Here is a 144179-nt window from a genome sequence, read left to right as displayed (position 1 = left end):
TACAGCAGTGGCAGGCTGGATATAAATTGCAACATAAACCCAACATGAATTACTATGTTGAAATATTTTAATTCTAAATGTGAGATCAAAGAACATTTTTCTCACACACACAGAGGCACAAAGCAGCATGCATACCCTTGAACAAAGATACCAGAGAGGGTGACAGCTTGGAGTTACCATCTCAAAGTAAAAAATACATGAGTACAGATATATAGCATTAACAGAAAGGCATGTATCTTTTACATATGTGTATATACACACACAGACACATTTTGTATGACTGTACATACATTCTGTAACCACTGTCATTGTGGTTTGTGATTAAGTTATCATGAACTTTGAGAATACACCAATTCTTCTACGTATCTTCCATCTGTGAAATTAATTTTCTTCACTGTGTCCAGAGATTCTGATGTCACACCTTCTTCCATATTCTATTACCTGCTCTTCTCTTCTCCAGCCTCTTCCCAAAAGCTGAATTTAGAAATTATAAATTCATCTTTAAATGCAGCTGAAAAGTCAGTAGAGGGTGAATTTGGTATCCCCTTACATGTGTTACAAAAAAGTGATCCGGGTAGGATCACTGGGTCAGTGATAAAAACCTGCAGGTACTCAGGAGCAAAACATAGTTCTGAAATAGATCCTTTCACTTCCTGCCTTCCTGGTTTTTTTTTTAACAGTCAACATTGATCCCTGCAACAACGGGGAAGAAGGTGAGATACAATTTCAGTTCTTTATTTGTGTGGTCAGTCTAATAGTGTCAGTTTTAAGAAGGAAAAACCCAGAAAATATTATATATCTCCACAGCATCATAACCATCATAACCATTAAAGAAAAAGAAAGAGTTGAGTCCACACTGGAGTGTGGCTGAAGAGTGTAACTCAATGGAAGGAACCAAGAGCTTACCATCAGGGCAATGCATGAATCTGTTCTGGATCAGGCCATACCCCTGTGCCCCCTCTGGAGTCATCTAACTCATCCAACATGGCAGCTGAATTTTAAGGAAAGGCTGATGTGTAACATGCTGATTATTACAATGCTCAATTACAATTCCTCACAGGAATAGCAAAGAGCTGCTAGGGGTCATGAACTTCATGCCACCCTAGCACCTAAGGAAACTGCTCCTGCAAATTGTGACTGTCTCAGGCTTTCTTACTCAGAAATTAAAGTTCAACACACTGCTTTATTTTATCAACGTGCTTCAAGCATCTGTGCTGATTGACATAATTCCTATTTGCTGCATCCTCTTTTCAAAATATTTTTAAGCCTCACAGGAAAGCCAGAATCTGTTCTTGTGTACTGTAAGATATCACATTTCATCCATTTAATCCCTGAACTCAATTCCTCTTTGGATGTCCTGATCAGTTAGGATGTGAAGGATGTGAACATACCAGAGATACAATTTCGTGCTTGTGACATACCCACTGCTAAAAGTTGATGCCTCCCTTCCACTCAGCTTCCTGATTTTAAGAAAATTGGGCCTTATGTGCCAGAAATTGGAGGCTATTAAAACTTTCTCCATTACATCAGAAGCACTTCAGTATCAAGTACTCTGTTCCTGTTATTTATTTGCCATAGTTATGACCACCATGATGTTCCCGCTGTGCTGGGGAAGTTCTCTGTCCTTCACAGGTAAACCTGACAACCTTTAGGTCTGCACAATACTCACACTGCACTACAGTCCACCAAGGTAACAGATAAATAATCCAGCTGAGGAGGAGACTGTCCTCTAGCTGTACAACCCCTCAGTGGGACAAAGATCCTCCCATCATTCAGCAGCTGACCTGGGAGTTGCCCAACACAGATTCTCAGGGCCCCTAACTGCAGCACCAAACATCATCATTACCATTTAGGCAGCATTTTACCTTTTTTGTTCCCAGTCCTTAATAAACCAAAATGTTCTGTTCTACAAAGCCATTTCTCAGTCCCACCCAGTCTCACCAATCAGACTTCTACTCTCCAAGCCATGAGAAATAATTCACTAAGGAGCTCACAGTTATATCTTAAAACAAACAAACAAACAAAAAAAATAGAAGAGGCAGGCAAGGACACAGAGTGCCAGAAAATACCATCTAGCCACCTCATTTCATTGCAAAAATCAGTTTTCTTGCAAGGGAATATGAAACCATCCAAACAGAAGCTGCAATAACCTTGTAAAATCCCTAGTGATGGGAAACACCTGTTTTCCATTGTTCACACAGTAATTTCTGAGCCTCTGCTGCTGCTTAGATACATGTGTCCTTGTTCAAAAAAGAATTATAACCCTTAACCTAATTCACACAAGAATGTAGGTCAAACTGCTTTACCTGTGTGTATCTACTGCACACCTTTTTCTGACAGAACTTCTATCCCTTATCAGGGAAACACAAAAGGAGAGCTACTAAGGGAAAGGCAGCAGATGGTGACAAGACAGCAAAGGTTGTAATGAGATCTGTGAAAGTAGACAAAGAGAGTCAATATATCCAAAGCCTAAGACTCTATTTTTTCAGCCTCTTTTTGCTAGCATTGGCATGTAAAAGATTTCAACAAGTTCTACTAGTAAAGAATAAAAAAATCCAAATATATGCAAATACAAGAGTACTGAAAAGGAGGGTTTTGGTGTGGAGCTTGGGTTTGGTTTTGGGTGGTTGTTGGGTTTTTTCTGAGTATTACAAACACCTGTGCATTAGCCACCTGTGGTGACAGCTCTTGCCAAGACAGCATGTTGCTGCACCGCTACTGCAGCTCCTAGTGCCTGTCACATTTCTTTCATGACTGCAGTGAAGTGTCGCATCCCATCTAAATACAACATGGACTCTGAAATAAAGTGGAGAAAAGAGAGAACCACATTAGTACCTTAGTATCAATACTGGGCAACTACAACTAAACAAAGTGACACAAGTAAGAAGTAATCCACACTGTCATCAAAGCATAAAATCTGCGTGGTTTGCCATAAAATCCTGTTATAATATTTAAATTCCAGTAGTTCATCTATTAAAATTACCAGTGTTCCAAGAGAAAGAAATTAATCTTATTTACAGAGTTATGATAACAATATATTAATGGAATACTTACCTCCATATGTCTTAGGTACAACTTGTGGGACCTCATTTTCTGATATAAATGTAAAATGGAAAGTATTGGTAGTATGGTGCTCCCTGGTATTTGCATTGTAAACTTCACTGTGTACTCGAATCTGGATGTAATTTTTTTCTGTGTAACAGACCTACACAGTTAAAACAATAGTTAGAGCTTGTAATTTATCACCAATGCTGAAAACCGTAACAGATTTCATTACACCGTTTAACAAGAAAAGTCACACATTCTCATAACACATTGCTCATTATCAGTGACTGACACGGATGACAGCAAAGAGAAGGTCTGCTCCTTTTCAAAAGGAAATCAACTCCTACCTGTCCAGAAAGCAGTAGTAAGGATCCAACTTCAACTGGCTTCTGAAACATGATATCATCAACAGATACAATAAAGGGCCTGGAACTCCTGAGGAAGCAAAAGAGAAATTTCTTCTCAAGAATAAAAAAGATGTTTGCAAAAATTTTAAATACCTACTTATCAGCATTTTGATGAAGGGTTACTAGAGAATAAATCTCTTCCTTAAACAGAGGCTACAGAAAGTGTTAAGGAGTTATGTCATCACTGGAGGAAATCTCTCACACCAATGAAGCACACACTTTCTAAGGATATGTTATTGCACCATTATGGTGTCTTATGACCTACACCTGCTGCACAATCTTCACGCCATCATTCATCAGGCCTCAGTTTTTCAAGAACTGACACAAACCACTTAACTTTGTATCAGTCTTTGCATACCCCATTAAACTTTCACACAGACCTCTGCTGGGTAACAACTTCAGTCACACTTCCTAAACTCAAGCAGTCAATAGAAGAAGTTTAGAACCCATTTATCTTGTGTACCAAATGCAAAGTTGTAATATTTATTTGACAGAATGAATATGTTATATGGTTAAAAAGTCCATCTCAAAAGCTTGGTAAGATAAAAGAAAACAGAAAATGGATGTATTTTCTGTCTTGACAAGTAATACTTAAAACCCAGGCTCCAAGGAACAAGATGCCAGTCCCTCTGTAAATATGATAGATGCTCCAAGCAAAGTAGCACTGTGCACTAATAGTGCACAATTCTACCGGACACCTAAGTTTTTTTCAGTTCAGACTGTCATTAGGTTGGTTAGCTTGGGTTCCCAACCTCTGTGTATGAGCAAAATGTTCTGGATTATATAAACATTGCAAGTCCACAACTCACCCATAGCTGCAAGCAGTTGCCCATCCCAGTTCAAATGCCTTTCTCATGAGAAAACCCCCAAAGATCCTATTAAAGATGTTCCGTTCCTGTACATAGAAACAAATACTAAATTCTTTTCAAAGACTTGTGTCTTTATTTTATTTATTTATTTTATTTATTTATTATTGTGTCAGTATTTAAGAGAAGTCCCAACACCTGAATATATAAAAGGCACTACTGAAATATATATGTAAAATTCAAAATGCCCAAGGCAACTTTACCTAATAGGAGCTCATCTGACTCATTTGACAGCATAATGTAACAACTCAAAATTGTACTAGCAACCAAAGGCCAAACTTTTTGCAAACACTTTGCAAAGAAATTTCTTTACACAGAATGAACAGTCTGGTAAGAAAACAAGGTCATTAAAAATCTCCCATTTTGCAGTGGTAATCCATACAAATAACAAAAAAATTGGCAAAAGAAACTAGGCTCTAAATTGCAAGGACTGCAGAAGCCAAACAAAATAATGGTTTGACTAATCGTAGGCCAAAATTCATAGTCAAAGAATGGTTTGGGTTGGAAGTGATCTTAAAGACATCTAGTTCCAACCTCCCTGCCATGAGCTGGGACACCTTGCACTAGACCAGGTTGCTCAGAGTCCCACCCAGTCTGGCTCTGAACATTTCCAGGGATGTGGCATCCACAAATTCTCTGGGCAACCTGCTCCAGAGCCTAACCACAATCACAGTAAAAACTCCTTCCTAATACCTATTCTAAAGCTCTCCTCTTTCAGCTTAAAGCCATTACCCCTTGTCCTGTCACTACGTGTCCCTGTAAAAATTCCCTCTCAAAGTTACTTCTTAAGTAACTTTCTGTAATTCATTAGTATTTTTCAAAATACCTCAGGATGGCAAATCTGCAGGCCTTTTAGCTTTGCATCTTCCATCCACACTGAATTGGGTGGTAATTTACGACTCTGGAAACTCACTGTCCTTTGGAAGAGACAATAAACATTATAGTCCACAGAATTAGCAGAATTCAGCATGCCAAAAAAGTGTAAATAGCAAATGCAGACACATACAAAAAAAAACCTACAAAAACATAGAACACCAAAATAACCCAAAACAGAAATTGTATTACTAAACAGTCTTCCAGGTGACCTTGATGCCTTATCTAAAACTGTCCTTTGATTTGTTAGTGCAATAAACCTATTCTCCTGATCTTTCAAAAACTTCTGCTAATGTTCAAGTTTATGTGAATGAAGAAGCTTAAGAAAGGTACATGAAAGAAAAGACGAATCACAACCACAAAGTGCACACTTTTTCAGCAAAGCCTTGCTCTGCTTTTTAAGTCATAATAGGAAATAAAAGCACACGGTGAGCTAATAGAGTAATTCATCACCAAATATACAGACAGTTTTTGAAGTTTTCAAACCCAGATGGAATGTGGACAAAGCACAACTGCTAATTTTAAGGGAAAGCAGGTCTGCCTTTGGTAAACAACTTTAAAAATAACAATTGTATAGACTAATAAGTTAAAGAAATTATAAATTATCAGAAATACAACACTGCACTAATATAATTACACATTTCTCTGTAACTGTTGGCATCAGACGACTTCACACCAATCTCAAGTATAAGTATGCTATCAGCTCCCTCAAATAATATTGTCAGGTATTGTATTTAAAACACATTGCAAGGTTATTTGGTTACAAGGTGGCCAGTTCCTGCCCTCACAGTTTTTTTAATTAGATATCATGGCAGAAAACTGATTATGCAAGTCATGACTGCAAAACCATTCCATTCTCTTATCTGCTTAAATATCATTAACCTTTTTCCTCAAAGTTATTCCTAACAGCTTGTTTAGAACAACAGAAGACTCTTCTAAGAGCTGCAGATGTCATGTTAAAGTTTGTACCTGCATTTCAAATAAATTGCCACAGAATTTAAATGTGAATTTATACCAGACTACCCTGTTACAAGCACCCACTCAAAAGGCACTTTTCCACAAGATGTCAGTTCTCCTTCACCCCTCCCCTTCTTGCCTTGTGTCCAGTGTATTAAGGAATATGTCATGCACAATGTTTCTTTCTTCTGCAGTAGGAGCCATTTTCAGCAAGGAAGCAGTGCTGAATTCAATCCTCTTCATCTTGTTCACTGAATATTTAAAAAAAAAAAAACAAACAACCCCATAGTATTAAAGTTCAAAGAATAAACAAATAATGGCTCTGAAGATTTTAACCTGAAATCAACGGTCTTTCCATTTTTCCTTTTCCCCCGCAAGTTAAAAGCTATAACTTCATGGTCCTACAGACCCAAAGAGAAATTTGGATTTTATAATTAACTGCAGTAAAATAAAAATAAAGCAGAAGTTCACTAGTACCTCACCAATGTGATAAAGAACTTCTTCACATATTTTATGACACCGACACACTGTTCCTACAGAAAACTTGAGTACTGCCCTCAAAGTACAGAACATATCTAACAAGAAACCCTACAGAACAATAAGCTTCAGGTTTTGCCAGTGGTACAAGAATGGAAGTTTATGGCAGAACCCATTGCAGTGATTGAAATTTTAGTTTAAAATATCATCTGTCCAGTTTATTCAGTCTTCAGTTTTTTTCTAATTCTCCACTTTAAAGTGGATAATTTCCAGCTTGAAATAAATAAGGATGGTGCTACATGCTCCTTCCCTTGTCTTCCACTTTTCTTTTCCTGAGTTTCTTTCCAAAAGGAACATGGGCACACAGACAGGTGAGGAGCTGTGATGTCCTGCAGGCCCACCATGGGGTAATCAGTTGGCCAGAGTATTAGGAGCCCCTGTGCTGCACTCAGATCCAAAGCAGAGGGAGCATCCTGCTAAGGGAGAAGTCCAGAGGGTGTGGAGAGCCCATCAGAGGTGTCTGTCAGTTTAGCCAAAGAGTTTCAAGCATGTGGTAGCAGGTTTTTAAACTCTCTTACTCTACTGACACAAATGAGACAAAGCAAAAACCTGATTTTAAACAAATTAGGAGCATTTCTAAGTAGCAGAACTCCTGAACTTTGCTTCCTCCCAGCTAAGTTGAAGCTGAGGCAGATGTGCATACTACCAGGAAATATGACATACATTCCCCTTGCTTGAAGATTTCTTCCTCCTCAGGGCTCTCAGGAATGAGTGGATTAACAAATGCTGGCCTATGGACAGGAAGATTTTTTTTAAGTTACAAACTTCACAAGAATTTGTCCTGTAAATACATTGTAACAGTCTTCCATTTTTGCTCACATACAAAGTACAAGATGAAATGACATACTTCAGGTTATATGATAAAAATAAATATGGCTGCCAGCAGAATATCACATTAGCTTTAACTCTGAAGAGGCAGTTAAGTGATCCAACCACTACCTGATGCAATCAGAAAAGAGACACATCTATGTGTCTTAAGACACATCTATGATTCTTAAGAAGCTAAAATTGTACTCATAAATTATAATGAAGATTTTTCCAAAAGAAAGCTGTTCAGAAACTCAGCAAATGTAAACATGATGATGTAGGATAGTCTAAACCAAAACTTGACTGGTACCATTCCTCCTGGAATAGAAGAAGCACGGTTCTGTATCTAGCAAGTGTTTTTATAACTTATGTATTCCCTTGACAGCCTTATCAACAGCCAAAAGCTGTTTACCACGTGTACCACTTATCAAAGATTATGACATGCCTTGAGTGTCGCCCTGAAAACTCAGCTTCTGAGCTTGCTGACATAGTTTTCTAAGGACTTTCCCAGGACAGTAACTGTAAACACAGATATGTGTACATTCTTTCTGTTACACATCTTGTGATGGACATCTCTCATGGCCAGTGCAGTGGGAAAGTGTTATCCTGACCATCCAATCCCTGGCCATGGTCAGAAACCTATAAATCCTGGGAGGAAAAATAAACTTTCTCTTCCTTTCACCACACCTCAACCTGTGTCCATGTGATCTATTCATCTTCAGCGGCAACACCTGAGCACACCATTTCTATGTTTGTTCTACTGCACAAATAAGTTTACTTTAACCAACTGATATAGCATTTAATTATTTGCACAAGTAAAGACAAACACTTACTCTCAAGAGCTATTCTTCCGCATAGTTTCTGATTATTAATTTTCAACTTTCAACACTTATACAAATGCTGAGAACAACATACATATACATACATGCACACACACACACAGACCTGCTGAACAATTCACCTCTACCCCAAGCCTTTACTTGGGCTGGCAACAAGAGGCAGAGAGAAGCTTTTCTTTTAAAACAAACTGATCTTTCCGGGTTTGCTAAATCTCTGAAAATCCACCAGATCCTTCTCCATCACAGAGCTCATTTCCCCTCAGCTCAGCAAACACCTACATCAGCTCTCCTGGCCAAGCCCCAGGCTGCTGAGATGCAAGTTTGCTATGGTCCCAAACCCACACAACCCTGCTTCTGTGGGGCTACAGCAAACCTAACATATCCTGTACCTGTCTGAAGGGTTTTGACCTCACATAAATACCCTCCTCATATGGACAGAATGCTTCCAAAACACAGCTGGCCTGTGGCCAGCTAGCTTGTACAACAGCCACTGAAGTTTGCATCTATCTGCACAAGTGCATGCAGACTTGTTCTCAGTCAATCTGCTACTGTATAATTACATCAGATTTGATGTCATTCTTTAAAAAAATTAGTCTTTAAAATGGGAACCATAATATAATTTGTTTTCTTAATATATAATATATTCACTGGTTCCAGAACAAGTCTGAAGAAAACAAACCTAGAAACTACTTCTAATGTTACCAGGACCACATAATTATATCAAGTAAAACCCTTTCATTAGAGACATCTTTGTTAAATACAAGCAATTACTTAAACTAATTAGAAACAGAGAAATGTTTATTACTTGGGCAGGCTATATAGGGAAAATGTAAGAATTACAGCTAATTTTTCTGATGATGGAGTCATAAACCCAAATGGCAACTGAGCAGCCTCTTATTCTAATAACTAAGGAATTATAGAGAAAGTAAAACCAGAATAATAACAAAATAAGTGTCTGGGGGTTTTTTAAGTTCTGTGGGAATACTTACCAGTTCCATCTTAGTTACAAAAGCAAGTTTTAACTTGAATTATTCTGATGACACCTATTAAGTGTCTATTAGGGAATTAATGGTATTATTCACTCAAAGACTATTTAACCACTGAAACTCAATCATTAGTTCAAACAACTACTAGAATGCAGGTGGGTTTCTGGCAGACTCATTCATTTCTGTGTTCATTCAGACCAGTCACTCAAACACAAAGAAAAATCTGTTTTAAAAAAAAGTCAGATCCCAAGACTACCAGCAATTCCTGGTATCATGACTGCTAAAATAAGTCTGAAGTTTGTAACAGGTAAGTTCACACTTGCCAGCAGAAAGCATCAACTATGTGGTTTATTTACCACCTACATTATATGGCTTCTACACATATAGAGCAAGCTACCATGTTTGCCATTTTCAGCACACCTAAAGTCAGGAAACTTTTCCTGTCCTACAAATTACCGTTTATTCTCTGGGTCTCGGGCCACCATGACAAAGGTTGCATCTAACACAGGGTTGTAATCACCACCATGCAGCTAAAAGGGACAGGAAAAAAATACATTACTGAATTCTAAAATTGGAAATGTGCTTAGCAAGCTATTTAGTTGACATAAACTATTCAATCAACTGTTAATTCTGCTTACTTTCACGTTCTGTCATTCCTTCCAACACCTCTCACAACAGGTCAAAAATAAGGAAATAATTAAAACTTTCATTTAAGGAATTCTGCAATGTAAACATTTACCAAGGAATGCTGATTAAAAACGCTGAGCTGGGAGGGGAGGAAATCAACCCAGTCATTGTAAAAGGACTCACTTAACCTTTACTCTGAGAAATGCCATAGCTTTTTTTTCTTTTTTTATATACCAAATTGCCACTAATGCCAGCACTGTAAGGAGTAAGAACAAAAAGGTAAGGAGTAAGAACAAAAAGGTAAGGAGTTCAGAACAAAAAGGTGTAACATTATCTTCTACATTAGAGACTTTACTTAAGGAGAACAATTGAATAATACAAAAAATTTACCTGTTTACTTGAATTATCACAGAATCATGAAATCACAGAACTATTTGAATTAGAAGGAACCTTAAAGACATCCAGTTCCAATCGCCCAGCCATGGGGAGAGACACCTTCCAAGATCAGGTGGCTCAAAGCCCCATCCAAACCACCCTTGAACACTTCTAGGGATGAGGCATCTCTGCTTCTCTGGGAAACCTGCTTCAGTACCTCACTGTCCTCACAATAGATAATTTCTTCCCACTATCTCATCTAAATCCATTCTCTCAGTTTGAAGCCATTCCCCCTTGTCCTGTCACTATATGCTCTTGTAAATTCCCACTGAAGCACCTCAGGCCTGTCGTAACATGGAGAGAAGTCACAGGAACTAACCTGCAGCATGTGCATCTTCACTTCCATGGAGGTCTTCCCAACCCAAGAAACATTGCCTGTGAATTTGATGTCACAGTCTGGATGTATAATCTTCTGGCACAAATCTACAAGACAAATATTAGGGGCTACTGGAGATGGATCACTCACAACTAATACTAGACAGGCCAGATTCTCCAGGACCTTTATGTGATCTGAAAGTGGCAATACACACAAAGACAACCCAGAAAAGACCGTTGTTGCAAGGGACCACGCTGCTCGCCTGCAGTTTCTGCCTCTACAGACTTCTGAAGCCAAAACAGGAGTAGGAAGCAGGCACAAAGGTAGACAGCAGACCCAAGGGAGTGTTCAGCAGAACACGCAACACAAGCAAGGTCCAACTCCGCCAGAACAAACACTGTTCGATAATGAAGGCAAGAATCTGCATGCCAAAATAAAACTAAACACTAAAGTGCAAGAATCATGAAAGTTGATTTTGAAGGGAAATGACATATGAAATGCTGAAAAGCATCTACAAAACCCTCATCCCACCTCTTGTCAACAAAAGCCAGAAAACTTCAAAGCTAAAACAAGATGAAGTGAACTAAACAGGAGGGAAAAAGGTATCCTCAATAACAACCATGGGAAGGCAGTAGCTAATGAAACAGTAAGACAAACAGATGAAACTATTTTATTTACTAAGTTGCCACTTACTGATTTTATCGACCAGAGCTGTAACTATGGATAAAGGAGACCTTTGCTGCATTTCCTGCTTGGTGTGAGTGTAGCAAACAAGAACTGTGAAGAGATCAAAAATGGAGCCAGCTCTTTAACAAAAACATAAGCGGAGCAGATCAAAATCATCTTTGCAAAGTATAAGAGGTACCTGGAAAACATAAACTGAAGTATCCTACTATAGGAGAGCACAACTTCCACATTTTCACATATGTAACACATGGGCTTGTTATAGAGAAAACAGCAGCAGCTGTCTCAGTTTTATGCATATTTACTTACTAGAAAGATAAATTTAACTATGCATTTTAAACCAGCTCATCACTTGACTTCCAATCCCACATAATCTCTTCACTCTACCACGGCAGCCCCCTGTCTCAGACTCTTCCTATCTTCTATTTTGATTTCATGAAGGCTGTCCAAGGATACATGCCATCTGAGGACTTTTTAAATACTGATTCGTTTAAAGAGGTGAAGATTAAATAAACGGTGCCTTACAGGCACAAAACCATAGTCAGAGGTATTTATCACACTGCAATTACTACTAGCCAAACCACTATTTAAACTAATTAGCTTTGTTCACAAAAGCACATCCGAGTAAAAAGACTCCTTGGAGTAATTCAAGGATATTTTTTTCTAGTGTTCGTGTAATTTTCACTCAACACAGATCTTCATTATCAAAAGTATCTGTCTGGTACTTAATGACATAAGAGAGAAGGAATCCCCATATATGGACCATTCACTTCAGAGCTAGACTTGATGATCCCTGTGGGGCCCTTCCAAACCAGAATATTCTGTGACTTGTGATCTGGAAGATCTCTATCCTTCCAAGCAATCTAAGGTTTTTTTTCCTTATGTTTACTGAAGTCACAATTCTAAAACCTTTTAAGCCTATTAACTTATTATATCAATATGACCACCCCAAATATTGTTTAATTGGGACAGAATCTTGGTTAACCCAAAACAATACATCCCCAGTGGAACTGCCTGGAGCCCAGTATTACTGCAAACAAGGCAGAGACATTCTGTACTGTCACAGGAAAAAAATTAGATCTTCACAGATTTCAGGGGAAATTAAACAAGGCACAGAATGAAAAACAGGTTCATCTCATCTAGGAATGCAGGGTAGCCAACAGTTTGAAGTCTTCTTTTCTAATTCAGGACAGATACTGAAACCAGTAACCTCCAACTCCCAGGAACAAAAAGCAGACATGCAGCTATTTCATCTATCCTCAGTGGACATGCATTCATTTCTTTCTCTGCCTTCCTCAATTTTGTCCATCTGGACTCTCCAAAGGAACAGAAAAAAGATGCTCTATTCACAACTTTCCCTTGATAAGCACTTAATTCTTTGTCAAAACCTCCATCAAAAAGCTCCCAACCAACTATGGAACTCAGATGAAGGAGGAAGTCACCTGGTGGTATTTTAAGAAAAAGTATCTCCTAATTCTATTAACAATCTGACACTCACAACACAAAAGAAAAAATGTATACTTTTCAAGACCACAAATAAATAAAAAGGAGAAAAAAATTAAGAAAGCTAACTCATGAAACAACTGAGTTGGTTTTACCCTTAAAAACAATTTGAAGAACCCAAGAACATACAACAACATTAATTGTTTTTCATTTGTTCTCAATGGATATGTTACAATCTTTCCAGGTTATACTTTCTTCTCCCCAAAGGGAAGATTAAAATATTTCTATTGCAAATATAAATATTCCATCTCATTAACTGTTGGTGACTTTAGCAGTTTTTGTTGAGAATTTTTTAAGATTAAAAAAAATCTTAATCTTTCATTTTCAATATGCACTCCACAAATTTTCTCTGAGTTCACACTCAATACAAATTCATAATCTAGGATCACTTTTCAGTAAATTATTTTTGCAGCTGGTCCTTTAAAAATCTGACAGAGGCAGGAAGCCAAAAAATTTTGCTTCCATCAGTTCTGTATCATCCTTCCTTCTCTTGCAGTACCAGTGTCCTCTTTTTTTCCTTGCCTTCTGAGATGTCAGAATTATGGGTTTCCCTCCAAGGTCATATTGTGTCACACCAACCAGTGCTCAGCGGTAATCAAGCTCACTTTGTGCAGCCTTTACGAGGGCATAGGTACATACCTCCTAAACTGTCAAGATCTTCAAGTATCCTTCCAAACCTGCAATATAGGGGTTTGACAATTAAATACTTAGATACAGGGCAAACAGAAGTTAACCATTTCCTGCAGGTGTAACATGGTTGCTTTGTTACCTTACGCTGTTGTGTACATTCAGGTACTTTTCTCTTATTTCAGGCTGACTTCCTAAAGGTAGAATAACTTCCAAATAGCTATCCTTCATTCTCCTAGGAGGGAGATCTTCCTGCCGTTTTGCCAGTAAAGTATGAAGAGCTTTTCTTTCTTGCATTGCTTGCACATGATCCCTGGTAAGAAAAAAATTTTTATTGTGAAGTACAAGAAGATAACCAAAACCCTAACTAAAAGATATCACATCAATGATTATTGAAGTTAAAACCAAAAAGTAATAGAAATAGCAAGACACAGTGAGCGTGCCTTGAAAAGAAAGTGAAATGCACAAAGTGAGATGTGAAGCAGAATTACTGCAGAAATCTTTGAAATAGTTTGTGTACAAGTGGCAAGCACATACTTCACACTAATGAGATGAACAAAATGCATCTAATTCTGAATGCTACCAAAAACATTCCCCTTGAAAAGAACAAATCACACATAATTTGATCTGTGAGGTTTTGTGCATATTCATGTCGTCCAGAGCTACAGTGTCACAAATCTTCCCACACTACCAGTTTTAAAGGTCTGACCATCAATTTGCAATCTCTCCCAAGAAGTAATGTAGATGTATAGTGTTGGATAGCACTAACAACAAGAGAACTAATCTGCTAAGACTTGCCATCACCCACAGGTGAGTTCCCCCTTTGGAACATCAGTTCTAACAGCAAGCTAAAAGACAAAGAAAACTAACCTACTTCTCTTTCTCTCTTCCTACACAGATATCTTAAAATTACACAGGAAAGTTACAGAAAGAAAAAACACATAAAAGGGAGAACAATTCCTTCAGAGCTGCTTTTCCAACACTACCAAATAAGAGGGACTGCAATTCTCACAGTGGAGAAGGGTGCAACTGACTGTCACTTCTTTCCAGTCTACCAAGTTGACTCCTTGCACAGGTATCTATCTACAAGATGTAACAGTCTTACCCAACAGCCTCTCTTACCTGTTCCAAAGTTCCCTCCCCTTAGAAGTGCAACCTGACTGAATAAAGCAATAACATCCCTAGAATCAATATCCATCTATTAAAAACCTAAAGGTTAAACATGCAACAGTTCTGGTATGAAGCAAAAATGTGTATCATTTCATAGAGCAAGAGAATGCACAAAACACTAAGCAACCAAACTTAATGTTAAATTTCTGGATGTGTGCCATTCCTTCAAGTTGTGTTTGCTGTTTCAGTGACACCGTGTTTAACAAGAGCAATTAAACAAAAAGAACAAAAACAAAAAACAAAAACAAAAACAAAAAGACACGGAAAACCTTTTCACCAAAAAGAAATCTTTTCTTAAGTTTTGACTTTGGATGAATTCTGGATGTTAGCCACTTAATATGAAGGCTTACTTGGCTTAAGTATTATTTCAAAAAGTCAAGCTTCAACATATTTATATTCCCTTTTTTCTGTTTAGTAAGTTCTGGGGAAATACAAATAATCCATGATCAAAGGGAGTGAAAGCCAAGCAGAAAACTTAAGTTAGATTCATTTGTTTGTTTGTTTGTTTTAAACATGAGATGTGGTTTACTTCATCTGGGCAACATGATACCATGGAATTCAAAGAAAACAGAAAGATAACAACCTCCTGCAGTGGGTTAATGTTTAAAGTTATGCCACTGCATAGAAACGGAATATTACTGGATGACTAAAGAAAGATGCAAGGTCCAAGACGATGCATCTTCATGCTTCTAAAAAAAAAATTTCCAATGTCTTTCAGTGAAAGGCTTAAAAGCAATTAATTAGAAAGTAAATCAGAAATTTGTCTACGAACATAAAGAAACCTAACAATAAAAATTTTACAATATTTGGTTTTCACCAGCTCCATCCTGGCTCCTCTGAGGTCAGCAGCAGAATTCTTGACTTCCACTTCAGAATGTGCTCTTCAATATGCAGAAGTATTAGACTCAATGCAGTAATATTTTTCAACAGACAAATACTGTTACACACTACAGTACTAGTCATACAGTAACAATAATTCATCTAAATATTAACTAGTACCTGCCCTAAACATTCTGAGGAATTTTTACATATATTTCTGCAATAGCCCCAGCACCATCTGGACTATATTTAACAATGAACAGATTAATAGTTTTAACTGCAATTTAAGTACAAAACCAGAATAAAAACATAAGCTAGATATTTCTTTTTAATAATGAATATAAAATGCCACTGGCCCTTACAAGAGAAATCACAAACCGAAGTCTCCTTTTAGGAAAATTAATGGTTAAAGATGTTCTTCCAACATGCATCCCTTCTCTCTCCCAGCATTCCAGATACATGTACATCAGTCCTTCCCTATCTCCCTTTTCAGGGCCCCTATCAAGCCGTTCCTCAGATTTGTCCTCTTTAGTCATTCTGTGGCCTAACTAACTCAGTTAAATCCCCAGCTGTTCAGTCTCCACACATATCAACTCTTTGACACCCCATTTTTGAAGTGGGCTCTCAAAGGCTACACAATCCATGCCCACCAAACCTCTCTGTATTAAACCTGTCATTCTCAAGCACTCCCATCTGTGGTCTCCCTGGCTTTCCTTCTTCACAGTAGCTGAAGGATTCAGTACTCTGCAAAACATTTCTGCTGTATTTTGTACAGCACAAGAGAAGTACCTATCTAAGCAAAACACTGCTGCGGTGATCCTGGCCTCAGTCTGCTCTTCCTCCACGATGGGAGCAGTGGGAGAAAAAAATAAAAGAAAGAACATCAGACTTGACCAGAGCCCCCTAAAATCTCAATTTTCTAATGGTATTTCCATATTGTTCCTCCTCAGCCATTCTGGTATGTGGGAAAGGCTTTTTCATAAACAATTTCTAGAGCCCTTTCTAACTAACTTGATGAAAAGTTCAAGCCCCCTCATGCTTAGATACTACTCTTACTAACCAAAAATCAACTTCCCAGATTCCCATTTTTATTAGAATGCCTAAAGTTGTGTTTAGATACACTGAGTCCAAAGGCCTGGACACATCAGACACTTCACCCAGGCAAGCCTCTCTTCATTTACCTATCATTGCACAAAGTGGGAAAAAAGAGCTCGGCAAACACAGCCAAAATTAACAAAAAACATGGGACCAACCAAACTGCAGTGTGTATTCCTCCAGACTGCTATATTGACTTCTCCAGACTGTAAAGCAGAGGGTTACAGTCAACTCTGGCTTATTCAATGTAATGGGGGGGGAAGAAAGTAACTCGAATAAAGCAAAACCAGCAATTATTTAAAGAATATGTAAATTAATCAAAAATTAAGTTAGAACAGATAAAGGAAATGCTCAAGATGCTCCTGATTAAGGAGGCCCTGATCCCAAGCTGACAATTTTCCAAAGAGACATGGGTGCCATTCAGAATGCAGCCGGAACAAGCTCAGCTGCCTCTGAATGATAAATCCACCATGTGGGCAATCTACCTAGAGATAATTCAGGAGGTAACAGCAACACAGCATTGACAGCCAGACTCTACAGCTCCAAACTCCCATTGGATTTAAAGCTAGTGGGACACTAGCTTTACTTAAATCTTGTAAACACCAAGATCAGGTATTTTGTTTCAGAGAAATCTTAGAAGTTTGTGATCCACAAACTACCAATTCAGAAGCTTTGTTTCAATTACTTTTTAGTGGGATCTTTTTCTTCCCCTGACAGCAAGTTAACTATAGGTAACTTCCACTACCACAACTCTGAACTCCACCTTGGTTTCACAAATGAAGTAAAATACATGTAATGCACACTGTACCTCCAGTTGGTAGATGCTCCCACTATATCCCTCAATTTGCTCCGCACTAGAAAAAAAAAAAAAAAGGCAAATCAAGCTTAGTTCTGCAAGTGATAAACATGAGGTTGCCTGGTGTTAAAGGCACAATCCTCATCCCAGAACAGGAAAATTAAGCAAATAAGCAAATTCATGCAAAGAGCAGCCCAGAAATGAAAGTTTGGCCAAATTCACTGCTGCTGTTAGTAGGCATATCACAGTAATGGGTTGAGTAACATGGTGCCATAGCTTATTGCATATAGTAACAAAGAGTGCCTGTTAGTTCAATCAGTCACCTCCAATGCTAATTAACAGCTGAAAGACAGCATGGATTAAGATTAGATTGGGGAATTTTGATGTGAAAATATTACAGCCTAAACACAAACTGTGGAGATAACACAAATCAGAAGTCATAAAAGAACTTAAAAGGGAACAGTGCAGCTGGGAAACAGGGAATGAGGAGAATACCAATTAAATAATCCCACCCACAAAGGCAGGCAGTATCAGCAGACTGGTTCTTGCCAGCAGGGTTTCCTAGCCCAAACTTTTAGCAGTCTGAAAGAACACAGTGTTAAAACACTGAACACAGGCCTATGAAAATTATTCTGGCCCTGTTTGCACTCTCAGAGTTAATACTAGTTCTGCACAAGTTGTTCCTAAATTTCAAGAATAATCTGCATAAGCATCTTTTCTACTCTTTCTTGGATGAGATAATTGAGTGTGCTAAGGTCCCATCAAATCTACCAAACTACTCCACAGCTGTTAGGCAGGTGATTGTTGGCTATTTGGAAACACCTGAAAACAAGGAGCAACAATTCTCAAGCTCAGAACAGAAGCTAAGAATTGTATAGAAGGGACTCCTTGCCTATTTGCAAAGATTTTTGATACAAAGAAGTTCAAATATAAGGGACACATCAAGGAAGAGCAACCAAAAAATATTCAGAATTTCATGGTGAAATTGAAAGAGGCTGCTGGTGAGTCACAAGTTGATCCTTTATCAAGCTTGGCATTTTTCAAGCTAAATTCCCAGTCTGAGTATTCACAGTGATCAGCAAGCTGGCCTATAAATGGTGGAGCAAGCCTAGCTGAATTCCTAGGATTTAAATCACATTCCACTCTCTCAGTCAAATCCACTCAGCTCTGCTCCCCTCCTCCTCAGTCACTTCAGCTTCTGCCCAAGTCCCCCCACACCACCACTACCGCTATTCCCCAAACCTCCCCTTCCCTGCTCCTTGCCCTGCAGCACCCTCAGCCCCTGTCCCTACACTCCCAGCCTGTTTCTGCTATGCCTGCCTGCTACAGAAGCATCAGCCTGAGCCAGAGGCAGGCAAGGGAATGACTGCCAGCCAGCACATGGATCCAGTGACTCACCAACAGCCAGCAAACACCAGAGTCTGTGGCTGACCCCAGCACCAGCTCTAGCATCCTAACAAACCTCTGATTTGGAAGCAAATTTTCACAAAAATTGTGGAAAAATCTCTTTGAGATTTGTGGCTTATCTATTTTGGCTGACATCAACAAAATGTTCTGGAAGATGAGAAAGACAAGAAGACAGGCAGACAAAGACAAAAGATAGATTGCTTAGGCCTTATTTTTTTACAAAATTAGACTAAAAATGTGTTTTGAAATTAGAAGACTTCTACTACTAATTCAAAGAACAAAAAAAATATTCAAGGAAAGAACCTGATTGGAAATTTTGAGAGTTGATTTCTTTTGGAAACAGGGAAGTTCTGATTCCTTTTTCCTTACGCAGCAGCATGCTTGCTTACAGAATAGGTATTACTTTCTTGTTACTCATACTCCACCTGTGAGGCTGCCATACATGCATTTGATCAATACAGTGTTAGCAGAAACACTGTTACAGCTTCTAGAACACAAAACCTCAATTTTTCAAGAGCGTAGACTGTGCTGGGATGAACAGGGAATAAACAGCACTTTCTCTTTCTTTAAACTAAATTCATCTTCCTTTTTGACTCTATAGAGGTAAAAAGCTCTGAAAAAAAATCTCAGGTCCAAACCTGCAAAAATGTATAGAAGCTGTTAGTCCCATTTAATACATCTGATTTCAGCTTTAGGTATAAAAATAAGTATTTTCCAGGCTGGGAACATGTCGCCCTGAGAATCAGGCTCTCGATACTGTTTTTCTACATGCTCTAGCTACTTTCCCAGGAAAGTAACTATAAACATAGGTGTTTATACATTCCATTAAAGATATGCCTTTTGATGAACATCTCTCATGGCCAGCGTGGTTAGGAAGATGTTAATCTGACTATCCAATCCCTGATCGTGGTCAGAAACTTACAAATACTGAAAAGAAAAATAAAGCTCTCTCTTTCTTTCACCACACCTCAAACTGCGTCCGTGTGATTTTGTGTCCAATAGCGACAGGAACACATTAAAATTTTTATCTAAACAATAAAAAGGACAAAGTGTAAAGCATTTTTAAATGTTGTCAAGCCAAATCTAGTCCATTTTACAGCTCATAAGTACATAGTTTTTAATTTTTCCATTCTTTTTCCTCCTGTGAAGACTATCTTGCTCTTCTAGATATTAGAAATTTATGTAAGTAACAATAGAAATTTAAATAAGAAAAACACAAAAATCTATAAGCTATTTCTTTTCCTATCTGTCAAATGTCTTAAGTGTGCAAAACAGTTATAGCAAATGGGACCTCTCCATCATGCTCACATCAGCATATTTCTCAGTGTCTCCTAACCTGTGATCATTAGATCATCAAGGCCAGAGCAGCAGGGTCTGAGTTCATTTGCACTGTGCTGTGGAAAAGGACATGAGAAGAGCAGCTGGACAAGATCACAGCATTCATCTCTACCAGTGAGGTTCATTCCACTCGTGCTGGTATCTCCCCAGCTGCATCCAGGTTCAGGCAGACCACCAGCTTTGGTACAGAGCTTGGTCTGGACTTAGGTGAAGGATGCAGATTCAAACGTCTAAAATGAAGCCAACTACTGCAGAAGCTGCAGCCATGAGAAATTTTGTATTCCATAAGCCTCTTAGAAACGTTTTATCCAGCACTGCAGACAGAGATTAAGTGCAATACTGCCACAATTAAGACCAGGGCCATTCACCAAAGGCAAAGGGGCTTTAAGCAAGGCAACAGAGAAGAACAATGACACTTCATTTTTCACCAATGCTAAAGTAAGGAAAAACAGTAGCTGAGTAAATTTAGTGTTACAGCAAATATTTTAATATGTACAAGTTACCACAACACACCATTATTCACATGAATGGGTGACTGTCCTGTGGAGTACAAAACACAAGTTAGATTAACAATGAAAAGAAACAATGCAATTTACATCTAATAAGGAGCTACTTGATTATTCTACCTGCTTCAGTTCCATTTAGGCACATGTTCCTTAATTTTAGTAACTGCAGGCAATTTATCCTTGCCTGATTTATAGTCAGTGTCTTTTTGTTTTCAACTCAGTTTGTCTTTTCAAGCCAGCTTTCCAGTTCCATGTCCACTGACTCTGTGTGGTATCTGCTTGCAGTGTAATCCCAAACAGTTCTTCAAACTCGGGGCTACCATGTACTGTTGACAAACAGTGCTAACTTTGGAAAGAGTATCTGGAGCACTTTTCAGGAAGTGGGATGAGAGTTTTTTCATTTGGACTCATTTTGGACATTCTGGAAAATTCCAAAGTCCTGCTTTGTGTAGCCTTTGGGAAAGCCATGGAAGAAGTGAGGGCATTCCCAACAGGAACCCAAAATTGTGAAAATGAAGCACGTGAAAAACTAGTAAGAAAAAGTATCTGGTGTTTTGTGAAAGCATGGATACCAAATTGAAACTACAGTTTACATAACAGTAGAATAGTCTAGATATCAACAAAACTTTTAATTTGAATAATTATGAAACAGAATCTCAAATGTTTACAGTGATTGTAGTCCACAAAATATTAGTAGCCCTTGGAGTGCCAGGATGACCTCACTGTTTCACTATTTTTACTGGCCTTCTAGATGCCATCATTTTCAAATATTCAAATAAACAATCAGGGCAAGTTGCAAGTATGCAACATCCTGTACCCTTGCTTCTCTCCTTTAACCTCCTAAATTGCCATTTATTAACAATGAAAATAATTTCTCTAACAACAAATAACCCTCATTTTCTCTTTTATTGGATAACCAGTAACTATTGGTGACTTCTGTTTAGAAAAGAAAAGGAAAAAAGAAGATTTCAGAAATAAGCAGAACTTCATGAAGGAATTATTTGTACCTGGCTCCAGCCTTTTTCATCCTGCCCAGTACAAGGGATTAGAATGCAAGAAAAACTTTTTTAAAACTTATGAAACAGGAGCATTATGGTTTATAACTATTAGAGCACTGAAACAAACTTTCAACACAAAGCTCTATTGACAAGAGCAATTTCACGAGGCAGTGCTGCTGATCCGATTAAAAGATTTCTACAAATTTGCAAAATTAGCAGGATTGACAGATTAAAAGTTCTGTAAGGCATTATTTCCACTCAATTCCCCATTTCTTGGCCATTCTCTCCAGTCTCATTGTACTTATCTGCATTACATTGACTTTCTATCAAGACCCAAGCTGAGCAGCAGTTATCCTGACAGAAAAGAACCTTCTTCTGCCAAGGCTGAAGAACCAGAGGACCCTCTAAATTTGCAATTTCAGTAACTTAGCATATTTGTGCCATTCACTTCCAAACACACAGCAATTTTCTGCTGCTTCCTAAATACTTACACCATGAGCTAACAGACAAGGGCACATTCATTATCCAAACCATACTAATATATGAATGGACATCACCTGAAAAAATAAACTCCTTAGTAACATCATTAAATCTTCTGGAGCACAGCAATTTACTCTACCTTCAGACATGTTGGGAAGCCCTGGGGAGGCACTGATCCCAGAAGTGAGTGTCCTAGCCAGAACAGAAGGAAGTTTCCTCATGATGCACAACCTATAGGCAGAGCAGAAACATTTAGTGTCATTAAAAATAATCCCATTAAAATAATTTAGAATTTAATTTTGGAATTATGCTGGTGACTTCAGAAACACTAGTCCTCATTTTCAGCTTGATTTTTAGAACTAGATACCATCAGTGCAATGGTTCCAAGACAGTTGAAATTCCAACTGGCACCTTGCTTTATCTAAAAGCAAGAAGAATGTTTCACTGGCAGTAATTGTTCTCTTCACTGACTATTCAGATATCCTGAGAGAACCAACTTAGACTCAACACCAGCTTTTACCCTATAGCATCTTAACACAGATAGGGTGGGTCCATGTGCCTCTAGGAAATCATCCATGACTCTAACAATACACTTCTCCTGCACTTGGCTGGTGTGCACAGCAGTGGAAGGAGGAATATACCAAAAAGGATTTCACAAGGTCTCACAAGCAGTCCCATTCAGCTAAGCCTGGTTTTCTCCTCTATGGCTTAGTATTGCAGCAACTCAAAAAAACCTAAAGTGCCGGCCGGATATGATCCTCTTAGCCATTAAGCAAGGAGGGACAACCATGAAACAGAGGATGTAATCCACCCACAATTCACTAAGTGTTCTATAAGGTACTAGCCAGCACTACTCCTCTAGGCAAGCGTAACTGTGGTAACACAAAAACACGGTGTGTAAAACCACTTGTGATAGTTCACAGCATCATCCTGACAAGGCATATGGATTGCTGGTCCCTTAATTTTCCTCTTCTGGGACTGGGATTCCACCTCACAAAAGGAAATGTGGCAGGTTCTCAGGCACCAAGAGAAAAGCAAGGCCATTTACACATCTCTCTCCCTCTCTCTTTCCTTCATGTATATCTACACATACATATCATGAACACAAAAGCTTTCACTGTCTACAAATACACACGGAGACCTTGAGAGAGTAAGACACAAAACACACACACGAAACAAAAAAAAAAGAAAACTCTGAAGGCAGCGGAGTCCCGTTTGCATCAGGAATGACGTGAATGGCGATGGTGAAACGCCTCTGCGACTGCTTCAGCCTCCGGGTTCGGTGTGTCACAGCCGGGCCAGCAAACACTGCAGCCGCACCCCGCAGGGCACTCACGCCCGGTGCCCCAGACCGGCCCATTCGCCGCGCCCGAGGCCGCGCTGCCCGCGGCGCTGCCCAAGTTTCGGGGTGCCCCACCCTGCCCCTCACGGCGGAGCGCAGCGCGGCCGCGGGGCACGGCCTCCCCTGTGCAGGCCCGGGCCCGCCGGGGGCACCATCTCCCCCGGCCGCTATTCCCCACCCGGGCCGGAGACGCGCGGGCCGCCTTACCGGGTGGGCAGCATGGTGCTCGCCGGGGCTGTCACAGCTGGGCCGCGCCTGCCCCAGCCCCACGGTCCTCCCGCACCAGTGACTCGGGGCTCGCCGCGCACACGGCAGGCTCCGGGCCGCCTGCAGCTGGGAGCCGTCGCCCTGCCCACCCCGGGATCCCCGGGCGGCACCGCCCGGCCCCGGCCTGCCCCGTGGCGCGGCCGCTCCCCGGGGCGGAGGTTGGGGCAGGACACCGTTAGTCGTCGGGCGGGCCCTGCTGGGACTTGCTTTTAATAAACCTCGTTATTTTTTCTTTTTAATGCTCCGTTTTTTCGCTGTGTCGTGAGGAAGGCGTGCTGGCGGCGCTCAGCTGGGCGCTGTGCCCGGAGCCTGAGGCGCGCCCCGAGCCGTCACACGGCCGTGGGGAACACGGCCTCCTGCCCCGGCCCGTCACTTGGTGGCACTGCTAGAGAAGGTAATTGAGAGTCTGGGAATTTCCTAAAGAGAAGAGGCTTAAGAGCTTGAAGAGTGACGTTATCACTCTGTACATCTCCCTGAAAGGAGACTGTAGCCAGGTGGGGGTCAGCCTCTTCTCCCAGGCAACCAACAGGACGAGAGGACACAGTCTTAAGCTGTGCCCCAGGGGAAGTTTAGGTTGGACATTAGGTAGAGCAATTTCTTTACAGAAATTAACATTAACCCATTAATGTTTAGACATTGGAATGGACTGCCCAGGGAGATGCTGGAATCACTGTCCCTAGAAGTGTTTAAAGAAAAACTGGGTGTGGTACTCAGTGCCGTGGTCTGGTTGACGTGTTCTTGGTTGGTGTTCGGTCACAGGTTGGACTCAATTGATTCTGTGAAAACAGAGCTATGTTAAATAAGCTGTGTGCTTTGCACAGGCAAATAATCAACAAGTTCAGTTAATCAGAATTTTTTTTTATTCCTGGGAGCTGAAGAAACTTAGAGCAGAGAGGACACGGGGCCTGCACTGGGGTGTGTGGCAGAGGGGCAGCCCTGGCTCTGCACCAAGACACCATGGAGCCCATAAGGAGCAGAGCACTTGCCATAATTGTGTCTGCACCTCCACGGGACAGGGATGTATACACGTGTCCAGGTTTGTGGCTTCCACACCAACCACAATGTTTGTGGTTCTCACTGGCCATTTCAACTCACCAGCAAAGCAGTGTACACAGGAGGTACAAGTTAGTAATGAAGTTGTTAAGCACACCTTGCTGAAGACTTAGCAAAACACCAGCAAGATTGGATGAGGATATGAGAAAACATGTTCTGGCAAACACAAAGTACATTAACCAGAGTATTCATTACATGTAAGGGTAACACCTGAAAACTAGATGGTCTTTAAAGTCCCTTCCAACTGAAACCATTCTGTGATTCCATGAAAAAGCTAAGGGGGCTATTGCAAAGCTTCTCACTCATCTGGTCACAGGTAAAAAAATGTGGAAACCTGGTATGCATGTATGCTGAAAGTTCAAAAATCAAGATGCCATGAAAAGAATCACATCTGGGGAGTGCAGAAGACTGTGCTAAAGACAAAACTGTGACTTTAAACCATAAGAAAAACACCTATTCATTGTGCAAACCCCCATTAGTTATAAGGAAAAATTTAGATTTCATAGGTTTCTTTTTAAAGCCTGAGATATTTCACCCTGATTTAAGCACACTGCAGGATCAGAGCCAAAGGGACTTCTACTGTGTCCAGATACAATACTTCTACTGTATCCAAAACCAAGGCCTGGTTGGATTCTTTCCCAACATTTATTTCTGTAACTTCTATACCCCAAATCATTTGCACACGTGATATAGATGATTTGTGGATTCAGGAAGATAATTAGCTATGTCTAAACCCCAAATTCATTAAACTGCATAATTACAAATGACAGATAAGATGTATTAGCCTACAGAAATAGGGTTCTAATGATCAAAAATATGTTTTCAAAGATAATAAAGAAAAATTGTGGTCCTTTTATTGCCAGAATATGGAAATTCATGTAGCTTTATCACATGAAACTGTTATTCTGCATTTACCCTGAATTCTGAGCATTGCTCATGCAGTATTTATTTAGTATTTGTCCTATTCTGACAGAGATTAATCTATTTTCTATGTACAGCCTAGTGCTGATAAACTGTAATTTTAAGTGGCTTGAATAAAGCATCAGAAGCAACTGTGAACTCATAAATAACTACACAAGGTCTAAGGATTAGGAAGAAAACATTCAGTTGAAAATTATAAGAGAATCCCAGCTGTCCAAAATCATGAAAAATTATAGGCCAATACTGAATATTAATTGCATTTTCTGTATTTTGCTCCAGAGATTTGACAGGAGATACAATTTGGATTGAAATACTTGGAAATATTTATTAGCACAATCAAAAATCATTAACTCGCTATATTTTAATGTGGAATAAGGGGGTTTTCTCCTTCTCCTCTTATTTATTACAGAGAACCTCTGAGGCATGAGAAAGGCATTCATAAAGAATGCAAGGAATCTTTCTAGTGAAGGAGGAAATAAAAAATTAAAACAGGGGAAGAGAGATTGATTAGTTGAACAGCAAAGAAAGAAAGCTGGTCCCCACTTTGAGCCTTTCTGTCCATCCTCCAAGGAAAGAGAACATTAGAAAATTTAGATGCAAATAAAAACATGGTTTTAATACAAGTGCAGATGGGGTCCCGTAACTCTGAATAAATTGTTCAGTTGCATCGCCATGAAAGGATCTGGGGGAACTGGCTGGGCTATTTCCTGTCTCTTCAGACTAGAAAAGACCTCTATCTCTGGGCAGGATGTGGGAAAAACTTGCCTCAGTCACTATGTAACACTGCATGTGCTTTTAACAGCTGTTTATAAAAGCTCCTGTTGCATGCTAAAAAAGAAAGTGGTGCTTGCTATTTTGCACAAATTTTTCAGTTTCTCTCACGAGTAATAATTAGGGAGAAAATACAGTAAGAATAATAGGAATGATGCACATTTTAGGTAGTTCTAACCATTTTACCTTCTCAAACACCAAAGTCCAACCCTCCTGATGGAAATGCAGATGGATTCAGTCTGCAAGTTCCACATGGAGGAAGCTTCTGGCTTGTACAGAAGTGAGCTAATCCAGACTTCAGTGCATATTTCATTATAACAGATTATTTCAATGTGGTTTACCTTAAACACATTTGCTAACCACCTGCCAGCACACATATTTGCACAATTTAAAAAAAATATTGAGTCTTTTCAGGAGACTTGCCATTACTCATTCCTTGGAGAGAAGGGCAGATCAACAGGCTGTGACCGCTGAAGGACAAAATCCAAGCCCTGTACAAGTCATTAGAGATTTCATCATTGGCCCCAGCTATGTCAAGATGACGTGAAACCTGCTCAAAGACAAACAGACCTGAAACAAAAGGAAGAAGCTGTAAAACATATACCAAACCAGTCTAACTAATTCACAAACTGAATTCTTTTGGAACCTTTTTATAAAATATTCTTACCATTCTTATTAAACTTACTTATTCTGGAAAAATACCCACAATAATACATAACTAAATAATTGTACTATAGTCTCTGAAATCTAGATATCTTAATTAGTCATTTTTAATTCTCCTTTTTTTCACTAAATTCTCTGCATTTCCTATTGTTTCATGAAACATTTTTTGACACTTCATGAATTTTTTTTAGTATTTTTCATTCTGCCTTGTGAAATTGAAAGCTAAATCAAATGAACTCTATTAACACAATATCAGTATATTTCTGAGCAAAGTAAAGCAGGACTTTCAAAAACATTCAAGGCAGAAAATGTTTGGATCTTTTTTTGCTGAGACTTCAACTTCTAAATCATGTGACTTTTCTGACTTGAGAAGAAAGAAACCAGGCACTTTGTGTTCTTACACAGCAGTAGGTTTCCTGATAGTGTGACTTCCTCATTGTGAAATGCAAAACAAAGAGAGTTGAGACAACACAAAGGCTGTTGTCTTTCACAGAGACAGTATTCCCCATTTCTGATGCCAGTCTAATTATTTCTAGGGAATGAAAAAATCTGTATTCATTAAAGGTATGTTGTTAGGCTGAGTCTGTTCTTTGGTAGTTTATTCAGATTCAATCTCCCTACTAAATACCCTGTCCTAAGGGATTTCCAGACTCACAATCCATTAAATAAATTTTAACTTTTCTGCTACTAGCCACTGGCAGTTGCTTAGTGATATGGAAATGCTTCTGTTCTTTGGGCATCTCTATTCTTGCTCAAGTAGAGGGTAAACTGAACCATTTAGCGTGTTTTCATGAATCCTAAATTATTCTCCCAAGCCTTCAGGCACTTTCCACTGTGTGCTAACACCAGCCACCCAAGAACATACACACTTTATACACACTTCTTTACATAATCCTCTTGCAGTATCATGTTCTGTTCACTTAGACAGCTGGTCCCTCTGTCCAAGTGAAGGCCAACCTTGTAGCTTGTTGGATACATTAAAAAATAGGGCAGTGTGTTGTGAGAGTTGGTAGCATGACTTACTGTCTATCCATATCCCAAACCACTCTTTAAACAACTCAGATTAAGCTAAATGTAAAATAAAGCGCTCCTTTACAATATCCAAGAATATACATGATAGTGGCACAACTAATGGAAGAGGGTGAAAAGAAAACCACACATACGCCAAAGATTTGCGCTTCTCTGGGTGCCAGCCCAGCTAGTAGGTCCATTGACCACACAGTTATCTAGATCATTATCCAGCTCATTCCTCAGCGTACTCAGAGGAGGTGCAGGGGCTGAGGATAATATCCAGAGGAAGTGCAGGGCTGAGGATAATTCCGCCCTTTGATACTCCGAAGTCACGTTGTTGAGTGTACCCAGATGGAATTTTCCTCATCACACCCACCTCTCTCCTCAGTTGACATCCCTATCTCCATCAGGATGGCATCGGAGCCTCCCTTACAGCAGATTACTGGCAGATCCCCCTGCTTTAAACCCACTCCTTCGTGCTTCTCCCAGCACAACCCCTTCCCCTCCAGTGAGGCTGCTTACGGTGCGTGTGCCAGCCCGGGAAACGTCCTAACCCCAGGGTTAAACTTCAGTGGTTTGAACCTTTTTCCGTAAGGACGTTCCTGCCCGGGGGCGTACCTTAGTGCCAGACACGCTCCCGCGCGTTGGATACGGATCACTGCTCCGCAAACACTGAGGTTTGCTTTCTGTCTCTCCCCACAGCGGAGCACGAAGCGCCCCCAAAGCTGCCCCGTGCTCTGCGGCCAGGGCGGCGCCCATGCAGGGAGAGCCCCAAGCCGAGGGCAATGTCGGGCTCGGTTTTCGGGCTCCCGCGGCAGCCGGTGCCGGGGGTCCCCGAGAGCCGGTCCCGCCGCCCAGGGAGAGCCGCCGGGCTCTCGCCCTGCAGCTCCGCCCAGCCCCGCCAGGGGCGCCGCGCGCGGATGGGGGAGGGCGAGTCACGAGACGGCCGCAGCTGTTGCTGGCAGGCCCGGGCAGGATTCCGAGGAGGGGCGCGGCCATTGGCTGAGGGCGAGCACGGAGGGCGCTCCTATTGGTCGGTGGGAGCGGAAGGCGGGGCAAGAACGTCTTTAAATAAGGCGGCCGAGGCCGGCGCCTATTACTCTCCGAGTCGGGGAAGCAGCGGTAGGGAGCTGATACCGCCAGCAGCCGAACGCCGCCGGGACATGCTCTCAGCCTGACTGACCGCAGGTGGCCGCCGCGCCCGGGACACGAATGAAGAAACAGCTGCTCCTCCTGTTCACGCACCGGGGACTCGTCAGCCGAGGGGGCCGCAGGGGGAAGCGTCGCCGAAAATGGCTTCGTTCAGCATCCGCGCCGCGCGTCCCGAGGACTGTCCCGACCTGCTGCGACTGATCAAGGTGCGGCGGGGTGCGGGGCGGGGGGCAGCGCTGCCCGCGGCCGGAGCAAAACAAGCTGTTGCGCAAGGGCGGGGGGCGGGGAGAGGCCGCTCACAACCTCCTTCTCTTCCAGGAATTGGCGAAATACGAGGACATGGAGGACCAAGTGGTGCTAACTGAGAAAGGTATGGAGGCTGCAAGAGCTCACCCGGTTGGTGGCCGAGTGACAGCGCCTGTGGCTCAGGTGCACGTGTGTTCTGCTTTTCTAGAGCTGCTTGAGGATGGTTTTGGCGAGCACCCTTTCTACCACTGTCTGGTTGCAGAAGTGCCAAAAGACCAGTGGTCGTCTGAAGGTGAGACTTCCTGGTACTTATTTTTGGACGCTAAATACACAGAAGCATCATTTGCTTAATGTTAACGATTGTAGTTGAGGTTCCGCCAGTGGACTGGGATAGGAGACCTAGGTTAACTGGTAAAATTCAATAATGTATAGTGATACTCTGCTGAAGTGGTTGCTAATCCTGGAAACATGGGAGATCAAGTATAACATAATGTACTTGACTCCAATTATTAAATGGCTTTTCTTGTTTGACCCTGACTTACCTTTATGTAATTCTGTTGAATCACATTTTTTTCTTTAATTTGTCCCCAATCTTCAGGTTACAGTCTCTAGCTTCGCCATGTACATGGCCCTTCCGTGTACATGGATGGGCGGGGAGGTAACTAAAAGATCCGTTACACAATAAAGTAGATGATCATAATATGAGGTAAGGTCTACAGGGGCAAGTGCTATTCCCAAACCTTTACCAAAGACACAGTAGATCACAGAAACCTGTTTGCACGCTTCTCTTACAGTATGTGCAGAGTGTTACAGCAGATGTAGTTAAAATACTTAGGATTTATGTTTGAGTGGGCTGTTGTTGGAAGAGTTGGTTTTTCTCTTCAGCCACACGGTTATAATTGAAACTGCAGCTTTTACTTACCTTGACTTCCTGGTGCTGAAGGTAAAGAAGAATGTGATGCTCAGTGGAAGTGCTTGAAATGCTGCTGTAAAGGTGGCCTGTAAATAGGCCTTCTGGCACAGTAGTTACTGAGGAATATACATGGAAAGATAAGTGTTTTCCAGGGTTTGACAGACTATACCTAAGGAAGCAGAGCTGGGGTAATCATTTAGATTGTGAGCCGCTGTCTGAGGTTCTTAATTCTTCCAAACTGGAAATTAATCAGGGTGTGCATTATTTTGTAGAAAAAGGCCTTGTTAACACTTACTATGGCAGTGCTTGGAGGATTTCAATGTATGGACAGGGCAATCTTTTTTTTATTAGGCTGATACAAATTTGTCAGAACTTGTTTTTAACTGTGTGCTTATTTGCAAATTTCATTTTTAATTGTAACCTAGTATTTGCAAATGTCAGTCAAATGTCTGCATGTGCCAGAGAATCTGTATGTTTAAACATGCATGTAAAAGTTAATATTTTTACCTTTTAAATTCTGACTAGCTGAAGTTACATCCTTTGTTTCAGAAACATGTGTTGTGGGCTTTGCCATGTATTACTTCACTTACGATCCATGGATTGGAAAACTGCTGTACCTTGAAGATTTTTATGTGATGGCCGAGTACAGAGGTACCTATTGCAGAATTAGATGAGTTGCTTCCTGCAAGGTTTCTGTAGACTTAAAACTTAAGTTTCTTGTTTCTTTGGTTTTTTAGGACTTGGTATTGGGTCAGAAATTCTGAAGAACTTGAGTCAGGTATGTCTAAGTGCTAAGTCTAAACAAGAATTGAAGGATGCAGCAGGACTCTAGACAGCTTAAAACATTGGCTAGAGTCTGCTAAACTGCGAGAAATGCTGCAGTGACTGTTGGCATGAACTAGATGACTTGTTGGTGGTAGGCTGTTGCTGAGTCATCTGGCCAGCTGTCCCTGGGCACTGTGACCATGTGGCGTTGGCTTTGCAGGTGGCTGTGAAGTGCCGCTGCAGCAGCATGCACTTCCTCGTCGCAGAGTGGAACGAACCCTCCATCAGGTTCTACAAGAGAAGGGGTGCCTCGGATCTGTCCACTGAGGAGGGCTGGAGGCTCTTCAAGATTGATAAAGAGTATCTCTTGAAGATGGCAGCAGAAGAGTGAGAGATTATTCCAGCAAATAAATTCTTTCTGCGAATATATGTGCTCTCTGAATAAACTCCTTCTTGCTTTCTGTGTATGTACAGTTTGTAGTGGAATAAAGTAGTGTGGATGCTAATAATAGTGCAGGTGTGGTCATAGAGTAATGGTACTGTGATCTGGAGCTGAGGCATCTGAAGTTCAGTATGTGCTTGTGTGCATCCTATACCAGTGTGGGCTTGTAATCCTTGTATATGGAAACTTCATTCTTGTAAGTGTCATTCAAATGTGTACAATGTACACACTGGTAGGGCTTGTTTTAATTATTGCCTTTTATAAAAATAAAATAGTGTTTTCACTTAATGGCAGTAGTTTTTACTTTAATTCTCACATGAAGTTTTCCGTCAAATAACATGCAGATTAATAAAGGACTGAATTGACTTCAACCTTCCAACAAGTGAAAAGTGAAATGATTTACCATGATCCCAGTGGCATAAAAGTGTACTTATGTGCCTTTGGGGCCTGGTGGCACCTGAGTGTTTCAAAGGGTTTAAGATCAACCCCTGGTGGTGCAGGGCATCCCAGCTTGTGATCTATAGGTACAGTTGGAGTCCCTAAATTACGTTACTGCTCTCTGGACAGCTGTTCCAGAAAGTCTGGAGCTTAGGCCTTGACTTGTCTGCTGAGCACCTCAGCTGGAATGGTGTAGCCTTGAAGGGAAAGAGGCATTCTGGCGTGGTTTCAAGGCCTAAGTAACAAAAGTTGGTTCTGTCTGGTCACTTGAAATGAAAGTATATTTACAAACCACACAAAAAGCTCCCTTATGTGATTCTTAAACCACCAAACTTGAATGCATTTGGTGGTGTGTGTTTCTGATCATGATTTCAGATCAGGTTCACCATTTCTGCTAAGCTGTAAGTGCTGTGTAAAGCAATAAGAAACCAGCCCCGTGTGTTTAAGTGTTTGCACAGTAGCATATTAAAACAATGCTGGTCATCAGATTTTTGGTTGTCTTTGAAACAAATTAACAAATTTGCAGTAGTATGCCCTTCTCATTAGTTGGTGTAAGTGGATGCATGCAAACTTTGTGTCGCTTTCCTCTTGCTCTCTGGTAAGCCTGCAATAAAAGGCTTTTTTTGGCCAGCACTGCTTTCACTTCAAAGAAAGGAGAGTTAGCTGCCTTGTAACATAAACTGGTTTACATAAAACAGGGTTTTAAACCTGTTGGTCACTGGATAAATTGAGTCACATATTTCCTCATCCTAGAGAGCAGTGAGTAGTGACTGCTTCAGCCGTGGGAGATGCTGAACTAACTAAGAATAAGCTATCACTCTGCCCAGGGCCAACAGAGAGCTGTGCATGAAACTCTTCTTATTTTCTGTTTTGTTTTTGGTTTTAGCTGATGTGTAGTCAGCAGTGTGCCAGCTCTGCCCAGGTGTGAGGTTTGGCTGTCAGCTGTTGCTTTGAGAGTGAGAACACTAATAAAAAATACAGGAGCTCCTGGAACACAGAAGAAGGTAGCTCTTCCTTGGGAGTGTTGGTGGACAAGAAGCTCAACGTGGTCTTAGCGATTTGCACTCGCAGCCCAGAAAACCAACCATGTCCTGGGCTGCTTCCAAAGCCTTGTGGGCAGCAGGTCAAGGGAGGGGGCTCTGCCCCTCTGCTGCACTCTGGTAAGACCCACCTGGAGTGCTGCATCCAGCCCTGGGGTCCCCAACATCAGAAAGACATGGGCTTGCTGGAGTGAGTCCAGAGGAGGCCATGAAGATGATCAGGGTGCTGGAACACCTCTCCCATGAACACAGACTGAAAGAGTTGGAGCTGCTCAGCCTGGAGAAGAAAAGGCTTCAGGGACACCCAGCAGTTTTCCAGTATCTAAAGGGGCTACAGAAAGATGGAGAGGGACTTTTTACAGGGGCAAGAGGGCTTTAAGCTGTAGGAGGACAGGTTTAGACTAGCTAGTAAGAAGAAATTTTTACTGTGAGGGTGGTGAGGCAATGGAATGGATTGCCCAGAGTTGTGGATGTCTCATCCCTGGAAGCATTCAAGGCCAGGCTGGATGAGGCTTTGAGCAACCTAGTTTAGTGGGTGACATCCCTGACCATGGAGGAGGTTGGAAGGAGATGGTCTGTGATATCCCTTCTAAGCCAAACCATCCTATGTTTTTGTGATATGGTTCTGATGCTTATCTGGACTAACTCCACCTGGACTGAGAACGGAACAAAAATTACCTTGTCTGAATAGGTCAGGTTCTGCATAAGAAACATCCATTTCCAGGCCTGCCCCTGTCTGTCCAGCAGCACAGCTGCTGTGGCAGCATTCATACCACACACAACAGCCTGGAGCTCAATCCCCCTCCTACCCAAGGGCAGTGGAAATCTTTGTTTCTTGCTTGGCCAAAGTCCAAATGCCAGTCTACAAACCTCCCTATCCTTATCCTACAAACCTAACCCTATCCTTGCTGAGCCTGTACTCTTCTGGAATTCAGCAGGCCAGAGGAAGTGAGAACAAGCATACCCAAGGAACCAGCCCAAGAGCTGGTGATGGAGGCAGAAGGGGGAAGAGGAGATGGTCTCTAGCAGTTCACACTGAGCATCAGGGTGTTGTATCTTCTCCTTGGTGAAGATGTACTCACTTCACTGGTTACTCTGTGAGCTATATTAACCTCCTCATCTCACCATCTCATCTCAATCTCATCTCAATACCTCCTGCATCTCAGTCCTAGTGCAACCTGTTTTGAAGTTATTTTAAGCTTATTCTTCTGGCTCCATTTATCAGACCAGAAAGTGATTGCTAGTAGAGCAGTTTAAGAGTGTTTTTATTTTGAAATTAACAGTTCATTAGATATCTAGGGCAGGCCTGCTTAAATCTCAGGCCCCAGACTTCTGGAGCACAATAAAGCTATCAAAGCAGCATGACTGGATGGAACAAGCTAACTAATTAAGCATTATAATTAGGAAAGTAAGTCAAATACTTACTTAGTCAAATTTTCAATAAATTTAAAATTGTTTATCATATCTTGTTCATCTTCTGCCAATGTGGCTTACCATTGCATTTTCTAAACAAATTCTGATGGAATGGATTCTCAGGGATTCACAGAAAACAAGTGAGGCAGTGCTAAAAGAGAATACCTCTTCTAGCCAATGGGGATAATTTTAAACACTCACACGTGAAAGGAAACACAAGGTCCAACCTATCAGATATTACTTTTGCTGAGATCCTACTAAGAAGCAGGGTTTTTAAAACCAGCAGAAGTATTCTCACAGTTTTGGTTAAGAGTCTCCAACAGCAATGTGGCAATGCTGTGGGTTAAGAAAAGACCAATTATTAATGCCCTCAATAACTTTTTCTCAAACTACGGGAGGACCAAAGTGAGTCTGGAACTAAAACTTAGACATACAACACAGCGTTTTCTGTGGCTTTAGGTGCTGGAGAAACCTCAGCTGGTGTGGCTTTCCTCGGTGCCAGGAAATCACACCGCCAAGCCGAGTGCCAGCGCATGATGGAGCTGAGCGATACCAGCTGCCTTTGAGCTGGTCCCTGGTGTCCCAGCAGCGGGAGCCCATCGTAGCAGAGGCACAGGGCTGGCCTGCAGGTCAGCCAGAGCTGCGCAATCCCCTGCAGCAGCGAGCCTGCCTCCGGGGAAAGCTTAGGGAGCGAGTGCTACCAGCGCTGATAACATCTCCAGGGAGCAGAGGTACAAAGCTCCTCCTCGCTCTCCCTCTCAAACTCATGCCCCGGGAAGTTCTCACGCTGATCCAGCCAGGGGGACATTTCGCAATGGCAGAGTTTCCACATTCCCATCGGGCGGACACAGAAGGGTGGCCTTGGACAAACTCGCGGCCGGAGGATGCGTCAGGACCATCCCGGCTGCGAGCGGAGGGAGCGCCGGGCTCGCCTCCCCCTCTCCGCTTGGCTTTTCCTGTTCACAGGCTCCTGCACAATGATCCGAGCCGTAGCCATAGCGACGGCATGGAGGGAGGCTTGTTTTGTCTACAAAAGTTAAAACAAAATGTATGTGAGGAAAACAAGCCTTTCCCCTCCCCTCTTCTCGTAAAGAGACTTCGCTGTCGATGTAATTCGAAAAGCCAATGCAAACTTTTCCTCCGAAAAAGCATATGGGCGCTTTACCGCACTCCTGCGCGGTGTTTTGTTTTGGGGGAGTCGCTGTCCTGGCGCCTGGCCCGCGGGGAGCGGAGCTGTCGGCTCGGGGCAAACACCAGCTCCGTACGGAGCGGGACTCGGGAGAGCTCGGCCTAATTCCCCGCCGGGCAGCCCTGCCTCGGGCTGGAGGCCGGCCCAGGGGTGTGTGTCGTGCCTCATTTCGAGCTGACCAGAAGCTTTATTTCCTTCGGCTTGTCCGAGCTTCTGCTCCCAGCGCTCGCTCCCCTGGGCTGTCCCTCGGGGAGCCGGAGCTGAGCTCCGCAGCTCACACGGACTGACGAGGGCAGCGCCGAGGGACCAAACCTGCGGCTTAAATAATTCACCTCACGCAATGGACTCTGCTGTGCCCGGTTGTTCTGCTTGCCTGGGCAGGATTGCCTAATTGTTTGGGTTTTTTTAAGTCAGGTTTCAGAGAAGTGGCTGCAATTTCAAGGGAGGCCTCAGCTGCCGTCCGAAACCAAGCAGCAAAGCAGCACCATGTCTGCTGCTAATGTTTAATCTCGCTGCGAACTCAAAGCAGGCTCTAAAACAATCTAGGCAAGATTCCCTCCCAGGACGCTTTCTTCTCTCACCAAGACCTGGCTAACTTTTTTTTTTGCGTTCCAGATGTTTTTTGGTAAATACAACCTTGATGGAGGGCTTCAGAACCCATCAGGAGCTCAGACTTGACCCCACAGGGAGCTCACGGAGGAGAGGGTGTGAGGCTGGCCAGGGTGGATGTGGGCTCTGGGGCAGGAGCACAGCCCAACACCAGTGTGGCACTGGGAGATGCACCTCTCCCAACCCTCAGGCCCTGCCCTGCTGAGCTCTGCCTTTTTCTTCGATCAGACACACTCTGTGTTTGATAACAGAATAAAGCCAAGGAACACACCTCAGTTAAAAATAGTGACTGAGGGGGAAGAAATTCCATCTTCAAACCAGTTTCAGTTTCATTTCATAGAAATGAAACTCCAGGCCAAAGCAAGAGACAAAAAGCCCCCGGGGATAATTAGATTGTGAGGATGGAAAACAAACACCCTGTTCAGAAAACTGCTCTCAGGTAAATAGTTCTGTTTGTGTTTCAAACTTTGCGTATTTTGACTGTTGATATCAGCAGGTGTCAGACGGTCACATCAACTCACAGGAAAAAGGAACCTTCATTTTCTTGAACTGTTTCCCATCTCCACTAAAACAGACTAAAAATAACATGCTTTAGTAAGACAAAGCCAGGTGCCCATCCTCTCCTGTAAGTTTGCTGTATGGCATGATGAGATAGCTTTACATCTAACAAATCACCTCCCAGGAACCCACTGTGGAGGGATGGGACATGGATCCCTGAAATTCCTACTGGAAACTTTCCTCCACACAGGAAAAAATATGAGCGAGACAGTATCTTTCCACATGAAAGCCCATCAGTGTTTCCAAGTAACTGGATATTGCAATGTTATTTTCAAAACACACTGATAAAACTGTAGGGTGAGACTTTGGAAAGCTGGTTACTATAATTGGACACCCAGATACCACTGTGGAGGTACCTTTGAACTGATTTTATTGCTCTCATGATGAGCAAACTCCAGTCTGGGCTCTCTGTGATCTCCCTGAACTTCCAGATTTGGCCCACTTGAGTCACTGACACACAAACACCACCGCACACTTTGTGCAGGAGGAAACAAGACTCGTTGTTTTGGTCTGTAGTCTCGTGCCTTTTGCAATCAGCTCACATGATGGGATTTGGGTTTCTCCCCCAGCCAGCTTCCTGCCATGGCCTAGCACAAATGTATATGAACATTTCCAGCCACAGCCACAATGTGTTTTAGCTACAGTTGCAGGTACACGTGTCTTTTTCAGAGTTAACATACAGGAATGGATCAAACTCTGCATCCACCACTCCTAGAGGTCATAACCTCCTTACAGGGGTGTAGCTTTGCCACTGGAGCAGAAAATGTAAATTAAAAAGGAGGCAGGAGAAGAGATCTGCAGCACTGAAGGAGGCCAGGTGCAGGGGCTGACCACAGCCTGCCACAGGAAGCCACACACCCAACAGAGGAAGCAGCATCAAGGGACATAGTTCAGGTTTTTTCTTTCCAGATAATGTAATCATAACAAACTGTAAGACTTATTTCACGAAATCAGAAGTCTGAGAGGCAAATTCTTGGGATACATTAATAATTTCTGGATTATTTTTACCTCCCATTGATGTTATTAGCCATAACTCAATGGATTAGCAAGTACTAATTTTGGATTTGGTGGTGCAGGAGCAGGAACTATTCGTTTGCTGAAGAGCAACAGGCAGAACTGGCAGATGGAGGCAGCAATAAGTGCTAGGATCAAAGAAATAACACTTTATTAATCCAGTTTCAAACAAAAACAAAACTAGCTGAAAATTTGAGGGATAGTGGCTATTCTTTAGCCAGGCAAGAAAGCACACCCTCTTTATGTAACTACATATCTCTGAAAGCTGTAAAGCTGCCAGACTGTAAAACAGGGTGGTAAACCAAAGTCCACTGCATTACAAAGTACAGCTGGTCCAAATGACAGTGAAGTCAGGACAAGGCTAAAGAATCCCAAAGGAAAACAAAAATAAATTACGTAAGCAAATATTCAGGATTTATACACATGAGTTGATTACCTTCTCAGCACAAAGTAATGAAATTATGCTGGATTTGCATACTGGATTTGCCATCACCACAATTTGAAATTTGATGACAGAAGTCCTGCAGGGACTCAGAGCCCCAGAGCTCCTTTACTTTCCATTTGGGCTTGGTATCAGCAAGCTATTTTCTGCTGTTAAAAGCCAAAGCACTTCTCATCCCCAGAGCTCAACACAGTCAGACATCCCTGCATCACTCCCAGGCAGGGCTAGGTTTACTTTTAGGCACCCAGAGCCATGTGCATCTCCAGCACTTTGGGGCTCCCCTTACACAGGCTTACATCTTGCTTCTCAGCTGAGGCATTTTCTGCAAAAGTGAAAGGTCCTTTTTCACAGGTCTAAAAGCAAATGGAGGTGTAGAGGAGGACATGACATTATCTCCTGTTTGTTCTTAAAGATACTGTTGAGCCTTTTGGATCCCAGTGGTGATGGTCCTTTCATTTAAGTTATAAAGCATTAGGTACTCCTGTTTAAAGAAGTAAAGAATATAAATCAAATATAAATTCACCTCAGGCATGTGCAGCTTGCAATAAAAGGTTTTGAAGCACCAGCATGCTGTAGGCTGTGCTGGGCCAGCCCTCACCCCTTGCCAGAGAGCAGACACAGTCCCTCAGCTAACTGGGCTGAGGTGCAAAGCCCCAGCACCATGGGGACAGTGGCACTTGCAGCTGCTCCTTCTCTTTCATTATCTTTTCCAAGCTCAACCATGGTGGCTTTACTTTACACAGCTCTGAATAGAACCAAGCTCATCACAGGTGCTGCAGGATGTTTCAGAGGAGTTTCTGTGGGAGCTGGCACAGAACAGAGGGGCATGGAGGTGTCCCTGAGCCACTGGAAGCTCTCAACCCCTTGGTGCCCCAGCACTTGCTCTGTGCTGAAGGTTGCACTCCACAGGAGAGACAGATGCCTGGGGAAATGACCACAGACAACTCCAAGTCTCAAATCCTCCTAGTCTTGTTTCTGGTGATACTGCAGCCAGCAAAACCTGCCTGGCTGCAGCAGGGGACACCTGCAGGCTCAGCACCTGCCAACACACACACATGGACACACACCATGGCAGCCAATGCCAAGACTGTGCCCTTTTCCAGGAAGGCTGAGCCCAGCAGTCTCATGATATGGCAAACAGTGCTTGAGGAGAGCCTGGGTTTGTGTGAGGCAGCTGCTCTGCAGCAGGGCTGAGCTGGGGCAATTGGGATTTACTGCTGCTGGGACACCACAGCCAGCATCACAGCTGTGGCCTCAGTGTTGGCCCATGGTGGAAGGATGATGGAGGAGAAACCCACTGAGGTAAACACAGGCAGACATGGGAAACAAGTGTGGGTTCATCCCTCCCCAGGCTTTTGGGCATGCCAAGGGCAAAGGAGGGCTGGCAGTGGGTCTGCTCTGCTGCTGGGCCCCCTCAGCAGCTACTCTGCATCACAGGGAAAGGAGGCTCAAACTTCTCCTTCAGACAGGGAAGTGCCTTTTCTGAGGAGGCTTTTGGAGTGGAACGTGACAGGCCAGGGGTGCGTTATGGCGCTGTGGGTAGCAGCACACTTGGCTGCCTGTCTCACAGGCCACGTCCCAGCACACTGGGCAAAACATACACCGAGTTTTATAAGTGAAGAAATACAGTGCCCTGTGGTGAAGCAGCAAGTGTTCCCAAAAACAGCTTTTTGCAATGCAGCTGGCATGAAACATCAATACTTTTTCCAGAGAGTCTCTTTTACCAGAATACTGCAAACTCAGCCACCACCCCAGGCCAGGCAAGTACAGCCAGGATGATGTCCAGGGCTGATTTCAAATCAGCTTTCCCTGTGACACCTGAGACCAGCCTCCATGGACGTCCAGCAGAGCTGACACTATTAACTAAATCCCCTTTTTTTCAGAGTAGTTTATTTAATCACACAGTCTCAAAGTTATGTGTGACTCACATCACATGTGAGTGAGCGCACGTATCTGAGTTCCTCTTCTTCTGCCCCGTTAAAGCCATAGTTAAAAGACTTTTCCCACAAACATATAGTGGAGTTTGTCTTCATTCACAGCAAATACAGTTATTACCTGACTGATAATGTGCATAAACAGTACATGAGTTGCACCTGATCATGATAAGGGTTTTTTTGAGTATTTTCCACTAAAGGTGTGGCACTGAACTTCTAATGCTTGTGTCCAGCTGTGGGATGAGTGGGAATACAGTGGGCTGGGTGAAAATCTGGCTGAAGAGCAGGGGTCAGAGGGTTGTAGTGAATGGGGCTACATGTAATTGGTCATCAGTGGTGCTCCTCAGGGCTCAGCTCTAGGGCCAGTTCTGCTCAATGTTTGGATAAAAGGAGGCTGAGAGGCAATCTCATTGCTCTCCTGGGGAGAGGGAGGTGATGACCTCTTCTCCCTGGGATCCAGTGATGGAGTGTGTGGGAATGGTTCAAAGCTGCATCATCAGAGGAGGTTTAGACTGGACATTAGTAACCTCTTTAGCAGGAGGGTGGTCAAACTCTGGAACTGGCTTCCTAGAGAGGTGGTCAATGGCCCAAGACTGTCAGTGTTTAAGAGGCATTTGGACAATGCCCTTAACAATCTGCTTTGACTTTGACCACCCTGAAGTGATCAGGCTGTTGGACTAGATCTTTGTAGGTCCTTTCAACTGAAACAGTTCTATTCTCTTCTGTATCACAAGAAAGTCTACAGAAAGTGTGTTGAAGACACTAAACACTGCATTTCTATATAAAATAATTTATGCTAAGTGTTATATTCTTGAGACAACTGTATGACTAGAGAATTTTAAATAAGAGACTGTTACAACCACCAATAAGAAGTGTATACCACACCCTCTGTTTTGGAAATTGCTGCCCATTGCAGCCAAGTGCCATGTTTTGCGTCCTTTGTCCAGCCGAAAAATACATGCTCCACCGGGAACCCCAGTGTGTCCCTGACTGTGTCCCAGCAGGCTGAGGACCTGGTCCCCACAGCAAGGAGTGGCAGCCCGGGCTGGTACCTGCTGGCCCCCTCCCTGGAGGTGTTATAGGGGGTTTGGCATGGCAGGAGAGCCCCAAATCCCACAGAGTCCTGTGGTGGGGCTGACTAATGGCTGAGCCACGTCTCCAGTGCAATGAGCCCATCTCCTCTCTTTTCCTGGAGGGCAGTGGCTGGGTGCCATTTGGGCTTCTTCCCATGCCTTTTATTTTGTGAAAAAGGCAGGAGGTCCTGTGGTCCTCTGGGCTGCCTGTGTCACCTGATGTGTGGGTGTGTGGGCTCAGCATCATCTTGGGACCGCCCTCCTTGAGCCACCTCTTCCTGAGAGGGCTCGGTGCAGCCAGACCCCATGAGCTCACACCAGCACTGCCACAACACCTCCTGCAACTGAACTCTGAAAATTCCAGTTGAGCACCCAACACCTGCCAGTTTCTCTTTAGTCAGAGGCTCTGCAACACTTGGTTTTATCTGTCCTTCCCTGCCTGTGACAACCCCTCATCCCACTGACTCATCTGAAGGTAAGTAGTGCCCAGGTAACTTGGCGCTCAGCAGGAAACCCTCACCTCTGCTGTGCCTGATCAAATGTAACCTTCAAAAATGCACCAGGGGAAACATTTGGTGCACCTCTCCAGCAAAGTTGTTTAATAACATTTATCACTTCAAAACCACCACTGCACTGGGATTATCATATGACATATTGGTTGTGTCTACTCATGTTTTCAGTAAGATAACGTGAGCTCGGGCTTGTTAATCTATAAAGAGAATTAGGGCACTGTAATGGCACAGGTTGGAAAGGGCCTGATAACTTCTTTGTTATAAACACAATTATGCTTGTCGATTTCCTTCCTTTTTTTAGGACAAATGAAATAGATCAGATGAATAAATCAGTGCCTAAATCTCCATCCCAGAAGCAAGGACCCCTTTTGATTGCCTTGCTACAAGTAACTTGTTCTCTATGAAATTTAATTAAAATCTCCCATTAATTTCCTTTTCCTGAAGTTTAAATGTATAAACATCAAAATGTTTAAAGAATATATCACCTAGAGCAGTCAAAATAAAACTCATTATGAAATACAATAACAAGACTTTGGCGTTACTGTAGAACCTTGAGTGAAATCAGGGCTGGGAGGGTTGCGCCACTGGGTGCCTTCCCACCTCCAGCTTTGTGCATCCTGGAAAAATGGGTTTACCTCTTACACAGCTGGAAGTCCCCCACAAAAATGTCCCTTAAGTCTTAACCTGGGAAGGAGTGACCCCCTCCAACTGTACTGCTGAGGTGGGAGTGGGAAGGGGAGAAAGGAGAAAGGGACTGGTAAAAACCCAATAATCCTTACTAGAGAGGGGAGAAAACCAACAATGGAGAGCATGTATAAAAAAATCCACTGTAGGCTTTCACTGTGCCCTTTTCAAATCATAGTGCACACATTTGCTCACTCTTGTTTTGATGTGGTTTTTTGTGGGGTTTTTTTGGTTTTTGTTTTTTTTTTTGTTATGATCCTGTGTTCACTGTGGAGGGCAGGTCAGGTTTGAGGAGCTCACCTGGCCAAGGGTACCACAATGTTCCCCCACCCAGGACAGCTGTCTCCTGTAGCTGCCTTCACCTGAGCAGGAAACTGGATGTTAGAAAAACAAACATGATGCAAACCTCTTCATAAATAAACACTCCTAACCTTGAATAGCTCCCTGTTATACAAGGTCCACCAAAACCAGTTCAGGGTGTAGGGCACCAGAAGTGCTGCAAAGCTGCTGTTTCCAGGATTTTAGGGACAGCCACCTGGATCTGCAGCCTCCCACAAGGGGGGAGAGGCTACTGCTGGGCCAGTGTGGGGAGATAAACTGCAGGCACCTGTGCCAGCACTGGGTGATGTGGGACGTCATCCATGGCCCCACATACCATTTGGGAAGGAATAAGGGTTTCAGGAGCACCAGGAGTGCTCCAGACATGCTGGTGCACAGCTGTGGTCCCCTGTACTGTGCAAGATGTGGCCACAGGGTCAGCACAGCCATCATTTCTAAAAATTAACATGGCTCAAAACCTTGATGTTTAAAATAAATTACATTTTAAAAAAGAGTGAGCCTATTGTTTTCCAGGTCTCAAAACAGTAATTGACCATGTTTTAAGGAAACACTGTTCCAAAATCCCAAAGTAATAAAAGCTGCTAGTGATAAACATGTATGAGGAGCTTGAGCATCTGTATATGAGAAACCTTGAAAGCAGGGATGATGAGGTGCCAGAATTCTTCAAGAAGATTACTGAGGTGAGAGAAGTGTAAGGAAGATCTCAGCAGGACCCCCAGGCCAGGGAGGTGCTCTGGGCAAAGCCAGGAAAGTCCACCAGAGAGAGGGGTCACAAACACAACAAGACAAAAAGAGAGAAAACAAGTTGTTGCAGAGAATTAAGGCAACAATCAAGTATGAAAGCATTACAGAATCTTCTGCCTAGGAACCCCACCACTCAGATCCTGCATGGATCAGAAACAGTCACGCTTTTCCAGTCAGAAAGGATGTTGCAGAACTCTCCTGTTCTCCAGGAGAATCCCTGTGGAGCTGGCAGGTGAACCAGACAGGTGTCACAATGCTCCTCAGCCTTCCTGCAGGCAGAGCACTTTCAGCTGCAGGCAGAGAGTGGAGAATTCTTGTGCAAATAAAACTGCTCCTCTTATGCATTTCACTCCACAAGGAAAATACAAACACATAGGAAGTCCCACACGACTACTAATTAACATTACCACCTCACACCTCCTTTGCAGTTATGATTTTATTTATTGAAGTTTACTTACAAGTGGTGGCTATGGGTTTACTCATGGTAGTAACCTTCCAGGATAAAAATCAGGCTTTGATCACAGCACATCACATTCTTAGTTCAGACTTGTGGCCTGAGGTGTGTAGAGTTCTACCTGCACATCTATGCTGCAGTTTACCTCACCCACTGGGAGCCTAAAATCATTTATGTTTTTTGTTCCCATAGTTCTGTTACTTTTGGGTGTGAGTCACCCTGGGCTAGCTAGCCCAGGGCAGAGAGTGCTTTTATACCACTGCTCCTCTAACATTCCTCAAACAAGAGACTCTCCTTAGCAGGCTAACCTCATCTGCAAATAGGACAATACTGTAAAAGCAATAATGTTAAAAAGCAACTGGTGAATATCTGGCCTTTTTAAGATTTCAAGAAGGGTTGTGGTAGTAAAAGAGGATGCACTCACATTTGTGTTACATCTTTTTTCCACAAGCTAAGCCTCCTTCCCCTTTACTGTTTTCTTCTTGTTCAAAACACAGTTGCTGGTTTTAGCATCTGTGTATTTTGCTCTCTTGTACAGGGAGAGGTCATACTGATCTTACTCCATCAAGGCAGAAGTACAGCCAAAGTTTGTTTGACCCCCGGGACGTGTCCTTGTACAGTTGGATGCTGTGCAAAAGCTGCTAAACGGCAGAAGACTCCAATATTATGTACGAATTGGCTCGCTCTCTGTCTCTTGGCAGGGATTGAGAGGCGAGTAGTGCACATTTCTTTTTTCTTTCAGCCAGTAACAGCTCATCCCTTTCATTGTCAGATGAACCCGGAGGCGAGTACAGGAGAGATAAACACAGCAGTCCGTGCCTCGCTGACCTCCCCGTGAACCGCAGACAGGAGAGTGAGTCCTCTGCTCGTGGCAGAGCTGACTTTTCTCCAGCACCTTCACTGGGCTCGGTGCGAGGCGCTGCCCGAGCCCCGCTCCGGCCCCGGCGGGGCTGCTGCGCTCGCTGCCTGCGCGGCTCCGCCGGCGCCAAGCCTGACTCACTGGCAGCTCCTGATGCCATTCCTCGTCTCTGGCAGGATATGAAAAATGTGTCAAGCCTGGCACACGACAGTAAACATAGTCTTTGGGGCTGGCTTTGGTGCTTTCACCAGCCCGTTTTAGTTTGGGCAGTTTGTAAACGATGCTTTTAAGACAGCATATCAAACCCCTCTGGCGCGGCTCTTCAGTAAATGCGAAGATGACTTCAGCGCGTTGAGCTGAATTACAAAACTCTCTCTCTTTTTTTTTTTTTCTTTTTGGTCCCACGCCGAAGTATCAGGGCAGTGCTTTGAACTGAGGTTACCTTTATGATTCACGGCATGAATGAGCACTTAGTGTGCGCATACAAGAGCCCTGTACGAATCAGGAAATGGCTCTTTCAGGTCTCCTGACAAAAGGAAGTGAGTCTGAAGCTTGCTAAATTTGCAAAGAGGACGCTGGTGAACTTAATCTGGGGCAGGGGGTGGGGGGAAGGGAAGAATCCCTTTTCTTTTCACTGAGGACTGATACACAAACTCCCCATGTACACCGTTTTCAATAACAACAACAAGAAATTAAAGGGGCTAAAACGGTGGTGGTGAGGGCCGTCCCCAGCAGTAATCCCTCGATGGTACGTGCATACAGCCACGAAGACAATTCTGGCTTCGTGCTTCAGCATTGCCCCCTTCGCTGGGGCGGCGAGAGCTTTCCTGCATCCCTGTGGTGAAGCTGTGAGTCGGCGGCATCGCGGAGCAGCCCTGCTCGGGGCAGCCTTCCCTCCTCTGCCCGCCGAGCGGGGCACAGCAGGGCTCCCCAGCGCTCCCGGCCAGGCGCTGCATGGGGATCACTTTCCGTTCAAAGAAACCCATTAAACTTCTTCAAAGGCACGGGTGCTGCGCCCTGGAGTTGGACGAAGGTACTCCAGATAAAGACATGGAAGATTCAGATGCAGTGGGACACAGAACGGCCGATTTGTAAAGATTTTGGTACGGGACATGGTGGGTCCTGTGGCTTCACACTTTAATGGCCAAAGCAGAAAGAAATTAAGTTCTCATTGTGAGGTTATTCTTTTGCCTGGGCATGCAGGGGCTGAGCTCACTACTCCCTTAAAATGCACATTGCACAGGCCCCTGGAAAAAGATGAAGTGCTCTCCAGCAGCCCTCCTGTCTACACAGCCCCAGCGGGTAAACGACTGCACCAACAGCCTTCCTGCCACAGCATCTGTCCCCTCAGCCAAAAAGCGTGGAGCAAATGACCCATCCTGTTACTTCATAGGCTGTCTTATAACTTAAGGTTAGATTTGCTGAGGAAATCCTTTAGCTATGAAAATCTTGAGTCTTGTGAAAGCTTATAATCGCACTATAAACAAAAGGAGAAGTTCCCTGACCAAGCTGTCCCATTGTCCCCACTGCCCCTTTCACAACGGGCCCAAAGGCTCTGGGATCACGCGCACAGCTCAGGCTGTGCCATGGCTATTTCCCAGGCACACTGCAAGCCAGTCAGCTGTGATTTCCTCTCTCCAGAAGATCCAGCAAAGCTTACCCATAACAGGATCATTCCTCAGTAACTGGGGCTGGTGATGGAGCACTGCACTGCCACAGCTGGACACAGCACATGTGACTGACTGGCTTTTTGTCTTGGTAGACTTAGACCCTTCAATGCAAACACACACACAAAGAAAAAGGGTAAGGAGGAGTCAAGAGAGCTTAGTCTAGTGCAGGCATTGCAGGTCCATTTCCAGTGGAGCAGAGGAAGGGAGAAATCTTTCTGAGGGAGCAGACTTGTAACCAACTGTGACATCCTCAGCCCACCTTTGATTTTGCCAACTTTGACCATCAGTGCAATGGCTACTAGAACAATAGCTTGAAAACACGGCTGTGAGAGTGGCACTCTGGAGGAATCCATGAACTTCAAGTCCAGCTCAGACTTTCATCTCTAAGAAGAGATAGCCAGTGATGAATTTCACTGACATGAAATAGGAGAAATTGCATCAATACACTACCATTTTCTCCAGAGGGACCCTAAGAAAGCTGCCAGCTCCAGTCAACCTAGAACTATGTCCAGTCAAAAAATACCAGAATCAGCTAATGGTACAGACTTAAGAGGACAGGGGGTTGTTGCACAATTATAAACATATGGGTTTTTTTTCTGAAACAACTTCTGTTTTGTGGTTTAGATATTGTTATCAAATGTTTTCCTTGTAAGCAAGAATCTTTTGTACTGTCAAAACCCCTCTGGAAGGGGGTTAACCCAGGCAGCTGCCAGGCCACCCAGGTGCAACAGCCAACACTGCTGTGAGAGGCTGCATTCGGGAAGGTCCAGTGGGAAGCCATGCAGGCCTTCCCAGTATGCCTGAACAGCCCAAATGCTCTCTGTGAATAGCAGTTTATTGTGATGAAACTGGCTTTAGAATTAGCTCATAAGTCATAGGAAGGTACAGAAATAATAAAAACAACAAATAACAACCAACCAAACAAAAAAACAAACAAAAAAAAGGGGGAAAAATAAACAAATGAAGCAGTTTCTATTTGTCTGAAAGTACATGTACTCACACTGAGGTTTTTCTGCCAATAAACAGCAGTAACTAGTCCCTTCAACTCCCAGGGCACTGTTTTCTCAAGGGGTAAAATGCAATTCCCTCCACATCAATCTTGGTCTTTACCACTCTCCTTGAAAGTGACAGATGCAATGAGAAATGCTCCAAAATATTTGAATTATGACTGCTGAGAAGGCTGTCTCTGGGGCCTCCTGCAGTCAGAGCACTGAGTCTAAACCAGACTTTTGCAATGAGTATTTGTGGCAAAATCCTGTGTGTTTATTGAAGGCTGCAAGACTGGGCATATTTACTAGGCTAACTGGATTAATCCAGGCTGGTGATGCTCCTTCTAGCAAACAAGAGACTTCACTGTCACTTTTGACACATGACATGCTGCCTACAAGAATCCTCATCCCAACACAGGGCCATCCTGATGACCTCCAGTTCTACAATTTTCACATGCTGCAGATTAAAGATGGTGTTTTTACAAGAGAGCACTGCAACCTGGCCCCAAGCCCTGCTGCAGCCAGTGTAGCTGAGGATGCTGAGATGAGAACACTCTTTCAGTTGCACACAGTCCAGTTGCCAAGGCAAAAACTTCAAGTGGAAGGATGACCAAACACCATGCTTGGGTGGGGAATATACAGTTTTTAGCCTACACCCTAATACCCACAGGCGAAGTCTGGCAAAAGATAACACATGCATGCACAGTTTAGTTCCATGTGTGTGCACACATATACAGATATGTGGACATCAACAGTGGTCAGCTCCTCTCCTGTACATCATTAGGAAGGTCTTTGCCAAGCAAGTTGAATGTTTACAAACTCTTGGGCTCTTACCAGCACACTTTTTCTTTATTTCCTGTAGTTATAAAAACCAGAAGACATAAGGAAAGGATTCCAGCTAAGGCTGTCTTGCTCACGCTTTGGAACCATCTCCTTGTCATGTGTGTATGCAGGTGCTTGAAAGCAGTCATTTCCTGCTAGATAAAAGCATTCCGGTTTGGTGTCAATCACTTGGGACATTCTGAAGCAGCAGTGTAAATATGCTGAATGAAGATCTGATCAAGTGAAAAGCATTTAGGAGAGCATTTACCTCAGGCTTTTTAAACATGCACACATGTATATACAAACAAATAACTGAATTAACAAGTAATCATGTCCTCAAATGCCAATGTGACATATGCCAAATATTGAAATAATATGAAACTGAAAAAAAACCCCAGGCATCTAAAGCTGTATTCCTAGTCCTATGGTGATTATTCTCTATGTGATATGAGAATGTGTAAGTGAAGACTTATTTTTAAGGGCAGAAACAAATCTATGCTTGTACCACAGGAGTGGTGTAACAGAGCAGTTACAGCTCTATTTCCCAAGTTTCCTTTCCACCACTGACAAAAACACTACTTTGATCCTCCCAAGCCTGCTTAAACAATGTTGGCAAGTTTAAAAACTTGTTTAAACAAAACCTCACACACACACCTCCCAAACCCCATGCAAGAACTCTGCTCCCTATATCAACATATATCTTTACCAGCCTAAATCATAAAAACATGCACTGAACATGTTGGGAGATATTGTTTTTCTGCCCAAGGCAACCACATGCCTTATTGCCTGTTCTAAAAAAGACTTGGCCTGTTTTACAATGCCCACACAGACTGACATTCACACTGCCAAGGTCTGTTTGTTTTTCTCTAAAAAAGTCTGTGGAATATGCTCAGCTGGAATACCTAACCATGCAATAACAGGAATACCTAACCATGGAATAACAAAGATGTTTAAAAAGATTTTGAATCTGATTTACTTTGCATTTTGTTCCCTGCTCTTTTTAGAAAGTTAATGTATAATACAAAAATTATTTCATCTTATCCTTCCCCAGTTCCTCATATTCTCTGATTAATTAAGGAGCATCAATTTAAAGTTCAGAGCTTTAAATGCTCTGAACTACTTGGACTACAGTAACTTGTAATGCATCAAGCCCCAAAAGAGAGATCGTGGAAATGAGAAATGATGAATGGGCTTTATTGTGCAAAGATTTCAAAATGCTAGAAATCCTTTTGTATTTCCCTCCACATCACATTTTCCTCCCCTCCCCTGGCTGGGAATAAGGAAACAGCCAATTACTCTGTAGCTGGTTCCCACCACGGTAAAGTTCTGGTTCCCACTGTGCTGTGCATTCAAGCAAAAACAAGAACAAGCATTAACAGCTCCATTCCCATCCATCCACCAGACAGGAACTCACAGATGCTTCATTACACACCTCCTGCTGGCACTGATGAGGCAGAGGACTTGTATAGAAAGGAGGTGGGGGACTTAGACAAAACACAAGAGTCATTGTAATTGTTCCCATACCAAATTCTGTGAGCTCACGTTAGCCAAAACATCCTACTACTGTCAGCTTTCCTTGCTGGTGGAAAATACAGGCACTGTCAACACTGCCTCAAGAACGTCTCAGATTGTGCAAACATCACATCCGTGAGTTTAAAGAAGACGGGAAGAGGGGAAAAAATGGACCATTTTCTGTAACTGAAATTTTATTTTATATATAAATAATAAAGAGACTGAAGGATTTTTGAGACTTGCTACTTGAAATGTTGATCCTGCAATGGGACAAACATGGACAGACTTGAGTCCCACTGCAGAACAGAGGATGAAGTCTCAAGACTGACCCAAAACATGTAGTGTCCTTTCACAGAAGCCATACCAGAAGCCCAAGCAGCAGATCACCAGACTGTCCTGAGGCAAAGGCAGATTAGTCACATTCAAAATGGATTCAGATGGTTTTCATCTTTTTCTTGGGAAATTGTTGCTCATATCTATATTTTTATTCACCTATAACCAAAGAAAGGGGACAGAGATTAAGGGGGAGAGGGAAGCAGGGAGAAAGCAGAATTAAATTTATCACAGGCCTTTTCATTTTTCAAGTGCAATCAAAACTTTTTTTCTTTGATGTGGCAAGTTGATCAAAATCTGTTTGAGGAACATTCTCAATACCAATTTGTTTGCAGTAGAGATATTTAACTCTTCACATTACTGACATTTTGCAGTAGAGACATTTAACTTCATATTAATGACATTAGAGCACTAATGATGTCTGTTCTAGGGAACTCGATTCCCATAGTTGAACTAAATGGAAAGACGAAGAGAACACTTCAAACAACCAAACACCAACTGGAATCTTGTATAATAAACCAACTTTCTCAAAAAGAAATCTTTTAAATTCCCATCAAATGCATGTTTTCTTAATCTTATTTACTCTGGTGTAAGACTAGGGCAATTGAACTCAAAGAAATGGAATTACATAAATATAGATCTGTAACACAGTGAAAATGATATATGCTACCTTCATGGAAAAACACAAAACTCTGTCACTTCCATGCAACTCCTAAACACAACAGTTGGATAAAATTAAAGCTTGCTTCTTCTACACTGGGATGTGGTTTGAGCTGAAGTTTGCATACAATTTTTGATGACAAACAAACAAAAATAAAGGAGGTGCAATGCTGCTGGTTTTTGGAATAGAGAAATATGTTGTTGTCTTCAACCCAATATGATTTTGTCCTTGGCTGACCATTCACAGTTCAGAGACCCATGTTGCAGCAAATCATTAAGGAAATGAGACTGTCTTTATTTTAGCAACCACATTCAACTAGGAATATTACCAACAGTTGAAAATGCAGTGAGACTTTCAGGACTGATCTCATCCAGAATTTTAAAAAATATGTCTTTTCAAAGATCACAGCAATGTTCTCCAACCTCTGGGATCAGAAACCCGACATAACATCTGGACTTGGGTATGGAGTTAAATAACTGGATTTGATTTCAAGCACAAGTAACAAACTGCCACCCCCGCAGAACAGCTGAACTTGATACTGAATTGAACTTTCACCATCTGGTTGCCCCAAGTCAAAAATACAGCAGTTCCCTTCATGTGTCTCCTCCAGAAACAACATGAAGTGAAGCACGTAGGTTTCAAACCAAGAGCACCCAGGTACTTCAAACTCCTGGGCAATTTATCTTCACTCTCTTAAAACCTTCCCCAAACAAAGAAAATGTGCCTGAAGCAAAAGGTTGACATTTAAAAAAGTGAATAAAGTCCTAAGAGAAATTATACTCATAGCAAGAAATTCTAAAAGAAAATAAAACCTATTTATGGATTTCTGTCTGTAATGAACCTTAATATTTGTACAGTGTCACAAACAAAAGTTCAGTTTTCTTGTTTTTTTATAATTTAGTAGCTCTGTCCTAGTCAACAATAAGCATAACAATATTTAAGTGAATTTCAGAGAGGCTCTTCTTCTTCTCAGCTCTCTTAGAATTCTTTACAGAAAAAAAAACACCAAAACACTAAAAAATCCTCCTATTATTTTTTAATTTTTTATTTTAAATGACTATCTTACAAACTACTTGTAAAACATGTATTCTTAAAGACTATATTCAAACCTCTAAAGGGAAAGCTAAGGTACTCAGTACATCAGCCAGTCAACAAGCTCACATTGCTGCTGTAAGAATTAGCAATAGCAATTAAAAACACTTTAAGGGAGCCAGCATTAAAAACTAGGTTTTCTTTTAAAGCTGCCCATGTAACAGTGGAACACTGCTGCCCAGCAGGTGGGTGCATTCCACCACATCTGCAAACATATGTGACTGATGCTGGTGCATGGAAAAAAATTGATGCCAGCTGGCCAGACCTGGACTCTATTTACACAACTGGCAGTAAGGAAAAAAAATATTTTTTTTCTGGTAAATGGAATACTGCATACAAGAATGATGATAGTCCCCATAATGACAGGATCACTTTCTGATAAAAGGTAAGTTTTTAATATCATGCAAAAATAATACAGGACAAAGAGAAGCAAGTAGAAAACATGTTCAGAAGAGACATTCTTTATCAACTGATAACAGAGCAGACATCTGACATTTTGCACTAAATGATGTCAAATTACATTATAATTATTTGTAATAATCCTCAAATACAGAGCAATTTCTATCCAATGAAACCAAACCATTATTAAAAAGTCAAGAGGATGTTTTTGTTTTGCTTTTCTAGAAACTGTAACCATAGGAGTTTAGAACACAGCCCTGAGGCCAAGCCAGAACTGGTATCTCAACTGGAGTTTCTGCCTTGGAGAGCCTGGAAAACGCTGCCTTCGTTTCCTCCATCTTTTGTTCCCAACAGGACTCATGTGGAAGCTGCATTAACATGAAAGGTCAGGCACATCACAGACTTTTACAGCCTGTAAGGCAGTGCTGTACCCTGGCACTCACAAATCCTTAGAGAGAACTTATCAGCAGGGAAGATGTTTCTTTCCCTACCCTAATACTTGTACAAGCATGACGAAGGCAAAGAGGTTTTTGGTATGGGAGGCAGAAAGAGGAGAGAGGAGACTCGAGGAGACTCGAGGAGACTCGAGGAGAGGAGACTCGAGGAGAGGAGACTCGAGGAGACTCGAGGAGACTCGAGGAGAGGAGACTCGAGGAGAGGAGAGGAGAGGAGAGGAGAGGAGAGGAGAGGAGAGGAGAGGAGAGGAGAGGAGAGGAGAGGAGAGGAGAGGAGAGGAGAGGAGAGGAGAGGAGAGGAGAGGAGAGGAGAGGAGAGGAGAGGAGAGAGAGGAGGAGAGGAGAGGAGGAGAGGAGAGGAGAGGAGAGGAGAGGAGAGGAGAGGAGAGGAGAGGAGAGGAGAGGAGAGGAGAGGAGAGGAGAGGAGAGGAGAGGAGAGAGGAGAGGAGACTCGAGGAGAGGAGAGGAGAGGAGAGGAGAGGGGAGGAGAGGAGACACGAGGAGAGGAGAGGAGCGGAGACTCGAGGAGAGGAGAGGAGACTCGAGGAGAGGAGAGGAGACTCGAGGAGAGGAGAGGAGACTCGAGGAGAGGAGAGGAGAGGAGAGGAGAGGAGAGGAGAGGAGAGGAGAGGAGAGGAGAGGAGAGGGAGAGGAGAGGAGAGGGGGGGAGAGGAGAGGGGGGGAGAGGAGAGGAGAGGAGAGGAGAGGAGAGGAGAGGAGAGGAGAGGAGAGGAGAGGAGAGGAGAGGAGAGGAGAGGAGAGGAGAGGAGAGGAGAGGAGAGGAGAGGAGAGGAGAGGAGAGGAGAGGAGAGGAGAGGAGAGGAGAGGAGAGGAGAGGAGAGGAGAGGAGAGGAGAGGAGAGGAGAGGAGAGGAGGCAAAAACCAACCAACACCACAATCACAAGGCTTTCCTCAATTAATTAGAACACTTCAAGCAGACATATTTACTTGTTATGCTCTAAAGATGAAGAGTTTAGATTTCTTAACTTAAATAGTGTTAGGGGGCACATATATTCTTGACAAATTTTAGGACAAATAAAATTGTCTGTCCACACTCTCCTAATCATTATGAAGAAAACTACAAGTCAAACTTGAAAATGTTCCACTTCTCCAAGTTAATCTGCTGCTTAGCCACAAACTATTACCAGTCTTTATCCTTTACCTGTTTGATGCCAGGTGATGTAGCATTCTACTTCTTGGTTTGCTCTTTATTTGAAGCAGCATGGACTTCCAGGGGCTTGTCACCCACTGCATCACCCTTGAGGAAGAAAAAATGTGCACAACGTTTCAATTGAGGCTATCCATGAATAATGTTTTTACCAGAACAGAAACCCTCTTCAAAAGCTGAAAAATAAATATCTCACAAAAACAAGTGGTTCATGAGACTAATTCAGGATAATACACTGAAATATGATCTTCTATCAAACTCTTTCTAAACTTTAGGCTTCCTGTAGTTAGCCAAACAATTAAAGGATTTGAAAGAGCAAGTGTTTTCAACAGAAGTGCTTTAATTTAATCACTTTGCCTGTATTAATAACAGAGGATGAATACCCACAGAGTAGTTGCTATTTTGCATTCTCTGAAATCTGTGTGGATTTATACAATAGGCCTCTTTTAGCACATATCCTTTTAGAGGGTGTTCTCACACTTTCCCCAACATCAGTGACAGAATCAAAGAATGAAGAGAAGCTTGTTACAGGGTCTGGTCTATCGATTTGCCAAGATGCTATAACAAACACGCATTTAATTACAGCTTTAAATAGATATCAAATAAAAAATACTTAAAGGGCCACACACATGGCTTGGGGACTGAAGCACATACAAGGACAAGCTGAGATGAGGATCTGTTCAGACTTGAGAGGACCATACAAAGGGGGAACCTAATTCCTATCCAAAATTTCTTAATGGGCACTGACATATTTGGAAGAGCCAGGTTCTTCTCAGAAGTTCACATCCAAAGGACAGGGATAAAAGGACAGAGGACCATGGAAAATTTCTCTTAGAACGAAGACCAAAAAAATTATAAATGTATCACACCACCAATCACTGGAGCAGGTTTTCCAGAGAATTTTCTAAATCTCCAACCCTGGAAATATTCAGGATATGACAACATAAGGCTTGAACCACCAAATCTAACTTTTGAAACTGTCTCTGCTTTGAACAGGGGGTTGGGTGAAATAATCAGAGGTGGCACCCACCCTCAATTGTTCTTAAATTCTACACATGGAAATTAAATGTAATTTCCTCTTTATTCTAGAAGGTTATTTTAACCAATATGACTTAAATAAAGAGATGATTTGTGACAACCAACATGGCTTCACTAATGGCAAAGTGTGCCTGACAAATTTGGTGGCTTTTTACAACAGGGTCACAGCAGTGGTAGACAGGGAAGAGTAACTGATGTCATCTATGGCTTGTGCAAAGCACTTGACACTGTCCTGCAGAACATCCTTGCCTCTAAACTGGAGACATTGATCTGATGGAGGGACCACTTGGTGGATAAAGAATTGGCTGGATGGTCACACTCAGAGTTGTAGTCAACAGTCTGATGTCTGAGTGGAGACCAGTGACGAGTGGTGTCCTCAGGGCTCAGTGCTGGGACTGGCACTGACATCTCTGTCAGCAGCAAGGACAGTGGGATCAAGGGCACCCACAGCAAGTCTGCCAACAACACCAAGTTGTGAGGTGCAGTCAGCATGCTGCAGAGAGGAGTGTCATCCAGAGGCACCGTGACAGGCTTGAGAGGTGGGCCCATGCCAACCTCATAAAGTTCAGCAAGGCCAGGTGTAAAATTCTGCACCTGGGTCGGGACAATCCCAAGCACAAACACAGGCTGGGCAGAGAATGGATTGAGAACAGCCCTGGGGGGAAGGACTTGCCGATGCTGGTTGATGAAAAACTCAATGTGATCCAGCAATGTGCCCCTGCAGCCCAGAAACCAACCACATCCTGGGCTGCTTCAAAAGCAGTGTGGGCAGCAGGTCAGCTTTGCTCTTGGAAGACCCACCAGGAGTGCTGTATCCAGCTCTAGGGCCCGTGACACACAAAAGATGTGGACTTGTCAGAGCAAGTCCAGAGGAGGCCAGGGAGATGATCCTGGGAGATGAAGAGGGATGGAGCACCATTCTACTGAATCATGATTTTTGAAGAGTTAAGATTTTAGATAAGAGTTAGAAGCAACTTATAATGATCAAGATGCAAGTCAGATAAGCCTATGGTAGGTTAATGATTATTAGATGCTTAAGCCAGAGCTAATTGTCATATTGTTTGCTATTACAAGCTTGTTTACAGAAGAAAGTGGAGTAAGTGAACCGTTATAAGAACAGATTGAAACCAGTGAGAACAATGGCCAGCACTTGGACTCTCTATCAATCACAAAGTAGGGGGCCTTGGATCATGCCAGAGGGTCACAGAGACCCAATGAAGACTTTCCTGATTTCATCCTTTGAAGATGACTGACCCAGTTTGAGAACACTGACCCAATTCAAGAGAAGAACTGCACACACGTGAAGGACTAATATCCTCACTTTAATACTGAATGGGGATGGGAGGTGCTGGGGTTATGCATGTGTATTGTATGTAAGATTTTGGGAAATAACTAGAGGGAAGAGAACCTTGTTTGGCGCAGTCATGCCTTTTGGGGAGGACGCCCATGCCACCCACCAGGGAATAATAATCATACTACTTTCTATCTTTAATTAATTTGAGAGTCTTTGTGATCATATTGGTTTTTAACAATTCACTACAAAGACAGGCTAAGAGAGTTGGGATTGTTCAGCCTGGAGAAGAGCAGGCTTTGGGAAAACTTTTAGCAGCTTTCCAGGCGGGCTACAAGGGAGCTGGAGAGGGACTTTTCAGAAGGGCCTGTAGCAACAAAACAAGTAGGAATGGCTTCAGACTGGAAGAGGGCAGACTTAGATTAGATATTGGGAAAAAATTCTTTGCTGTGAGGATAATGAGGCACTGGCACAGGTTGTTGATGCCCCATCCCTGGAAGTGTTCAAGGCCAGGATGGATGGGGCTCGGAGCAACCAGGTCTAGTGGAAGTTGTTCCTGCAAGGGGTTGGAACTAGATTATCTTAAAGATTCCTTCCATCCCAAATCATTGTGATTCTATAATGCTAAATGTGAAATGGAAAATGTAGCAGAAGAAGCTAAAAGAGACTGGAAAATGTGTCAAAGAATGGGTTAAATTTATATATTATCAATTAAACACAATAAAGGCACCAAGTCTGTGTGATGCTGCATATGCTGTGCTGGAGATACAGATTCATTATATCAAGATTCAATTATGAAGACACTTCTTAAATGTCTTATTAAAAAAAAAGGCTAGCAAGACCTTTAAAAGGTAATTCTTTCTTTCAAAAACCCATTTTGTTTTGATTACTACCCTGGATATTTCATAGTAGAGGAAATCACATCCACAAACCACACCCATTTCAAAATAATAATGTACTCTGTCATTTGCCTGTACAGGAACTTTTAAGTTACAACATTTTACTAAAATTTACAATGAATAATCTGACTAATGATGCCTCATCTCAGAGTTTACTCAATCCTGAACAAATGAACTAAAAATAAGCTACTCACAGAGAAGCCTGTGTTTTTCCAGTTTCTTGTTTTAACTTGTAAAAAGCAATTATCGTCTAGGTAAGCTTTTTTTTTTTTAAATATCCTGAAAGAGGAAAGCAATCTAAAGCAGCACACACACATACACAAGAGAAGAGGGGTCTTGCTAAATTCTTTTGTTTCTATGAGCTCATGAGATCTCATCACAGGGCTTGCCTTCAGTAAAACTATTCAGCCTGAGTTACTTAATATAAGTCAATCCACTGATAGACTATCATTCCTCACACAGTCATTTGCTGAACTAGCAATTAAGGTTTTAACTCCATGCACTTTATATGCCCACTGTGTAAATAGTGAGCCCAAGTAAGACAGCTCAAGCAGTAATGTGAGCTAGCCAGAAAAGGACTTCCTGTAGCACAGGCACATAATTTTACAAAAAAGTGCCAAAGTCCTCCAGCATTCTCAAAATCAAGTCAGAAAAAAAGAATCTGTTCAGATCAATGACTCAGAAGACAGACTTCATTTGTGCCAGGGTGCCCTCTCATAATCAGAAGCAGGCACATATTCAAGACAGTCTTTCTACTTTCTGGCTCAACACATCCACCCCATAACTAATCTGGGTGGCCAGAGGAGTTCACACATCAGCGCTCTATCCTATAGCAGAAGAGAAAATAATTTGCATTCTTGCGTGTCTGATTGTTTCAAGTGAAAGGTGACTGATAAGAAAACTCTGCAATACACTCATAAAATGTTCAATACATTGGGATTCCTTGGGATTAAAAAAAAAAAAATAAAAATCATTATTTGGAAGTAAAAACAACACAGGAACCAAAGGGACTGTACCGTTTCAGTACATGAGCAATTAAAAAACACCCCAGTTTAGCTCATGCAGTATCTAACAGAGATACATTGAGACCTGAACTTTAAACAACAAACTTTGCAAAAAACCCACCATGATTACTCTGGAAATTTTCCTTCCATACAAAGAAAAACACCCCAAAGCAAACTAGCTAAATGTCAAACCCCCAAATATGTGGTGCCTCTTTCTCTTACGTTAAAGCCAAGCCAGGTGCAGAAGTTTCTGTTGCTGCCTCAGAAACCTTGCAGATGGCCAGACCCTTTTACACTACTCTTAGATATTATAATTTCAAAAGTACATAAGACAGGTAAGTATCTTTCATGCATATGGAAACTCTTGAAAAAGAAAGTCTGGCCACCAGAAAAAAAAAACAAAACAATTGCAAAAGAAACACAAAGGCTCACCTGGGCTCACAGATTAATGATTTACCTTCTGTCCCCTTTTGTTTGTAATGTATTGCTTGGAATAAAGAGAACATCACTGCCTTACCATATTCTTCCTCCCCCAGTCAATCAGTAACTTCTTTTAAGTTGACCTTGAACTTCTCACAGAAATATGAAGTACTTTCAAAAATATTGCTCTAAACTGCCCTTAGAGAGATCAATTTTTTGCAGAGTACATTCTTTTTGTCCGTTCCACTTCTAGCACATCTAAATTCCCCACTGCCCATACTAAGGATCCATTCCAAAAGAAGTAATATTTCTTTCAAGTTTCATACTGTTTTTGTTCTTACTACCAAACAACAAAAGGAGAGCATGTGACAGGAAACAGCATTTTCTGCCAGACGTAGATGTTTATCTTTTAGATGAGATGACCAAACTTTTGCCTGCCTATTCAGAACCAACCAAAGCCAAGCCTGACAAGTATTTTCTAGAGAAAGAAGCTCTCTCAGCTGCTTATGTTGCATTTTAAAAGATGACCAAAATATATGTGACTTTAGAACTCCCTTAAAACACAACTTAAGGTTTGTTATGATCACAATCTGTGATGCTGATGGTGAGGCTCCCCAGTCAAAACACCGACAACACAATTTTCAACAGAGATTTCAGGTGTGGAAAGTTCTGGTCCACAATTTCCTTGACACTTGTTCCGAGCAAGTACAGAAAATCATCTAAAGCTGAGCCCTCTTTGCACCTGGAGATTTTCTGTAATCAGCTAGCATTTAGATAATACCCAGAGATTGCCATAGAGACAGATTTTAAATATATTTAAAATATATATAGGTGTAATAATATATGTATCATAAAAACGCAGGCATTTAAAAATTGTATGTATCGTATATTAGTATGGTTAAGTCACTGGTGTCTTGGACTGGTGTCCATCAGCACACCAGACAGTAATGAAAACAAAGTAATATGCCATAAAAGTTTCTCTCAGTCTCTGAAGTTGAGAGGGAAATTAGTTTTTCTGTGAGATCTCATTACTAGTTGGGGCAAAGTGGGAAAGAGCAAACACAAGAAGAAAGGAACAAGGGCTGAGTGTATTTAGAGCTGTAGTGCTGTTCTAGTTTTACACAATTTGGTCACTTCACTAAAAACGAGGGGTGCCCAATTCAGTGTTGCTGGAAGAGAGAGAACCCCAAATTGTTAAAAATACAGCAAAAGTCTTTGAGTGGTATAGAGACAAAACAGAGTGAGAACTAAGAGAAGGAAATTGTTTTTCTATATGCTTCAATTTTAGCAGAGGGATTTTAGCCTGACATCCTGAAGAGCTGTGTCCTTAAACAGCATATTAAAAACATTAATTTGACTGACTTTGCTGTATGGAGGGGCTGCAGCCAGTGTTTTGAAATGTAGGCACTGAAGGTTCCAGAATTCATCTTTCTTGGCAGAACTCAGAATTCAGTTGATATGACCTCAATTTGGCACAGGTTTTTGTTTCATAAAACCTTCAGAAAATTATCATACCACGTTTATTTTAATGACCTATTGCTGCACAAACATGAAGTTATGCACAGCTGTGGTACCTATGACTATCAAACAAATTATGAGCAACGTAACAAATTAACAGAAGCCAAGAAGAGCCACCCATATATTGTTTGACTATTTGCAAGAATCCTTTGTGTAGCAACAGGAAAATGCTGGAGTAAATGTCACAAAAACAAAAATAACATCTTTTGCTCTGGCACAGTTTCATGAAATGGGTTACATCTGCTGCAAAAACAATTCAAGAGTAACATTTAGACCTGTCTTCACTAGTTCAGGAATCTAGCTGCCTAGAAAAACAATAAGAAATATGTATACAAAAGCAACCAGATTCTTTGACAAGGTTGTCAAATTAAGACAGGAGTCACAGAATCTATCCTAGAATGCTTTGCCAATTTCAGTATATGATAGTTAAAAGCATTTTCATCCATGACACTTCTATATGAGTAAAAGCCTCCAATAAAAAATAGAACTTAAACAGAAACTGTTCTGCTTGAAAAGCTGATACTGATTTGGTTGCACTAATAATCTGTATGATTACTTCCATATGAAACAAACCTAAAACAAACCCATTTCTACCCACTAGAATTCTCAATTATGTATTTTGTATGGTTTCACCAACCCAGGCCAAAGGAGGCTTCAGAGCAAACTTTCTCCATTAGAATAATTTCTCAGTCCCCACTCTAGACAAAAGCACGTGACTTTTTACAGCTGCTGTTCAGCTTCTCTGCCCAGCAGGGAGACAAGACCCTCTTGAGGAACTTCAGAGGACAAAGTACGGCTGCTTGCCTCAGTGGTAAGAGATCAATGAACATGGGCAATGAAGGCAATTTCATCAAGAGATCAAATACTGTTTCTTCACTGTAGTAACAGGGTTTCTGTACCTTGTCTAATCCACCAAGTTACCCAGCAACAGTTCACACTGACAGTATCTGAACAATGAGATGAACTTTTGAAGAACACCCATCAATGGGCATTTTGCTCCTCTGTGCAAGTAACATGTTTTGGCAACTAAGGGGTGTGATTTAAAGATTCTGCAAGGAGTAAGAGAAAGAAGTAAGTGTTTACTTAGTGGTCTCTGTAATTCTGCATGCTGTTTCTTTTTCTGCTGAGGTAGCAAGTGTTTGAATAAGCCTTATTCATCTTAATCATAGTAAGATGAAAGTGTTGAAAGTTTTTGCCTTCCAATAACTACCATGTGTTCCCTTTTGAAAGCCTGAGATACAACAAAAGAAAAACTTCAGCTATTTTTTATTAATGTTGTCAGTTTGTCTTTCTGAAATATTTTAACATTGCCTCTTTTTTTGAGTTTCTTTTTGACAGGCTAGGTTTTAAGGAAGGTAGAGAGCGATTAACTAACCTTTGTTTATTCAAGTTCATTTACTTAAGCGTCTTGGGTCAATACAGGATGAGTGTCCACTGATGAAACTCTTCACTCTCAGAAGATGCAGCAACTGCCAGGACGTGAACGTTTCCCCAGCCCAGCTTGTTTGGAACTAGTCCTACACCCAGCCCTACCAAGGGAACTTGGTCCCATCCCCAAAGTCTATCCAAGTGCAATTTTGTCTCCAAAACACCTTTTTCCCAGTCACAGTGAGTTTAGAAATTAATTTAAAACCACATAAGCTTTATGTTACACACTTGAACTTTTATTTCTTTAAGCAGCAGCTAAAAAAAAACCTAAAAACCTTACTTTCCAGGCTTTCCCTGGCACACTTTTAATCAACTTGCTTCTCCAGTCTCTCACACTATGCTTCACTAAGCCATCTACATATATTTACTAGAACTGTTTGCTTATCTCTATCAGATTATACCAAACAAAACTTCCAAACAGCATTTCTGAAAGTTTATCTGGAAGTAAGCCTAATGCTTTTCCACAGCTTAGAAAGAGAGAATGAAGGATTTCTTTTCAGAAATAAAGGCCAAATTGCAAACTGTTGAACAAAACCACTGTTGTTCATAATTATTTTTTGTCTGAAAAGGCAGTGGTAAATTAAGAAATCAATTTCCTCAGAGTTCTTACCTTATCATCTTTTTCCCCTGATTTCTTCTTCTTAGGATTATCCTTCCAAAGAGCTTCTACAGCAATATATCCTTGAAGACTCCAGTCATACAGCTGTGTGCCAGCAACCTTTGAAACATAAGTTTTTAGAAAGCATGAACTCAATAACCTGGGGAATATTGCTTTGCTTCTTATTCAAGTGGAAAAATGAGATGTTTAACTCTTCCTGTTCAAGCTCACAATGTACAGCATTAATAGACATTTTGGAAAATAATGTCCCATGAGAAATAAGAAAAAATAATGTGCTAAAAAGCTGTCTGAAGACTACCTGAATATACATCTGTACAAACAGAAGTGGAATGACGCTGTGTGGAAACAATCCTGGTTTTCTTAGTATTTGACATTCAACATAATTAACATATGCAAAGTATTTCTTAATTTGACCATACCTATTTATATTTTGACAACCCACTTAGGGTTGTCACTATTTTGCAATTTTAGATTTTCTTCTTATGTGTTTTTTAGAACTTGCTGATAGACAAATGTAATGAATAACCAACTGTCAACTCCCAAAATGCAACACAGCTAGGAAAGACTGTACTTGCTATATTTCACCAACAGCTATTTTATGACAGGAAAAGGCCCTAAGTCTAATAAAACAGTATCCCCTGTCCCTTATGTGACATGTAATTGTAATATCCATAGCACCCTTTAAAACTAAAGAGTGTTAGGTTTTTACAGCCAGGCTCAGGTCTATACTGACTTTCATTATCTGTTTCTGTATGATGAACACCAAAAAGGACAATTTGTCTGACTAAACAGCTATTAAACTAAAAAAACTTATGAAATCAAGAATTAAAAAGGTATTTCCCTATCTTCAATAGCAGGCAAAGCCACAAAATGCAAACTCTGAGAACAGGGCAAGCATAAATGTTCCTAAACCAGTTTCCTGGTGTTTCTGAAAAAGTTTCTGAACTACATTTCTAAGTCTCTTTCAGTCTCTATCAATTCGCTGTTCAGAGATTTCCTGAGCCAGAGGTGATTTTTATGCATGCAAAGAGGCCCAAGGATTTCCTTTCTATGAATTTTTGGCATGGAGTTCAAGGGGAAGTACAAATTTTTAGCATCCCTGTGCCAAGTGGTTCCACTGTGGGGTACACATGGTGTGAAGAGCCACTTCCCCTTGTTTGTCTGATCTGTAATCAGCAAGACTGATTACACCAGTTACTACACAATGGTACAAGGATGTGCTTCTCAGCAGATACCATGTGCTTCCTACCTTAAAAAAGAGGCTATTGTATAACTAGAATTAAAAGAAAACAAACCCAAATCAGAAACTACACTTCCACGTCACAACTAAATCCAAAATGTAGGCTTAAATACAAACTATCTTTTTTGTCACCATATCTAACCAATTGCTTTGGTTTAAACAAGTCTGTTGGATGCACTCCGTTTTCTCTATAGCTGAAACTGATAAGCATCATCAGAAAAAAGCAAATCAAGTGAACCAGTTAAATCTCCAAAACTGCACAATTTAAATATTACAAATATAGACAGTAATTTTGTATTTCAGTATCAGAAGTGTTCATTCTCTAGCACTTCAACAAACCAGCTAGCTCATCTGAGAAGATGGTGGTCCCTTGTGCAAACAGTACGAACCTACCAGGACTGAAAAATAATCACAATAAACAAAATGCTGGTTTTGTCTGCAATATTACTGAAGACACAGCTATCAACATGAGAAAAAACAACTTTCCTTAAGCTGTTTTTTTTTTGTTTCTGCTTAAAAATACTCCATTAAAATATTTAAAACCATGCTAAATGCCTAACAGTACAAACTTAAAAATATTCTTATTATAGGATTCATATGACCAAGTGATCTATGAATTGCATTACAAGAGAAACTGGTCATTCATGTCACTGGACTAAGTGGCTACATCACAAGGTACAGCAACCCAGACAGCTCAGTCTGCCAAAACCAATGTTTCACCAGAGCACAAACTTCCCAAGAGCCAGGACCCACAGACACTTTCACAGCTGAAAAATACAGTTCTAGGCAGACTGGAACTGCAAGCTACAAGGTGACCATGCTAAAATGCAATCGTTGTTGAATGCACTGTAAGCAGGTTTTTATGCCAAAGTTTGAACTAATAAGTTTAAAAGTTAGACTGAGTGGCTCTCAACAGGGATTCTGAAAGTTTGAGGTGACTGCGGGCCACCAACACCCATACTGGGCACTACTGGGGTAGCACCCATGGTCTCCAAGGCCTAATGTGCCACACAGCACCATGAGCACACATTGCTGACTACACTGGATGTTACACAGAATTACACACATACAGAATATTAATCAGCAATTCTTCATCTATGTTCTAGAAACTAAACTGAGAATCCACTGGTTTTTCTACATTTACACTATTGACAAAGCAGTCAGTGCCATTTCACGAGCATTCGTCAGTGAACATGGATCAAGTGACCCTGACTCCTGCTTTCCAACAAACAGCTCCTGAAATCCTGCTCTCAGCTGTGCCAGCACAGCTGTTTATGCCTTACAGACTGAACTGAGCAAGGGACAAGATATAGGTTCAAAAGACAGACGTAATGTGATTTTCTGTCAAACCAACAAAACTGGCACATCAGGAAGCTTTTTTTCTTTCAAGAAGAATGAAAGCATAACATACAGTATTTCAGTAAATTTGAAAGGTTCTAATAACAAAGGACAAAATTTAATTCTAATGTTAGTGTGATTTAAATAACTACATAATGGAAAGTTCTTTCCAGATGGAAGATGAGCCACAGTAAATGTAAAGTATTTTGAGTATATTATGATTAGCTGGAAAGCAATACCATTTCCAAACACTAAATAGGGTTCCACCAAAATAAAAGAAGCTTTAGCATTAAATTCAGTTCCCCTACTATATATACAGTCTGACCTTCTGTTGAAAGTTATTAAAAATATAGTAATACTGGCAGTGAGAAAATAAATCCCTTACAAATTTGTGATTTATTAGAATTTGTGATCTCTTATTTATTAGATTATTTTACTAAACCAGGGAAAAAACCAATAGTCAATAAATGTCTTCCATCTTCAGTTAGATCATTTTTGTCTGAAAACTATCAATGATGAACTCTGTTGCTACAACTTCACTTAGGAATTCATACATTTTAATGAAATAAAAATTTTTACTTCCAGATTAATAGTGTTGGACCTCAGCTACAAATACAATCACAAATTCTGCTGTGTTTATTTCCAACTCTCCATTAGAAAGTCTTAAATACAAGTGAGACAGAAACAAACCTCCCCTCCCCAAATTAAAAAAACCAAAAGCAACATAACACCCAGTGAAGGGAACTATAGAACTGTAAAAGAAAAAGCAGTGATGAAGTACTTAAGTGTGGAAGAAAAATAAAAAGAACATAGTATTAAAATAAAATAATTTAAATTTATGTTCCAGAGTATTTTCTATATTGTTTCATTAACTTGGCAAGTGAGCTTTGTACTGCAGGCATTCCTTTCTAGGTCTACACTTTTTGAAAGGCTTATGAAACATTTAAAAATAATTAATAGAGAGGAAAGTGTTTCTAATTTCAGATTAAAGCCTAAAAATTATGGATGGTAAGATATGATATGCTTAAAACTTTGCTTTTTTAAGAAAAGAAAGTAACAAGATAAGATTAGAGGAACCAAAACAGTATCTAGGATATTACTCTCCCCACAGAAGTTTCCAAATTCATACGTCTACTGTCCTCACCAAGTCAACAAAGCTAAACCCATCCCAATCTCCTGTCAGGTTTTTCGTTACAGTCAAACTAAGAACTGTGAATTAATCAAAGACCAATCATGCACTTCAAAGTTCTCATAAAATAAACAAAGTATTGTGAAGCTGTTAACACCAAATCTATAGTTAAGCCTGAGCTGAGCTTCTTTAAAAACAGTAACATCAGTTTGAATGGCATTCAATCACTTCCCACTTCACTGTTCAGAAGGCAAGTAGAATTTTAATACACAGTTTCCAACAGAAATGTCTAAGCTTCTTAAATTTTTATGGGCTTTTTTCCTGCCACTTGCATATTTTTCACCCTCTGAGAATAAATCAACAGAATTATCTGTATTTAGAGCATCTGAATCCTGGAAGCAGTAAAAAAAGATTCCATCAAAAATCAGAATACCACCATGATGGCAGAGTTCAAGATCAGCAGTTTTCACTTTCCCTAAGTCAATGACCTTTCAGTTTTCAAAGAACATTCCACGTTCTTGAGAATATCATATTACCATTCTCATCTTAGGGTCATTCATAAGTGGCCAGTAGTTAGACAGCAAATTTACCAAAGGCTGAAATATAAAGAATTTCATGAAAGATGCGAGTATGTGCACTGAGTGGTTAAAAGCTGGATTTGAAACACAGTGTGGTGGAGAACTAAGAATATCTGCCAGTACCACTAAGTGTGGACAGTAAGGCACATGATCTAACATCAGTAAAGGCGGTAAGCAATCCCGTGGTCCCTTCAGTTCTTTCTCTCACAGGAAACTCATTTAAGCAACTGCAAGTTAACACACTTCTTGTGTGCCTGAAACAACAAACTTCCCCATAAATAGGGAAGGTATCCAGTAAGTTTGCAGCAGAATTTATACCCCGTTCCAGAATATGCATGCTTTCTTAAAGCCCCAAACAAAAAAAAAGCAGAAAATGTAATAACATTTATCTCAAAATGTTATGATGACTCGTCTATATGAACTCTTTTTTTTCTTTCAAATACTGCTTTCATTTACTCACAAGGTATTTCATGTTTCCTTAGTATTGTACGTAAACACACAAACTGTACTCACCATATTTATGTTAATTTAGCATTACATGAGGTTAGGGATTCTGAAAGAAAATTATGTTTGTGTAACTGAAGACACTACTGCAGATGTTAGAAAAAAAATGTCAATAAAAGGAACATGTCTGATTATCTTCCAGCCCAGACTGCATCTGCTTTGACAAAATAACCATAATTTTGTTAAATGCCACTGATGTGGCTTTAAAACACAGATAACCAGTTAATATGAAGCTAGGATGCAACAATCAAAATAAAAGACATTTCTCCAAAGAAAGGTATCATCACTGACCTTTGCAATAGCAGCCGCCTGCTGAGGGTAATACATGGAGGTACCAATACCCATCAGAGCTACAGGATACACCAATTTCTTTATTTTTGAGCCTGTTTTGTAACAAAAAATCAAAAACCACAAACCATTGTTAGAGTATATGTTAACCAAGTCAGATGAATGGCCCTAATATTTTATTTATAAACAGTTTTCTTAAATACATTTTAGTATATTTTCTCTTCCATCCTACCAGTTTCTTAAGAAACATAATCACTCTGATTAGCAGGGGCCCCCTAATAGTTTGCTAAACTTTGTAAGCTTCACTAAGATCTTATCTTAGATTAACTGTGCACATAAAATCCTTTGGACATAAACTGCTGACCGAGTTTGGGCCTAGGATTGGACACATCTAGGCTCCTCTGAGTAGAAGTCTAGATAGGAAGGAGGTTGTCTCTGAATCCTGTGACTGGAGAGGAGGATCCTCCCCAGACAGGTCTGTCTGACCCTGTCCTCTATGCAGTAACTGATCAAGTGTGCCTTGCCATCAAATCCTTTCAAATCATTGCTTTATATCAATAAACACATTGCTGCTGCTCTCTTACGAGTGAAGTGCATCGCTCCAACTGCAACATGAGTTAAAACTAATTATCTCTAATGACATTTTAAACCAAGCTGAATGACTGCACAATATTCACATGATTAAACTCAGAATACCATATTCTCTACTTAGTGAGCAGCTGTGCATATTCAAGTGTTATCATTAGACCTGAAGGATTTTATTTGTACCTTCCAAGAGGGCACACAGAGACCAAGACAAAGACCAAGGGAGGAGGAATAAAATAAAGAGGACTTTTGGTAGCATCAAAATTAAGGGGCACTTCTTTTTATGGTCTGAATACTTTCTGTAAATAAGAGTCATATTTTTAACTATCACCAGAAAAAAAAAAAAAGTTTTAAAATTATGGTTCCCATCCTAAAAGATTCACAACTTTAACATTTTTAGCATGAGGTATTTTCCTTTTTATTAAACTTAGGATCCTCTAATCTTTCAATTCCAGTCCCAAGATTGCACTTCCCCTTCTCCCCTCACTTTGCTAGAGTCATAAATGATGGAAGCTGATCTCATTAATGATCACACTACTTGAGAAATGGGAATCTGAAGAAAAAGAACTTCAAACAGGGAAGTTACCTTGATTTCATTAAAAAAAGTACACTAGGAAAAAGTGAAGTACTGCTTTCACCAGCTTCACTGGAAAATTAAATATTTTGAGATGCACTTCTAATTTCTACACAGCCAAGCACACACTTCCAGTTCAACTCCTTTAGGCCTATCAAGGTTTATTTCTTGTCCAAACCATGTTCTGTCACCTACATTTCACTGCATTAAGGATAACCCAACTTAAGCACAAAATACTTCTTCACACTTAACATTTCTTAGACTAATGCTTCTTTTTATGAAAGTATGAACATTTCTTCAATAAGTGTGATGAAATTAACTGTGTCGTTTTTCATAGTACAAAATGTGCAGGTATTTATAATACATCCAGAGTTCACAAGTCTATTTGCTGAATCACCATCTGCAGAAGCTCTGCATGTGGACACACAATACTTTGAAAAAACTCAAATATATACCTAATTGGATACATAGTTTAGGAACATCTGTATTTTACCATAATTCATTCCTCTGTTGTTTTCTACAGTAACTTAAGTGATCAAGAACTTCAGTAATCAAAAATATTTTTAGGCTAAAAGACACCAAACCAGTCCTTTGCCATTTCTGCTCTACTAAGATACTTCTGGGAAATATGGAAGACTAGATTTTAGTAACAAATACAGCAATGATAAAAAAATAACTGTTGATTATTAAACGTATTTTCCCTGAAGTTTCTTTATAACTAGAGGAACAATGTAGAAACACACATGTACAGTTAATTCAGATCCCCTTGTCACAATTAAAAATCAGTACCCTAAAACCCACAAAAAATTACTTATTCAAAATCATAACATAACCAGTTCAAATGGTTCCCACTTACCTCTAGCAAGAAACAATCCAATAATTCCAGCAAAACTTATCACACCAAGTCTTGGATAAAATCCAGCAGGGGGTTTTTGGAGAAATTCATAGCCCTCTGAAAAGAAGCCAGAACAAAGTGCTTTAATGTAATGTGAAAGTGTTTTTGTGATAAGGAATTGTCAATACTCGCTGGCAATTGTTACAAAACACAAAGAGTTATCAAAACACATTTAACTATCATGCGCATTTTAGATATGCTGGCAAAAAATTCAAAGCCTTTGAGATCTTCTCTAGTGACACATGAATGAAACTGAATATTGTATTGTATTCACCAACTTTCATAGGAGCTTTGCCTTTGCTCCTGGGCCATCTGTTTTGTTTTGCTCTTTTGCATCTCAATCATATCTTTTGCAAGTTAGTGATAAAAACCTTTGCAAAATGGAATTTTACAGTTACACATTAACAAGAACTAGTTTCAGTAAAATACTGTACAAAAAAAAATCACAAAACAATGGAAAGACACAGCAGAAGCAAAGTTTACTCTATGATGGGAGTCTGGTGGGGGAATGGAAAACTATGTAAAGTCTTCCATGCTAACAAGTTCAAAAGACTGAAACCATTAAGTTTAAAAAAAAAAAAGAGGTGCAGTATCTGAAATGAGCTCTACACAGAATCCATGCTCAGTCCTGGTAAGCCTCAGTATGAAAGTATGCTCACAAAAATGAAAACAAATTTAAATTATTTTGGATTAATTCAAAATTTTTAGAAGATCCATAGACACAAAGCAAAATGAAACAGCTAAACATTACAAACAAAACACCTAATGCTTGCAACAAGTAATAAACTTTACAGGAGGTTTCAGCTACTAAGCTAGGTCATGCAAATATTGCCAGCTGGGAATAAATTGTGAGGGTTTTCCCCCTTCTCTCCTTCTCTCATAACTAATTTTTAGTGACATTGAGAAACATAAATGCTGGTCTCAGATTTTAATTGTTTAGAAATGTAGTGTCATAAGTGACCCACAAAGGAAATTCAAACAGATACACAGTAGAAATAAAATAGTCATAAATGCACTAGAAATTATACATACAATGATGCTTAATGGAATTCCCTTTAAATTGAAGATATAGTACAGTCCTGCATTTTAAACTGCTAGTTAAGAAAACTAAGCTGATTTACCTCTACCATGCTCAACAGCTTTTTCTAACTTGGGCATAGCTTTGGCATAAAGATCCTAAAAAAAAAAGAGAACAAGGGTAAATAGATATCAAGTAAGTAAAATATTGACTAATAGACTGTAATGGACCTCACAAAGAAAGGAGAAAATAAAAAACCAAAAACAAGGAAGAAAGAAGTGATGGGTCCCTAAAATAACTTACTTTAATTCCCACTTCCACCCTTCACTTACAGGGCTGTGCTTGCTCAATGTTACATTTAGCATAACTTACAGATTTTTCTCAAAGTGGTCTTTGGACAAATACAGATAATACTTTGTAATACAGACATCAATCTCAATATTTTATTGAAATCAGGCAACTGAAACTCAGAATTATCTTGGGTTTCTCAGTGTATGCAGGTACTGCAAAAACACTTGAGGTGATGCAAAGAAGTACAATACTACAATGAACTCCTTCCTCACACTTTGCAGGGGTATGTGACTCATTCTGCAAGGTGATAAATTCCATTTCCCAGAAGACTGTCTTAGGCTAACAAGACTGCATTTTGAAGTGACTTGGAAAATTAGATGTCCAAAGTAAATCAGTGACACTGCACCAACTCCACAGAACAGTTCTAGATTTTTTTCAGACTGAAAATATACAGGAAGTAAAAGAATGCAGATTGCCTTTTTATCAAAATAGAAAAAAAACCCCCTCAATAAAAAGAACCCTGATAATTGTTATTTACACTAATAATGCTTCAGAGAGATGATGTAAAGCTGTCTATAAATTAGGGGGAAAATTCAAGAACATATATACCCAAAGCTAAAGCAGAGAATAGTCTTGCAATTCTACCTGAGCTGCATCTGGGCAGAAGTGAAAGCATTTATTTAGGATACTGTATGGGTATATCTTTAGAACTTTAGAAATCTATCTCTCATGAAAATAAAAAAGTGTTAGCATGTGACACACAACATAACTTTAAATGCATGTTGGTCTTACTGAAAGTTAATTTAAGAAGAACCTGCTCTGAAGACCCCAGAGACTAAGTCTGATCTTCTGCCACAACTGAAATATAACTGGCTCATTTCTACATCTGAGTTTTGAGCTGCATTTCCACTACAGTTTAGCGATTTTGGAAAAGTAAAATGGATATACAAACCTATTTCATTCTGATTATCTCTTTGATTTTAAAGACAACTGAGACACACCTAAATATTATTTTCTTCAACATAGCAGAGATGGGCAGGGGGTATAAAACCAAAGTTGCCTCTGACTACAGTTAAGCAAGATTGCCCCAAACCCATAAAGGTTACATGCCTGCTTCATAAAATGAGTCAGTAAACCACTGCCAGGAAATGGCTTGTTGTGTGTGAGCAGAAGAGCACATCTTATGTTAATGATCACCAGACAGACAAAAAAAAAAAAAAAATAAATAGGATGACAACAGTGAGACATCAAGCAGGGTTAAAGGCTAACCTCCTCTCCAATCTCACTCCCCAGTTAGGGTTACCACAGGCAACCAAATAACACACATGTGTTCAGGAGGCCAGAGCTCTGACGACCCTGTGGAAAACCCCCCTTTCCCTTCCAAGCTGCAGCCAGTGCTCCTGCTGATGGCACTTCAGAAACACTAGACTGAGTAACACTGGAAAAATGTTTCAGTCCTGTTAAAGGTAGCACCACACAGAACTTCCAGGCAGAAAGGACACTCTGATCCAAACGCTTGGCTTGGCTTTCAATGGAGAGCTGGGCAAACAGCTAGCAGCTTAAGGGGATTCACTACAGGCAGAGGGCAAAGCAGAGAATCGCCTACAGTTTCCAAGAGACAACCACAGTGCAAGGATGCCTTCACTTCAAAAGCCTCAACATTTCCTGGGCAGGAAAGAGCAAGAAAGCTATCCTGGGGCTTTGCAATCTGATACCAACAATTTAGGCCTAGATTACAAAAATCTTGTTTTTTCTCTCTGCTCCAGAGCCTATTTTTGTATTTAATGACTATTTACTCTAAACATACTACCTAATAAAATAGATATCAGAAAGTTTTAGGGGAAAGGTCTGGGGATTGGGTTTACCACTACTTAGTGGCCTGGGATTGTCTTTCTTCCAGAGAGCTGCATTCCTTCCCTCAACATTCCAGTTCAGCAAATACTGATTTATTTTTTGCTAAGTTGTACTTTATCACAGTTGCAGCAAGGGCAACTTGGTTTTGCTGCTCCAAAACACACTGCTTGATAATTTAAGGCCTCCTTGAGCATGAAAACTGCAAATACCTATCTTCCTCAGCCACAGAACAGTGCCAAATCCAGATATCTGTAGGTATATTTAAGCCTAAAGTACACTTCAGTAAACAATTCTATGCTTTAGTTAATTTTAATTCTTTTGGAAGAAGAAACCCTAAATCCAGGGTTAGTTCAGCAAATTAGTATAAAGACACAACTAGTTCTGTGTGAGAAGGGGGTAAACATTATGACCTGAATTGTGGAAAATTTTAAGCAATGCAGAAAACCTTTAGTGATGCCACATTTTTAGAAAATGCTTGTACAGCTATCAACTTTTACTTTGCTGCTGCCTGTTAATTCCAACTCAGAAAAAACAAACCACAACCCCAGCCGGGGCTATATCCTTGAACCACCACCTGCTGCAATACAAACCATTATACCTGACACCAGGCTGTATATGGCTCCATAACATGCCGTAAACGGGAAACCCCCTCTTCCAAGTCAGTTTTGGGATTCTCCACATATTTAGTCTCACGAGCTGGGGAGGAGTACAGTGACAGCTGTGAATATTAGCAAACAAGATGTTAAAAACAAAGGTGCAATTGTGCAAGTAGGTGTTCAGGGTAAAAACAGTCTAAGCAGAGAACACCTAACTCTGTGCTTACTACATAAACAATGCATAACAAAAACTCACACAGCTCTGAGACAACCATTATGAGCAAAGTTTAATTATACAGCACATAATTATGATGAAGATGACTTCTAACTGCTATACAATTCATTCATAGCTGCTATATGATCCAAGTCACAAGTTATAAATTAATATTAAACTAGTTTAATAAGAACACACAACATAATTGTGAAAAATGTTTCTCACCTTAATCAGCACTTCTGGTTCCCAGTTAACATACTGAATGTACTAGAAATCACAATCAATCATTTTCTATATTTGCACAGGCCATCATTAAAGAGCCTAAGCAGCTTCTAGCAAAGGAAACATCCAATACAAATGTGCCTGTTTGTTACTGAGCAGGAAAATGGTACAACATCCCAACCTCTGGTCATTAACCACATCAGCAACTGACAGCATTAATGGAACCCTGTCACTGAGCAAAGAGGAACTGTAACAAGCAATGGGCATCTTCACATAATAAATGCTAAACCACCCTGTTTAGGATTTAGAATCACAACATTTACTACAACTACCTAAGCATATTTGAAACTGTATTCCATTAAAAAAAAAAAAAAAGACCTAAGTTTGTACTGTTGAAAATGAACAGCAAAGCTCAGATCAAAACAAAACCTATTAAAATTTCTAGTAGTTTATATACTACACAGATGTTTAGTATAAAGAGCTTACGTTTTACATCATATTTATACTCCATTTAGTAGTTTATTATAAACTGATGATTGCAATATTGATGCATTAAAATGTAGCTAGCTCTGTTATCACGATCAGCTGGAAAAGGACCGTCTCTCTGTCATAAACAAAAAAGATGTTAACCATAACATAATATAAAATTACATCAAATTTATCCAATAATTTGGTAACTTGAGCTGGATTTCCCATAATACTTTGAAAGATAAGGATTTTCAGCCTCGCTTCCCTGGGAAACCTGGTCACCCCTGGCAATCACAGGCACAAGCCGAACTTTGATCCTTCTGGACAACCTAACAGCAATGCCTGGCACAGGAACAGAAGCCTTGGAGATAAGGAAATTCCCATGTATTTTATGAAACTAGACAGCTGACACAGTAGAGATCCAAACTAACACTCTGTGAATGGCAAGAAAGGCAGCCAAAACTCCATGGCTTGCACATTCTGCTGTGCTGGAGTTGATGGCAAGCCCATTACTCAGCTCACATGAACTCCACGCTGCTGCCTGAGGACTGACTCAGGCTGGTGGAGGCTGGGCACGCGATGGCCCAGGCTGAGGCTCCTGGGCCAGGGAGGTCCTGGAGCCCACTGCAACTACAGTTCCTCTCACTCTGTACATGGGAACTGCCCAGCCTAACACCTAAGTATGCACAAACACAAGTCTCATTTAGCTCCAGTGCTTATGGTACAACACTTCAGCTTGGGTTGAAGTACTCAAAATTTTTACACAACTGCATGCTGTCATGCACATAAAGCTAGATTTAGTTATTAATTACTTCTTTTAATTTTTTTTAGTATTGGAGATTTTTAAAAGCCTGTGCAACAATGCTGGCAAGCCTACAGTTTGCCAGAGTATTTTAAGGCTCTACTTATAACTGAGACATTTGTAATATCTTAAATGAAAATGTAACAGGTATTTATTACCACTATTTATTGTATTTGTTGTTGTTTAGGTCTGAATACTGTGAAGAAAGGAAAACTGATAACATTCTGTAGGCTACTATGGTGGATTTAAAGTATTGCCAGACAAGAATTTTGACCATAAAAAAGCAAATACTTTTAGAAATAAAACATTTTGATTTGCTGTTTTAGTGGAGAACATAAGTGAATTTTTATTAGAATATATCAACAGTACTTACAGTAAAAAGTAAGTGGAATTATCTGGATAAAAAGCAAAGAAAATATTCCTGGGGATCTGAAATACAACCATAAGTAAATCTAACAAACATGAAAATCTAATTTCTGAATGAAGAATAGGAGGCTTTAATGTAGGAAAAAGATCTTACACACAAGCAAGCCTGGCACTATCAAATGAAGAACATCAGATGCAATACCCAGGTAAAAGCAAAATGATATAGATGTCTCTGTTGTGGAAAACTGAGAAGCAAATTTAAAGGCATGAATACAAAAGGTGACAAGATGTACCTAAATGCTTTCATACATTGAAACACAATGTTTTCAGGATTATTTAGATAGAAGAGCACTAAGACTCTAACCACACTTACCTCCTCAATTTTCAGCAACTCCTTTTTGGAAGTCTTCTCTGAAGAAGCAGCATAAACCTGGACAGAGAGCAAGCTCAGGCTTACAGGGGTGGCCCCCAGCCGAATTACCTGGAAACATTATAGGAAGACACAGACATCATTGTGTGCAAACAAAATGGCAATGTGTTTGAACACATCCAGGTAGACAACGTTTATGTCCCTCTACATGGTAAAAAGTGATATATTAACATGCTTGGAAATTAGGAGAAAGAAGGGCCAGCAGTACACAACCTAATGCTCTCAGACACTCAAATGGTAACATCTAAATCACTCAAATGGTAATTGGAAAAGCCTAAAGCTAAAGGAGGTAGTAGAAATAAATGCTAATCTCATCTCAAAAATTTTTTTTGAGTTTTCATCTAAAAAAAAAATCTTGTTTTCTCTCATTTAAAATAATTTTTGAATTAACTTTCTCAGTTTAAATATCAAGATTATATAATATTTTGAACAACTTTGTGAATGACCATAATATCTCAATTTTTCCATAGTTAATACCAAGAAGCTCAGTGTTTTACTTCTATTTAATATCGGCATCTAGATTTAGGAAAACAATGAGACCTACAGCTATAAATACCAGAACAAAATCAATACTTTCTAAGAATATTAGGAATGCCTCCTACTTTTCTGTGAGAAACATGAATTACTTTACTGTTTTTTGAATACTTTAAATTCAATCCAATCGCACAACACAACCACCATGAGTAAGATGGATATAATTCTTCCAATACTCAGGACCTATGCTAACTGAATCTCTTAATGGGAAAGTCTGCTTCACCTTAAAAAACAGAAGAAAAAAAATCCTAGCTGCACAGTAAATCAAGAATGCCCAGAGAGCATTTTCCAGCAAATGCACACCTTTATTAACAGCAAAGCATAACTCCAGAAATGTCAGTTGAAATGGGAAAGCTTTCAGTGCCTCATAGTCTTGTTACTGCTCAGGGAAATGTGCAGTTACAATAGCCTGTGTTTTGTGGATCTAACACCAAACTGGAGACATCTGGCTCCTCTCCAGCACTGGCTCCCAGAAGTCCTGCTGCTCACCTTGCCCTAGCTTTAGTGGCCGGATGCTTCCACCGTGAGGCAATTCACCTCGCCAATTTGGCAAAAGATTAATCCTGAAAGAGAAGTGGAGAGCTTTGTGCGGGCTTCACAAACTGAACCCTTCCATGAAACAGCTTGACAAAGACCAGAGGAACTATGTGGGCCAGGGGACAGGGGATGAGGAAGGAGAAGGCAGCAAGGCCTCTTCCTTTTCACAAGCAGTAGGGTCTGTTGCATTGACCTAGCTGCTTGTGAGACTGAAGCCGAGGTCAAACCACACATCCTTTGTGCTGTGATGGTGGTAACCGGCCCAGCCACGACACAATTGCTCTGTCTGCTGCAGAACTGTTAAAAATAGCTTTAAAATTATCCAGACCAAATCAGCTTATTGTAGGCAGTCAAGCATTTGCAGCTTAAATTTCTTGATGTCAAACTTCCTGAAAATGTTCGTTTAAGTGTACAGAAACAGCACACAAGAAGTAGGTCACAGGATTGCTTTTCTGGAAGACGTAAGGGATCTGATGGGTCAAAAGGTATTGAAAAACTTGCTTTAAATGGAAGTTTTTCCTTGTATGAATTTATGGACTCATTACTAAAGCACTAAAAATGAAACACCACAATGACTGGATCAGCTGTTTCACAGCCAAGGAAAGACAAGGATAATCTTTAACAGTGTTTGCTTAAACACTTTTCACATACTTCCGTTAGCCAGGACAAAAACAAATGCTACCAACCATTAATAGCTGTAGAGTTCATTTCCTCAATCTTTTCTTTTTTCACTGCAAAATTCTCCTGTCACTGAAAAGGCAAAAATCTAAATGCATTTTCATTCTGAAATGTTTTCAAACAGTGTAAATGGTGCTAAGTGTCACCAGAAGAAACAGTAAAACCAGATGTTTTAAATATTTGAGATTTTTATACAAAGACACAAACAGCAGAGCACAAGACTGGAAGCACCTGGGTTTCACAAAACATTCTGAGTGATCACAGAACTACTCAGACTGAAAATGTCAACTGTGTATATTATCGAGATATTGAACTGCAGACATTTTCCATTGGTTTTACTTTTTAACAAAATGAAACTGACCTCTGAAAGTGCAAGTTGAATTTCTTCTTAAATGTGCTGTTCAAGTCATACTGCAAAGGTCCCCTACATCAGCTACCTTATGGGACAGACAGAACTGCTGCTGAAATACTGTATTTTACACCCATGGAAATATTTGTGAATATGAAAGATCAACTGCTGTACTTTTTGTTTCCAAAAATCCCTTTAGAATCTCATTTTTGAATTCCATACTAACAACATACTACTAAAACAACTGCTTTAGTAAAACATTTTGACTGATTGAGCTGTGCCTTCAGCATGCCAGACTTACAGCCACTCAGTATCAGAAAAGCAGAGCCGACATTCTTTTCATTGGTAATGCTCAGCAGTTATTTTAAGCAAAAAATATACATTTACTCCTCTCTAGCCCAGAATTCAACTTTAATATCTAGACACCAGATAGGAAAAGCTTAAGCATACTTTTAAGAGGGCTGATACTGGTCCTAATGTATGAAACCACTTCATTTTTTCCTTCTTTTTCTATTCTTCCTCCTATTTCTCAACCCAAACTATAAAAACATAAAACCAAAATCTGAACTCTTCAACACTCCTGTCCCTGCAGCACAAATATCCTGTAAAAAAAGCCACCTTCCCCTTTGGCTCTTGGAGGCATAACATCAGGTTGGCCTGAAGCACCTAAATCCTCAATGGCTGTATAGAAGTACTAATATTACGCATAGTGCCTAAAAGCACAGGTTCACCTATAACCCCTCTAAGGACAATTCAGCCTCAGTTATGGAATTCTCAATGATTCCAAGCACAGAATTCCAACATGAAAGCACAAAAAGAAAAAAGAATTTGTGACAAGAGCAGAGCAAATGAGGGCTCAGCACGTCAGTATCACAGACTCTCAGAATTGCCAGGGTTGGAAGAGTCCTCTGGACATCATTCAGTCCAACCTCCCTGCCAAGACACAGTCACCTGGAGCAGGTGACACAGGAACATGTCCAGGTAGGTGGGCTTTGAAAGTCTCCAGCAAGACTCCACGACCTGGGCAGCTGTTCCAGTGCTCCGCTACCCTCAACATAAAGAAGTTCTTCCTCATGTTGAGTTGGCACTTCTTGTGTTTCAATTATATATTAGTATTTAGTATACTCAGTGTAATGATATCTAGATATATTATCAATATTTCATACAGAAAATGGTACCAAGGGAAACGAATACCAAGAATCGAGCATCACCAAGTTTTGGTGATTTTTTTTTTTAAACGAACAGCCGTAACAACGATCTGATCGGCACAGAGCGCTTGCTTTTCGCCTGATGGGATCTGGGGCTGCTCTAATCAAAGACCTTGGAGATAGCGAGTGCCGGACCGTGCTTTACAACCTTAACGCACTAAAAGGGAGACTTTTCAAGATCGAATTGACAGTTTCAAGCGACAACTGCACGAACCCAAAGTCTGCGGTAACAGAGCTCCGCGCTGCTGGAAGCAATTTCAAAATAAGAAGTAGCTTTACAATTCCTGTGAAGAAGGAATAGGATCTGCACGCACGAATCCAAACTCTGCGGCAACACAGCTGCGCGGATGTACCCCAGAAGCAATTTTAAGTAAGGAATGTGTCTCTTTTCATGCAATACGGAGGGCACGCGGTTCTGAAGCGCTAGAAGGAGCGATTAAGCAGCTGCAAGGAGAGTGGAACCAAGACCCTGCGAAGAGTTAGAAGGCAGAAGGGCGCGGGCGGAGCGGGGGAGCCCCGGGCGCTGCCGGCGCCGCGGGCCCGGCCCGGGCACGGGGACCCTTCCTCACCTTGAACATGGCGGCGCCGGGCGCGCGGCGACGGAGCGACGGCGTCACCGCGGCGTGACGTCACGCGGGTGGCCCCGCCCAGCGGCCGCCCGCCGCCGGCGCCGCTCGGGAGGCGGAGAGGCTCCAACGTGCGTGATCCGCCATGCGGGAACGGCGCCTCAGGGCTGCGGGGACCTGAGCTTACTCACCAGCCCTCAGCACCGCGGCATGGCTCGGTGTGTTACCCTGCAGCCTTTATAAAGAAGGTTCGGCTGTTCAGAGATCAGTCAGAGGATCACGGAATCAATTAGGTTGGAAAAGACCGCTGAGGTCGTCGAATCCAACCTGTGACCGAGCACCACCTTGTCAACTACACCGTGGCACTGAGTGCCACGTCCAGTCTTTCCTTAAACACTTCTAGTGACGGTGACTCCACCAGCAGTCTATTCCAATGTTGACTCACCCTTTCTGTGAAGAAATTCTTCCTAATTCTAATGTCCAACCTAAACCTTCCCTGCCACAGTTTAAGACTGTGTCGCAGGCTGCCTGGCAGAAGAGACCTGGCTGCACCCTCCTGTCAGGGAGTTGTAGAGAGTGATAAAGTCACTCCTGAGCCTGTTTTTCACCTGGCTGAATACCCCCAGCTCCCTCAGAGGACTTGTGCTCTAGACCCTTCACCAGCTTCATTGCTCTTCTGTCTCACTGCCAGTGTTATTTGGATGGGTGTGCCAGTTTTGCTCGGGAAGAGTTAATTCTCTTCACAGAGGCTGGTAAGGGGCTGTGTATCTAGTGCTGAACATATACAGCATAATGACATAATACAGAAATGTTTCTGTTACTCATGTGTTGAAGACAGAATATCCCTTTCATCACTTGAGATTACCTGTCCCAGATGTATCTCCTCCCACACACTAACAGACCCTCGTACAGAGCATGGCCCTATGAAAAGCAGAAAAAGCCTTGGCTCTCTGTAAGCCCTGCTCAGCAATAACAAAAACATCTCTGTATTATCAACCCTGTGTTCAGCATTAATCCAGTACACAGCCCCATACCAGCCAATGTGAAGAGAATTAGATAATTAACTCTACCCCAGCCAAAACCAGCACAATGGGGCAAATGTATGGGTAGGGTTCTGTGCCTTTCTAATCTCATTATATTACAAAAAAAAAAAAAAAAAAAAAAAAAATTAAACACCCTTTTCTCAGTTTTTTCACACTTTTTGCATCCCCTGCGGCATCTCCCAGCTCACTTGAGTGAGTTGGACAGGTGCAAGTTTTTTCTGCTCACATCTGCAGCAAGGGAAGGCCTTGTGTACATCCCACAGTGACTGACTTGTAACTCAGTGGGAGATGAATATCAGAAATGAGGAGTACTAAATTTCTGTCAGAAAATTGACTTGGAACAGACCGCCCAGGGAGGTGGTAGAGTCACCATCCCTGGAGGTGTTCAAGAAACATAGTTTCTTGAAAAAATCTAATATTGATTTTAGAATATGAATAGCAGCGTGTTAGCACAAGAAAATTTTATTAGAAGAATTTTAATGCAAAAGGTGGAATCATCTGAAGAACATGGTAGCAAACAGTTCATCAGGAACAGTACTGTGGAAAGACAGACAAGGTATGCACCCTTGTATGATTTTCTTTGCAATGATAATTTTTGATGTTCCCTCTCAAAATTCCTACATTTATTTACTGCAGATTCTTTATAGACCTAACAGAAGCAGCTATAGAAGGAAGAAGTTTAACCATTGCATTGCAGAACTGGGCAATGCTCCTTAACAGGCAAATTAATAGGACAGCAGAAATACCATGAACAAATGGCACAAGATGAGCTCCAGTACCCACAGACAATACTGATATTCTCTTATGGATTTGGTTATAAAGATTTCAGCATGGAAGAGTTAAACCTAAAATGTACCTAAGTGACCAATCGGTGAGGAACACTAATTGTGCTCTTTCTCCGTTGCACCATGCTTTGCACAATCAGTTACATTTACAGAATATAAGCGGCCAGACTGAGGCAAATGTTTATGGAAAACTGATTTAGCAGCATTTTGTGGAGGTTTTGTCAGGATGTGGAGTGATGGTGTAGTTTGCAAAGCAGTTGCATTTCTTGATGTATTTTAGTAATAATTCTCAAGGAGTTTGAGAAAGGAAATGTTTCAAAGCTCAGAATTACAGGTAAGCCCACAAGAAGAGTGATGACATCAAGGTGAATAATGGCACCTGCTCTGGTTAGTTCTCAACCAAAGCTAAGTCCCATGCCATGGGTAGGATCAACTGTTCCTCAATTTTTGCAGGGGGCAGACATAAGAATACACTATCTTTTTAAGTTTGGTACATGAACAGTAAAAAAAATTCCAATTCTTTCTTGGACATAAAATGGTGTATATGTTACAAATATGTATTTTTGTCATCAATTTATATGTAGTGGCTATACAGCAATTATTAATACAATTACGTAACACAGATATAAATATCTGAAGAACAGATGGTTGTTTCAAAAAAACTTTAATCCAAATAATTTTATTAGCTCAGGCATCTTCAGTGGACTTTTTTTGTTAATGTGGAATTTAATCTTTAAAACTATTGATATGACTAATTTAAATAAATGGGAAAATCTCTGTAGAGAACAATACAAATGTAATTGTTTTCATGTAGATGTATTCTTCTCTTATGCTGGAGGAGGTTATCCCTGCAAAATTTCCCTGGGACAAGGATAATATATGCCATAATGGATTATGCAGTCCAAAACACTGTCAGACAGGCTTAAAAAGGAGCTGAAGTTTCTGTTGCTGAGGCCACAGAATAAAGAGGTTTGGCATGATTGACTCCTGGCTGTTTCTAATGTAAGAACCTCTAGCAAAGCTCACTTTGATTTTGCATGCCAGTATTTTTCTCTTTCTTTGGTAATTGGCTTTTCTAAACACTTGCAAAAGACACATTTCCTTCAGAAAACTGCAGCTCAGAGAAAAAAATGCTGCCATAGTTCATAAACTATGTCAACACAGGCAGAAATACAATTTAAGAAACTTGATCTCTAATCCTCTGCCTTAGCTATTATGGTCTGAGCTTTCATACTGTTGTATTACTTTGCTTGTTTACAGTTTATTTTTTGAGTCAGGAAAATAAGATCAGTCCTTTACTATTAATACAATTACAGTCCTTTGCCACAGATTTATAATTGCAGGAAAAATTGATTTGTTCCACATTAATGTTAAAATATGAGTGTGTAACATCTGTCCATCAAATACCAATGAAGTTACCTACTCAAACTGATCACTGGAAAACATTGTAATTCTGGAAGGCTGGTTTACTTTGATGTTCTCCTTCATGATAAATCTTCCTGTAGATTAAAGCAAACAAACAACCCCAACACCCCCCATGTTTTTCCATGCACCTTTTCTCAATAAAACAGATTATTTTTTAAAACACCATGACTTGTCACTACTGTTTTGCCAAGCTATTTAGAATTGGGTTTTGATGCCTTTATAAAATAAACTGCTATTCCACCTCTTAGAGCTTTTTGTTTGTGTTTTAAGTGGAAAGAATGCTGTTTGCCAGATCTCTCCTCAAGTTCATTGAAAAATATATAGTTAATATGAAATACACATCCACAAGAGCTCCAGTAAACTTAACCTTCAGTTGTTAAGCAGCTTCACCCAATGCTGTGAGCCTGGTGCTCTAAATGCCCACACAAGGAATAGTGGGAGGGGGCATGTCAGGCACACAGCTTTGCTGGGCGTGTCTGCAAAGCCCATGATCAATTTCTCAGGTTCCTGTCACTTTTAGCACATATTTGTTAGGTAGCTAATTGAACTGGCTTTTTTTGGGTGCACGGTGACAGATTTTCACAATGTGTTTGTGAAGGGGGAGTAGTTTGCATGTCCATAAGAATACTCCTTCATCCTTTCTACTTTATTCACTTCCTAAATAAAAATAAGCTGAAATTGAACAGATTTTTGTATTTAATGATACTGTCTTATTTGGAGTGAAACTTACCTTATGCTTCTTCTTTTCATAGTTAAGGTGGGTCGTTTTTTGACGTTTGTCAGAGGCACTTTATTGGCAGCTATGAGGTCTGAAGTCACACATTCAGAAAGTAAATTGGGTGTTGAGAACAGATGCCATTGCAGAGCTGTTTGTGCTTTCCCACTGACCTACCTTTAACTGCAGCAAAGTCTACTGCATTCACATTTGAGGTAAACCAGGACTTGAATTTCAGCACCTGTTGTCTCACCAGCTTTGTCACATTTTGACAGCATCCAAAATACACTCTGTGCTTTCCAAATAAAGATTCTATAATATAAGACAAGGGACAGGTAGGAGAGACATATATATAATGCAGAAACTCCAGTGTAATTCAACTGCATCAATTTCACCTTTGATACTACCATGGTTAATAAACCCAAATGTTCCTTCCCTAATTCAAATCCTTGGCTTCTCACTGCAGCCACCAGTAGCTCTGGTTCCACATTTTTCAGCTCCTTCCAGTCAAAATGAATAATTCTTCTATCAACAAGTTGTTGATACCACCAACAGAGATGTGTGGATTGCCTAGTCAAACACAGGTAACATGCTACCAGTAGCAGTGAGAACTCAAAACAGCTTTTTGATGCCCTTAAGTACCCATCACAACAAAGTCCAACTCCTTTCAAAATTCAAATTCACCTCAGATTTCAGTTACGCAGCATATATTCTGGAGATCAATTAAGATTAAAAGACAAAAGGTCCTGCATCTTTTGCCAGCCTTTATGTATTTTGTGCATGATATTTTTTTTTATCTTAAAAATTAGTTTCACAGTAATCCCTATTTTCTTAGGAAGGTGATGTGAACAGCTTTACTTCATTTGCCTGTAAATGTGTTGATTTACGTATCTTTATAAATATGCATGTACATTAAATGTAGTACATTATTTACCTAAACGAGTTTCTAGGTCTACCAAATAATTTTCAATTAAAGGTACACATTCCTTCTGGAAGCAAAATGCCCTTTTTGGGACACAATCCGGCTTCTGTGCAGAGCACTCCTTAGTCAGGAAGTCCTTCTGCAGTTCCTTGCTCTGTGGTACCATCACATTTGTTCAGCCTGGGTTTGCACCTTGGATTCCTTTGCCTCATATTCATTAGAACCCACCATATCTGGCACCTTCCACTACCGCTTCCTTTCCGGGAGCATTTGCCACAAAGGAGCAACGCCCAACCTTACACAAGCTTAATCCTGAAGTGCATTTAGGAAGCATTCCAGGGGTCTCTCACATTCTCTCACAAGAATGAAAACAGTAATTTAGACAGATTCTCCCAATGATCCCTTATCTGTTTAACACAGTTCTCCCCAGCTGCTTCTCCTAATGTGACACTATTGATGTCTATCCCCCATTCCCTCTGGAGAAGGGCTATTGATGGATGATTACAGCTCATGGTGTACATGAGCAGAGAGCAGAGAGCAGGGTAGTGGGGCAGAGCCTGACAGTGTCTTTAAAGTGCTTCCATCAAGCACAGCATTTGAAACTACCTCCTCAGGCATATAAATTAGTACAATGTAGTGCTGGCACAGCTAAAAAACAATGCCTTAGCTTGCTTTGGCTGTTGTATAGATGAGAAAAATGTCACATTTCTCAAGTGTGATCAAACAGGTTCTCACTCCTCTCTGCATGTATCTATCTGCAGGGTATTACACGGGCCCAGAAACTGGGTGTTACAAACAGGAACAACTTTGCTGAACATCAAGAGTGGCAATTTCATGAACTGAAATGCCTGAGGGATCAATCCATTGTTAAAGAAAATGGGAATATGAAACAGATAAATTGTATGTCTGGTTCCAGACATTATCTCTGGAGGTTACTGGATTATTTCCATGCACAGCAGATGCATAAATTATCAAAAATTAAAGTACTGGAAAATTGCTAACCCACCCAGTCACTTTAATGTGTTCTTCCCTGCTTTGAAGAAGGCTGCAGATCTGAGAGCAGATCTCACTGTGGCTTTCTACCCCAGTTTAACAAGTTTAGCAAAAAATACATTCTTGTAATTAATTTTTACCATGGGATAAATAAAAATCTCTGCACAGCAAAGCTAGGAGAAAACTGAAAATGAGAAACTCTGATAATTTTTTAAGGAGCACAACTTCTGCAGAGTACAGTTGGTTATTATTTGGGTGTTAACAATTTTGTACTGAGATTTCCCTGGCTAAGGTATTTAGTTTATTTAACTTACATAGAGGTCAGTGTCACTCACCTTGTTTTCAGAAAACAGCACTAAGGCAAAATCCACCTCTTTCAGAAAATAGCTAAAACACTTCCAGGAAGGTTGTTAATTGGATCAGCTCCCAGCTTTAAGACCATGAAAAGTCATTAAACTAAAAGCTACAGTTCAGTTATTATCACCCTTTTTTATGTAATTCCTTTGACAAAGAAAGGATGGTAAAGTCAGAAAGTCTCATCAATAGGACTCAAGTACATATAAAGAGACCCATAGCACATGCACAATTCACCAGAGGAAAGAAAAGATTCTCACACAGAAAAAATAATTACATGGTGTAACTCAAACTTGTGAGATGAAACAACACATGACAAACTCCAAACAAACCAATGTTTAGAACATGCCTGAGGACATATTGAAAATGCTGTGGGAAAGGAGGCTGCCAGTTTAAGCCAAAGACAGATAGGTGTCTGGTAAAATTAAATAGTTAAATAAAAGGCTTAACCATTAAAGCCTGCTACCTCATTAGAAAACAGATATTTTATTCAGCACCATTTATTGAACAACATTTATTTATAATACAGGAGAAATGCTACCAATGGTGACACCACCAGGAGACATTTGAAGACATCAGATACACAACAAAGATGATTTTTTTTAGTTTCTTTACCACATACTATCAATCAAGAATGTTTGGTGCTCAGCATATGATGCTTAATGCTGAAGTTCATTCCAATGCATAGATGACTGACCAGTCACTGTGGGCTTAAACAGACATCATGATGAGGTTTATTTTTACCTGTAAACATTGCCCAAAGCATCTATCAGCACAACTATAGAATTGAATGTAGAAGTGGAAAGTGCTAATGAAAACAAGAACTTGAAACTGCGTTTAATGCATATTCCCTACCCTCTTCCTTGAACAGAAGTTTTGTACATGCCAAGAAAGCTGCCTTGGGCCACGTGGTACTTCAGTTAAAGGATGACACTGAACCATCAGCAAGATTTGACAGGCTAGAGGCTGGCTAGGGGATCGTATCCACAAGTGTTATAAACTCAAAAGGTACAGAACTGATACAGAATCTGTGCCTAACCCAAAGCAGCACTCTGCCTTTCCACATTATGAAGCTAATGGACTCAAAAAAGAAACAAATAAACAAAAAACCCCAAACAAAAACAGCACCAGAACCACAAAACCCCAATCTGTAACAAAGGGGGAATGGCTGTTGAAATTAAGAATTTCATGTCAATAAGGATAATTTATAGCAAAGAATATAGAAGGCATTCACCAAATAAACCCTTTGCAAAAATAACGTTAATTTCATACCGTACAAAACAAGTGAACACAGATTACTAACTAGACAAAAAATAAGCCCACGTTTTTAAAAAAAAATGTGAAGAATTTGGTATGGATCAAAGTATGAGAGCTCTTAGTGAAACAATAGGAACTTTGTTGGCAATGCCTGATGAAAAGGTGGTAACAAGTAAGTAAAGTCAGGCATTGTGACATCTTGGAAAAAAGGTATTACCAAAAATTCAACCTGGCTCACTGAGAAGGGAGATTAAAAAAGCAAATAAAAAGAAATGTAAGTAGTATTTACAGTGTGAAAATATTGTCATGTTCTCTTCCACTGTATCAGTCTAATGCATTTGGTCTCCTTTTCAACTCAAAATGGGGACATCTAATAATTAAAGTGGCCCTTCCTCCCTTTAATTCACCCACAGCATTCTCCCATTAAACAGTAGAGTGTAGGATGAAGAAAAGTTACCAAAAAAGGAGAGGAAGGGGTAGGGGGAACAGAGAAAGTTACTTTATGCAAACAAAGTTTAAAGTAATTTGAATTATTAAAATAAAATTAAAATGCTATTTTAGAACTCAATATTTTAAATAAATAAATAAATAAATAAATAAAGTCACCACAGTTATTTTCAAACATTCTTGACAGCAGACTTTTAAACCAGGGGCTTTGATCTGAGAGACCTGACAAAACAGTGACAGAGAAAGGAAAAGTGTGGCAACGGACTGAAAAGGAAGGCTTTCATCAGACTGCTTGAGAAAATAGGATTATAACCTGTTTTACCTGCCCTCCCACCCTGCTCCTCCCTCCCTGGTATTGAATGCTAATCTGACACTTTAATCCTGAAATGAAGTTTCCCCTTCCTGTTACAGGAAATGTTAAGAAGTATATCCTGGCCTTCTGGCCAGTGAACACACATTGTCTGGGAGCCCTCGATTCCGTGCACTCAACAGCAGGGAATGGTCCCTCCTGGCTGCTGACCAACACCAAAGGCTGCCCTGGTGTTCAGCCTTGGCAGTTTAAATTCATAACTTCACACCAAGGGACAAATGGAACAACCAAGTCAACTCCAAACATTTGTTCAAGCTTGAAATGCAGAGTAAACATATAAAAACACTACAGTAATTAAGACTGGGAGGACTGTAAAATACAGCTAAAAAGAAGAGCCTAAAGTTGCTTATATAAGCACATCCAATTTAAGGGGATAACTTGAACAAAATCTTACATACACATTGAAATAAGACAGTTTTGAAGAGCTGTTTAACTCAGTCATCTCTGAAGTCCTGAGGAAAATAATCCATGTCCACTACATTTTTGAGTGTTACAAAATTTACACAAGAGTGTTTAAAGATTAAAAATATTTTATTTACACTTTTCTTTATACACATTTTATACATTTTTTTCAGCTTGAAAACCCAAACAGAGCATATATGCAAGTCGGAGCATACTGTATCCATAGCAAGGTAAAATTACTTTCTGCCAAAAAAAAAAAAAAAAAAAAAAAAAGACAAGAAAAATGCTTTAAAACAGTTAAAAAGAGGCAATTCTTAAATTATTTAGAGAACTTTATAGCAGCTCTAGGGTAATCATTAGACAGGTAATCCAAATGTATATATGAGGTCATATACATATAATTTTCTATAGGAAAAGCATTTCCAATAGCTAGACACAAACACAATACAGTTTGAAAATAACTTTTCCTGTTAACTTATCAAATACATTCTTTTCAATACAAACAATCTGATATTGTACACTGGAATTGTGGGATATTATAGTGGAATTGCAATCTCCAGCATATAATTAATTTATTTTAAGAAGATCTACAAAAATAACAATATATAGGGAAAAATATTTAAAATAAAAACATAATTCACTCTTCCCTTCACCTTCTCCAACACTGACATAAAAGTTAGGTGGGTCCCACTGAGGTAATAAAAGCCCCCCTAAATACAGCTAACTTTACAGTCTTACAGAGCACTCCACTTCCTAGGCTTACAGTAAGATTTTTTTCTATCAGTCATAAATAAAAACTATCTGCAAATAGAAATTATTTTCCCCTAGCTACCAACTTAATATTAATCCAAAGATATTTAAAATTGATTTTTGAAAGTTATTTTTAAAATATTACATAAATTGAACTTAGTGAAGTGTAAAAAAAATTAGTACGGGGACACATAGGAAAGCTTGTGCTGAAAACAAATTAGTTTTTCTGCCACCTGCCACATACAACTGTGTTTTATGAAGTTTACCCACACAAATGGAAATTTTCAAGTTACTAACCAACTTTCAAAAATAGAATACAGATGCAAAAGTAGTCATTAGTATTTACTTTAAGCAGCTTTAAGTTGTTGAACAAACATGAAAATCTCAGAATGTCAGCTACAGGACATCAGCAAGCTCTGTTTAAATAGATGATATGTTTTCCAGTTATGTTCTTTCCACTCTCCTTCAGTAAACCCCGCCACATGTGACAAATGCTTATTCAAGTAACTTTACCACCCATATATATTTTTATTAGCAGAAGAGCAGGAGGGATGTTTTCTCTGATGGTCCCAAACCTGTAAACTCTTAAGCACAGGCTAAGTAACACCTGTGCTTACATGTTCTCCTTTAAGTACCTTACAGTTTTCTGTTTCTTTGTATTGGACTATTCACATATGTGAAGTCCACATCTGAAGTGTTAAAAGAATCTGGGGCCCAAATCAGTATTTACTTTTTTAAGAAAAAAGTATATTAAAAAGGCAAAATACCTATACAAATGTGACTACTTCTAAAAAGACTCTGACATATGCAGGCTGACAAACTAGAAGTTTATTTTAAAGAACTGCGTCTCCCCACAACTTACCCTCCCTTTCCTAAAGAATGGACATAATGAGTTAAGCAATGGGGTTTTTTATATGAGTTTGAATTTGCACCTGCTGAATTTTATCTTTATTTTCTGAGTGTCAAGTGAAGCTTCATCCCTGACACAAGTATTATCAGCATGAGGAAATGCAGCACTTGGGATTCTATGGCAGGAGGGCCTCAAGAATAAATAGGTGCAAATATCAGGAACCAGGGAAATATGGCAGTCAAACCCTCAGAGGTTTGACTAACAGGACTGCTATCATACTGCAGGAAATAGGGCATCCACATTTTTCAAAAACAAGTAACATAAAAGCAGGTTTCCAGATAGCTCATATGCTGTGACTTGCTAGCAGTGCTTTCTGAAACAGCAGGACCTCTGTAAAATCAAGGTCTGCCTTCTTCCAGCTAAATTCATAGGGAAAAAAAATTCTAAAGTTTATTTTCGCCAGCTGATGCCTCCCACAATGAAACTACCAACACTTTGTGGCAGAAAGTAAGCTATTTTTTCCTTATGCAGTACCTATAAAAAAAAAACCTGCCCCCTAAAAACAGACCTAGGAGATGCGAAATGGGAACTGGCAGTATCCAGTTCCTTTACAGGAACACTTTGCTTTTGTCCATTTCTCATTTGAAAAGAAAATTTCCTCCTGAAGTTGGTTGCTAAATTAAGAAAAGAAGCTGATATATTTTTCTATAGATGTGAAAAAAAAAAACAACCTGGATTGTAACTCATTATGTCCACCTTTCTAGAAAAAGGCAAGCACACTTGCTTTTCAAAGCAAGTCGTATGTTGAATTTTAAATATGTGGGTAACATTACATTTGCTGGTATTCCATTATGGGACGGGAATAGGAGAACCTCCCCAAATCTAAGAACCAAAGATCTAACTTACCTTTGACAAATGAGAGGCATTTAAATGTTTTTAAAATCCCATCTTAATCTGACCATAATGCTAACTTTGATAGTAATAGGCAATTCTCATTAGCCATCTTAGGTTTGTCCCTATTAAAGAACTAAATTATCTGGAGCTAAATACTAAGAGCAAACATTAAAAAATAAAACAAAAAAAAAAACAAACAATAAAAAAATCCCTCCAAGCAATCAAACTAACTGTCTCAAAAGTTTAATTGCAGTATAAAAAAGAACAGAAGCTAATTTTTATATTTCAGATCTGAAACAATGAAAGCACGGTAGATACGTAAATTGACAACACATTCTCACATATCCCCATGATTCTAATCCCAAGTGAATTCCAACCATCTCTAAAGCTGGAAAGGTTACAGCCAGCCTTTCAATGGAGACACAACTTCAGGGAAGCTGAAATCAACAGTTCAATTATAATTTCATAGAACAATTACTACTACAATCCTGAACTAGATCTTTCAGAACTGTGCACCTGAAGATAAATATGAGCTTAAAAGCAGAGCACCAAAACTGATCTGGTTCTTCATTTTTCAAGTGTCAGCACTCACCAATGACTTTAGTGGCAGTTGCTGAGTGCACAGACCTTCACAAGGCGCTTAAATGCAGACTCAAAAATGTAACTTGAGACACCCCTATCCTTACCATTATAATAAAGTCTTGGCCATGTCTGTAAGATATCTGACTCCTGACCACCAGATTTCCAGAGCCAGGGCTGCTCCCTAAACTGGCACTGGCGCCCCACATAAAGTGAAGTACTCTACTCAATGTAACGTGCCCTTGACAACCGCCTCACACAGGATTAGCTTGCTGCCCCATTAACTTATTGAGAAATGAGTTGGTGACAAAAAGAAATAATAACAAAAACAAACAAATCCAAATCAAAACAACAACAAAAAACCAACCAAAACAAAACCACCACCCAACCCTGTTTTTTTTCTCTTGTGCCCCAATATTCTATGAACTATGTACAGTCAGCACACAGCCAGCACCTACGAGAATAAATTTATCTCTTCCCATATAGGGTGATGTACACACAAGTCTCACAGTGAAACTGAGGTTTTAGTGTAAGCCACATTTGCTTTAAGTCAGGCTATTAAGAAAGTAAATGAGATTTCTAATTCAGTAAACTGAATTCTTATTAAAAACGACAAACTTAGCTGCAAACTAGTCTGCATCAGAAGGCTGAATATAAATATTTGGTCCAGTCTCTTCTGGTGTAAATAACTCACCACTACAGCTATGATGGCAAACATTCCCTCTTTCTTTTACAACATATGAAAATACTCGATTAATAAATCATTTCTAACAATAAACAAGCCCTAAAAATCTGCTGACTTGCCACATAGCTCCAAATACCCACATTTCAACCCAGAACATAATTCCTACAAAGATACCGGAACACAGTATAAGTTTTACACATTGTTTTAACTTCTATTATTTCAAACTTCATTTACACAAGTAGGTGTTATTTTTAACATGGAAAATTTAGGGTGATTTTGGTCCCTTTGTAAGTGCATTCTTTGAACTCCCTGAGTGTACTGTACATTCCTTTTCTACAGTGAATTCTGACTGGAAGATGCTGAATAAAGTGGTTTTGCATTGCTGCATATAAAGTAAAGTCTACTGCTTAAAATGAAACACAGCAGCACAAGATTTTACAGAATATGCAGCTCATGTTTCAGCATCTGAACTACATGTGAGCCTTCAGCTTCCCCAGCTCTCTCCTTTGGATTCTACAAGTGGCCAGTTTACATCCACAGATAGTCAAAATGCAGTTACTGTTACTATTAATGTCTTGGCAGATAATTCTTACCAATCTGCTGCCATTTATACCTGCAAGTTAACACAATGGAATAGTCAAAGCCCTCTTGGGCCAGCCATCTCTATTCAGGCACTCCAAGGTCAGTAGCCATAGTTGTGTAGGTTTTTATAAAAGAAATAGAAATTATAATAACAAACCAATCACCTAACTCAACATTTTCAAAACACAGTAGTTCTTAACTGTTAATAATTAAATAATAATAATTAAAAAATTATACCACTTCAATATGACTACTCATATTGAAGTGTGAGTATAAGCAAAGTATTGACAATAAACTGTAGCATATCCAGTATTCAGTTCCAAAAATAACTGTGGGCTGCAGCACTTGAGCATTTGCTTACTGACATTTTCTATTTTAACAAAAAAAGATAACTGGGCAGCACATTGAAACCAAAAAGAAACTCAGGTAAAATGAGCTTACTTTTTAAAAAATAATTTATAAAATAACAAATAACCAACAGTTCATTATGTTGCAACAATATAAAGAGTTTAAGGTTACTGAATCAATCAGTATGTACTAAAGATATTTTGATACCAAATGAGGCTTCCAGTTTCACTTAAGAACTTTGAATTATTTAGCTCATGAAATACATTAAATTCAACAGATATGGCTGAATCTGTGCACTAGTTAAAATATAATATTGTAACTGCACATAAAAAGATGCATTTATATACAGTTTCTACAGTGTATGCACATGTGTGTATACATTTTTTACTCACCAACAAACACAACACAGACAATAGAAGGCAGCATAGAAATAGTGTTTTAAATATAAAATTGTTTTGTTTTCAATTTAGTAGAAAATGTGTAATTTGCATTTTGGCAGACTTACTGGTACAACTATACAAAACCAGGAAAAGGGTCATGCAAAAGGGTTAAAATTCTTCTCCAAAGTAAATAAAGGAAAACAAAAAGACCTAGTAGATTTGAGAGTACTTTGCAATTAATGGGAAAAGCTTCTAAAAGACAACATAAAATACAGAAATAGTTTGGTTTTGTTACTTTATACCTGGTTGTACCCAGGTACAGGTGATGAGCTGCATTTTGATGCTCAATAAAAAATGAAAATAACATCTTTCTTCTCTTCCTTTCACGAATGTTTTGTCAAACTCAACTTATTTGAAGAGCATAGTGATATAATGGCCATTAAAAAAAAGAGAACACATTGTAGACATAAAATGTTACCATAAGAAAAAGCAGACTCAAAAATATATTTCTCATACTTACGTTTGTTAAAAGAAAACACAACAAAGCTTTCACAAGGTCAGACCAACTATCACCTTTTCTAATAAACTTGGTAAGTACACTCCCTGTACATCCTGTTTCTCTTGAGCATTTAGCCATTGTTCCTATACACAAGGAGATGTCTCTGCAGGAATTTAACTGGTTTGTAATTTATTTCATCAAATTAGTATAGCTCTTTTGTATTTGATTGGGTTGTTCATTCTGTTTTAGCTGCAACGTCTAACATGCTCCAAAACATACTCAGGAAAGTGCAGGCTGCAGACCTGTAAGCCATCCAGCTTGCATGGCATCCTTGGATATTCATCTTCTTTCCATTTGTTTTCCTCTGGATCAAAAGTGAGAATCGAATCACTGTAATGACCATTGTAACAAAGGCCTCCAAGAACCATTATCTGTTTGTCCAGAACAGCTACACCATGACCACTCCTACCTATTGGCATAGAAGCCAATATAGTCCATTGATCGGTATCAGGGTCATAAACCTCTGTAGATGGACATCCTTGAGATTCAAAGGAGGCTCTCAAGATCACACAGACACCACCAAAGACGTAAAGCTTACCATTATAAGAAATCATTTTGTGAAAGCATCTTGCATAATTCATTTTGCATTTGTTCTCCCAACAGTTAGTGACCACTTGAGTTCTCCGTGTTCGCTGCTCTACCGTCCCTTCTTTACTGGGATCAAACACACACACTTGCTTTGAAGTTGAAGATGATGTAATTCCACCAGTGATATACAACTTGTTACCAAGCACAGTCCCTTCATGTCCATACTTATTGACTGGATAAGGATCCACAAATTCCCATTTATCTTCAGTAATATCATACCGTTCAGTTGAGTAAAACGTTTCATCCCTTGTTCTCCCAGCTACTGCATAAACATACCTGCCAATCACTCCAACAGCAAACTCAGAACGTGGCACAGACATGTCTGCCATTCGTAACCAGGTGTTCTGTCTTGGGTCATATCTAAACACTTTGGATGAAGCATGGAACTCACCATCTGGCCCCAGTTCTTCCCCACCTAATAAGAACACGAAGTTATTTACAATGGCAAGGCAGTCTGGTCGTAAAGGTACTTGAGGACCCTCTAGTTCCCACCAGACCCTTGGTTTGTGCAAGAGAAGAATTTTACTGTTTACCATACTGTGTCCTATCATTCCTCTAAATACTGCAGTCTGGGGTTTGGCGGAACGAATTTTGTTCGATTTCATTTCCATCAAAGGCTGTTGGTGAACGCTATGAAAGTAATTCATGGCTTGGTCAACCTCATGTCGCAGCTGCCGGGAGTATCGATAAAACTCTGATGTTTTTACCTATGAATACATTTAAAAGATATTAAAATTCTGACCAAGAGAAACAACCCAGAAAACCTAAATCACTATGTGTCATTAGAAGATTATTTTAATTTGTTTCATTCAGGCAATCTTGAGAGTAATTGCATTTACGCATGAAGGTTTAAACTGATGTATTGTTATCCAAAATCCAGGAGGCAATTTAGTGATTAAGAGCAGTGACTAACATTTTCAGCAGAATAATCATATGCAGAATTTATGCTGGAATTAGGCAAAACTAAAATCCCCAAGTCTAAAAATCATTATTCCTTCTCCTGAAAAAAGCTCCTGTTCATCCTCTGCTTAATCCATAAAGTACCCAAATTAAAAATTCCATCTTTTCCTGGGCTTTAAAGACACTCTACACACCCATTCTGTGGTTACCAAGGTCTACTCTAGTCTGTTTTTTCTCTGAATTCTCACAAATGAAGCCTGAGCTCTCAAATGCCAGGCTCTGCTTACAGGGCTATTAAACTGCCATGGGGTGGGAAGGGAAGGTAACCAACCACTCATCTTGATGACAACATTATGGCTTTCCCTCTGTGAGTTTTCACATGTTAACACGTGCCTTCAATACAACAAGGAAACATGTCCACCTATAATCCTTTGGTTATGCATTTCTCTGGCAAATTGCAGAGGCAGGTTTGAACTTCCACTTCCCAGGTGAGAGTTATAACCTAAGAGCCATTCCTGCTCAGTTTTATTGGAGTTGTAGGCACAAGGGAAAAGAAGAATCCCTTTCTGGGACCCTTCCTACTATCTAAGCCAATTTAAGTGCCTGAGGCTGGTCCTGAGACCATTCCAAAACACATACCTGTCTTGAACATTCTAATTAATCTAGCTCAAGGCAGTCCTCAGCTCACCGTGAGAATCTCTTCAGAGGCCTCACTCTTCCTGTACAGTCTGGTGTAACACAGCATTCTGAATCACACTTCTGAAACAAATAAAACCTGCTAGATGTTGCCAAATCCACCAATCCTCCATCAATTTGATCCTAAATCCCAGTTTCTTTCAAATAAAATTGGACTGCTTTCAAACAGTCTGAAAGCCTTTAGTACCTACCAGCTCTAAATAAGAAGCAATGCTCTGAAAAAAATCTGAGGCCACTCTGAAATTTCAAGTGATCACAAGGTAACACCAGAAGCTACTATTTTTACCCCATCTCCTCCTAGCCTCTGTCCCAAAGAACAAATGCCTCAGAGGTGGTGGAATGAATTTTGACATATATGGAAGGCAATGTGGAAATTAATGTTCTTTATACCTTGTGAATAAAATAGCAGCTTGTTCCATAAATACCATTAAAATTTTGTTAGCCATCTGTTAATCATCTCTTCCTTGTGTACTAATTAAGACATTCTGCTGTCAATGAATGATTTAAAAAAATCTTTTGAACTGTTCTTATTGGACACAATTTGCAGGTTTTGAGACAGTTTGAGATACCAGATTTAAAAAAAAAAAAAAAAGCTGAATACTAACCTGCTATTGTAAAGCAATGTGTAACTCAAAAGTGACAGTGACGATGTATTTACAGTTTTTCTTTCCCGCCCTTCAATTTTGACAAGATCAACTAATCTTTGTTTGAAAAAAAAGGAAGATGGTCACATGCAGATCATATATATTATTCCTGCAGTAATATCCAGCTTCTTTCTAATGTTTTTACTAGAAGTGATTTTGGAGCAAAAAGGTTTACTCAAGTATGCTAGTTACAGAAAACCCACAGTAAGCCCAACTTTTCTGGGAACAATGGCTCTATTTTCTCATTGCAAATAAAGCATGTATCATACAAAGACAGATCTGCTCATATGGTATTTGTTAGAATAAACTATATACCTTGCCTGACTGAAAAGACTGAGCATAAATTACAGAAAACAGGCTGGCAAGGAGAACTACAGCACAGAAAAATGGTAACATATAAAGGTTACAAAAAATGAAAAAGGAAGTTAAAATAACAAAGAATCATGGCTTTTATCCTTAAAAGGATAAATTCTAAACCAGCAGGACTACTTCAGGTATTCCCAAATTGGAGCTATCCTCTTTGGAATTAAATAAAAATATAAATTATCTTTGTTCCACCTATATGCAGATCAGGTTTTCTTGGATAATTACGGAAGACAACAGGATCAACATGCTTACAATGTGAAGAATACCAGAAAAGCCTGGCAGAGATGGAATATGTTTTTCTTTCTCCCTCAACATTTACAACTCTGTTATGAGATCTAGAAATTCGAATGCCAGCCAGAAACTAGAATTAAAATAAGCTTACAACCTCATCACTCTACTCCTTCAATAGCCTAAATCTCACCCCGTGAGAGCACACCAAAGGAAACAAGGAGTATCTCTAATTCCAGAGAGAGACCCTCCAGACCAGGGAATCAATCTATTAGTTTACTACTGCTTATTTTGACAAAGGCACTCATGTCAAAGCAAAGCCTCAAGCTCTTACCGTAAATGAAAAAGACATCAAGGAATAAATGCAACTCCCAGTTATTAGCATCCCTCTGTGACTGAAGTTCATGGGGAAGCTTCAAGAAGCACAAGTTTGAAGAGCTGAACATGAAAATACACAAGCACTAGCAATTCTTAAAATGTGCAGAAAAAGCTCCACAAAACAAAACTAATCTACTACCTCACTTCTGGAGAGAAAAGGTAATTGGAGCATTCCTAGACTTGGCTGTTGAGGAAAAATATTCCTGTTTTTAACCATCCACTTTTCACCAGCATAACCTCTGCCATACAGGAGCAGTACCTCTCCTGAGGCTCAAATGATGTTCTAAGGTGAATGTTAGGATATGCCTATAGGAAAGTATAGACTGCTCACACTTGCTTGATGCAAATGAAAACAAAGCAAATGTAGGTCATTTGGACCACTTTCAGTCACACATTTTAAAATGTTCCAGTACTATTTGAAAGCCCTGTTCAGCCCCTAGTAAGAAAAACTCTCTGGATACACTTTGAAATAATTTTACAGTAATTTTCCCTACTTCTGTATATACTCAGAGAAGCATTAAAACTTAGGTAGTTTGGTACTTAAAACAACTATAAATTGTGGATGTCAGCAGATGAAAGCCCATGGGTTTTTGCAGGAATTTCTATCTGACATCCAAAACATGCAGAAGGAAAGCTCTCAGCTCTGCCACTGCCTGTAAGTAGCAAAAAGAAGTTGATCAGCAAATATCAAAGTGCTTATCAACAGACCAGTTTTCCTGTTAAGTTCAAATGGAGAAGCTCTGGAAGGAATGTGTTCATAATCAACACTCAAACAGTGAAACATGGATTTCAGCAAAACAGATGGAAATGTACTGTTGTCATGAACCCTGAAGTAAAACAAATGTGCATTCCTAAAGAGTACATCATCAACTCTGAATTGCTAAAAATATATAAATGCTTCAAAGCATTTTTGAAGTTTTTATTTAAACTGTTCTGTTATTTTGCTGAAGGGTCTCAAAAGCATTTTAAGTTGGACTTCCTTATCAATGCCAGTCATACTGTCAAAAAAGGAATTTCATCCAAGTGCTAAAGCTTTGCTCATGTGATCTTTTTTACACTCTTTGCGTTCTTTCCATTCTTTCTTTAATTTTCTGGAGAAAACCTTCTTGAAGAGGTTATGCTGGGACACAGCCTAATGTAGAGTTTCTGCAAGATCTCCAGAGATGGAGAATGGGAACTGTCTCCATGTATGAGCTACTACTGGTTCACAGTCAGACTTCCAGCTACACACACTGAGAACTGCATAAACAAAATCAAATGTGTTATTCCATAATAAAAGATGTAAAAATAATTAAAACATCCACCCCTCTACTTGTCCTCCATGGCATCCCTCCAGTCACAGTAAATTTGAGCTTTAATGCATTTTCTCTTCTTTTTAAATCAGTGAAACACTCCATAAAAAGTGCTGGCTTTCCAAATTAATGCAGTGATTAATCATTGCCTATTTTTCTGCTGTACTGAATGCATGCTTTTCTAGTTGTAGTAGCTTTGGAAGTCTCCGAATCTTCCATTTATATTATATGAAGAAGTAAAACAAAAAATTAAGCCATAAATTTCTAATTTGAAAAGTTATCCCCACAAAAGACCAGCTGTGCCCCACATTATGTTCAACTTCTCCCCTCCCCAAAAACAATTACACTAATTTATAAGCTTCAGAAAGAGCAATGAAATGCAAGGTGAACGTTCTGTAACACGTTTGACTTCAGTATATAGCCTTTTTAAAAAAATTTTCCTCATACAACCATTTACAGCTACTGCTCTATTTGTATTCTTGTTACTTAGGTTTATAAGAAAAAGCTTTCCAAACCAGAAAGAAAGGCTTCTTTTGAACTGCCCAAACTAAATAGCTATTATTTGTGCACCTGATAACTAAATTTTAGTATGTTATTACATGGGGTGGATACTAACTTGCTTCCTTCTGTAGAACTGGTAAAAAAGCCCCAAAGACAAACAAAAACAAAAGCACAGAAAAATCTTGATGGCTCATAATGTCCCTTTATCATCTCTAGTAATTTAAATAGAGGACTGTTTTAAAGATTCTAACTTATTGTGCTCATGCTTTCTAAGCCTGCCAATTCTGAAGATGTGATGCAACTCAAACTCAGCTACTAGGAGTCAGAAGCAATGCTCCACCTTTCCAACAAAAAATAATGGTGTCTGTATTATTCTTCACACTTCAAAGACCAAATTCTTACTTGCAAAAAAAACCAACAAACTTATTTTACTAGAGATTAACCTGAATCAAAACTAAAGATCCATCAACTCCACTAACCAAGATCCTTATTATTTTCACATCTACTTAACTCTGGACATATTCTAATCACAATTATAAGCTGGTATGAGAGCTGCTCAGTAACAGTGGAGGGCTTTGAAGGGCTATTCTGCAAGAATATAAATCACTTAAGTGTTTTCAGCCTAACCATAGAAAGGCAGAGCCTCTGTGCAGCAAGGACAATGCCCTCAAATTGATAACTCAGCTGTTCCTTCTTAGAAACTGGAACGAGAAACTGTCAAAGTCAAGCTGGAGTCTAATTCAATCTATTATCTTAAATCGGAGTGGAGTCAATAATCTATATACCACAATTAAGAAGCTCAGCATGTAATAAATACTGCTAGCAAATCTATTCAAATCAACAGTAATCTTAACACCCAAAAATATTAAGCACAGCACATATTTACAATAAGAGGGGCCCCTAACTTCACCCACACCTCTTATTCTACACTTCAGCAAAAAAAGTTCTGTAAGTAGATACATACGTACTACTAGACATGGAGGAAAATTGGAAAAAAAAAGAAATTCAACACATTTATGAAAAGTAAAGTCACAGTAACATAAAATTACAATGACATCTTCTCAAAAATTACTATTTTCTATGAACAGAACAGTAGATATTCAAAAATAATGTGCTATTCATCCTACCTCTACAGCAGAAGCTGATGAACCTAGTGATTAGTAAATTTTTGATTTAAGCTAGCAATCAATAAATCACCATGGGCTAGTCATAACAAACCTCACAAAATGGACATTAAAAACCCCTGAGTTTAAAGTAGAGATTTTGAAACAACATTTCAATCTGACTAATACACAGAAACTAAACAGACCTTAAATAGTGTATTTCAGGGAAATCATGACATGGCTGCCTCCAGTACCATGGAGATAAACTCAGTGATGCAGGTGAAAGGCACTCCAACTTCTATCTCCAAGCTTCCTCAAGACTTACAGAGCCATGGGTATCTTTCATAAAAAAGGAAAGCACAAATGGATAGTGAAACTTGTGCTTTTCCCCAAACACTTTGCCTTTACTTTCTAACTACTCCCTAAATCCTTACTTGATTTATCTTTCCATTTTTTCCCATACATCTGCATGTGCTTTAAGGCCTGAGGAACAAAAGGAGTACCCACTCATAGTTCAGAAGCCATTCTTCCAGGACAGTCTGCAGTAAGCAAACATGCTGTACCTTTACTCTAAATGCACATCAGCCTCTAGGTATTAATCTAGACTCACTGATTTAGTTTTTAAATTGCACACCTCTCCAAAACAATTATGTAAGGAACAGAATGGCTTAAGAGGACAAAAGTATCCTTACCATGACTTGCAAAGTTATACAAATTATTTATATCCTACAGTGACAGGCATCTGAGGAATGTGTATTAGAAAGATTACACAAAAGTACATGACAAGCTGGCCAGTGTATAGCCAATACAGAGTTTGGTGAACTGGAAGAGTCAACCTCAGACTGCACTTGGTACATTCAGGCATTCAGTATGTGCTGGGTTCAGGAAAAGTGTGGTTTCTGACTGTGGATCTCCAAAAAAGGGAGTTTTACCACTATTTCCCCATTCTACACACAAAGAGGCTCTCCCCGAGTTACTGCCCAAACAGTGAATAGATACACTCTCTTATTAAAAAAATAAAATGTTCTAAAATGTGATATTGGCTCCAACTGCAGCTGTCCTTTGTCACTTGTCCTGCTGGATAACTTAATACTCTCTAGCCAGGGCAGAACACAAATGCATTCCTAGCTGCAGTAACAAATGACATAATTAGCTCTGCTTCCCTCTGCTGAGCTGTCTCACTCCATAATCTGCACTGGCTTTTCTCTGCTCCCACATACAATTAACAGAAAGGGTATTACCAGATAAAACTTTACATGTAGGTATATAACCCGGCATGCTGAAAACAACTTCTCTCTTGAAGTTGTCCCTATTGGGCCATTTGGTAGCTGTTAAGATAAACCAGAAGGACAGTATGCACGATTTATACCAACAATATATCAAAACAAACTCCAGAAGTTATACCTAAATATAATCCTGAAGACAATATACACTTTCATTTGTACTTACAGAAATTTAACTGAAAACAGCTTGATGCCTGCGTCCCCAAAACCCATACAGCTGAAGCAGACTCACACAAATCCTGCCTTATTAGATTAAACTCAATAAAATACGTTGTCAATTCTGTAGGTTTTATTACTGAAGGGCTTAAATGATGTAATAATATGGTAGAAGTGCTATTTAAAACATGACACTACACAGTATCCTGCAGAGTTCAGCTCTAACTAGTTAATGTTTTAACCCAATATAAACATTACATTAGTGTTCTGAAATATGTTTAGGTATTTATTTTATGTCTATAGTCCAATATACCATCATAAATATATTTTTTGTATTATTACTTCCTATACTCAGTTCATACACAGAGAAAAAAAATCCAAAATGTAAAAATTCACTAGTCTGAAGTAATTCATATCTCTTATAATCTGAAATACAAATAAGTATAAGAATTACTTCTTGAATGATCCAGTGGCCCTTGAAACCACCAAAACCAATGCAACCTTGTCTGTATATTCACTGAAGTAAAAATATATGGGAGATTAATTTCTAAGAAGCACAATAAAAACATGGTGTCTGAACTCCTATTAATTTGCTGAGGTGAAAAATACAGAAGTTGAAGTTGTATATTATAACACAAAATTAACATTGTTACAACAGCACAGATAAAGTAATTCCTAACCTGAATACTGTTACTGGCCTGTAAGAGAACTGCTTACAAAGTATTGTAATCCTTTACTGTTAACAAATATTCAGAGATTCTCAAGAACTAGAAAACAATTTTTTTGTCTGTTCGTCAATAGAAGAGTAGAAAAGACAAGTTCTCTTTCAACTCTTACTACATACAATAAAAATTAACTATAAGATCACCTGTTACAAAAAGTCCTCTGATATTTAAAGTAAATCATTACATTTGATACCATCAATAACTTTTGATTGCATTATGTCTTGCGTACAACCAAGTGAATGTGTAACTTTGCAGGATCAGGCCTTATTTCTAATTGCTGTGTAATAGCACAAGCACTGAAGATACAACAACACTGCAGATTTAAGACCAGATGCTATTTTTCATTTGTAAATAACCCTCCCCTGTACTTAAGCCACAAGATCTACAGTCACTATTTTTGACTATATTGATAAAACAGATACACCCTACATAGTATGTGCAGGTCTAAGGCCTCTGGAAAGCAAGAAGCAACTTGTGGAAAACAGTTAAGAACATTTGAAATCAAACTAGATACAAGTGACTTATTTCAAAAGGTCTTTTCCATACCAAGTCATGTATAAACATGTACCACAAACATACCTGTTCTCCAGCCACTGTAGGTATTATTGTCTAATAACCAAAGACAACACTTCTAGTTGTTTGCCTTCTATGCTTTTCTTTATTAGAAAAATAAATGCTATAATTTTGTTCCTTCTCACAGCTTCCAGAATCTTACCTATTTATTTAATGGCATGCTGCCCTAGCTAAATGATGAATCCTACCTATTGCTTTTCAAATGCACCAACCTTCTCAAAAACACTGGATGGTGTCATCAAACAAAACCTGATGTTCTGAATGATGGTGTCCGTATGTCTCCAGCGTCTTCTATCATGGCGTAGCCAGGCCTGAACAGCTTCATACAGCTCTATCTCTGGAAACCTGCTCAGATGATCATTATCCAAGTAAGACATGAGCTTCTCAAAGCTAAGATATGAAAGAAAGTCAGGTCTGGACATGAGTGGCACAAAATTCTCTAGCAGAAAGGAATCCAATTTTTCCCTGACTCCTTCGATGTTTACACCAAAATCATCCAGTAGTCTCATAATTTCTGCACAGTTTTCTAAGCAGATTTTAGCTAAGAGAAAAGAGCAGCAAAACTTTACCACCTCTATAAGCTGGACATACATGGCAGCCTGAAGGATTTCATGAACAGTGTTCATACTCAGTTCAATAGTTCCATAGTACATGAATTGGAGGACATGACTGAAGCCTGTAGCTGTCAGACCTTTCAAATGGATTTTGTCCTGATCTCGTTCTCGCATGTCTGCTGTGAACATAATCCTGAAGTAATCACTCTGGGTGGCAAGCAGTGCTTTATGGGCCTGAAATTGGTGGTCTTCAATGACAAGTGTGACATCAAGAAGCAATCCCTCCTCATACAGTGCTCTGAATCCTGCAGAGACACTGGTGTCATGGATGGAGGAGCTAAACCCTTCCACGTCCCCTGCCATGAATCACCTGGGGGGAAGAAAAAAAAATAAATAAAAATAAAAATAAATCAGAATGTCTAGTAACATATTACAAGCCCTTCTTGACCAGATAAATCCTAACTGAGATTGCTTTGATTAGGACTTGAATTCTTCACCATTCTTTCCGTTTTCCCTCCAGCTCAAAAATCAACTTAGGAAATAACTTAAAACACAAATTTTAAATATTTCTCCCCAAACCAAATATTCTCATTTTAAAGACAGGGTAATGAACAAAAATAACTATGCAATACTGCTGAAATGATTCCTTACTCCCAGTTAATTCATGGTCATATAATGAACTAAAAAGGTTGTCATGGTTTTTTTCCTCTCCCCCATCAATCTTTCTAAAGAAATTATCTCAGGGGAGCAATAAAACACCCACTCTTGAATATCAGAGGTCTCAAAAAGGAAGCCAAACTTCCTTAACTTCAAAAACAAGCTTCAGTAGATCTGTACATTGTATGATCTAAAAAAACAAAAAATGTATTATGTTTTAAAATCTAAATCAATTTACTCAGAAGTTATTAATAGGAAAATGAACATTTTCAGAGCTATTATTTGAGATTGTGTGCTTCACTTCTGTAAAAACACAGTCCCATCACGTTCCCCCCACTTCTAACTATAGTGATTGAGTTATGACATCTGTGAAATGTAAAATACTAGGGCAACAAGAAGCACTGATAAGAATAGGTCACAAAAATTAATATTCTGTATAGTGAGCTTACTGAAGCTTAATTTCTCATTAAGCATTTGCAGATATAGTGTTACTTATATGCAAGTTACAATTAAACTACAAATAAACATAAAAAAATCTAAGAGTAGCAGAATCCTGCCCTGCCAAAGTCAATTCAGCAATCAAAATCTGTAAATTTCTCAAAATGTTGCTCAATATCCTTGGGTTTAGGTAGGGTGAAGTTGCACAACACAGCTTGAACCAATTAACAATTTATCAAAGGACCACAGCACACTGTATTCTCTTCTGTCACATTCTGGGACTTGAGCTCCTGCTGCCTACTTTGAGCCATTTCTGGGGTTCATTTGGTTTCTCCAGAAAGTCAATTCAATTCATGAACACGACCAAAAAATAAACTAAGTGCAGGGAGGGACAGATATGAGAAAGACACATAACACAAACATGACCACCCCCACTACCCAGCACACACAGAACCTAAAAACTAGAAATCTTTCTGCTTTCCAGTGAGCTGACTTCTGACTTGACACTGTGGGGTTCGACACAAGAACCAACCTGATGCAGAGGGCAGGACACATATTTGCGCAGAAAGAGAGAGAAAGAGCAACAACTTCCCTATTTGGAATTCATTTACTATTAGAATTGGTTCAGCTACTTTTGTTCCACTTCATCCCACCTTAAATTACACTTCAACTTTCCTTCAGATATTTGTCGCATTTAACTTTGAATTTTCTATAACAAATAAAGCTAATAATGTTTTGGTACTGATAACCCACAGGAAAAGCTAAATAATGCCAACAAGATTAGAAAAACCTGCAGATTCTCAAGGTCATAAACTCCACACAAGTATATGGCCTCAGAAGTGACTCTAGGCTGGCGATGTGTTTCAGAGCCTCAGAAAGCAGTTACCACTTACCCCTCTTCCTTAAGCACCACATTCTGGCTGCTGCCATTGTAACAGAAATGCATTTTATTAGACTCATCAATGGCTAATCATCTCCTCTCCTTCACTTCTCGGCACACATCCTGGAAAACCAAACTGGAGATACCCTTTGTCTGTGCAAAACTAAACTGATGAGTGGGTGTTTGTAACCACACCTCATGGAATTAGCATCACTCACTGTTGAAGCCTGATGATGGGCTCTGTGCACAATAAAGTCAGTGCTGGGAGTGTTCATTACAATTAAGGCCTTCTCACAGAATTCAAATTCCTCAAAGTAAGAGCAGAAGATGACAATACAATCACTTTCTCACCAGTATCCATGATAGCATCTTTCCTTCAATGTCACTAAAGACAAAGAGAAACATGCAAATTGCTCTGGAACCACGTATTGCGAGTCTCTTATTCCTCAACATCAAATGCCTACCAGAAAGAAAAATTACCATCAGATATTTTCCTTACTTGTTGCCAATTCTTACAAAAAAGCAGACGAGGAAAGAACCACTTCACTACTTCTCACCACTCAAACAGAAGCAACCAACTAAAGAGGAAGCATAAAGCCTGACTTTACAGGATTTTTTCTAACTGAATTTCTGGTATCAAATAAAAAGGTAAGCACCAATATTAGCTTATCCCTTCTTTCATCAGAGCACTTGTAACTCCTCTTCTTCCATCCACATCTCTCTGATGTTTAATAATAGCTGAGCTCATACCTCAGTCCTTCCTGTTCAAGAGATTTAATGATCACTTGCCTTTAAATGGGCCACTCATTTTCATAAAACATACAGAGACTTAAAACAACTCTCACTGCTGTCTGAAATCAGCCAAGAAGTTCCCTGGTTACCAGGACTCTCACACAGTACAAATGTGCAAGTTACAGCACTTTAGGAGACCAACTAAGACTTGGCTCAGCGTCAGTTCCATCATCAGGGTTAAAAATGGGAAAGGACAGCTGGAATTTGCAAATCTGAGAATGAGAACAGAATAACACAACAATGTATCAGGGAAGAAAAAGTGAAAAACTAAGCAACATTCCCCAAAACACAGAAGCAGTATATATTCATCTGGAAACAATGGGATCTCCCATCATACCGGTAATTCTACTGAAGGAATTTCTTCAAAAGAATATGAGCATCACTATGTACCTGAACAACACTGAAAAACCACAGCAGCAAGCTCCAAACGCACAGTAGGATCTCTGCCCTTACCTTGAGAAAGGTAATGACATTATGGGTACTCTACAAACAAAAGGAGATGAATTAACTTATACACAAGATGGCCCTAAACCACCCTCAGAGGAGCAAAAAGGAAAAGCTGGAAGTGAAGTTAAGCAGAGAGACATGGTAGATGCACCTCCAATGCTGCTTTTAAGGATCAAAACAAGTAAATAGTACTCAACACAACCAAACAAAAACCCCAAACCCAAACCAAACAAACACAAATGAAAAACCCCCAACCAAACCAGCATCAGAGAGTCCTGGGCAACTGGCTCTAGGTGACCCTGCAGGTGGCCCAGATGACCTCCAGAGGTCCCTTACAACCTCAACTAGTCTGTGAATCTCTGATCATGTTGCTTTTGTACAGACACTGCAATGATGTGGGGAGTTTTTTGCGACCTTCCTTTTAATTCTGAATAAATAGCAGTAAGATAAATACACACACACACAAAATGTCATGCATATGTTATTACCCTCTGAATTTTAAATCTAACAAGGCAGCAACCACTGAAATATTGAGAAATAAAATGCGCCTGGGAACAGCCTTTAGGGTTCCAATTATTACATCTCCCTACAACTGGCTATTGCATAAAAAAATATTTAAAACTCTGAGTCAGCCACAAATCTCCATAATAGTAACAAAGGGGTCAACACTTGGAAATTATTATTTCTGAATGTTTTAAAAATGTGGGTGTTTAAATCACTTAATCCTTTCCACATTCCTGCTGATTTTACTTTTAGTAAATCTACAGCTTTCAACATCAACATATTTTTTCTACTAAACAACAGCAAGCATTTAATGGATTACTTAAGTAGGCACAAAACCAGTAAGACCTCTTCTTACGCCATCTAAAGAAGCTTCAGAATTCTATGAGTGAAAAGCAAAAGGACTACTTGTTTTCCTGCATTAAATAAAAGGAGTAAATATCCTTTTCTTGGCATAAAGCCATATACATTATCAGCAGATAAATATTTCCTTAGAACAAAAAAATGTATTGCCAGTGCAAATACACAAAAGGGTTAAAATAGTAAAAAAATTGGGAAAGTAGATAATTAAATGCATATTATGCTTAACTGGTAAAAATCTTCATTTCTAAAGCTAACATCCTCCGTCAAAAGCAAATAACAATGTGGTAGTTCAAACATTTAAAAAAGCAATACAAAATACTCTCAAACCAAGTAATTTTTTTAAAGCATAGCTATACCATTCCTCCCACACACACTTGCAATCTTTGATGTAATTCTAAGCACTATTCAAATGCTGCAGTTATTTCCCAGAGGACAATACATAACGAATTTTTTTTTCATATTTTCAATAAAAATGGAAAATTCAGTTAGGTTTTCCTCATGCATGCAAATCACAGCAGCACACTTAATCCAAAGGAAGACATGGAGCCTGCAGTGGTCTATAGGAAAACTGGAACAAAAAAAATCCTATGTATAAACAATGAAGGCGAGGTGGGGAGCAATGTGCATTGACATTCATTATTGTTCTACACATATTAGAGCTGATCAGGGTAATGCAGCACAGGAAGTAAGACTGCTGAAAATCCATAAGAGAAATACATTTAACCTTATTAGCTGTTCCTTACATTTTTATCTCTTTTAGCACATAATGCATTGGATTCTACAGTGCTGTGACTGTAAAACCACTTACTTGGAACACTGATTTCTCAGCTTAATTCTGCAGCTGTAATAAAAGTCTGAAAACCCTACTCCAGACTGCTTTTTCTTGCTAAACAAGGAGAACCTTCTTTCCTCAGGGTGTCTGAGGCTCTTAGTCACAAGCAGAAGAAATGGAGTCTAAATGCACTGGCTATTGAGAAGCAAGTTACAGAATACTGGCTTTTGATTCATGCCCTCCTGGATCTAAAAATCTCTCCAAAAGCAGTACTACCTAAAAAAGGCCCTTTCAAATATGTCTTTATGTAATAAGCTTACAGGCATTTTCTAGGGACAGAAATTTATTGTTCTAGGAAGGTATTGACAATACCAAGTCTAGCACATCAGTTCAAAGGAAAATTTCTGCTTTCCTTTACTGATGTTCCTTAATAACTCATTTAGGATGCTGAGCCAGAACCAGCAAGATTTGTTTTGTTTACTGATTATGGAGTACTTGTTCATTTTACCCATCCCATAGATATTCTACAAAATCACCTTTGTTGTCAAGCTGAACAAGTTTTCACATAATAAAACACTATTATCTATGAGTTACACCATAAAGATATTTCACCAGACACACAGAACCATAAAATAGAGCTTAAAATGCAATAATCTCTTCCATCCACCAAATGCATTCATTTAAATGTAAATTTCAAAGCCATTATGCATGCTTTATTTGGTGAGGTGCACAGTAAAGGCTGCCTAGAGCAGAATTCTTTGACCCTAGTTTTGTTAACATGCTTTTCTGCAGGAAGAGGACATTTCTCCATAGTCAAATGTTATACACACGTATGAAAATACAATACAACAAGTATTTGAACCCACTACCAAACATTCACAACTGCATACAGGGCTGAAAGCTGGGCTGCTGAATGCAGTGTACTGTATTGAGTAAGAATGCAGTTATAACATACACAGTAAAAATAATTTATCCACCAAATTAAACCTTTGTTTACATGCCATTAAATTTTGTCCACCATTTTTCATCATAATCCCCCACTAACAGCAACAGAAGGAGTGATGTCATGTGGGACAGATCAACAACCAGTGGCTATCAACACTTTCCATTGCTACAACAATTGCAAAAATAGAGAACAAAGAAATGTATCCTATTTCCATGTCTTTTATCTAAAATCCTTTGTAATTAGTAAATTAAATTTGGGAAACAATTTATCTTAAACACATTGGTATGCTCATGTTGAAGACTTCACCCAATCCATCTTGAGAATTCCAAAAGCAGTGGATTACTTGAGAAGGGAGAAGTTAGGAGCTTACCAATCACCACCCATCAGAGGAACAAGACTGACAAAACTCCAGAAATTAAAACTTGGCTACTTTTGAAAGTTGCCCACACTCCATTTCTTAGGGGCACAGAGCTGACCAGGACAGCTCCCCTGACAATCTCTGCCCCTGCTGCTATGAGCAATCTTAATCAGATCCTAACAGCAGTGGTACTTTTTATCATTACAGTCATTATGGCTGTGTCAGAAGCATCAGAACTGCTTACAACCAAATCTACTAAAACTCAGCATGGATTGTGCCTCAGCTCAGGTTTTTCTATTCCAAGTGTGCCAGAACCTGTAACTGTTCTTCACAGACACTAAGATAGCTTGAACCATCTGTCTAAAAGGTCACTGCATCACAACACCTGTACAAAAAAAACTGCTCCCAACTACAGAGCAAGCTCAGCCTAACACTCTTCCAATTGCATTTACTGCTATCAGAATGTGTGACCTGTATAAAACAGTTGATACATCCACAAAAATGAGAATTGTCTTTAACTGGAAATACTTCTATTACTAATACCTATAAGTTAAATGATGAGTGTTGAAAATTACAGATTTGCCACTGCTCTCAAAGTGGACAGGACTGCTCTATGCTGAATATCAATCCTCATAGATATAGGTACATATATATTTGTGTCTTATAGAATTATTAATTTTCTCAAATGTAAGAAAAAGGTATGAATGAAGTATGATTCTCTCACTGTGAAGACTTATTAAGAAAATTATAGTGTATTTTATACAGAAAAGTAACAAGCTATGTTAGTGACAAAAATTCTAGCATAAGATGGAAATAAGCTACAAGCAGTATTTAAAGTATATTAGTATAAATATTTTAAATCTAAATTAAGATTGCTAAACTACCCCCTTCATTTGTCTTTTTGTTATCTGTATGTTTATTGCTAACTTAGTAAGTACACCTAGCGTCTTCTGAAAAAATGACATTTACTGTGGTCTTTGTTCAAGACACACAGGTTTTGACCTCACTGCCAAATGTCAAACTCGCTTGTCAGAAACACAGAAATCTTCAAACATATTTAATTTTTACACATATCCCCCAAACTGGCAGCTAGATGAATGAAAAAAGTCTGGTGTCTCCAGTGTGAGCTCAATAGTTATCTGCTGTGCTCTGCTTGCTGAAAGGCAAATCAACACATGTGTAGATCCAAACCAGACACAGGGTATAATTAAGGAAAGTGAAAGGAGATGAGTGTCAGTGGGAAAGTTTATAGGACATGTGGTAGAAATTACACACGTTTACTAGGTGACAGCAGGGAAAAGACAGGAAGAGTGTTGGTGCATGGTGGTATGCTCAGGGGATCTGCATGTGAACTGGGGCAATGGTGGTGCAAGTGCTGAGTTATTCTACAAGCAAGTTTATATAACAAGTCCACAGGAAGCCAGACTTCAGTAATTTTGTCCGTTTATCCAGTAACAGCTTTATGATTCTCCTATTCCTGTTCTAAATGGAAGGAAAAAAAACCCCAAACCCCAAACAATAAAAAGGCAAGAACTTTACATTTTTAAGTGATGTTCCAGTATTTACCAAATAGGACAAAGCTCTAGTACCAACCCTGGGTAGCTCTACTCGTTCAGATCACGGATACCTTTTTCGCGATCAGCTACGATTGGGGAGGCGAGGGGAGAAATGGCCATTTTCGGGGCAGGAACTCAGATGACCTACTCCACCCTGTCTGCTCGCACGCTCAGCCCCGCTCCGCTGTGAGCGGAGCCCACAGGCCGAGCTTCCCGGCAAGCGGGGCCGGCAGGCCCGGGATCCGCGACGCGCGGCCTCGGGAATCTGAGGGGCCCAGCGGGGCTGCGGCCGACCCGGACCCGCCGGGCATTCGCTGCCCCCGCCCGGCGCGGCCGTGCCCGATCCCCGCTCCAGCCCGCCTGCTCCCCGCCTGCCGCCCGCGGGCAGCCGGCCCGCCGCCCCCAGCCCGGAGAGTAGGGCCCCTGAGGGCCAGGAGGGCGCCCGGGCCGCCCTCGAGGGGGCGGGCGGCGACGGGAGGGCCCGGGGGATCCTTCACCCACCTCTCGGCAGCGGCGGCGCTGAGGACGCGGCTCCTCCCGCTGGAGCGGCGGAGAGGGGCCCTGGCTCCGTGTACCATACAGCCGGGGGCGGCGGAGGGAGGCGCCGGGGGGCTGCGGAGAGGGGCAATGGCTGAGGCGAAGCCGGGAGGAGGAGGAGAAGGAGGCGGAGGAAGAAGAAGGGGGGAATCCTGGGCTCCCTCCTCCCCGCCGTCCGCGCTCGGGGGGGAAGTGGGAGCCGCCCCCGCCGCGCCGCCCGGGCACCGGCGTTCCCGGCCCGGCCCGGCCTCGCCCCCGGGGTCCCCGCCGCCCTCACGCTTGTTTACCTTCCGCGCTGCCCCGCGCGGCCGCGGGCGCCATGTTCCCCCGGCAGCACCGCGCCGGCCGTCACTTCCGCCGCACCTGCGGCCGCGCGGGCGGGCCCGGGGCAAGGGACAGCTCCGGCACCCGCACCGCCCCGGGCCGGCCCCGCTCGCCAGCCCCCGCCCCGCGCGGGCTCAGCCAGACCCCGGGGCCCCGGCACGCCTCGAGAAGCACGGCTGGAGAAAGTGACACCGAGAAGCATCATCTGCGTCCGGCCCGCAAGGAAGCGCATCCACACGCGTCCGCTTTCGGAGGGTCGATGTTGCGCTGCTCTCTTCCACCCCGTTGCCTCCAGACTGCGGCCAATTTCTCCGAGGCTGTGGCAGCTCTCAGTTTTCTCTGGCAGCTGCCCGGTGTAGCGCTGCATCCTGCCCCGGGCTACAGCAACCCCTGCTCGGTGCCAGCTGAGCTCCTTCCCGGACACCGGCCAGCCGCAGGTGCTGCGGGCTGATCCCAGCTCCCTGCTTTCTGCCTTGTCAGCCGGCGTGGGAACCGGGGCACCACAGCCCCAGGGGCCAGGGCCGGCAGCCCTTGAGCAGCGAACAAACTGCACACAGGGAGCACAGCCCTGAGCGGGGTGAGCAGGGCTCTGCCTTAGTACAAACATCACCCCCTTGCTTTCGCTATTTTGCTTTTGCCTGGCAAACTCTGATTTTATTGTGAGAGATGAACTAACCTACGCGGACCTTTGGTTTGCCACTACCACCCCCAAACCATTTGCTACCCTTCTATGTCACTCATTGCTTTAAATAGCAGGCCATCCTCTCCCTGTTTACTGCTGTTCCCATCCCCTTCACAGCCTATTTTCAATCTCTCACTACCACCCCCTCCCCATTCTTGATTTATAAAACAAGTTACCTTCTCTATAGCTGCCACCCCCAAGCTGAATGTCTTTCCCACCCTCCACAGCTCCACATAATGAACTAGCTATTCCATGTGGTGCTTCACAAAGAGTTCCCAATGCTATTCCCACTCTGTTCAACTGCCCACCTACTGCTCCCTCTACTACAATCAACCTCCCATTCACTCTTTCATCCCAATGGCCAGACCTCTGGCTTTGCAACTCCTTAGTATTCCATCTCATTCACCCATGCAGTAAATTTGCCCCATCTCCCCAGTAACTGTTTTATAACCTGTTATTTGTGCGCTTATGGTGAAAAAACTGGCCTTTACAGACTGACCCTGCCAAGACAGCATGTATTCCAGCCCCCTATGTCTCAAAGGAAAGACATTCCCTCCCTTTTGCATAAGGTACATCTCCTGCTGCAGCAAGAATGTACCCACCCATATCTAATAATTCAAGGAAGAAAAATGAGTAGAAATTAAGTTTCTAATATACAGAAATGATACAACCAAAACTTCATGCATCCTTCTGCACTCCTCAGACTATTGACTTCCATAGGTCAGCAAGTGTGGAAAAAGCTAAGCAAGACTTTTATGTTTTACCTGTCTGTCATTTTGCTGTCTGCAGTTTGTGTCAAGCTGAGGCACAAGACGATCTTCAGGTCTCCTACACACTGTCACAGAAGGGGACCTCAAACCTAGCCACAAAATAAAACCACAACAGCTTTGACATTTAAAACAGCTCAACATTTCAAAGCACAAAAACCTCCTCCCATCCCCTTCTCCCTCACCTTGAACAATTTGCTTCTACCAAAAAAATCAAAATATGTTAATAATGTCTCAGTTTTAGTCTCCTAAATAAAATTAAATAATTAAATTTAGGCCTCTGACAATGACCATTAGTATCAACATTACCCTACTGAATATTAATTTCAAATGTGATTTGGGTTGACCCCTCTGATTTAGGCATATGTACAAAGTCAGTGGCTAAGTAGTTACCACTAGCTTAAATGAGACTATTGCAATGAATAAAATTCTGGATATAGTTTTTGAGCTATATTAATACACTAGCTAAGATTTAGTTCTAATATTTTTAAACTTTATTTATTCATACATACATGTACAATACAGGTATATTGACATATGATATAATATCAACTCCTAGAAATTTTAGTTTCATTTTAGTTGGGATTGTTCAGCCTGGACAAGAGAAGACTCTGAGGAAACCTTATAGAAGTTTTCAGTACTTAAAGGGAGCCCAAATGAAGGCTAGAAAGTGGACTTTTCACAAGGGCATGTAGTAACCGAACAAGGGGGAAAGGCTTTAAACTGAAAGAGGGCAGGTTTAGATTAGGTTCTAGGAAGAAATTCTTTAGTGGGAGGGCAGTGAGGCCCTGGCACAGGCTGCTCAGGGAAGCTGTGGATGTCCCATCCCTGGAAGTGTTCAAGGCCAGGCTGGATGGGGCTTTGAGCAACCTGGTCTGGGGGAAGGTGTTTCTGCCCACAGCAGGAAGATTTGAACTCAATGATCTTTGAGATCTTTTGAAAATCTTTGAGATCTTCCAACCTAAACCACCCTACGATCCTACAATAATTAGACATTTGCAGACTATAGACTTTTTTGGGTTTTCTCTGTACTACAAACATTTCTAAATAAGTGAATCAAAATAGCAAGAGCACCTCCGGATATGTAAAACATACAATCTCATTGTTAAAACAGAAACAACAGTTTGTGTATTTTTTTTCATATTCCTGACAGGGAGTTTGGCAAGGATTAAGTCACTTTTAAAAGCTGTTTCAAATGTGGCAAAAACTATTTCTATGCTTCTATACTGCACTGCATTTATTGCATAATTTAAATAGCTAAGTAACTGCAAAGTCCAGTATTCTCTGTTCATTTTCATAAAAGAGGGATTATACATGTGTGAACATGGAGGCAACTATAACCAAGTATTGCATCATGTTCCCACTACACCTTGTATATCTCAGTTGTTTTTCCCGGAAGTGAGATATTTAACACAAAACTGAAAACACCATGTGGCCTGATAAAAGATTAGATATGAACATTTATTTTCCAGATCAATGTACAACGTGATTGGTTGCCAAACAAAATACATTTTGTCATTGGCAACACCATCATAGATACTGGTAGGTTTCTTAAATGTGTTTCTGTTATTTTCTTCAGATCAAGACCACTGGCAATGTATTTGCTCTAGGTAAAAAGTGAGCAGAACTCACTCCTAACTCTTGTATCAGGAAAGCATGGAAATAGTAGTATTTGGGAAAGTGGGAGGTTACACCCATTGTTAAACCAGGCATACCAGTTTCACACAGATTTCCATCATCATATTTCAATCACGTGGTTGTCTGCCCCAAACCTGCTTTTTTTGACCTGCAAAGCCAGGCAAAGTCTGAGAAAAAACGTGTTTTCTAACAGACAAAGCCGCTGTTGTTGGCACAATACACACATATTTGAGATAACTGGTTACCTGCATTGAAACCTGTTTCCCTGACCACGGAGGAAATCCTATCAGCAACATTCTCTATGCCTTTAAAAAGTTCCCATGAAACCAGTTTGATTTCCCCACAGGGAAGGATTGGGAGTTTGGCCTTTACTCTCGGCGAACCTCTGAACTGGCTCTCATCACTGGATTAGGGACTTTATTCAATTTTTAACGCAATTATGTCATACCCAACTCTGGAAATGGCAAGTGCTTGGTGGGATTTTTACCTGTTTCGTACAGAACACTCAGGTTGTTCGTATGTTGGGGCAGCTCTCACATCCACATGGTCTCCCTAACAAAAAGCGCCCAGTCTACAAGAGACAGTAGCAAGAAAAAAGATTGAAATTAGAAAAATATTCTCATGCCGATGGCCAGCAAAGGTTATAACACATGTACAGTGACACGTTCATCTTCAAGCAGACACCGCGGCCGATGTGCTCCTTTCAGTACATACAGGGACATCGTGCTTCAGTCCTCCCCGCAGCTGTCTTTCTGCATCGCACCCCCTCGGCACCCCAAATAAATCCGCACAGCAACAAACCCTGAGCACACGATCCTCCCGCCTTCGGTGTGTCTTTCACCGAGCCCGGTCCACTCCCGCAGCCACGGCGCTGTTTCACACCCGCGCCGCACGGCACCAGCGCGGCCTATGCTGGGCTCCCGGCGCTCTGTGGCGAGCTTTTCGGGCCGTCCGTCCTGGCGGGCTCCCGGCATCGGCCGAGCTGCGCGCTCCCGCCGGCGCGCCGAGCCCGCCCCGGGCTCTCCCCGCGCTCCCGCGCCCGTTACCCGCCGCCCGCGCTCCCGCCCCGTGCACGCGCACGCTCCCCCGCCCGCGCACGCTGCGCGGCCCCGCCGCAGGCCCCGGTTGCATCACCCGGCCTGTGGGCGACCGGGGGTCCTTTACAGGGCTGCCCGGAAAAGCGCCTGACTCGTGGCCGCCACGCCGCGGGGCCGACGGCAGCCCTCCGGCTCTGATCGCGGTTTTTCCTTGAGCTCGGTGTCCTCTCCCGGGCCGGCCGGTGCCGCGCTGTGTGTCGGAGGCTGCGGGCCGGCAGCGGCGGCGCCGAGGGGAGGAGAAGCCGGCGGTCAGGCGGCAGCGCGGGACTACTCACTTCCTACTCGGGCCAAGATGGCGGGGGACGAGGCGGGAGTGACTCTGGGGCAGCCGCACCTCAGCCGGCAGGATCTCGGCACCTTGGTGAGCGCTGCCCGTGGAGCGCCCAGGAGCGAGATGGAGCTCCCGGGACTCGGCGGGGGCTTCCTGGGAGCGGAGGGTGCGGGCGGGCTGTTTCGGGCGAGTGGGTGGGGGGTGCAGCCCGAGGGGGCTCCGAGCCTTCTGCTGGGCCTCACCGCCGCCGATGCGTTCCGAGGGGGCGCAGGAGGCGGTGACGCCTCGGGGAGCCGAGCTCAGCACGCTGGGAGGCAGGGGGGCGCGGGGCAGAGCGGCGGCGCAGGGAGCAGGTCCAGCCGGTCGTGGTGGGTGTGGGGCGCCCGGGCTTCTCCTCCCGATGAGTGCGAGGCTCAGTGGGTCCGTGTCCCGCCGGTGCGGCTGAAGGTTTTATGGCTCACTGGTGGGTGCAGTTTTCCTCGTGTAAGGTTTGCCTTGTTCTGTGGTATTAAAGAGTCATCCGAAGTAGAACCATAAATTTGAACTGTGTTTCTCCAGCAAGCTCGAGGGGTTGTCTACCAGCCCTGTCTTGGTTGGTTTGCCAAGAAAATTTTCTTGTCTGTTAATATATACCAGTTCTGCCTATACCAGAATACCAGTTCTACTTACTGTTGCAACCAGTTGCAGTGGTGTCCTGCTATGGCAGCCTTGCCTATTAAATATCTCGTCTGGGCTCCCTCACTTACTACGTTTATATGCTAGTCTAAGTGTATATGTAATGTGTATTTCAAATTGAAGTGTATTATAACGTACATAGTCAAAAATCCTGTTGCTGTGTCCCCGATGTTTAAACTGGGAACAGCTTATTTGTCTTTGCAGTGATAATGTTTGATGTTCCTCGGGCTTGAGCACAGGAATTCCCTTGTGTTACAGCGAGCGTGTCGGTTATTTCATATAGTTTCTTTGCTTCCTGTCATTGTTGACCATGGCATGCCCTAGTCAGAAAAGGCACATATAGAGGCTAGCTGAAAGGTCAGCACGTATTACCTTTAAGGCCTTTTCTGCCGGCCCTTGAGTGCTTACAGCTGAGTGGAGTTTCTTGCTGAACAATAGCCTTATAGCAGTCTTGAGAAAAAAACTCCATGCGTGCATGATTGTGTGCACCAGGAAGAATTCTGGTGGCAGGAATTGCATCACGCTGAAATTCTGGTCGCCTGGCCACATGGTGCCATCTGCAGGTCGCATTCCCATTGCTGGGAAGTCATTTTAAGCTCGATATATGAGAAATATAAATGTAATTGTGTGTCTTAAGTGTTCAAAACTTGCTTTGTATTGAAGGTGAACGTTTTATTCATGTCGTGCTTGAGAACAGAATGAGTGAGCTTACGTTTTTACACAGATGTTTGATCATTTTGCACAGAACCTTCATGTAACAGCGTAAACAATATGTGATTTTATGTTTGTATTATTTGTATCTTAAATTTTGTCCTGCACTGAGGACTCCTCTGGCATCATGAATCTTTGCTTGAACTGAGTGGCTAATCCATGTGAATTTGTTGCACAATAGATATTAGCTTTATAGAGGAACATTTCAGTGGATTTCAACATTTGTCCATTATTTGGACAAACAGCTTTAAAAAAAACCTAAACAACTCTTTCAGAGTTATTTCCTTATCTCTGTAGAGTGTATTTGTGAGGTTTTTGTTTTGCCAGTAGCTACCAATAAGTTTTCACACAGACTATTTAGGACAGCAGAATTTTTGTCTGGTACCTGAAGCAGCAATAACAGTATCTGAGGAAAAAAGTAGCTATTAAAAAGAATTAAAAGCCATGATGCTAATGAAACCTCTGGACTCAGTGACTCAAAAGTATTAGTTCTAATTACATATTGGCTGTAGTGGAACCTTATACCTATTAAACAACTGTTTATTGACAAAGCTTTGTTTTTAAAATGTTAGTGCTGTTCATCATACAGACTGTTGAAAATGAATTTCCCTGTTATGTGTAATTTAGGTTCAGGGGTAGGTAAAGGCTTGGGGTATTTTCTTATAAGCTTCTTTTGAAGGTTCTTTTTACTCCCATCATTAACACTTAGCAGCCAAGACTGATTTACAGTCAGGGTTTTGAATTGTAGTCTGTACTGATTCACAACCAGGACTTGGTTCACTTTTGGTCATATTTCACACACTTAAAAGACTGGAATGCACATAATCTACCTGGATTTTGCTGAATAGAACTATCAGATAATTTTCAAGTTTCTAAATTTTTAACTTTCTAAACATCTGTATGCAAGATTAATAAATTCTAAAATCTCCCTTATACAGGATGTTACCAAGTTGACGCCTCTTTCACCAGAAGTCATCAGCAGACAAGCAACAATTAATATAGGTAAAAAAAAAAAACCTTATAAAAAAGAGGGGTGTGTTAAGGTGACTCTGGTGCTCATGCAGTAGCAGATGGTGCCTATGTGGTAATGCTTTCAAGAAATTTGTACAGAAACGATTACACAGTAATTTTAGGGAATTGTCAAGCACTTTTGACTTGAAAAGCACCAATTTTACTTCAGGAACACCATTGAATAGTGTGGGGAAGTGCTAAAGTTGCTAAAGCAAACTTTGTTATACCTTGAAATAAAGCATTGAAATTAGTTTAATTTAAATGCAAAGATCTTTTCATTGGGAGTGCAATTTCAGGTCTTGTTCGTTTAAACAAAAATGATTACTAATTCCATATGTACCTTTGATGGGGATTCTGGATTTACTGGCTGTGAATTTGGGGTAATTGTGTATTGATTGTAGTGGAACATTGCACAAAATTAAACTGTGGGTTATTGACAAACATTTCCTTTTAAAACATAGGTACAATTGGTCATGTAGCCCATGGAAAGTCAACAGTAGTCAAAGCTATATCTGGAGTTCATACTGTCAGATTTAAAAATGAACTGGAAAGAAATATTACAATCAAGCTGGGTTATGCTAATGCAAAGGTGAGTCATCGCTGTAAATGCAGCAGCTACGTTGCTAATATATTTTAGGGGGGGGTTGTAATTTTTTCAATTTTAAAAAATCACAGATTTACAAGCTGGACGACCCAAGCTGCTCTCGACCAGAGTGTTACCGATCCTGTGGAAGTAGCACCCCAGATGAGTTCCCAACAGATATTCCTGGCACCAAAGGGAACTTTAAACTAGTCAGGTAACTACTTTAAATTACTGGATAAATTGTGTTTACTTCCCTTTGTATGAAAACAGGATTGAGCTGTGAGCTGAATGGGTTTGATCAGACTACACATTCTTAGGTGAGGCACTCCTGGGCTAAGGCATTGTCTAATCTGCCCTGAATTCATTGATGGTGATGAGCACTTCATGCTTACAGCTGTGACACAGCTGTGTCTGCTGTCCTCAGCTACTTGCAGGACTTTGAAGTGAAATATTTCTGCTATTAATATAAGTACATTTTAAACTAGCTAGATTGAGAGCTAATGTGGACCTCACAAACACATCTCTAAAATCCCTTTTGGAAGGGTGACCTTCGTTAAATAATTTCTTCCTAAGGGCAGAATTTTCAAAATTTTTTAAATGAATATACGAAAGCCTGATGTTTAATATGAGATCACTTCTCTGACTGGAGGCCAAGAGTTTATTTATTTGATTTCTGATAAAGTATAGCACGGTCTTTATGCAGTGGTTACATGGGTCTGCACATTGATTGGTCAAATGAGAGCAGTCATGAAGACTGTTGTACAAGATTCTTAATTCATGTTTGTGATAAAATTCATGTGGGACTGTAACTGTGTCTTTCCTTTTCTCAGATTCCAGCAGAGCACTTGTACTAAGATTAATTTCTGTTGGAGTGTGACAGGCAGGCAGCCATTGTGAAACAACTGGTTAAAAGCTTTGCATTCTCTATCCTACTAGTTATTTGCGTGTAGTAGATTTCTATCATCAGCAAAGCACAAAATTAGTCCCTTGCTTTTTGGTGGCCTGCTACTAAGAACAAGGATTCTTCACTAGATAGGTTCAGGAAAGAAGATAGTGAATCAAGTATCTTGGTCCGCACAATAAAGTCATAAGGTTGGAAATGTAACATCATGTCTGTAGACAAATCTTTGAAGTGCAGTTATAACCATGTAATTAAAGATGCATATTTTCCTAAAATTGAAAAATGGGAGATGTCTTTTAAAAGAGGTAAGAGAAATCCCATTTTGGGTTAGTGGTGGTGAGTTGGTTTGATTCCAGGCTTTTATCCTGGTGCATTTAACTCTAATCTAATTTATGAGTAAATTGGTGAAATATTAAAGAGGTACTTAATGTGGATATATGGTATTACATCTTAAAACTCAGAAAAAGTATTCAGTAGCTGTTCAGTAGTGTTCGTGTTCTTTTAGAACTTTCTTGAAAATACTATTTTAAGGATTATTTTAACTTCTGTGTCTGCCTAATCACTGACATAAATCAGTCAGAGGAGTTGTTGATAATGGGCTTTTGGATTTCTCTTTCACCTTCTCCTACAACAGGCATGTCTCTTTTGTGGATTGTCCTGGCCACGATATTTTGATGGCTACCATGTTGAACGGTGCAGCAGTAATGGATGCAGCTTTACTGTTGATAGGTAACAATTGCTACCCAAAAGCATAGCCCCATTCTGTAGTAGTATGAAGCAACTTTATATGGGCTTTAAAACCTCCTGGGATGTGGTGAGCAATTTAAACAAGTGAATGCTTTTGATATTTATTAAAGAGATTAAAGTGCTGCTACAATGGCAATGCACTCTAACAAGCTGGTTTGTTTTAAACACAGCTATCCATACTCACTAGTCTGGTAGCTGGCCCCATTGATAGAAGATAGGTAATATAAAACCTTGTAATAGTATAGTACTGCAACATTTTTATCACTTTATGGAAATGAATTAGCTGCATTTTGAGTTTCTCTGAAGGTTCAGTTTCCTTTAAATATGCATGTAGGCTTTGCCATACAGTAGAGTTCACAAAAAACAGTACAAACAGTAAACCCAGATAAATATATGCAAAAATTAAGTAGAGGAGATTTAATCTAATCCAGACAACTTTTGTTCTGATTTGCAAGCAACAGAAAGTGAGTAAAACTGATTTTTCTATGTCTGTAGAGCACTCTAGTGTTCTATAGTGATACATAGCAATTATCTTACCATGATAGGATATGTCAACAAAAGCTAAAAACAGCTTCAGATATTGTAATTTAAAGTCTGAGATAAACAATGAGCTATTATTTCTTCTGCCTGTTTATCTCTAGAAAGTGTGATAGACCAAACTTCAGGCAAGATTAACCACCATAATGGCACATCGGCCAATGCTGGCTTCTTAGCTGAAGTCTAAACCTACTGATGATTGCCCTATTCACTTACTTAATGGAATTATTACAGAGTTTGGGGATCTTGGTATTTTTATGACTTTACTGATAAGAAAATGTTAAGATATTTCTTGAAAGGTGATTTGTTGATTATGCTACAGTCAACACTGGGATATCTGAAGAGCTAAAGGATGGAGTAAACCAAGTTAGGTGTTGGTATCTTTGGATATTTTAGGTGCGTGTTCCTAGTGGGAGCAGGTAGAATGGGGGAGCCTCTCTGTCAGCCGCTTATCTGTCCTGCATTGTGTGGAGGCTACAGCCAGCAGCTGTAGGGGAGAATAGGTGCTTGTTGATGTGGTTGCTTCACGTGTAGATTACTGAGAGACAACTGTCTTTTCTTTTTTACATAGTGATAGTAGATGGAAGTAGATGTCCTGACTGTAGGAATTTTGTCTGTCTTTATAGTTTCTAAATTCCAGTCACTTCTCTTCTTTCAGCTGGTAACGAGTCATGTCCTCAACCTCAGACCTCAGAACATCTAGCTGCTATAGAAATCATGAAACTGAAGCACATTTTAATTCTACAGAATAAGATTGACTTGGTGAAAGAGAGCCAGGCTAAAGAGCAGTATGAACAGATTCTTGCATTTGTACAAGGTAAGTTTTCAAGAGCAGAAATCCAGTTAGTGGTAGAAATTCAGTGTTGAGACATTGACACAGTGGTTTTCTGTATATTCATAGGAAAGTTTCTCTTAGTGCTGGTGTACATGGTCTGTAAATATGAAAATTAGACCCTGGGAGTTGTGCTTCTTGCCTGTTTCAGCCTGCTTGCTTGCAATAGTGTTGTGGCGCTGGGTCAGAGCTCTAGATGTAAAGCTAACATCAATCGCTCTTACGTAGTAGCTTTCAGTAGATTTGTGATTTCTTCCTGGAATGCTTCTTTGGTAGAGCTTTTGCTGTGATTTTACTGCAGTGCAGGAGAGAAGGAAGCTGTACTTGTTAGGGACACCTAACAAGTGGGTTTAAATATATTAATTTTTTTAATATATTAATTTTTGTTATCTAATGACAAAAGATTGCTCTTTCATCTGTCTGTGTAAATCTAGTTTGAGCAGTGTTACCATACTCTGTAAAGGTCTGCTCACCTTCATAGTGTTTTATCTTTCCCTAGAGCTTTCAAATTTTCTCTGTTTATCTGCAGTAGGTGGGGTATGTGACAAGCTGCAGAGCTAGATTGTCACCATCAGACATTGCCAGTGGGTTTTTCTTTTTCATAATTGTTGCCTTGCAGAAGCTGTTTATAACTCTGTCAGAGTGGCTCAATCTGTAAATTTGGAGTTTGAAAACTGGAGTTATCACAAGGAACATAGACATATTAAAACTAAGATTATCTTGCACATTTTCAAAATGCCTCAAAAAATAGGTGTGGCTGATGTGGGCTAAAATGTTGATGGGGAGGATAGATCCTCTGATGTTGCTTTGGGAAATATGCATGCCACAGAATTCTTTAGTATTTTTAACAAGGACAGAACACTTGGACATATTAAGGCTTAATGTTAAACTTGCTTTTGTTTTAGGTACAGTTGCAGAAGGAGCTCCAATAATTCCAATCTCAGCACAGCTGAAGTACAACATTGAGGTGGTTTGCGAGTACATAGTGAAGAAAATCCCAGTCCCTTTGCGAGACTTCACTTCTGAACCAAGGCTCATTGGTATGTAAATGTTCAGGCCTGGGTATCTGTGGCCAAACATTTTCTGCATGTGTTTATACTTAGAATAGCTGAGTGCCCTAAACAGAGGTGGGTTTAAAAGGACTATTTAGGACCCTCTTATTTTAAAACTTGCATGTCTTCTGAGGTCTGTATTGTTTGTTTATTGTTGTATACAATAAACAATTGTAATTGCTGTTGGTTTTGTGTATATTCTGGGCATATGACAGCACTAAAATGCAATAGAAATGAGAAATTTGTCTGTATCTTAAAAACATCTCTTTAGTTGCTATGAATTTAGTTTTGATTTAACAAAATATTGGCAAACTGATGAATTTGACAATTAAATTATTTCCATGGAAATATTTTGGGTAGCTGGGTTAAATCTTTTGTGTTAGTCTCCTTTCTCCTGGTTATAATGGTCAAAGTTTCAGTTCTTGTCCAGCATACTATGAAATGCAGTTCCTACAAGGAATTCATTTGCTTGCCTTCTTTATCAAATAATCCAAGGGAGTCCTACATTGCATAAATGCATAAAAATTGACCGTGTTACATGAAGGTTACAGTGTCCAACTATGAGTACAGTAAAACAAAGGTGTGGTATTCACAATTAACATTGTGAATATTGAAGAGGTTTTGTAAAATGGTTAATCACTGCTTTTTTTTTCAGATCTTTAAGTTACTTTCCGCTATGCAGAAGAAGTCTTATGAAACATTTATATATATGCAGTTCAAATGGTTTTGAGAATAAAATTGTCTGCCTAAAATTTGGAATAAAATATTGTTCTGTTTTTGTAATATTTGTAAATATGTGTATCCTTTCATAAGAACAGAGAAGTCGTCTAAGTTGCTAAAGAAAGACGCTGTTTCAAAATCTGACAGTAAATTTAATCCTGGTTATGATCTTTTCAGTAATTAGATCTTTTGATGTCAACAAGCCTGGCTGTGAAGTTGATGACCTTAAGGGAGGTGTTGCCGGTGGGAGTATTCTAAAGGGTGTTTTAAAGGTAACCCTTTCTCTTCCTTGACTGAAATTTGTAATGACAATGAGTAGAGTTTTTCCATGCTTGCTACAAAATATATCTATACAATTGATTTTTTTTTAAACTTGAATACAGTTACATGGCACGTATCCTTTCTGTCTGTACCTCATTTTCACTTTACAGTTTTAAAATACCAGACCAAGAAGCACTGGTTTTAATTTTTTAAATATATTATTATAGTCTTAATTTTTGTTAATAATGATAACAGATTTAATTCCTCACAAAAATGGAAGGAGCTATTTTTTTCCTGTTCTACTACTTCCGTTTGATGAATTATTGTGGGGAAGAGGAGAGGAATAGAACTTCAAAAGCACCTTGGAAGTGTGTATAGGTTCTCACAGGTCCCACTTCCCCATTTAAGTGTTCTGTATATTTTGATTTTTTTGTTTTGCTTGCTTGCCAGCAATAGACAGAAACTTCAAACTATTGCCTTGCTAGAGAGCAAACTATGTCTTTGAACATTTATACAGCTTGTACTTTCTCTGGTTTGCAGTGTATTGATGTTGATCAGTTACACTGATTGAATTAATTCTTCTCAGTGTTGAAATATTCCTAAATTAAATACATTTAAAAATTAAACTGAAATTTAATTGTTGAAATTACTGCTGATAAAGATCCTTTGCTAAAGCGGTTTTACAAATTGTATTGAAAACCAGTTGTAACATTTGCTGTAAGTATTGTTCAACTTGCAGCAAATGGTGCAACAGAAATCCTACAAGTTCTACAGTAGCCCAGAACCAAGGACTTGTATAAAAGGTAGATTTTGGGTTATATAAGTCTTATCTGTGACTAGTCAGCTTTGTGTTCCTGTGAAATAACCAGTTGAACACTTCCATTTTTGTCATTAGGTGGGCCAGGAAATTGAGGTGCGGCCTGGTATTGTGTCCAAGGACAGTGAAGGCAAACTCATGTGCAAGCCAATCTTTTCCAAAATTGTTTCACTCTTTGCTGAGCACAATGATCTACAATATGCTGCTCCAGGAGGCCTTATAGGTAAGAATATTCTCTTAAGAAAAGATTAATTTCTTCATGCTTATTGAAAACATTCAATAACATTGGTTTCATTCAACAATGAATTTCAGTATAATTAACAAAAATACCATGAGCATTTTTAGATAGTTCATATATGTAGAGAGAGACAAGGTTTGGTGTGAAAAATGGATATTTAGGAATTAAATAATTTACCTAAATGTCCAAGGCAGATCAGCTTGCACTGTTAATTGTACCAGCTTTAACAGCACAATATTTCTTCATCTGTTCAGACAGAGCTCACAGTCTTGCTGACATTCTGAAAGTACTGTCCGGGAATAAGGAATTCCCAGTGCATTCTCTGGTTTTTTAGGTCATCATCAAATATATTAGCACATAAAAATGACATCTACCTTTCAGTTACTCTTTGTGACTTCCCTTGTTGTGTTGTAGGTGTTGGCACTAAGATTGATCCCACTTTGTGCCGGGCTGACCGCATGGTGGGCCAAGTTCTTGGTGCAGTTGGGGCACTGCCAGAAATATTTACAGAGCTAGAAATTTCCTACTTCTTGCTGAGACGACTCTTAGGTGTGCGCACTGAAGGAGACAAGAAAGCTGCAAAGGTCTGTGCCCCTTCTTTTGTTTTTCCTGATTTTGCTCCTGTGCTAATTTTCATTAATGAATATATTTTTTTGATCATATGTAGAAATTTTGTCTCATTGTTGATACAAGCTTGTCACAAAACTTACCTGCTTATTTAATGCTGTAGAATGGTTTTCAGAGGAGTAGAAATTCATATCAGTAGTTAAAAGCAGCATAAAGTATTTGTGTTACGGTGTGTATTTTTCTAACATGCTAGTACTTGTTTTCTTTTGCTATCATCCTATTAGTTTGTGCAATAATAAGTTTTACAGTGGTACTGATCTACTTCCTACTGACATGCTTTTTGTAGGTTTTTTTCACTGAAGAATTTTTAAAAATTTAAGTATTTTTTAAATACTCTGAAAAAAACCTGAACTTGAGGCACAGCATAAACTTGTGTAACACGGTCTGTTTTACACAGATTAAAAGATCATAATTTCCCCTGTTAGCATTTAAATCTAAACTGTTACATGTAACAGTGAGTTAAGTGCTTCAGTGTTCTCTTATCCTGTGATATTATTTTTGATTTTTTTTATGTAGGCATAAGGGAAATGAGAATACACCATCCTAGTAAATGGTCTGTATGACATCACATTTTGTAACAACATCTGTCACTGTTTATAATACATTATATGAAATCATCACTATAGTTTATAGAAAATGCAAATAAATCCCAAGAACATGCATCATACCAAGAATCTCAGAACTACATGTGTAGCATATTTATGTATTTGTCCTTTGGCATATAAAACTTTTATCTACTGACACTGCTGCCCATAGTTTGTGTGTGTATATTAATAGTATTTCTCAGCTGTATCTTTTTTTGTGGCAAAAAGGTAACAAAATACTTGGTACTTTCTGTGCTATTTGTTTTTTAGTACTAAAGCTTATGTTTCAGAGTTTTGTATGTCTGACTGCAGGTGCAAAAATTATCAAAGAATGAAGTTCTAATGGTAAACATAGGATCCTTGTCTACTGGAGGGAGAGTCAGTGCTGTAAAGGCTGATTTGGGAAAGATTGTGCTAACTAACCCTGTATGCACAGAAGTGGGAGAAAAAATTGCTCTGAGTCGAAGAGTTGAGAAACACTGGCGGTAAGTTGGTGCGAAGTTGGTAGAGTACCTGGTTGCTACATTGTTAACAAAAAAATACATGGATATGATTTTGTACTAAAATAGGTAAGTTTATGTCTGTTTTAAAAATTCTTCTGGATTCTCCTAATGCATTGGCATCATAGCTGTGGATGCGTCATTTCATTGCTGTCCCTTTTTTAAACAAACACTATGGTCAGGAGGGTACCTATTAGTTTACAGACAAGGAAACACCTGAGGTTCCAGTTTGTCTCCCAAACTGTCAAATTGTAAATTGAGCTCAGTAGGGAATCTTGGCAGAAGGGTTGGAAAATTATCATAATGTTAAGCCAAATAGGCATCTTTATGCACGCCTCAGTGTTTCTTTACCTGTGGAGCTGCATGTGATCTCTAGTGCAACCTGGAAGGAACAGCAGGGGAACAGAGGAGGGATGTTTGCATGTTTTATGTACTACAAGCACATAAGAAAGAAAAAAGTATCAACTGGATTGACCCATTCAAATTACAAATATAAAATGTCTGACTGCACAGAAGCATTTGGAGGCTGAAAATGATGAACAGAATTGGCTGATGATTCATTTTATCATGCCACTCTTTAGGTGATTACACATACTGTACCTGTCACATGTTTCGTAAGACTAGATTGATAAGAAGATAAGAGTATTTAGATTTGTTGGCTCTGCACAGCCCTCGTAGTATGAGAGAGCACAGCCATTTCTACAAGAAGTCTGTACCGTATGGAAAGGAACCAAGCTTTAAATATCCATGGATGCATGTTTCTTTTTCAGATGACAAGAAAATATAGACAGGAATTTAGTGCTTGCTGTCTGCAAGCAAGATGACAAATTAGGGAAGAGATTATTCTCTGAAAAAAAACCACAAGGCAAAAGATAACATGTTGTGAGCAGGAGGAAAAAAAAAGGCAGGACCCAAATTAAGTCAGGTAAAACAGAAGGAAGAGGAGAAACTATATTAGAAATTATGCTTTTTTTTTTTTTCTTTTATTAAGCTGTAGACTAATAGCCTGTGCAAATTGTAATGTGTCTAATGTGTCTTTTGTTGCTGCTGTAAATTCCTTCCCAGTTAAAAAACGTGACCAAATTTTGCCCAAAAGCCAACCACCTATCTCTGGATTATGAGGTGGGCAAATAGTGGCAGCCTGCTTTAAAGATAGCTATTGAAAAGATGGCTCCTATGCTGCATTAAAAAGATAAAAACAATGCAAGGAAACTGAAAGTTGAGGAAAGGGAAAGAAGACAAACTGGGAAAACTAGCGTAGTAAAATCTAATTGGAGTAAAGATAATGTACAGTTGGTACTTTGAAAAGGAACTTGCAGCCCGAGACAATGGAGTACTGAAAATACAGAGGAAAGTTCATAAAGCAAGACTAAAAAAAGGTATAAAATAGAAAGGAAATATACAGAGGCATAGAGAGAGGTTAAACAGCAAATGGCATACACCAGTGATTCCAAGGATCAGTGAATTCAAAGATGGTCAAGTTATGACCTATGGGTGTGGTACTAAAAAGTGGGAAGTGCTGCTGTGATAAACTTTGGTTCCTTTTCTGGTGTCCCAAGACAGGCTTTACTGCTTAGCAAGGGAAATCGAGATGCATGTGTGGTTTCTCATCAGAAATTGGAAAGGTTTTGAACACAGTCTTACTAATAATATGAAATACCTGCCGACTATGGAAATGGATGTATTCTGAATTTCGTTTTATAAGCATATTTTTCTGAGGCGTTAGTGGCCTATAATAAAGGCCTTCATTTTTCTGAATATAAATAGCAGCACTTACCTGAGCGCTGAGTTACCATCACAGGCTACCTGTTCAGTGAGAGTTACAGCTGTTTGTACTCTTACTGAATTTTCATTTCTTTTTGAAGGCAATGCAACATTTCAGACACAGATGAAAGAGATCAAGCTGTGAATAGATTTACCATCCAACAGTATAACATAAGTTAAAATATTTTCAGATTTTCAGCTTCTTTTCAGAAGTACACCTTTAGCTGGTTACAAATGTCCTTCACCCTTCTCTATTCAGTGTTTCCACTAAGCAGGTTTAGTTCTTGTAGAATGTTTTGGGTGGGAGACAAATGTAGAAAATTCAAAATGTGAGAACTGAAGGCATAAGAAGGACAGAAGGATGTTGACTTGTACAGGGTATTTCTCACTACTAGTAAAAGTAATACAAAACTTTTTTTTTTTTTTCCAGTTTAATTGGTTGGGGTCAGATCAGAAGAGGAGTGACAATCAAGCCAACTGTTGATGATGACTGAAGAACAAAAGAGTGCTTCATTTTTAAAGATGAAGTGCCTATTTCTATTTTGGAGGGGGTGTATTTTCACAGTGGAATTGGAAGCTGTGCAAACAGTATCGTTGAGTTGTATGGCTGTCCTCATACATTTTATTGAATTTTACCCTCTTACTAAAATACTAGTCACTATCACCATTAAAAGTGTAAAAGAATTGGCATAGAAGTGGATTTCATTATCCACGTTTTAGTAGAAATTAATTGTACATGTCTCATGGCATGTCTAATTTATGTTACTCTGTGTTTCAGACATATCTGTTGAATATCAGTCAAACCAGCCCCAGTGTAACACACAAACCATAAATCTGGTATTGAAATAAAATATTGCTTATTTTCATTAATTCATACCGGTTTTTTGAGTAACAAAAGACTGCAGTGATTGTTCAAGTACAAGAATTAAAAGCAAGCAACCAAACTCTTCTTGGAAGACTAGTACCTTTTTTGTACAATTTGTTTTGTTTAGACAACTGTTACCAACAAAAAACTTTATTCCTTTGTTTCTATGGTTCTGATTTTAGGATTCTAAAGTATTATACTTTGTAATTAGGATGGCAATATTGACTGACTTGAATTTGTCATTTCTGATATTACTACATGTTTTCTTAAATCCCCAAAGAAAAACCACAAGTAAACTGGATATGAACTGGCAGTACTGGTTTTGGCCTATTTTAGTATGGATTTATGAAAAGAATGTGATTAATTGGAACATAACTTTGTCATCATGGAACTCTGTGGGGGTGACCTGTGAGTTCTTTATACAGTAGGAGTAAACTACTTCAAAATTATCTTGAGCAAATATAAAATATTGGGAAGAGGCTGTTAGAAAGGAATTATTTGGGGTGGGGGCAGAGTAATGGTCGTGGAATTGTGAATAGGATGAGGAAAATAGGTGTTAAACCACTTTTGTTTAGCTACTCTGAATCACATGCCTCAGGATAAAATGTAATGTAATAAACTTACTGTAGGGTGCTAATACTTTAATCCATTTAGATTTCACTTCTTCATTTGTACTAATATACATAGTTATAGCTGTTTTATATACTATTTAGCAAGTTGTGCTACTTAACATATTTTGGTACAAAGTACTGTGTTTTCAAAGCTTGGTTTTGGTTTTATTCAGTATCTTTAAGGGCTTTCTAAAGGTAAATACAATTTCACTCATCAGATTGGACTTGGATGAAACAGCTTGCATTTTGTTCCTGATTTTGCCTTATATTGTGTTGCCTTATGTCTACATTCTTATACTCAGTTTTTCCATTTGTAAACTACTACCTCACATGGTGTTGAGAGTAAATATATTAATTTTTGAATAGTGCTTTTCCATTTAAAAAGCAAGAGTCAGCTGTAGTTCTCTCTGACTTTCCAGGTACTTGACTAATCTACATTCTTAAATGTGTCTGTTTCAAGGATTGCATCTTGTGTGCTTTGGCACCTTCTTTCTGTAACTGTGAATTCTAGGAACTTGGATAAACTTAGGCCTTACCTCGTCTGGTGGTGTGAAGGTGAGCATAAAAGAGAATGCAAGCTCCTGCAGAATGTTTGGATGGCACCAGCTTCAGGGTGAAATTTCATGCAGAGTCCTTTCTCAGTGCACAGCAACTGTTGGTCTAATGAAACTTATGTGGAAAAGCTTCTGAGAAACTGGTTAAGCACCCAAAAACATTTTTAGACATTCAGATATTCTGGAGATTGTGTCTCTCTTGATCTGCAATTTAAAGAACACCAGCACCGTAATCTTGCCAAAGTTGTGCATCAACCTGCTTTCCCAGTGGCTTTTCCAGGCAGGGTGAGGCTCTCACACTCTGCTCTATATCCTGCCACATCAGGATGAGGGCCTGCAGGATAGATCACATACAGAGTTCTTCTGCTGCCACCAAAATGTTAAACCTCGTCTAATGGAAAGCTTTGACTCCTGACATGAATGATGAGTAATGGGGTTTTGAGACTGCTGAATACATGGAACATGTCTCTGCAGTGTTGGAGAGCCAAATGTGAACAGTGTAAGTGCAAATACATTGTGTGCTGATGTGTGTACCAACTGCTTCTCAGTCACTGAACTGTGATGCTGAGATGTTGAATGACAAGAGAAAGCAATATCATGTACAGCTAAGGAAGCTGAAAATTATTTTGATCTTGGCCAGGATGAAAATAATGACGTATTCATTGTGAGCTTTCTCACTTTACCAAGGATTTGCTTCAGGGTGATTTTATTTTATTACCCTTTTTAGGTCATATTTAGCTGCCTGAACAGAGGTGTGCATTTGCATTTCAAATAGGTTGGGTACAAATACATAGATATCTTGTGCAGTGGTACAAAGTTGAAGTGTTGTGTCAGTAGTTATTTCTGAGACTTCAATGTGTATTTGGGAAATGCTATTTCTGGCCAAATACCAGATTTTGCTCTGAAAGAGTGAAGAAAAAACTTTCAGGTAACACTTTTGCTGATTTGGTCCTAGTATACACGAAATCGAAAAACATTTTAAAATTTGTTTTTATTGCATTAGTTTTGTAGCACTTTCGAAAGTGCTTCCTTCTAGCTCAATGCTGCAGAAAGGGCTCTTGCTGTTTTTCCATGCCGAGTCATGTGGATGAGCCTCCAGACTGCCTGCAGGGAAGGTTTAAACTTATGTCCTGGCCCCGATTCCCATCAGTGCTTCTGCCATGTGAAGTCCCAGCTCCACTGCCCCTGCCGTTCTGGGTCAATTCTTGCTGCCAGGCTGGGGCTAAACATTTATAAAGTTTCAAACACCTGTCCTCCCTTAACCACCACCCCAAAGCACCGACTGGCGGTTCCCAGCTCCCATCCCCTCCTGGCCGTGACACGGCCCATGGACATCGACAACGTCCAGCTGCCTTTTACTGACATCAGCAGACCCTGTGGTCACCGCTCCTTATTCATCAGTTCTTCCAGTGCCACAACTCTCTTGGCACAGTTGGCTCAATGGCTGATAATCACTTTCCATACTGCTAAAATCACTAATGTGCTCTGGCTTCATGTTGCTGCTTTTGTTTCTGCAAAGCTCCATCTGTATATGCTCATCAAATGTTCCATTCATCTCTAGTACATCCCAGTGATGTAGTAAAAGTGCATGTTTCATACTTTTCCAGACTAAAAACCCAGCCAGAGTAACCATTTTTACAGAAATTATGGTTTATGGTGAGTAACATAGCAGCTGTAACAGTCAAAAACTGTGATACAAGTATGTAAATAAGTTCTCCTTTCTTACCTTGAAAGGATTATAAAAGCAACCAAACAAGTCTCCTAACATGGGCACTATATATGCAATGAAGAAAGAAAAAATTAGCAATAGAATTTTGTTACCAAGGAACAGACATTTTGTTCAAGGAATTACCACAGATATTTAAATAAACATATATATTCTTTGGTGTCTTTTATAAAGCTTTTACAAAACAAGGAACGAGAACACTGTGCTCAAACACATATGAAAACTGTTGAAATATTTTAGTTGAAGTAATGCTAATATATGTGACGTTTACTTGTGTTGAGGAAGGCTTCATTAAGGAATTGCAGGCTATGCATTTATAAAACACAAACTTTCCAGTTCAAACAGTTTCTTTCTAAAGCCTAGTATACTTTTTTGAATATTTCAGTACAGTTGAGGAAGCAACACATCAAGATTCACTTAAGTCTCATATTACACAATCCTAAGGATTCAAATTAATCAGGGCACCAGTTCTCCCTTTTTGCCTGTGTGGGCATTTGTAAAGAAATCAAACATACTAGACTGGATTAGTTATGTTATTTAGAAAGCCCCTTCCCCTGCCAAACATTACACTTTTCTGTGTTTAATTATTTTTATTTATTTAGTGTTCAATGAAGACCTGCAAAGTGTTTTCTCCTACAAATGTGCCTTAAGGTTCTCTGAACTCATTTCTCTTCCTGGTTTTGCTTAATCATCTATTTGATTAGGTAATCTATTATGTATCTCAAAATACTTCATTTGCAACATCATCCTAACTACCACACAACAGAGTTAAGTCTCAGCTTCTGCAAGTTTTCATTAAAGCAGCTTTTTTTTAACCTTGGTGACTAGCACTGGGCACACAGAAATATAGTAATTTTTTTGTAGCTTTTCTTGGCTACAGCCAAAAAGCTGTTGATAACAAAGTTTAGCAACAATTATTTTTATTTCTTTAAATTGTCTCCTATTTATTGTGCTGGCAGTAATTGTATACAACTTAATCCTTTAAAAATCTAACATGGAGTCGTACTTCACACCAGAAAGAGGTATGGGGGTATAATTAGTCCTTCTACAGCAATCACATTCACGTATTCTCCATATGGTTTTGGCTCCTTGCCTCCTGCCTCGTTGTCTGTTAGCACGCATTAATCACGCCGAGCCAGCAGACACTGGTACTGCCCTGCAAACCCTGTGCTTGTGTGCTTCAGACACACAAATTGTCCTGTTAACACTGCTGGGACCATTGTGCACTTGCAGGTGAGCTTACGCTTTAAGTGTTTTGGAAACTGGGATCTTAAATTACTTCAATTTTTCTGAAAGCTTAACTCCTCCTTTAAATTCCTTGCTACTTCACACTGTTGCTGTTCTACCAACCTGTGTGTTCGTGCTGGGAATTTATTCTTGCAGTTGAAACCTGACATTTTGTCTTTTGAAAACATTTTGAGCCTTATGAGATGGTGTCTGTTTTGACACATAATATCACAGGAAAGTAGACTTTTGGTACATTCCAGAGCAACCTGGCCATTTTATGAACTGGTGAAAGCTGCTCCAGGTAGGAGCTGATCACCAGCTCCCATCCATTCAAGGGGAGTACAGTTAACGTAGCTACAGAAGAGTTTTGCTGGAAAGAGACCAAATAATACAGCTTTGAACTGACGAACGCTAAAAATCAGTGTTCTAACACCCATTAAAGTGTTCCCAAAAAGAAGATTGGTCTCTCAGTGTAATGGTTTGGTTTGTAATGTCCTTCTCTCTTGTTAAACGATTTACTAGAGAAGCAGGGAGGGGCTGTTTCTCTTTCAAAACACTATGCTTATATAGTCACGGAAGCAGACAACCCTCAGGGTCATCTACAATTCTATCAGTGGAGAAAAGGAACTCTTTTAACACTTCGAATCTTCTCTACCCTTTTTCAAGACCATCAGTGCTGACTGCTAACAATGTATCAGGTTGAACATTTACCAGTCCTTTTACCTTTGTTACATGTACTCACCAACAACTCTAGGCTGTATCTTTGATTCATGGACAAATAAGGCAAATGAAATGTGAGCTTACAGAATTATGGAGGAAATCATGGATTTTTTTACATCCATCCCCCTCCCTGCCCCCACAACCAATGAAAGGTCAAACTAAGAGATGTTATTTGAAATTCCAGAATAAATAATTAACTGTCCTATCTAATTAAAAATTCCTTTAAGCTTGCACAGCAGTTAATCAGGAAGCACTAGAAATAAAATTGCCTATGAAAGCCTTCCTTTAACAACTAACTACAACTAAATATTAAGAAGTATACTGAATATTTGTAAACCAAGACATGTCAGGGATTTTAATGCAGACAAATAATTTACCAGTTCTCCACAAGATGCAAGGGACTCCTGCTCAACACAAGGACCACCCTGCTGTTTAAATGTAAGATCTGTTTTCATCTTTTTTTCATTTAGCTTTTCAATTAAAAAAAACAAACAAAAAACTCTTACTTTTTCCTGGTTTTTTTTTTTTCCTTTTTTTCTTATTTTTCTTTCATTTCCTTATTTTCTTCTTTTTCTTTTCTCTACAAGGGCAAATAATCTGCATTTTGATCTGAGGCAGCTGAAAAAAATGTTTCTGGAGTCTTCACAAAAAATTCAGTTTGAGGCCAACACCCCTTAGGGAAAATTTCAGACTTGTGAAAGCTGGCAAAGTTTTACGAGCAACTGAAAACCTGTGCAATGCAAAATGTTAGACAGCTTCAAAGTAATTGACACTATGCTGCACATTGCTGGTATTTTTAAGTAGAGAGGTTACCTGAGATATATGCAGCTGTAGAGATTTCATACTGGCTTTACAACATTTTCACTGATTTAAACCTATTAGGTCAGTTCCAACCTACTGACTTTGTATAACTGAAAGAGAAAAGACATAATCTGAGGATCTGGACCCTTTTCTGATCGTTCTCTACAACTATCCTGTGTAGCACAGCACAGACAGACCAAACACAAGAGCCTTGCATTTCTCTTCTGGGTCCCAAAACGATAGGATTCTTTACACTGGACACAGTTCTCTAAGATACATGCTAACATTGGAATAAAAAGCGTGTCAGTCGGTCATCAGCCTGGTGTATCTGAACACATTTTTTAAATACTCTTTTTTTATAGGTAGGAACCATTAGAAAGTTTAAGTTCAAATACAGTTTTCAGACCCGCAACAAATAAGATTCTCTGATCATGTTTCACTGTTCAGTTTGTGTATTTCCCACTCCTTTGCTATCCAATATGTCAGCCTTATCATGAAGAAATTTCTCCAAATGAACACTGGAGTATGAAGTATGTGAAAAAAGTATGAAACATACTTGTTTCACAGATATTCCTCCAATAGGAATTGCTCCTTATTTTTCAGGGTTACACAAATCCCAGCAATATCTGTGTTGAGTCTTGGTAAAATTGTCTTATAAAGCCATGAAAATCTGCTTTGAAATATTTTTTGGTTTATTTAATGAGCATTTTCAATGTCAAGTTCTTCAAAATAATTTTGTGTACTAGCACACAATTGTAAAGGTCAATCTTTGTTTCATTACTTCATTCACTGCAATTAGTTTTCTCACCAAAGAAAGTATTTCTTACAGCTTCATTCATCTTTCTTGGCCCTCAAGCCTTTGACTCCCAAGGATGGTGGCTGCCTATATGCACAGGCAGTTCAGTGCACATCCCAACTCTGGTTGTCTAAATTCACCCTAGAATTGGAGACATGTATGGCACTTTTGTCCCCAAGGATCATGGGCTGAAGCGAGTTGGTGGCTTTGTCTGCATGTGTAGTGTTGGCTGTAACGTGCCTGTCTCAGTGGCCAGCCATTTGTTCTGACAGACATCAGGCCAGATGCTACCCAAAACACAGGCACAGTGACAGCCTGGGCCCCTTTCCAAGCCTAGCTTCCCAGAAACTGTATGAAGCTTCCTGCCAACACCAAGCCAGTTCTTTCTTCAGCTCTCTCAGGGAGCACCCTGAACACCAGCAGTAACTGGAAAAGTGCAGATGGATGGGTCAGTGTGAAGGGATGAGCCCTTCACAGGCTCCCAGGGGAAGGTGATGGGCAGCACACCAAGCTGCAGCAGTCTCATGCTCAAGCTCTGTGGTGAGGATACTGCCTGGTGGGAGCAGGACTTGCAGCAAACCCAGAACTGGCAGTTGCTGAAGCCAGGGGACACGGCAGGTGACTGCCCTGGAGTTCTGTCTTCAATGAGGCAGATAACTAACAGAGAAGGCTGGGGAATGGGAAGCCTCTACTTGTGAGCAGCTTGCCACCAATAATGATAAACTACCCATGTAGGGAAAGGTTCTCTGCCTGGCAGAAGGTTGTATCTAGATGATTTTTAAGGGCTTTTCCAACCCAAACCATACTGTGAACCGTGCCTTTGGAGAGTAATGCAAGGTTATAAAGCACTTGCCACTTGGTGCCATGGATCACAATACACTGATTGAGACCTGGGCAGTTTTATAGTCTTGGGACTTTCTATCCACCGGAAAGGTTATGCCCATAGGCCTCTCATTCCCCTGTCAAGCATGAATGCCAAGCCCCAACTCCTCAAAACATTGCTTCACAGCTTGTGGCACCTCATGTTCTTTTGGTCTGTGCCTCTTCTTTGTTGTGATTTTGCTTAATTCCATGATGTTGGTTCCTTGGCCATAACATGGTGCAACATTTATTCCAGATAAACACCCTGTGAATTCCAGATAACTTGGCCTGTCTTCAGTTTTCAGTAGGGAATTTCAAGTTCTGCTTCATCCACTGAGATTTTGTGCATGGCCACATGCCTCTGTCACAGCAGACAGCAATAATCAGTGCTACTTTGGGAGGTTCCAGCAACTCTCTTCCCTCCATGATTTTTGCCCCAGGTGAGGGGAGTTTAGGAACCTTATTTTCAAAGCCATTTTAGGCACAGAGGTTGTGATTCAGTAATTCCTGCTACATTTCATTCTGTGGGTCACAGCCCATTCTTCATTGGTCTTGCATGGCAACTCTTGAAACCATTTCATCTAGCCTGGGACATCTTTTTGTGAAGGGCCAAATGGTTGCTAAGAGAAAATGAAGAATTAGTGATGGCAATATGTGCTTGTGGTAGCCATAGAAAGACCCCTTCCTAAACTGCAGCAAAAACAACCGGGAATAGGTTGCCATTAAAGGCTTGGCAATATCTGAAAATATCAATTCTGTAATATCTGAGAATGAAAAGAGAGGGGAGAAACAGGCATTGCTGTCTGAGAGCACGCACCTCAGCATGGGCACTAGAGGACTCTACAGAATTCACTGTCTCCACAGGTTTCTATTGGACAATTACTTTGTAATTTAAGTTACAAACACAAATTAATGTCTGGACAATTCTTCAGAAATTCTAAACAGTGCTACAAAGACTACAAAATGGACAAGTAAATCTATTGTCTATTAAGAGTAACTAGGCCTGGGCATGTCCTGACAGAGAAAAAAATATATTTAAAACTATTTTTAGACAGAAAACATCAGTCTACTAAAAAACAGGACTCCAAGAAATATTCTTCTAGATACCTCTACCTGCTTCCACTTGTGATAGGGCAGGGAATGACTGTAAAAGATGGCCTAATATATGGCATAAGCCATTAATTCACTCCTTTGTGAACCAAGGGACTTGGGCAGAAATGCCAGGAAGTGCCATCCAATCTGGAGGTGAAGGCATTGAAGAGAGGAAGACCTATTCCATCCATTATGTTTTGCCTGTGGTTGATCACCATTTACCATTCAGGAAGCCAAGACTTTTTTTTTGTTCAAATCTATCTTGTTTAAACCCCAGCTATCCATGTCTCTCTTTAGAGTGAAGTGAATTCCCATTACCAGGAAAGCACTATATAATTCATGTCTACTTTTTTTATTCCTGTTGGTATTAAACAGCTAAAGACTTTTTAAGCATCCAAATTCTTTTAACAATTCTTTGTGGCCTCTCCAGATTTTGGTCTATTTAAAAAACACGACCCAGCAGATACAAACTCATGTTATTTCTATTACCTACTCCACTGTGAACATCCCCAAACAGCACCAGCCCCTTTTTGTCCCACATGAATATGAGGCTCTTATTGAGGCGTCTTGTGACTGCATTCCTTGAATCTTTTCTGCTTTCCAAGATTCAGAAATACTCCCTAGGTACATAACTTGAATTCATTAATCCTAAACACTTAATTTTTCACTTGGACAGATTAAGACGTAATTTATTTAAGTGGTTCAATTTACAAAGTAATCCAGTCTGTCTGATGTTTCTGCATTATCATCTTTTCCTCATCATCTGTATGTACTTATTCCAGCAACTTTGTCACAGCCACAAATAAAAACAGAATGACTCTAAGATGACTTCTAGACCACAATGGAAGTGTTGGGCCATAACTAAGGTTCCACCTCTTTGAACAATCCAATTGTTTGGTTATTTCTGCAATGTTATGTATTTCTTCACAACTGTCAGTCCATCAGCTTTTAAGCTATTTAATGCATGATACTGAAAGTAAGGGAGACTTGGTGTGTGTAGTATGAAGCACCTTGCCCAAGTCTGCTGCATCTACACAATTAATGTTGTGCTGAAGCTTCTCACCTACTCAAGTAATGAAGTTTCGTGTGTCTGCCGAGATCATTTTTCTGTAAGCCACACTTAGTGGTACTAGTTACATTTCTACCCTTTTATTCTTTATGAAAGAAACCACATGTTTTCTTTTCCATTATTTTGAAAGAACTGACTTTGACATGACTGCTAGCTCATAAACCAACTCAGACAAATGGGCACTGGCTGATATCACCCTTTCTGAAGTGGCCCAAGCCTTTTGAGATTTATTGTTATAAATGAACCAGCTACCTCCTCTGCTGACAAAGGCAGGCAGGAGTGCATTTCAAAGCATGTAACTACACTTCCCTAGGCATTTCCTACTGACTAGTGACCTTATGATCACCTTATGTTCACCTAGAAACACTTTATGTGGTCCTACAGACTTTTGGTCTGATAGCTGCTCCTTTGTTGCACTCAATTTTAAGAGTCTGGGGTTATCTGGACCTGCAGATTAAACTATCAGTAGAAAGACTGCTTACCCCTCATACTTCATTTTGGAACATATTTTTACAAGGATTCCTTTTGAGTGTAACTGTCCTGAATACACAGTGCATGAAAGTCAGCAGCTACTACAGCCATGAAGTAGACCTTTATACAACCGCTAAGAAGAATCTTGTTTATCCTCCTTACTCCTTCCTTTTTAGTCCAATGACTGCAGGTAAATATTGGTTCACTTGCAATATTATTAACAATCAAAAGAGAACATTATGGAACATTAGATCCTTGGGTAAAATGGCAGTATTTCCTTTTTATAGACAAGTTTCAAATAAAAGATAGAAGACAGAAAAATTACTCCAGAATTTCCATGAGAATATATTAACAGAGGACTATTCTGGGAGAAATTAGAAAAATCCCCTTTCACTTTCTTTCCTACCCAACCTCCATTACTGTGGTTGCATAGGAAAAACATGAAAAGATGACTTCAGCAGGCTGATGTTTACTGTACAGTGACATAGCCAACTCACAATGAACCCTCATCGACAGCTGAGGGGTTTGTCAAGGTCAAAAAATGGTTACTGAAACATGATCAGGTAACTGGATGGTAAAATAGCTCTATTTCATCTGTTTCACAGATGAAGAAGCAAACACATGTCTACTTAAAGACTTTCAAACAAGTCACCAGAAAGCTGACAAAACTCAAGTTACTCCCTTACAACCTGGGGCTTGGCAATAGAGGAGCTACATCTACAGAAATCTGGGAATGTTATTCGGCACAATGGTGTTTGCTACATATGTTGCCAGTACCTGGAAAAAAATCTAATTAACACACAAGATAAAAAGGAAGGAACTGTGACTGAAAATGGGTCATTACAAATTTTTGTAATTTATTGAGAAGTAAATTATCAGTAAGATCACTGAAAACATCACCCATACTGACTTGGATCTGTAACCCATTTTTCATGACTTAACTCCTTTTAAGATTACCAAGATGGAACCTGATCACAAAATTGTAATAGCCATTGTGATAAATAAATGTCCAAGTATGAAATTAGCAGCAGGTATCTCCAGAACTTACTCAATGACTGCTAAGCTCAAGTATGACTTTAAGAGGACACTCAGCAAAAGTCACCAACTTCTTTTGCTTTTGTGAGGAAAAAGATATAGCACAATACCTACTCCCAAGTGACACCAAAACAAACTCTAGGGAAAAATACAAAGGAACAGCATGTCACACGTAAAATTAGAGTTGGACTGAAAGTGGTGCCAGCACACCTAAGATACCTGCTGTTTCCAAGTGTGTTCTGCCCTTGGATACCTCTGTTGGCTGTGGGAGCAGAAAGGGCTGTATCAGCTGCAAACACTGCTTCCTTCCTGACAGCTGCACCCATGGGAGTTACCCTGTTTCTGATCACACCAGGGTGTCTGTGGCCTGTTGGAAGCCAGAGTGGCTGGGGAAAACATTGAGGTAAATGACTCCATCAAGAAAAAAATTACACAAAAGACTCAAAATATGCTGGTATCTTGCTACCGAGTGGTGAAGAACACGGGGTAAATGTGAAAGTTATGTACAGATAGGATGAATGGCCAGCCAGGCAAGAAGTTAGGATTCAGGTCTTGCAAAACATCCAGCCATTTGCCTTTTAATGGCATTATAGTTTTCTCTTCCCTTGTAATAACATAGCAACTGGCTATGCTGACTCTTGGAAGGCAACATGCCCTGAATTCTGGATTTCCATCCTATGTGAACAAAAAATTGAATAAAAAGTCCTTGAAACCAAAGACCTTACAGGATATTGTACTGTTCACTGGAATTTTCCATACACTTTACATTTGTTGGAAAACTGGCTTAGAAGTAGTAGAATTGTTCAAGCTGGAAGGTACTTCTACAGATTGTCTTCCCCAACCCTCCTGCTCAGAGGAGGGTCACCTACAGCAGACTGCTTAAGGCTGTGCCCCGTTGGGTTTTGAGTATCGCCAAATCCAGAGGCTTCACAATCTCTATGGGAAACATGTTTCACTGTTTCAAAGAAATTCAGTCTTAAATTCAAATATAATGACAAAGAAATAAATTCCAATTTTTTAAGAGTTACCTTGCTGTTAATTATGAACTAACCATCATATTTCTCTGTTCTTTCACTAAGCCTCTTCCATCCTGGCAAAAATGTCTACTTAAGACTACATTAATATCACATGTATGGTAAAGCTCAGAAAACCTTGTGAAGGTCACTATTTTAGGACCCCTTCCTGAAACCCAGGTCTAGGCTGAATCTACAAAAGCTTTACTATAACCTTCATGGAATTAAATAAAAGAAATAATTTTTTTAAGTATTATTGTTCCCATTCTGTTCTCAGTATCATGGTGCGTTGCGTTTATGCAGGTAGGTCTTGGCAGCAGGGGTGCTGCAGGGGTGCTACAGAAGTGGCTTTTGTGAGAAGCTGCTGGAAGCTTCCTCCATGTCCAGAAGAGCCAATGCAAGCCAGCTCCAGGACATACCCACTGCTGGCCAAGGCTGGACCCATCAGGAATGGTGGGAACACCTCAGTGACAACGTATTTGAGAAGGAAAGAAAAAAAGTTTTTTGTGCAGGTGTAATTGCAGGCAGAGAAAAGCAGGGTGAGAACATGTGAGAGGAACAATTCTGACACCAAGGTCAGTGGAGAAGGAGGGGCAAATAGGTGCTCCAGGCACCAAAGCCAAGATTCCCCTGCAGCCCATGGAGGAGACCCACGGTGGAGCTGGTGGATGCCCGAGAGGAGGCTGTGAGTCCATGGGAGACCCGTGCTGGACCAGGCTCCTGGCAGGGACCTGCACACCCATGGCAAGAGGAGCCCATGCTGGAGCAGGTTTCTTGGTAGCACTTGTGACCCTCTGGGGGACCCACACTGGAGCACGTTGTGCCTGAAGGACTACACCCCATGTGTGTGTGACCCACCTTGCAGCAGTTTGTGGAAAACTGTTGTCAGTGGGATGAACTCCTCTCCCTGAGCAGCAGCAGGAAAAACCTGTGACAAACTGATCATAACCCCCATTCCCATCTCCCTGCACTGCTGGGGGAAAGGAGGTACAGCTTCCAAAGAAGAAAGAGGTGGGGGAATGTGTTTTTTAAGATTTATTTTACTTCTCATTATCCTGCTCTGATTTTGTTGGTAATAAATTCATATCCCCAATGCGAGTCAATGTTTGCCCTTAGGTATTTGTTGAGTGATCTCCCTTGGTCCTTATCTAAACTCATGAACCTTTGTTGTCTTTTCTCTTCCCTGTCCAGCTGAGAAGGCAAATGACAGATCAGCTTCCGTGGCTGCCTGGCACCAGGGTCAACCCACTACACGCAGTTAAAGTTTGCAGGGTGAGTGTTTATCAAATGCTGTACTGAAACAAACCCCAAGCATCACCCTACTTACTTTCACGCCTTTGTGTTAAGACAGAAAGAACAAAGTGCACAAAATTAAAGTGGAGTCGAAGCTGAACCAGAGACTAATTGGCAAAATAAACGCTACACATTTACCGTTCTCAGCCAGATAAGTCACATTTGCATCATTTGATAAGTGCAACAGCCAATTTCCTTCCAGTTTCCTCAAACGTTAAAAACGCCTCTTGAAGAAACCTCCTCGAGGCTGGGCCCCACAATTATGCAACTGATTTGAAGGTGCCTCTTCACATCCATGAGGTTACCCACTTAATTTCTAATGCCTCAAAAACTTTAGGGTGCATCTTTCATGGATCAAAGGCATCACCCTCCTCAAAAAAAAAAAAAAAATAAAAATTCTTATTAACTTTTATGACAAGGATGAGAAAACACCTCTAGACAGGCCTTAAGTTTCAATGCCAAATTATTTCAAATTTTCTATAGCCCACAAAATGCACCCTCTCCCCTTGCCCGGTACTGTTGTTACGTGAGTGCCAGAGGCCCCCGCGGGTCGCCCACCGTCCGTGCCCTACGTGGGGAACCGG

At 40.2% G+C, this 144179-nt stretch overlaps 5 protein-coding genes across 15 annotated transcripts; 2 read left to right on the top strand and 3 right to left on the bottom strand.

Annotated features, from left to right (window-relative positions):
* Positions 1 to 49: 49 nt before the first annotated feature.
* ACOT9 (acyl-CoA thioesterase 9) lies at positions 50 to 23923 on the bottom strand. Of its 2 annotated transcripts, XM_014251950.2 has the most exons (16): positions 23668 to 23915; positions 22258 to 22349; positions 20648 to 20674; positions 17402 to 17447; positions 13652 to 13822; positions 13522 to 13559; positions 11389 to 11472; positions 10699 to 10802; positions 9774 to 9847; positions 7349 to 7416; positions 6288 to 6399; positions 5145 to 5235; positions 4262 to 4347; positions 3393 to 3480; positions 3055 to 3205; positions 50 to 2796 (listed from the first exon to the last, which is right to left on the bottom strand). In XM_014251950.2, the coding sequence occupies exons 1-16, from the start codon at positions 23679 to 23681 to the stop codon at positions 2738 to 2740; spliced, it is 1305 nt and encodes a 434-aa protein (XP_014107425.1). In that variant the 5' UTR covers positions 23682 to 23915; the 3' UTR covers positions 50 to 2737. The 2 variants fall into 2 exon arrangements, with proteins under 2 accessions (XP_014107425.1, XP_087907798.1); XM_088051672.1 differs by lacking the exon at positions 20648 to 20674 and having other exon boundaries at positions 23668 to 23923.
* A 5310-nt stretch (positions 23924 to 29233) lies between these two features.
* SAT1 (spermidine/spermine N1-acetyltransferase 1) lies at positions 29234 to 31952 on the top strand. 2 transcript variants are annotated; one of them, XM_005516695.2, is made up of 6 exons: positions 29234 to 29504; positions 29617 to 29668; positions 29753 to 29836; positions 31007 to 31108; positions 31195 to 31235; positions 31443 to 31952. In XM_005516695.2, exons 1-6 carry the CDS (start codon positions 29439 to 29441, stop codon positions 31611 to 31613), a joined length of 516 nt encoding a protein of 171 aa, XP_005516752.1. In that variant the 5' UTR covers positions 29234 to 29438; the 3' UTR covers positions 31614 to 31952. The 2 variants fall into 2 exon arrangements, with proteins under 2 accessions (XP_005516752.1, XP_014106838.1); XM_014251363.2 differs by having other exon boundaries at positions 29617 to 29836.
* Positions 31953 to 49620: 17668 nt separating this feature from the next.
* APOO (apolipoprotein O) lies at positions 49621 to 79610 on the bottom strand. Of its 2 annotated transcripts, none has more exons than XM_005516696.3 (9): positions 79552 to 79610; positions 75620 to 75727; positions 73177 to 73296; positions 70537 to 70591; positions 69377 to 69472; positions 67365 to 67456; positions 62276 to 62383; positions 54062 to 54157; positions 49621 to 50451 (listed from the first exon to the last, which is right to left on the bottom strand). In XM_005516696.3, exons 1-8 carry the CDS (start codon positions 79558 to 79560, stop codon positions 54089 to 54091), a joined length of 657 nt encoding a protein of 218 aa, XP_005516753.1. In that variant the 5' UTR covers positions 79561 to 79610; the 3' UTR covers positions 49621 to 50451; positions 54062 to 54088. The 2 variants fall into 2 exon arrangements, with proteins under 2 accessions (XP_005516753.1, XP_087908077.1); XM_088051951.1 differs by lacking the exon at positions 49621 to 50451 and adding an exon at positions 52001 to 52812.
* An 8761-nt stretch (positions 79611 to 88371) lies between these two features.
* KLHL15 (kelch like family member 15) lies at positions 88372 to 117021 on the bottom strand. 8 transcript variants are annotated; one of them, XM_088051534.1, is made up of 6 exons: positions 116335 to 116579; positions 116021 to 116104; positions 113893 to 113987; positions 112087 to 112197; positions 103534 to 104245; positions 88372 to 95183 (listed from the first exon to the last, which is right to left on the bottom strand). In XM_088051534.1, the coding sequence occupies exons 5-6, from the start codon at positions 104236 to 104238 to the stop codon at positions 94074 to 94076; spliced, it is 1815 nt and encodes a 604-aa protein (XP_087907660.1). In that variant the 5' UTR covers positions 104239 to 104245; positions 112087 to 112197; positions 113893 to 113987; positions 116021 to 116104; positions 116335 to 116579; the 3' UTR covers positions 88372 to 94073. The 8 variants fall into 8 exon arrangements, with proteins under 8 accessions (XP_087907660.1, XP_087907663.1, XP_087907662.1 ...); XM_088051537.1 differs by lacking the exon at positions 112087 to 112197 and having other exon boundaries at positions 88372 to 88504; positions 94427 to 95183; XM_088051536.1 differs by lacking the exons at positions 112087 to 112197; positions 116335 to 116579 and adding an exon at positions 116906 to 117021.
* EIF2S3 (eukaryotic translation initiation factor 2 subunit gamma) lies at positions 116752 to 130639 on the top strand. The gene is made up of 12 exons (XM_005516698.3): positions 116752 to 116991; positions 119226 to 119289; positions 119760 to 119887; positions 119974 to 120095; positions 121417 to 121511; positions 122725 to 122883; positions 123804 to 123938; positions 124848 to 124942; positions 125827 to 125971; positions 126401 to 126570; positions 127510 to 127682; positions 129892 to 130639. The coding sequence occupies exons 1-12, from the start codon at positions 116923 to 116925 to the stop codon at positions 129953 to 129955; spliced, it is 1419 nt and encodes a 472-aa protein (XP_005516755.1). The 5' UTR covers positions 116752 to 116922; the 3' UTR covers positions 129956 to 130639.
* The last annotated feature ends 13540 nt before the right edge of the window (positions 130640 to 144179 follow it).

The sequence above is a fragment of the Pseudopodoces humilis genome, chromosome 2 (genome assembly GCF_049639895.1).
Source record: "Pseudopodoces humilis isolate 2021_Gansu_Grassland_sample_001 chromosome 2, ASM4963989v1, whole genome shotgun sequence".
Classification (NCBI taxonomy): Eukaryota; Metazoa; Chordata; class Aves; order Passeriformes; family Paridae; genus Pseudopodoces; species Pseudopodoces humilis.
Note: the sequence above shows the minus strand (reverse complement) of the source record. Positions and strands in the feature narration are given on the sequence as shown.

Coding starts and splice junctions, on each gene's coding strand:
- EIF2S3 (XM_005516698.3), top strand. CDS start 116,923: ATGGCGGGGGACGAGGCGGGAGTGACTCTGGGGCAGCCGCACCTCAGC. Junction 119,888..119,973: donor TGGGTTATGCTAATGCAAAG/GTGAGTCATCGC, acceptor AAAAAATCACAG/ATTTACAAGCTGGACGACCC. Junction 120,096..121,416: donor GGGAACTTTAAACTAGTCAG/GTAACTACTTTA, acceptor CTCCTACAACAG/GCATGTCTCTTTTGTGGATT.
- SAT1 (XM_014251363.2), top strand. CDS start 29,439: ATGGCTTCGTTCAGCATCCGCGCCGCGCGTCCCGAGGACTGTCCCGAC. Junction 29,505..29,616: donor ACCTGCTGCGACTGATCAAG/GTGCGGCGGGGT, acceptor CTTCTCTTCCAG/GAATTGGCGAAATACGAGGA. Junction 31,109..31,194: donor TGTGATGGCCGAGTACAGAG/GTACCTATTGCA, acceptor TTGGTTTTTTAG/GACTTGGTATTGGGTCAGAA.
- APOO (XM_005516696.3), bottom strand. Junction 73,297..75,619: donor AGTTGCTGAAAATTGAGGAG/GTAAGTGTGGTT, acceptor TAATATTCACAG/CTGTCACTGTACTCCTCCCC. Junction 69,473..70,536: donor AGCTGTTGAGCATGGTAGAG/GTAAATCAGCTT, acceptor GCTTCTTTTCAG/AGGGCTATGAATTTCTCCAA.
- ACOT9 (XM_014251950.2), bottom strand. Junction 11,473..13,521: donor AGATCTTGACAGTTTAGGAG/GTATGTACCTAT, acceptor ATCTCTTCACAG/TTCTTGTTTGCTACACTCAC. Junction 3,206..3,392: donor TACTACTGCTTTCTGGACAG/GTAGGAGTTGAT, acceptor TTAACTGTGTAG/GTCTGTTACACAGAAAAAAA.
- KLHL15 (XM_088051536.1), bottom strand. CDS start 104,238: ATGGCAGGGGACGTGGAAGGGTTTAGCTCCTCCATCCATGACACCAGT. Junction 95,184..103,533: donor CATCCAGTGTTTTTGAGAAG/GTTGGTGCATTT, acceptor ATGTATTCATAG/GTAAAAACATCAGAGTTTTA.